This window comes from Raphanus sativus, chromosome 5 (genome assembly GCF_000801105.2).
Source record: "Raphanus sativus cultivar WK10039 chromosome 5, ASM80110v3, whole genome shotgun sequence".
Classification (NCBI taxonomy): domain Eukaryota; kingdom Viridiplantae; phylum Streptophyta; class Magnoliopsida; order Brassicales; family Brassicaceae; genus Raphanus; species Raphanus sativus.
In genome coordinates, this window is record NC_079515.1 from 15,055,585 (window position 1) to 15,198,250 (window position 142,666).

At 36.6% G+C, this 142,666-nt stretch overlaps 13 protein-coding genes, 4 long non-coding RNA genes, 2 other non-coding genes and 1 pseudogene across 42 annotated transcripts; 10 read left to right on the plus strand and 10 right to left on the minus strand.

Moving 5' to 3' along the window:
• The first annotated feature begins 10,371 nt into the window (after positions 1-10,371).
• On the plus strand, positions 10,372-12,185 carry LOC108857789 (uncharacterized). Of its 2 annotated transcripts, none has more exons than XR_008945875.1 (4): positions 10,372-10,718; positions 10,919-11,289; positions 11,609-11,919; positions 11,999-12,185. It is a non-coding gene; the product is annotated as an uncharacterized LOC108857789 (long non-coding RNA). The 2 variants fall into 2 exon arrangements; XR_008945874.1 differs by having other exon boundaries at positions 11,628-11,919.
• Positions 12,186-19,715: 7,530 nt separating this feature from the next.
• On the plus strand, positions 19,716-20,684 carry LOC108858328 (uncharacterized). Its single transcript, XM_018632278.1, has one exon. The coding sequence runs from the start codon at positions 19,716-19,718 to the stop codon at positions 20,682-20,684; it is 969 nt and encodes a 322-aa protein (XP_018487780.1).
• Positions 20,685-35,178: 14,494 nt separating this feature from the next.
• On the minus strand, positions 35,179-51,829 carry LOC108861893 (uncharacterized). 12 transcript variants are annotated; one of them, XR_008946322.1, is made up of 9 exons: positions 51,627-51,829; positions 51,415-51,537; positions 51,186-51,259; positions 50,971-51,057; positions 49,142-50,888; positions 48,628-49,035; positions 42,300-42,390; positions 42,155-42,218; positions 35,179-35,490 (listed from the first exon to the last, which is right to left on the minus strand). It is a non-coding gene; the product is annotated as an uncharacterized LOC108861893 (long non-coding RNA). The 12 variants fall into 12 exon arrangements; XR_008946317.1 differs by lacking the exon at positions 35,179-35,490 and adding an exon at positions 39,173-40,771; XR_008946316.1 differs by lacking the exons at positions 35,179-35,490; positions 42,300-42,390 and adding an exon at positions 39,176-40,771 and having other exon boundaries at positions 49,142-49,212; positions 49,305-50,888; positions 51,627-51,826.
• Positions 51,830-53,078: 1,249 nt separating this feature from the next.
• Positions 53,079-55,658, plus strand: LOC108858331 (uncharacterized). The gene is made up of 3 exons (XM_018632279.1): positions 53,079-54,134; positions 54,228-54,548; positions 55,320-55,658. Exons 1-3 carry the CDS (start codon positions 53,079-53,081, stop codon positions 55,656-55,658), a joined length of 1,716 nt encoding a protein of 571 aa, XP_018487781.1.
• An 8,035-nt stretch (positions 55,659-63,693) lies between these two features.
• Positions 63,694-65,999, minus strand: LOC130512717 (uncharacterized). Its single transcript, XR_008946300.1, has 3 exons — positions 65,863-65,999; positions 65,602-65,683; positions 63,694-63,881 (listed from the first exon to the last, which is right to left on the minus strand). It is a non-coding gene; the product is annotated as an uncharacterized LOC130512717 (long non-coding RNA).
• A 2,336-nt stretch (positions 66,000-68,335) lies between these two features.
• On the plus strand, positions 68,336-69,990 carry LOC108862861 (uncharacterized). The gene has a single exon (XM_018637120.2). It carries the CDS (start codon positions 68,350-68,352, stop codon positions 69,889-69,891), a length of 1,542 nt encoding a protein of 513 aa, XP_018492622.1. The 5' UTR covers positions 68,336-68,349; the 3' UTR covers positions 69,892-69,990.
• Positions 69,991-70,020: 30 nt separating this feature from the next.
• Positions 70,021-72,856, minus strand: LOC108862860 (glucose-6-phosphate 1-dehydrogenase 3, chloroplastic). The gene is made up of 9 exons (XM_018637119.2): positions 72,490-72,856; positions 72,221-72,423; positions 72,040-72,134; positions 71,819-71,933; positions 71,458-71,663; positions 71,203-71,352; positions 70,767-71,117; positions 70,495-70,695; positions 70,021-70,415 (listed from the first exon to the last, which is right to left on the minus strand). Exons 1-9 carry the CDS (start codon positions 72,698-72,700, stop codon positions 70,166-70,168), a joined length of 1,782 nt encoding a protein of 593 aa, XP_018492621.1. The 5' UTR covers positions 72,701-72,856; the 3' UTR covers positions 70,021-70,165.
• Positions 72,857-79,054: 6,198 nt separating this feature from the next.
• On the plus strand, positions 79,055-79,127 carry TRNAF-GAA (transfer RNA phenylalanine (anticodon GAA)). The gene has a single exon. It is a non-coding gene; the product is annotated as a tRNA-Phe (tRNA).
• A 1,091-nt stretch (positions 79,128-80,218) lies between these two features.
• On the plus strand, positions 80,219-82,534 carry LOC108862565 (squamosa promoter-binding-like protein 11). Of its 2 annotated transcripts, none has more exons than XM_018636732.2 (5): positions 80,219-80,470; positions 80,990-81,619; positions 81,704-81,825; positions 81,892-82,131; positions 82,199-82,534. In XM_018636732.2, exons 2-5 carry the CDS (start codon positions 81,012-81,014, stop codon positions 82,345-82,347), a joined length of 1,119 nt encoding a protein of 372 aa, XP_018492234.1. In that variant the 5' UTR covers positions 80,219-80,470; positions 80,990-81,011; the 3' UTR covers positions 82,348-82,534. The 2 variants fall into 2 exon arrangements, with proteins under 2 accessions (XP_018492234.1, XP_018492233.1); XM_018636731.2 differs by having other exon boundaries at positions 80,227-80,470; positions 82,196-82,534.
• Positions 82,535-82,852: 318 nt separating this feature from the next.
• LOC108862566 (squamosa promoter-binding-like protein 10) lies at positions 82,853-85,388 on the minus strand. Of its 7 annotated transcripts, none has more exons than XM_018636738.2 (5): positions 85,189-85,388; positions 84,401-84,426; positions 83,582-84,332; positions 83,265-83,498; positions 82,853-83,179 (listed from the first exon to the last, which is right to left on the minus strand). In XM_018636738.2, exons 3-5 carry the CDS (start codon positions 84,294-84,296, stop codon positions 83,022-83,024), a joined length of 1,107 nt encoding a protein of 368 aa, XP_018492240.1. In that variant the 5' UTR covers positions 84,297-84,332; positions 84,401-84,426; positions 85,189-85,388; the 3' UTR covers positions 82,853-83,021. The 7 variants fall into 7 exon arrangements, with proteins under 7 accessions (XP_018492240.1, XP_056867255.1, XP_018492238.1 ...); XM_057011275.1 differs by having other exon boundaries at positions 84,401-84,855; XM_018636736.2 differs by lacking the exon at positions 84,401-84,426.
• Positions 85,389-87,836: 2,448 nt separating this feature from the next.
• LOC108858332 (putative F-box protein At1g67623) lies at positions 87,837-88,484 on the minus strand. Its single transcript, XM_018632280.1, has one exon. It carries the CDS (start codon positions 88,482-88,484, stop codon positions 87,837-87,839), a length of 648 nt encoding a protein of 215 aa, XP_018487782.1.
• A 7,541-nt stretch (positions 88,485-96,025) lies between these two features.
• On the minus strand, positions 96,026-97,867 carry LOC108860790 (CRIB domain-containing protein RIC2-like). Its single transcript, XM_018634640.2, has 3 exons — positions 97,367-97,867; positions 97,151-97,288; positions 96,026-96,284 (listed from the first exon to the last, which is right to left on the minus strand). The coding sequence occupies exons 1-3, from the start codon at positions 97,494-97,496 to the stop codon at positions 96,133-96,135; spliced, it is 420 nt and encodes a 139-aa protein (XP_018490142.1). The 5' UTR covers positions 97,497-97,867; the 3' UTR covers positions 96,026-96,132.
• A 131-nt stretch (positions 97,868-97,998) lies between these two features.
• On the minus strand, positions 97,999-99,614 carry LOC108805281 (uncharacterized). Its single transcript, XM_018577289.2, has 5 exons — positions 99,319-99,614; positions 99,143-99,246; positions 98,945-99,058; positions 98,388-98,471; positions 97,999-98,228 (listed from the first exon to the last, which is right to left on the minus strand). The coding sequence occupies exons 1-5, from the start codon at positions 99,569-99,571 to the stop codon at positions 98,172-98,174; spliced, it is 612 nt and encodes a 203-aa protein (XP_018432791.1). The 5' UTR covers positions 99,572-99,614; the 3' UTR covers positions 97,999-98,171.
• A 149-nt stretch (positions 99,615-99,763) lies between these two features.
• On the minus strand, positions 99,764-101,292 carry LOC108805280 (mitochondrial import receptor subunit TOM20-2). The gene is made up of 6 exons (XM_018577288.2): positions 101,116-101,292; positions 100,953-101,031; positions 100,682-100,851; positions 100,552-100,599; positions 100,308-100,415; positions 99,764-100,237 (listed from the first exon to the last, which is right to left on the minus strand). Exons 1-6 carry the CDS (start codon positions 101,212-101,214, stop codon positions 100,097-100,099), a joined length of 645 nt encoding a protein of 214 aa, XP_018432790.1. The 5' UTR covers positions 101,215-101,292; the 3' UTR covers positions 99,764-100,096.
• Positions 101,293-102,253: 961 nt separating this feature from the next.
• LOC108858333 (uncharacterized) lies at positions 102,254-107,200 on the plus strand (annotated as a pseudogene).
• A 1,808-nt stretch (positions 107,201-109,008) lies between these two features.
• LOC108858334 (uncharacterized) lies at positions 109,009-110,988 on the minus strand. The gene is made up of 3 exons (XM_018632282.1): positions 110,850-110,988; positions 109,383-110,233; positions 109,009-109,257 (listed from the first exon to the last, which is right to left on the minus strand). Exons 1-3 carry the CDS (start codon positions 110,986-110,988, stop codon positions 109,009-109,011), a joined length of 1,239 nt encoding a protein of 412 aa, XP_018487784.1.
• A 22,897-nt stretch (positions 110,989-133,885) lies between these two features.
• Positions 133,886-136,351, plus strand: LOC108856767 (uncharacterized). 5 transcript variants are annotated; one of them, XR_008934486.1, is made up of 5 exons: positions 133,886-134,944; positions 135,060-135,110; positions 135,198-135,282; positions 135,371-136,261; positions 136,337-136,351. It is a non-coding gene; the product is annotated as an uncharacterized LOC108856767 (long non-coding RNA). The 5 variants fall into 5 exon arrangements; XR_008934485.1 differs by lacking the exon at positions 136,337-136,351 and having other exon boundaries at positions 133,892-134,059; positions 134,171-134,944; positions 135,371-135,671; XR_008934487.1 differs by lacking the exon at positions 136,337-136,351 and having other exon boundaries at positions 133,892-134,059; positions 134,174-134,944; positions 135,371-135,671.
• A 2,629-nt stretch (positions 136,352-138,980) lies between these two features.
• LOC108857516 (cold shock protein 2) lies at positions 138,981-139,751 on the minus strand. Its single transcript, XM_018631508.2, has one exon. The coding sequence runs from the start codon at positions 139,708-139,710 to the stop codon at positions 139,177-139,179; it is 534 nt and encodes a 177-aa protein (XP_018487010.1). The 5' UTR covers positions 139,711-139,751; the 3' UTR covers positions 138,981-139,176.
• A 133-nt stretch (positions 139,752-139,884) lies between these two features.
• LOC108857717 (60S ribosomal protein L17-1) lies at positions 139,885-142,267 on the plus strand. The gene is made up of 7 exons (XM_018631730.2): positions 139,885-139,934; positions 140,018-140,054; positions 140,143-140,183; positions 141,470-141,700; positions 141,797-141,899; positions 141,978-142,045; positions 142,140-142,267. Exons 1-7 carry the CDS (start codon positions 139,932-139,934, stop codon positions 142,185-142,187), a joined length of 531 nt encoding a protein of 176 aa, XP_018487232.1. The 5' UTR covers positions 139,885-139,931; the 3' UTR covers positions 142,188-142,267.
• LOC130495376 (small nucleolar RNA snoR74) lies at positions 140,270-140,408 on the plus strand. Its single transcript, XR_008934647.1, has one exon. It is a non-coding gene; the product is annotated as a small nucleolar RNA snoR74 (small nucleolar RNA).
• Positions 142,268-142,666: the final 399 nt, after the last annotated feature.

A 142,666-nucleotide genomic window follows, 5' to 3' on the forward strand; every position in this document is an offset into this window, starting at 1 on the left:
GAATTTCGCAGCCTGCACACTTTGTTTGGATCATCTGAGTGAAAACCTGGGGGCAGTCTCATGTACACTTCCTCCTCCAAATCTCCTTGAAGAAAAGCGTTGTGCACATCCATCTGGTGAACCTCTCAGTTCTTTGCTGCAGCAACGCCCAAAAGTGTACGTACCATGTCCATATTTGCTACTGGAGCGAAGGTCTCCTCATAATCCTCTCCTTCAAATTGATGATTACCACAACAGACCAGTCTAGCCTTATATCGCTCTATCGACCCATCGGCATTGTATTTGATGGTGAATACCCATTTACTTCCACTACAAGAAATATGGGTATCGGTAGCAGTTCGTTGTAGCACGAATTCACGAACTGCTACTAAAAATGTCAAAATCAGAGTACAACTTTATCGTAGCATTAAAATCACTTTTTCCCAACTGCTTGTTACAAACCAGAGGAGAGAGAGTGTCTTAGTTGGCTCTGAACGACATATGCTTCTTCCTCCCTATTTCCATTTTGTTAACTTACCTTTTCTTTTGGCGGGCTGCATTTTCGGTCGTTGATTTTATTAATAAGACGGACGGCTGAGATCACTTTGTCTAGATCTGGACAAGACATCTAACCATCTTTCACCCCACCCGTTTGATCTCATCATTTCTCTCTCTGTCCGACGGTCTCGATTTCCCTATCTTTTTTCACCTCTTTGTCGTTGTTTGCTTAACTTTTCACAGTTTCACAATCGTGATAATCACATCGTTTTACCTTCGGCGGCCAGCACCTAAGAACAGACAAATTTGAGCTAATCAGATCATTATCGGTATGGTTTAAATCCCCTTATTCCCTTTTTTGTCTTTATTAATCTTTAATTTTTTTTTAATCATTATCCTCCTTATATCAGACGCCGCGATGGGTGATCACTGTATGATCATCGCCGGCGAATGGGAAACCTCCGCAGACAACCACTGGAACTTCGTGATTGACAAAGAGCAGATGACACGGATTGTCCCTCTTCACAGCGGCATTATTCTTACCGAATTACTGAGCAATGTTTTCAAGGAGTTCTTTGAAAAGCCTCTCACTCTCCTCACCGCTGTTCTTAGCTATTGGCCACCGAATTCTAAGGAACTTGCTACAGGTCTGACCACCCCGCCAGTTATGCTTACCAACGACGGGGCTGTTTCCTTTTTCTACCAACACTTCCAAACCAACAAAGGAATGAACCTATTTGTCACCTTCCGAAAGACCCCCCCCCCCCTCCTCGCCTGGATGATCAGAGTCCTTTACCCTTCACCACTCCTAACCAACCAATTAAGAGGCCACACAGCCCCTACTCCTCTGCTATGCGTCAGGCCTCAACAGCTGGCTCACAAATTCCCGGTTTCTCCCTGTTCGACGATGACGAATTATACATGCCTCAGAACCGTCCACATGTACAACAACAAGATTGTACTCATGTACAATCAAATCCGCATGTACAGCCACAGCCTTATCCTGTACAATCAAAGCCGATTGTACAGCCACAGCGTTGTACCCCTGTACACACTCAGAGTTGTCCACCTGTACAACCCCCAAAGAACACCGCTCCAAGTACTGCAAGCAGCTCTAGGACTGCGAAACCCTCTCGCATCTCTCGCATTGATGAGACCCTCATTTGCGGAGACGACCTCCTTGAGGACATGTTCAAAGAAGACCCGGCCAATATTCCGGACAGCTGGGCATCCGAAGATGATGATGACCCCGGGTCTGATGCTTCTATTCCGGCTGATATCGACGATATTCCTGTGCGAGGGTATGATCAGGATTTTTGGGCCCCCCTTCTTGACTCCCACCTAGGTGGTTCTGATGCGGCTGAGGTTATGGCTGGAATCTCTGTTCCAAAGATAGCACCTCATATCATTCACTGCACCACTGGGGATGCTTTTGATCACACAATCCTTGTCTCTGGTGAGCTTCCCCCTTACACCAAACCTGAACTTGGTACCTTCCCTGTAATCCCGCCAAACTCTCCCCCTAGACACACTCGTAGCTGTCCACCCGCCTCACGTTCAGCACCGCATACAGGCACGAGCAGCAACAACACAACTGGATTTCAATCTCATCCTCGTACGCCCCCTGCTCGAGAGACCAGGCCTCTTTCAGAAATCAATGATGAGGAATTTGACATCCCTCCTCTGTTTGACGATACTTTGTACGAAGTTGAAGATGTACCAGATTTGGATATCGATGAGGACGAACCTTATGTTGGTAAGCTGTACGCCTCAAAACAAGAATGCCAGATTGGTCTCGCTATCTACGCAATCAAGGAACAGTTTTATTTTAGGCAAACAAGGACCAGCAGGCACAAATTTGTTCTTAGCTGCCATGATACTCGCTGTGAATGGAGAGTTCTTGCCAACGAGCTACCCGGCTGTGGGTACTACACTATTAAGAAGTGTCATCTGGGTCACACCTGCGACTGGGAGACCCGTCGACTTTACAAAAGGCGTGCTACTGCTAAGGTTTTAGCACATATCTACTGCTCCAAATATGGTGACCCAACTGATGCACCCAAAGCCATTCAGCTCCAGCAGCTTGTCCTAGAAGATTTGCGTGTCTCTGCTTCCTACATGAAATGTCATCGGGCAAAAGGGATTGCACTTGACATGACACATGGCAATTCTGAGGACTCCTACCTCAACATTGCAGACTATTTTGAGAGGCTCAAAGCTACTAATCCTGGCACCATCACAGATGTCCAAACCGAAGTTGACGAACACGGAGACACTCGTTTCTTGTACTCGTTCCTTGCCTTTGGTGCCTCTATCCAAGGGTTTCGTCGTCTGCGTCCTGTTTTGATTATTGATGGCACTCACTTGTCTGGCAAATACAAGGGGACACTACTCACTGCTAGCGGACAAGATGGCAACTTTCAGGTATTCCCTTTAGCTTTTGCGGTTGTTGATGGAGAAACACATGATGCCTGGACCTGGTTCCTTTCCAAGGTTGAAAGGATTATAGCTGACTCCACCACCCTCACAATCATCTCTGACCGCCATGTCTCCATTGTCTCAGCCATCAGCCAGACATTCCCCAAGGCACATCACGGAGCCTGTATTGTTCACATCATGAGAAATGTTGTCTCCTGCTACAAAAGCAAGGGCCTGGCTAAGCTTGTTTGCGAGGCTGCTTTCCAGTTCCGCCGTGCTGATTTTGATGCAAAGTTTGACAAGATCAAGATGGCCAATGCAGCCTGCTTCAAATACCTAGAAGACATCCGTACCTCTAAATGGTCTCGCACTTACTTCCCTGGCAACCGGTACAACCTGATGACAAGCAATGTCGCAGAGCAGCTCAACAATGCAATATCAAAATCCAGATCTTCACCAATTGTTGAGATGTACATGTTCATACAGTGCATGCTTACACGCTGGTTCTCTGCCCGTAGGACTAAATCAGCAAAGCACCGGGGTTTTTGCACACCAGAGGTTGATAAGGTCATTCAAACTCACATCAAACTTACAAAAGGCAGCAAAATCTACCCCTCTAGGGAATGGAGCTTCTCTGTTAGGGGCCTTTTCGGTCATGGCAACACTGTCCATCTAGATACTAAGGCATGCACCTGCCAGGTTTTCCAGAAGCTGAAAATCCCCTGTGGCCACGCCCTTATGGCAGCCGACTCTATTGGCCTTTCATACACCGGGTTAGTTGGTGAGTACTACAAGACTCAACACTGGATAGACACATATGCAGGTGTGATCTACCCGGAGGCTGATATAGGTGAAATCTCCATCCCTCCAGCTATATCTGAACTTACTATTGGCCCACCCAGGACTCGCCGCCCTTCTGGTCGTCCAAAGGAATCGCGGATCCCCTCTACGGAAGAGATACCGGTAACTCTCTCTCTTACAAAGTTTTAGCACACTTTTTTTACACTTCCTAACACAACCTCGTTGTTCAATTGACCAGCCTGCCAAGAAAACAAAGCCTATACCAAACAGGTGTACGCGCTGCCTTGGTACTGGGCACAATCGGACTCGCTGTGTTTGCCCTATCTGACTAGCGGTGAATCTTATATCCAAGTGATGTCTCTTTTGGATAGCAAATTCACCTACTATCAGTTATTATCTTTTGAACTTGTAAGGCTTCTTTTTGTACAATGGGGTAACCAAACCCAGCAGTATTGCCTGTCCCTTTTTTGTTGGCAAAAAACGATGCTGTATGCTCACATTCTCTTAATGCTACACCTTTGATGTGTTGTATGCTCACCAACAACCAAATATGTACATCTGTACAGAACCAATTTCACCGTCCACGTGTACCCAAGAGACCACCTCTGTCCATCTGTACAGAAGCAAACTCATATTTCTTCTCTACATACACATAACACCAAAACGGTTTGAAAGCCCAACAACTACTCGCTTCTCAAGCCCAACAACTACTCTTAAAGGAAAAACGGCGTCGTTAATATACTCACTTACTAATGTCTTCCTCCCCCATTCTGGGGATTGCAACGATTAGGGTTCAAGGGAAAGAGGATCTCGAAAGTAGACCGATTCCCACGATAAAGGATCAACCATTTAGAAAAGGATGAACAGCAAAAGGGGAATCCCGACACACTGTCGGTGTGGTGCAAAGGTCTCTTTCCGCACTTCCAAGACAACCACCAACCCGGGCCGACTCTTCCACAGCTGCCCCTACGGCAATGAGGTACTTCGATTCAACCACCCACACATTGTCTAGCTTATTATTTCAACCACCCACTCTTAGTATCTTATACGAAGTTCTCAGTTACACAATTCTCTCTCTACATACAGACCAATCCACACCATCTTTTCAAATGGACGGACGAATCAGTGGTCGAGGAAATAGAGGACCTTAAAGATCGTTTCGATGAGTTTGAGCAAGAGGTCTTGGGCTATGCAAAGGATATACAAGTCCTCCAATCAGAAATACAGAACCACTCCCTTGAAACTCGTTCTTGCTCCACCACTCTCCAGCGTTACAAATCAGACATACAAGAAACAAAAAAACAACTCCAGGGCCTCAAATTGGAGCTAAAGAGTCTCAGGAACCTACTCATCTGTGCTATCTTATTTGGTTTCATCTACAAGTTCATTCTCTAGGCTGTGTTTAGTTTATCAGTCCTGCTTTCCTATGCTTCGATGTTAGTAAGTTTTCTGTACCAAACTATGTCTCTTGTACTAGTAACTACTACTCTTTATTATAATCGGGAAGGAATGTCTATTGTAATAGGACCTCCTACTTTTGTAACTCTATATATGCAAATCAGTTATGTTTGTTGTAACACGAGCTCCTTACCTTGTAATTCTATGTAGAGATGCAATACATCCAAACATCGAACAGTTGTACATTTAAAAAAGTTTAGTACAACTGTACAATAGCACCACATAGTACACATCTGATTCAAACACCAGGACAGCTCTAACTTGTACAGGTGTACAAGTCCACATTTAACTAGAATCATAGATATTAAGTGCAACACACCTAAACAACCAATAACCAACGTAATCGTAAGTTTGTCAACGTTTAGGTTTAGAACACAACTGCTTGCCTATTGTTATCCTGCGTTACCCAAAAAAAAAGACAACCCCCTTAACATCGTACAACAAACTAAATTGCTTCAACGCTCTAGGTAACTTACTTCAAAATACCCACAACCAAAACAAAAAAAAAGCCTTTTGCTTATGCCTTCCCTTCCCCGCAAATGTAAAGCGGCACAATCCAATCCTTGTACACATCCATCGCCCATTGCTTCCTAAAACAGTCCACCATAACATCCGTCAAATCCTCCACATCTGGCTTCTCCACCCCCGTTGCAGCCAACTCCATGAACTTCACTGCCACCGGCCCACAGTCACCACTACGGGTATTCTGATATCCATCAGCCATCAAAGAAACACCAAACGGTTCAAGCCCGTGTGCCTTCAGATAATCAGCACCGCACACCTTCCGAACCACATATGGCAGCATCGTAGCTATGGGTGTCATCAAAGATATCACTTCAGGCATCTCCCTCAGGTTTCGGTCTGGGTCATAAACCAAAACATTCCAGGCTGTTATACTGATGCGCAGGCCGACCCAGTGATTAGCCCCCCAAATCATTGGCGCATACACCTCATCCACGTCCACGCCTAGTTTCTGCCCCTTTCTAGTCAAGTACCCCGCCAATTTCCTGTCTGAAAATACCCTTCCCTTGTAGCGTGCAGCGTCAAACGCAGCTGCCTTTCCACCCAACTGCTCCATAAACCAAGGCGCGACGAACAACACCCTCCTCTCCTTGAAAAGTTCTGCATGTCTTTTACCCACATACTCCATCAAGACTTCCATATGCTTCAAAAAAAAAAAAAACAAGAACATTACGCCCAATTCTAACCAGATGTAATGATCAGTGCACCCCACACACATACCTTGCTGGACACCCACTTCTGTGGAGAAGCAAGGTCCAAAAAAACTGGTTGTCCAAGTCACAGACAGCTGCTCCAGTATGCATTCTGCAGAAACATATACACCTACCTTAGTCTTGCTCCCAAAAAAAAAGAAACAACCACAATCAGGACGGTAACTGCTTACATTTTTGGAGCAGACAATAAAACCTTCTCAAAAAATTTGTAGTCACTGTCTACAGAATCCGGTGCTATTTTATCTAGGCTAAAAGGTTCCTTTGCCATGAGCAGAGATGCCAAATCGGCTTCAATCTCAACAGGCTGGTGCCTCTCACTTAGCTTCGATGGCGAGTCACTCAAACAAGTCACAGCAGCTGGAGCGTCTGGAGTATGCACATCAACTACCTACAGAACAATTTACAAGCATGAGTTAAGAAAAATTAAAAATTTAACTCAAACTAAACAAAAAGGATATGAAGTTTACAGGCAATGAAAAGTACATCTAACCTTGGTTGATGCCTCGTTATCACAAACAACCTCCTCCTCTTGTGCACAAACACCCTGCGCACCATAACCCAAGGGGAAAACAATCAACAAACTTACTGTGACAACTAATTTTTCACAACATCTGTACTTGTGGACACCTCCTGGCCTGTACACCTACTAATAGAAACCGTTGTATCCTAGGACATCCCACGTACAGATGTACAGTTATCGCTACAAGTACACATGCGTGAAAAACACTTGCCTTAGCTTCCTCATCCTTCTCCACTTCCTCCTCAAACACAACCTCAGTCCCGCAGCCTTCCTTAACGATTGCACCAATAAGTATATCCAGCTCCGCATTTTCCCCCTGCTAAACAGAGAGAAGAGAAAACCAAAAAAAACTTCCGTCAAACAGCAAAACAAACCTCCTTTTTTACACCCAATGAACTTACCTCTTCAACATTTGATCCCTCAACCTCAGCATTCTCTAAAGCTCCCCCTACACACTCGTCCCCCTGTCCATCAAAGGTGACGTTAGTCAGAAATACACGTGATCAACCAAAACAATTCACAAAAAAAGTTCACTCACTTCTTCTACATAGTAAGTACTGCTAGTCGTGGCACGGTATAGTACCGTCCCATTCAATCCAGTTACTCCTTTCTCCACCCATTGCAGCGGGAAACCATCGCCATCAGCTAGGGGTACCAGGACTGGCAGCTGTTCAGCAGATGAACTTAAATCGCCTCCGCCGCCTGACACATCAGTCTCTGCCACCTCATCAACAGTCAAGCTCCCTTCCTTTTCATTCCCTTCATCGACACCCTCCGCAGCACCGCCGTCCTTTTCATTGCCAGTCTTTCCAAGAAGCACGCTCTGTAGCCTCCGTACCATCTAAGCCCAAATCTTCGTCAGCCAAGTCATCCTCACTTCCCCTTTTCTCATCCACACCTTTGGCAGAACCGTTGCCGTCTTCATCACTCTCATCCTCACCGCCATCTTCACCAGCGTCATCAACATTTCGACCTCCTTTATCTCCCTCATCCTCTTCACACTCTTCGTCCTCCCTGCTACCCGTGGGCATCTCCTTCCTTATCCTCTTCAATGGTTTCCCACTGCGCATCAGCTCCCGCCTGGGTGTCACCCCCAATTTCCTGCGCTTGTTCACCTTCCTCTTCAGCCACGACACTGTCTTCTCTAGTGCCTGGATCCTGGCAAGTAACTCAGCGTTGTTTCCGGTGTCGGCCAAAGCATGCTTCTTGAAATAGGCGCCCAATCTCCTCTGCTTCAACAACGGACCCGCAACAGCTCCACTTTTAGGTCCACCAGCCTCCCGCTTCCTCTTCCTCTTCCTCTCTTCTTTTGCTTTGTCGTGGTTGTACAACACCTCCTCAGCGTCTCCTCCCCTCCAAGCAGTCTTGCGGAATTTATGGCCTGAAGCCAACCGCCCAGCCATATAAATTACCGTCCGGTCCGCTATCTCATCGTCCCAAACACCCCATCCTTCAGGTGCGCCTTCAGGTTCCTCCATCATAGGCTCCACATTTAGCTTCATAAAAAACAAAAAAGTTAGCGGCAAACAATCGATGTTAAACCTTCTAACACCTAGACACACTAATCTACTGACCAATCAATGAAAACACTGATGTACAAAACTTTCACTCCTATTGCGATTACATGTACAACTCATAGCTTTGTACGCGGATTCGGGAAAATTAAAAAATGAACATCTGTACAACTTTCTGCTTTTGTACACGCAGCGTAACAAACACTTCCCCGTACACACGTACACCGATCCAATAACACCTTTCGTACATTAAAACAGCTTTCTATTAAAGTTCACCCAGCCTAACTATCCCTTTCAACACACATGACAATTAGCAGACAGGAAAAAATGGTGACTGCGTACCTCAGGGTGGTTCTCAACCTCCAAGAGATCCCACAGCTTCAAACCCTTACGCTGCGGCAGTGACTCACAATCAATCAGCTTCAGCTCGTCGGTCCCCCCCAATCTTGCAGACAAAAGAGGAATTGCTTCGTAGACAAGAAGCTGTAGAGCCAGCGGGAAGCCAGACATTTTTTTGGTTTGCTGCCTCAAACTGGCGCAAAGATCCCCTTGCGGATCATCACAGACGCCCAAAACCCTCCTCGGGGGGATCATTGTAGAAATTGTCCAGTAGAAAGACTCCCTTCCCCACGGAAACTCGAGAAATTTGCTCAAGTTCTCTAGCCGCTTAACATGCTTCAAAGTAGGACACACTGGTGAGGTAGAAGCAAGCAACACGCCATCCACTATTAGTATCATGCAGAGCCGGAATTTCCTGCTACGGGGAATGGTGAGATCCTCTTCAATCATTCTTGCAACCTCTGCTATGGTAATGTCGCGCCTTCCCTCAAACAAGTAATCCCAAAAAGCAAAATCATCCTCCTTAGCTTTAGGGACCACATCCACAGAGTAACCATCCTCAAACTCTCCGCAAGGCAGCCCGGTCACACGGCCAAACTCAACTAAGGAGAACTTAAGGGGGTTCCCACCAACCACGGGCCAAAGCTCATACCTTTTTTTGGTCACCACCTGTCGGACCAGCATGGCATGTAACATCACGGAGGAATAGCTGCACCTGCGAACAGGAATGTTGAAAAGTGGACCAAAACAGGAGTGCAGTAGTCTAGCCAAGTCGGGTGTCCCTTTCAGCGCATCTCTTACCATCAATAAGTACCCAAGCGAAGAATAGATATTCAGCCTCCTACTCGGGAATCTGTCGGTCTCAAACAACCTTAGGGGAAGCCGTTCGTCCGGACCATCGGTTGGGTTTGTCTCCTCTGCTACCAAAAGAAAACAGTTAACAGTTAATCAAAAACAAGGTTGGACCAGTTTGAATCTAAAACCAAAAAAGTAGGTCCGACAAGTGGCCGTGAGAAAGGAGCATAAGCATCACTGACCAACGGCGGGTTCTTTCCCCGAACGTCTCCTGAAGACCGTCGGGGGCTCCGCGTCATCGCCTACTGTACCTCCTGCCAAAAAAACCGATTAAACTACGTATTAATCCGGTGTCGCTACTAGAACAAACATTAATAAATCTGAGGATGAAGAGCGACTAACCTTTATCACCCTGACGGGCACTCCTCCTCATCGCGGTAGCGTTTAAAGATTCAGAAAAGAACACACCGGTCTTGGATTGTCAAAACGGAAGAAAATCGCCACCGGAGCAGTTCACAAGTAAAACTGTGAGAAATGTGAAACTGGCAAGGAAACCGAAAAGCCCGGAAAATATCTACGCTTTTTCCCGTTTTTAAAATTTAAAAGAAAAAGAAAAACCATTTAGAGAAATTTTGAAATTCAAAGGCGTCAAAAGCCCTAGATGCTCTTGCTAACTAAAACGAGCCTAGTTGGGCTTGTTACTCTCCACGTTGGAAGAAAGTGCTTCAGTATAGGTAAGTGACCCAAGATGGTGAATAAAGTCAATAAGTGACTTAGAGAGTAAATAACTCAAAAAAATATTTCAGAGCCAAACACTTAGCCAAATTTTTATTTTTCCGCCACCGAAACTCTCGACATCTCCCCTTTTTTTTCTTATTACTTTTTTTTTATCAAACATCATCTCCCTTGTTCTTGGCACCATCACACCATCATTTGGAAGCCTAATCGATCCCAGCTCCAGTGGGTGAAACAACAATTTCATAACCACCAATTCTGGCTTCTTCAATCTCACATCTCTCCTCTGCCACATTTCATCACGAGAAATCAGACGGGTTCGATGCGACGAACTCAATGAAAGTTCAATGCAATCTCACATCTCTCCTCTCTGTCTTTTGACGAGTCCTCCTCTCGCCATCCCGCCACTGCCACCACCACACCATGGTTCGACCTCTTTCTCTCTGTCCATATGTTTGTAGCCCCGCCGTCTACATCTCCTCTCTGTCTCTATGCATGAGACATAACTACTTCCTTGTTGGGTTTCAAATCTCCGATCTGTCAAATATGATTCTCAGCCAAAAAGACTCCTCCTTTATCCTTTCTTCAATGATTAATGCTTGTGTGTGCTTTCGTTTTTTCATCAGGCGTTGAAGCTTGAAAGATTGAAGATGGAGCTGGTTCTAGTGTGAAAGCTGCTGTCCGAACGATTCTGAATCAGGCGCGTCGAGAACACCCTCCATACCTTCTCAGAGTAGTTCCTTTCACTCAACCCTTTACAGACCAAATCCTAAGAGTGCTGCTCATGTTCCTTTCACGAGTCTCTCTTCATTCCTATCCCATCACCACAGTCATGTCGTAATCTCTCTCTCTCTCTTTCTCTCCAACTTTGATTGGTTTTGATTTCAGGTTCTTACTTGTGTTTGTTGATATCGTGAAAGAGATATGAAGAGGGTTAGAGAAGAGGTTTACGCCTAAGCTCAGACATGAGGACATACATTTCCTCTCGTGTTAAAACGTAAATCTATCTCTTAATCCTAATCTCTTGTTTTTCATATTCTGCTTTTTTGTTGTTGTTGTTTGAAATTGAAGTTGTAGGCCGGTAGAATTAGTGAGTTTAGTTTGAGTTCCATTGGATTTTTGGTTAATGAAAGTGGAACCAATGAGTAGTATTGGTCAGTGACGAGAGAAACATAAAGTATCAAGGGAAATTGTATAAGCCTTCGGTTAGTAGTTCATGTGAACACTCCGTTGACTGATATCCAGTTAATCACGTTCTGTTCTAGTTCTATGGCATATCATACATGAAGTTTTCTTTTCTGTGATTTCCTTTTTAGTTTATTGGAAATGGTGCAGGAGGAGATCCGTGTTTCATCATTAAAAGGCTAAGACAAAGAAACATGTTTTACCCAGAAGATTGAAGTAGAGCTGTCTCGCTCTCTGTAACTTAATACTACTTCTTATGGGGAAGTAAAACGGATATCTGTCGTCGAGAGAGCCCACCTAGGAAGAAGAATACAGTGTGTTTCCGGCGATGGAGAGGAGGAGGAAGAGGAGTGGTGTGGAGAGAATCGATGAAGCTGATGATGAGATGTATAATTGTAACAGTGAGAAGATTCACATTGCTTAAAGATTGAACGCTAAAAGGGTACAACTTTCTCCTTTGAGTCTTTTTGGTTGATTTTATACATTTATCACAAGTGTGTTGAATGGTTTGTTTGGTGTAGGCTGAGAGATTGTCTTTGCCTGCTTCAATTGAGAGTTTGGTGTCGTCACTTGAGAAAGAGAAGCAGAGGAACGAGAAGCTTTATTTACTAGCATTGAGTTATATGTTCCATTATGGAGTTCATGTGTTTCATGTATTGATTTTGTATGTTTTGAATCATTAATGGAAAAGCATATGTTATTTTATGATTTACTTGTGTTTAAAAAATAAAGTATAAATTCTATTTATAAATTTAGGGATACCTAATTTTAACAAAGTGACTAGTTGGATTTATTTTTACCCCTAAACCCTAAATATAATCATAAAATGTAAATTTAAAACTTTCAACTTTACATGAAAATACAGTTAAATATAAAATATTAATGCAATCCCAATCTATCTAATACCCTAAATCTAATACTCTAAACCGCAAACTCAAACATAAATAATATCATAAATACTAAATAAAATCTCTGAATAAAATCTTTTCAGATTTTAAGTTATTTATTTACTGATAATAATAATTAATCTATTCATTAATATTTAACATCGGTTATGTAAATCTACTGATTTAAATGGTTAATGAAACTATATTGGGCTTTTTGCAAAAGTGACTCAAAACTTGAAGTCAAACAGAAAACTAACTTTTTTCTTTTGACTCATTTTTTTTTTGAGTTTTTAACCCTACACCTCCATTTAATCTACGAAAATGCCATTAACTTTTTATTTTTTTTGTTTTTCGAAAATGACTTCTTTACTGTCTCAACCTCATATTCTTCAAGTATTTACAATATTGCCACTGCCATGAATAGTGGGAACAACCTTGTACGAACTGTTTGGAGCTTTTAATGCCCTTTAATGCACGTAAATCTCTTTACACTCTCTCTGTTTCAATTGTTATGAACTAAAAACAACATTTCTTTCACTTTCTCTCCATATTCATCCAAAAAACTCAAGCTTTTGATTCAAAATATGGGCGATGGTTGACAGAGCCATATTTCTTTCGTTTTGACTTACGGTTGCTTTCGTTTGAGGTTCTTGGTGGTTGGAGAAGACCATGTGTGCAAACGAAGTCATCTCACCTAGTTTAAGGTACGAATTTGAATTTTTTTCAAAATCTGTTCGCGTAGAAGACTTACAAGTAAGTTATCTGTATGTAGAAGACTTACTGATGAGTCTTCTGGTCAAACGGACGACTTAAACTAAGTCGTCCAGCTTTGTTTGTTGAAAAAAACACTCCAGACGACTTATATATAAGTCGTCTGCGAGAAACAGGCTAGTTTTGCATTTGACCGAATCGTGTCAGATCTTTGACTATTTCTGGACGACTTATAATTCAGTCGTCTCTGGGAAAGTTAAAATTTCAATATTTTATTAAACAAGACGACTTACGTGTAAGTCGTCTTAGGTTAGTTTTGTAATTGAAAAATAAAACTTCATAATTTAACTTTTACCAGACGACATAATATAAAGTCGGCCCGTCAGAAGACTTAATTTAAAGTCGTCCAGAATTTTTCCCAATTTTCTGGTCAAACCTTGCTTATCCCGGACGACCTTAAATTAAGTCGTCTAGCTGGACGACTTTTAGTTAAGTCGTATGGAGAAAGTTAAATTTCAAGTTTTATTTTTCAATTACAAAACTAACCGAGGACGAGTCGTCTAGTTTGAATAAAATATTGAAATTTTTACTTTCCAGAGACGACTGAATTATAAGTCGTCCAGAAATAGTCAAAGATCTGACACGATTCGGTCAAATGCAAAACTAGCCCGTTTCTCGTAGACGACTTATATATAAGTCGTCTGAATTTTTTTTTAGCAAACAAAGCCGGACGACTTAGAATTAAGTCGTCTCTTTTAATTTTCAATTGCAAAAGTGACCTCTTTAGACGACTTACCTTTAAGTCTTCTGGACGACTTAATTCTAAGTCGTCTGCGATAATGTTTATTGAACTTCTTCATTTTCTCTATGTTTACTAATGTGTTTTATTTTGAATATTTGCAGATGATTATTAAGTTACATGTAGTGTATGGAGAATGGTTGTTGAGAGATTTCCATTGGGATTTTGTGGTTGATGATCTCAAAGGAGCAAGATTGTTTTTATTGAATGAAGATTCAACACATGCTGAACTTGTTGCAATGGCTCAAGAAGATTATAACCTGGACATGAGATCAGAGACTGTGGAGATTAGCTACTCATTACCAGCAGAAATGATGATGACTCCAGGCAGTCCTCCCATTCATGTTACAAGTGATAGACAAGTTCGAAACTTGCTCGAGATACTCAAAACGCATAGAGTATGTCTTTGTGTATCAAGCCGCAGCAAGGTGGAAACGGTTTCAGAGAAAAGAGAAGAAGCTGGTGAATGGGAAGAAGATGTTGGTGATAATGATGAAGCTGGTGAATGGGAAGAAGATGTTGGTGATAATGATGAAGCTGATGAATGTTTTGAAGATGTTGGTGATAATGAGTCTGTTGAAGATGAAAATCAAGATGGGGAGGAGGAAAATGGGGAGGAGGAAAATGGGGAGGAGGATGCTGATAACACTATTGTTGGTGAAACGGATCAGAATGGTGGGGATTACAGTCTTTATGGAAAGGTTCAAGATGAGGACGAGGAAGATGATGATAATATTTGTTTTGAAGAAATTGAAAAGACATATGCTAAGACAAATGCTATTGAAGGAGGAAAATCGGATTGTACCAGCATCTATGTCAACCAGAGTTTTGTTAGCAAGGATGCACTGCTTTCAGAGCTGCGGTTGACAGCAGTGAGGGGTAGGTTTTCTTTCAGAATATACAAATCATCAAAAACTCTCCTTGTGGCAACATGTCGGGTTAGCGGTTGTGGATGGAAGATCAGAGCGAGTGTGAAACATGGGCCAAACACGTTTTGGGTAACAAAGTATGTGGAAAAACATTTATGCTCAATTGGAGACTGAATCGCTCAGCGGAGACACTGTACTCCAAAGTATGTTGGTAGTCTTTTCATTGATCGTGTTGGAATCATTGATGGGATAACTCCACAGCCTGCTCATGTTCCACTAAGTAAGAGGAACTCTTCCATATTCAGAAATATGGAAAGTTTTCTTTGTCAGAAGTTTTTTATTTCCCGGAGAAGAGGATAGTTCATGAGGTAGTTCTGGAGGTAGTTCCGGAGTATTCCTTGTCGGGGATCCCGAGGTCCGGATCATGCATGGGGTCTGGAGAAAAGTGATACCTGAGTATTTTTCTCCAACAATACCGGTTATCTCTATATCGGTTCTAGAACCATTTAGAACATTAACAAAAACACTCTTTTATAACAATATAAATTGATCCGCACATTAGATTGTTAGTAAAATTGTAAGTAACTCAAGTATTAATGATGAATTAGATAATTTAATACTTGTTTTAAATGATAAGAAGACGGTTAACATAAAACTTAATAAGATGGATAAGACAACAATGGCAAAAACCCGTTATAAAACACATGAAAAAAAAAGTTAGCATCATATTGTATTTCAGTTTTAGTAAGATGGATAAATCACAATATTTTATAGCTCAGCTTTTCGTTACATGTTAAGTCCAAAGTTAATCTTGTCCAGCCTGAATATATCCAAAACGCTGCGTTTTAGTAAGAGAGAGAAAGGCGATTCTGAGTGCGACTAAATCGTAGGGATTTTGGCTTTGATGACGACGGCGATTCCTCCGGATTTACCGGGTTCTTTGGGAGGGGAACTGGGGGAAATACTCGAGGAGGAAGGAAAGGTTCAGATCGAGAAGAAACAGGATCAAAGTTGGGCAGCTGTAGCGCAGGATAAGAAGGTTTTGAAGAAGTACGATGTGGAGATTCAAAACAAAGGGGGTAAACAAACGGTGGAGATTCCGGAGGAGGTTATCAATGAATCGACTCCGCTATGGGATGATTTCGTGATCGGGAAGTTTTTGGATCGAGCACCCCACGTTGCTAAGGTCCATATGGTTCTAAACAAAATTTGGAAATATGGTGATCTATCAGCAAAGGTGGAGGTCTATGAAGTGGATGATACAAAAATGCGATTTAAGGTCTCTGATACAAAAGCTCGGGAGAAGATATTGAAGCGTGGTATGCGGAATATAGTTGGAGTTCTGATGATTGTTAAAAAATGGACTCCACGAGCTGAGGAGGAGGAGAAAGAGGATGAGTCGATACCGATGTGGATTCATATAACTAAGGTCCCTTTGCATATGTTTTCTTGGGAGGGTCTTAGTCTGTTGGCAAGTCCTGTGGCTTTCCCTGTGAAGCTTCACCCGGAGACTCTTGCCTGCAAAAGTTTTGAAGTAGCAAAGATGTTTGTGAAGGTTGATGTCTCAAAAACTCTACCTAAGGAGATGAATTTCATATGTAAGGGGAAGGATTTCATGGTGGAATTCCATTATCCATGGCTTCCATCGAGATGTAAGCTTTGTGATAAATGGGGTCACATGGAGAAAGTGTGTGCTACGAAGAAAAATGGTAAAGTATGGAGGGGAGTTCTAATACTGGTCTGAAGAATAAGATTGGGAGTAATGAGGGAGAGGTGAGTAAATAAGTTGGCTCTGAAGAGAGGCTAACTAGAGAAGTTGAGATAGAAGTGGTTGATGCAGGAAGTATGGAAGCAAATGTGGAAACTGAAGGTTGGTCTTAGGTTTCTCAAAGTAAGACTGGAAGATCACTACCGAGTAGGCCGAAGCATATGGATAATGAGATTCAAATCTCATCATCTAAGTTCACTGTGTTGAGTACTAATATGGAGGAAGAAGGTGAGATAAGGGAGGAAGTCAAAGATTATGCAACAGAGGAAGAAAATATAAAAGAAAACAATGTAGTGCTGGAAGAAGAGATGATAGAAGATGGTATGTTGTAAAGAAGTAGAGGGAAGAATAAAGTTGTGGGTCAGAGAGGAAGGAAGAAGGGGCAGAAGGCTAAAGCTCGGGAAGAGATTCCAGTGAGTAAAAGGTCTTCTCATCTCCATAACTAAATATGGCTGGGTTCTTTTGGAATGTGCGCGGATTTAACAAACTTTTGAAGCATTCCGTTGTTAAAGAATGGGTCAGAGGAAATAATATGAAGTTTGGATGTGTGTTAGAAACAAGGGTAAAAGAAAGTAAAAGCGGGAAGATTATAAATTCGGTGTTTAATGGATGGTCAGCGATGACAAACTATGAATACAGCCAGGGTGGTAGGATTTGGCTTGTTTGGAATGAGTCAGTTCGTATGACTCAGGTTTTTAAATCGGATCAGCTTATTACTTGCTCAGTGGGTCTGCAGGATGAGGATGACTTTTTATGTACGTTCATCTATGCAAGTAATGGGGTTGAAGAAAGGAAGTTACTATTGAGGGATCTCTGTGATCATCACTCCTCGCCAATTTTCAAAGGGAAAGCTTGGGTTTTAATGGGAGATTTTAACGATATTTTTGAAGGTGAAGAAAGTTTGGGGTTCTCAAATCCTGGAAGATTTCCGTGTGGAATGAGAGATTTTCAACAGATGGTTCTTCATTGCAATCTCTCGGATATGGTATATCAGGGTCTATTATATACATGGTGTAACAAAAGAGAAGAAGGTGTGATATGCAAAAAGCTAGACAGAGTTTTGATGAATGGGGAGGCGCTCAATAGGTTTCCAAATGCTTTTCCTACGTTTGAGCCAGGAGGTTGTTCGGATCATTTGCGCTGTAAGTTCCAGTTAGTACCGCCAAATGAGAAGATCAGGAAGCCATTCAAATATGTAAATATGATTGGGAGTTTGCCTAGTTTCTTGCCTATGCTAAAAGAGTATTGGGAGTCAACGGAGCCTCTTTTTCATTCAACTTCTGCTATGTTCAGGTTCTCTAAGAAGTTAAAGAATCTGAAACCTCTTATAAGAGAGCTGGAGAAAGAGAAACTGGGTAATTTAACGAAGAGAGCACATGAAGCTTATGAGTCACTTTGTGAGAAGCAGAAAAATACACTAAGTCATCCTACGGAAGGAAATGTTCATGAGGAAGCAGAAGCCTATGAGTCGTTGGCTCTATGTTGCAGGCTTGGAAGAGGATCATCTGAAGCAAAAGGCCAAGTTACACTGGTTAGAAGTGGGTGATCTAAATAATAAAACTTTCCACAACTCCATTAGAGCTCGGAAGGCGCAGAATACCATAAGGGAGATAAGATGTGTTAATGGAGATAGGTTGGTTACACATGAAGCAATCAAAGGGGAGGCTGAAAGGCATTTTCTGAGTTCTTGAATCAATGTCCGGAAGATTATAAAGGGGTCACAGTTGAAGAACTCAAGGAGTTGATGGCTTATAGATGCTCTGAAGAAGATGGGAGATACTTGGAAGCAGGGGTTACTGAGGAAGAAATTAAGAAGGTGCTTTTCTCTAAGCCTTCTCACAAATTTCCAGGTCCGGATGGATTCCCTAGTGAATTTTTTCGTACTGCTTGTTCAGTGGTGGGGCGTGATTTCACTGTAGCTGTGCAGTCGGTATTTCGATATGGTTTTCTCCCTAAAGGTGTAAACTCCACCATTCTAGCCTTGGTGTCGAAAAAAACAGATTCTATGGAGATGAAAGACTACAGGCCTATTGCCTGCTGCAACGTTTTATACAAAATGGTTTCAAAGATCTTGGCAAATAGGTTGAAGAGAGTTTTGCCTAAGATAATTTTGGAGAATCAATCAGCGTTCATCCAAGGGTGTTTGTTAATGGAGAATGTACTGTTGGCTTCGGAGCTGGTGAAAGATTACCATAAGGAATCGATCACGCCAAGAAGAGTAATGAAGATAGATATCTCAAAGGCGTTTGACTCGGTTCAATGGTCCTTTGTGTTGAAGAGTTTAGAAGCGTTGGGTATCCCGAAGAGGTTCATCAGTCTGATCAGTTTGTGTATCTCCTTGCCTTCTTTCTCAGTACAAGTAAACGGGGATTTGGCTGGTTATTTTCAGAGTTCTAGAGGATTGAGGCAAGGTTGCTCGATCTCTCCCTACTTGTTTGTCTTATGCATGAATGTTCTCTCGAGGAAGATAGATAGAGCGGGGGCAGGAAAGGAGTTTAAGTATCACCCTTGATGTAAGTCGATTGCTCTTACTCACCTTTGCTTTGCTGACGACTTGATGATCTTTGTGGAGGGTTCTAAAGAATCAGTACAAGGTGCTCAATCGGTTTTTGATCAGTTTGCTGAATGGTCGGGTCTGAAGATTAGCATTGAGAAGTCCACTCTGTATTTAGCTGGTGTGCCAGAGGAAGAGGAGAAGCGTATTCTTTTAAATTTCCCATTTGCTAAGGGGGGACTGCATGTTCGTTATCTTGTACTTCCCTTGATGACTAAAGCAATGCGGCAACAAGATTATTTCCCATTAGTAGAGAAGAACAGAAGCCAAATTAGCACCTGGACAAACAGATTCCTCTCTTATGCAGGTAGACTTTTGCTTATCAAATCAGTGATAATAAGTCTGGTAAACTTCTGGACCTCGGTTTATCTTCTTCCAAGTAAGTGTATTAAGGACATAGAAAGCATATGTGGCGCATTCCTTTGGACGGGCGGGAGTTAAAAGCTACTGGAGCAAAAGTTGCTTGGAGTACAGTTTGCTTGTTAAAGAATGAAGGATGCTTGGGAATAAGATATCTCAAGGTAGTAAACAGAGTAACTGTTCTGAAGCTCATTTGGAGACTGATTTCGGGCTCTTCTTTGTGGGGCAAATGGATAAGAAGTAACCTGTTGAAGCAAAGAAGTTTTTGGGAGATTAATGAGAAGACACAAATGGGTTCTTGGATGTGGAGAAAACTAATCAAAATGAGAGATATAGCAAGGAGTTTCCATAAAAAAAAGTTGGGTAATGGAAGAAATACTTCTTTCCGGTATGATAACTGGTCTGAGAAAGGTGTTCTTATTACCTATTTGGGGGAGAGAGGCATTGTGGATATGGGAGTTATAAGAGAAGCTACAGTTGAGGAATCAATTATGGGGATTCGGAGAAAAAGAAGACATCGTTCGATGTTGCTAAATGATATGGAGGAAATGCTAAAATCTGTTAAAGAGAAGCTGAGAGCTGAAAATGAAGATGTTGATATATGGAGAAGAGAAGCAGGGTATAAATCAAAATTTTCTACTCAGGAAACTTGGATGATAATGAGAATAGCAGAGGTGAAGTGTAGTTGGTCAAAGAGTATCTGGTTTTCTCGTGCGACTCCGAAATTTGCGTTTGTGGCTTGGCTTGCAGTTAAAGACAGGCTCTCAACAATGGACAGAATCTCCAAATGGGATTGTGGTGTTGATGAGACTTGTGTTCTGTGTAAAAGTGAAAAGGAGTCTAGAAATCACCTATTTTTTGAATGTGACTATTCCTCAAAGGTTTGGGAGCATCTCACTAAAGGGATTCTGGTCAGTGATTACACGAATGACTGGTTGAGAATCTTGACCATTATCTCGTCTGATCACATGGAGAGGAAGAAGGTGTTCTGTTTGAGATATGCGTTTCAGGCCACAATACATGTTATATGGAGAGAGAGAAACAAGAGAAGACATGATGAGAAGCCTTTGCCGGTTGGAGCAGTGTCGAGGATGATAGATAAGGGCATTAGAAACAAGCTGAGTATTTTGCGATCAGGAGGAGTGAAAGGGTGGGAAAATGGAATGAAATTTTGGTTTAGTACTCCAAAATTAAAAGTTTGTATAGATGAAAAGGCTACTAGTATGAACTCTATGAAAAAAGGTCTACACTTGATGTAATAAGGGTTTTTTGATGAATAAATTTAACATTCATTCAAAAAAAAAACCTTGTCCAGTCTGGCCATAACAACGTGAATATCCAACCAGGCGATAGTGCAAGAGGAACATACACATTTAGAAACTGGAGTAATGGTAGATTTTCATTTTATGTGTTTAGAGTTTCATTTCAGTATCTTCAGCCACTATGATTTCTATATCCCTCATGTCTTGCTTTAATACCTTTCCAAGCTTCCTATGGCTTCAGTCTCCTATTGCAATACATGTTTATAAAGTCCCAAACAGTTCATAGTTTTATAATGAGTTGGTGAAAACAAGCAAAGATCAAATATGCCGCATCTCAAACCTCCTGCATATCAATCAGGCTCTGATCCAGGATTTATTAAAACCTGGGTCAAAATTAAATGGGTTTTTGGGTGTAGATTAAAAATAAGCAAAAATTGGGTGTCTACTGGGTTGAACCCTGGTTTAAGAGTGTCAGGCAATAGAAAGGGAACCAATAGAGCTGACGAATGATTTGACATGGTCTAAGCCAAATGATTTGAACTTTGAGGTTCATATGTCGCATGATATTTGCAAAATCAATGTGTTAGATTTTAAAATAAATTACTTTTTCGGATGAAAAAAAAACAGTTACAAATTAGGGAAATTAGGTTCTATAACCACAAAAAAAAACATAATTCACGAACTAGACATTTTCCCTACCAGACTTATACAGGCCGTTACATATACATATTGATGTTGTAATACCCCTTGCATCAACCGGCTCAACCTGTTAATAAAAAAATAAAAAGTTAATTATTAATCCATTGAAAGTAAATCATGGCTTATCTGACTTCATATCTTCTCCTCCGCCTCATTTCGAAAGGTTATCCATCTCCTTCGTAATCTTATTCGAATCGTCTACTTTTCTCTGTTTGTGGCATCCTCCGACATCGGACGGCAATAAAGTGGCAGTGGCGGTTATTAACAGACCCTTCCTCTTAACAAACCGATTTAGGAAGCTTTGTCGGTGACGGAAAAGAGAGACTTCTTAGATTCCGAACAGATTCCAAAAGAGATAGTCGCGAGGACACCGGAACATGTACATATCAGAATTTACAGAAAATCTCGTTGTATGTTAGAGAAGATGAACAGTTTTTGTTATTGTATTATATTCTATTAGATGTATGTAGAATAGAAATGTAAACAATGTGTATTTTTCATATTTTTTTACACATTCTATTATGTTACTATACTATTTTATCTTGTTGCGTTCCATTTGAGCTTAATAAAAAGTGTTGTATTTTGTTCAGAAATATAGTTTGTAATTTCTTAATTTCTAACTATCATTATATGTTTTTAATTTGTAAAAGTCTTATTGTGATCTATATTTTATAGTTTAGTATTACATTATATAATTTAATATTACATAATATTATGTATTTTCAAATTTTGATATTTGGGTTTAGGGTTCATATTTGGATTAGGGTTTTATTGATTAGGGTTTATTGATTAAAGATTAGGGTTTAGTATTTTGAAGATGAAGATGTATGATTGGGGTCAACATTAACTTCTTATATGCAATCATAGACATTTCATAATTTCATCAATATGTATTATATTATTTGTTTTGTTCTATTCTATTTAGATTTAGGATTTATATTCGGGTTTAGGGTTTATACTTGGGTTTAAGGTTTACTGATTAGAGTTTATGGTTTAATATTTAGGGAGTTGTGGTGGGATTAGGGATAATTAGAGTTGGGATATGTTTAGTATTTAAAGGTTGTAAGTGAAATTATAATCTTATACTATTTCGGTCATATGGAATAAAACACTCTATTCCTAGGATAAGGTTTAGTAGCTAGGGTTTGGAGTTGTAATTTGTTTACGGGTTGTAGGTGAGGGTATAATCTAATACTACTTTAGTTATATGGAGTAGAACATTCGGTGTATATGTATGTGATTAATAAAAGTGTAACGTTGATGACTCCTTCTTTTTAATGAAATATTTTTAGACATACTTGACCATGTATCATATTGACTACTACGTGGACACTTAAATACCGGATAATGGCAAAAAAAAAGGTATAACCAAATGAATTATGGTGTAAATGTTAGTTTCTTCATTATGTCAAAATCATTGTCATTCACATAATTTATATTTTAAATATGGTTAGTTGGCAAATAAGCCCTACAACTTATAATCAAAGATCCTTGGTATTTCTGTTCAAAAAATGTGTTAAATTTTAAAAGAAATTACTAGATTTTGATCCGCGCTTTCAAAGTGCGGAATCATTATCCTCTTTCATTTCAAAATAGTAAATATTTGTATAGTGTAATATTTTATGAAAAATTTGATATATATTTTTATAAAATGTATAGTTGTCCTCTTTAACTTTTATGTTGATTTTTATATGTTTCCATTACAATATCATTTATTTTTCATTTCTAATACAACTAATTTTTTCTGTTAGTATAAAATGTTTACTCGTGCCAATAGCGATAGTAGTGAAATTTTACATATGGATCTGGCATTTATTAAAAATATTGTGATATTCTTTTTTTTTTTACTTTTATAAATTAGATAGAATTTAAAAGGATGTGTAAACAATATGGTTGAGTTGTAAAAGTCGTTGTTATAAATTATAAGTAGTTTTATAGAAATGTAGTTAATAATTTATTATCAATTTCAATTAGACTTCCAAATTTTTGTATTTATTTAACAGAACTTAATGGGCATCGTTTATACATAACTGGTGGCATTTTAACAATAAGCCCTTTAAACCCACATTCAAAAAAGAACAACAAAAACCAACTTGTTTTGTAAACTGATTGTTTCAGATTTGCATAAAAAAAATTACTGATAGATGCCGAAGATCCTTTTCAGGACTACATCTACGATGTCTTACCCCTAGAGAAGCCGCCAGGATATTAGAAGAGCTGCATGAAGGAGAATGTGGTTCCCACTCTAGTGGTTGGAGCCTGGTACTCAGAGCTAAAAGAGCAGGATACTATCGGCCAACCATGGCGAGGGACTCCCTCAAACAAGCCAGACTCTGTAGCCAATGCCAGAAGCACGCGCCAATCTCCAATCTCCCTCCAAAGAACCTCAAATCCCTAAGTTCTCCTTGGCCCTTTAATATACCATGGATTTCACCTGTTTTTAACCATGGTATACTAGTGTTTTATTATATATTTAATCTGTTTTCTAGCATGTTAGGTATGTTTTCAGGTTCAGGAGCATTTTGTGAGAAAGTGATGTTTTTGGAGCATTTTGGAGTACAAGAGATGATACACCCGAGTTGACCATTCAAGACTAAGTCGGAAGTCAACATTGCGATTACAATCGATCGATACTCATCCTGAGTTGTCGATCGATGTAGCTGAGAAGATCCGCGTACTAGAAGATTATAATCGATCGATACACATTCAGTGTTGTCGATCGATATCGAGGACGAAATGGTTTAGCCGACTACTTCACCAAGACTTCACCAGATTACGAGATTGCCCCTGACGAGTTTTTAACCTAATGGAAATGCTTAAATACTCCTGCAAAGTCTTTTTGACGGCAAGTTTTGAAACCCTTTTGAAGCTTGAAGCTTTTCACAACCAAAGCAGAGAGTGTGAGAGAGAGACTAGAGTTTTATTTGTTTGAGAGAGATTGGAGAGATTTCTCATCTCCTTTTGTATTTCTACTTTATTCTATCTATGCAATTCTTTCATCTATCTATTGTTATGAATTGCTTAGCTATGTCTGAGTAGTCTACTTGTTAGATCTAGGGTTTAAATAGGTTTGTGGGATTAGCCCCAAACTATAATTGCTAAGTTGTGATACTCATCAAATGGATTGTACCATATGCTTGTTTTAGAGTAGCTAACTAGAACATAGATCACTAGGATCTTAGATTATCTTGAATTATCCATTTGAGCGATGCATGTTTCCCGTTGAGAAGAACGACAGTTCCTCCTTGAGACCTCGCGGTCATATTCGGTTCGCGCCTAGGCAGATCTAGAAGCCGTCGATCGATACCCTACTGGTAAATCGATCGGCGCCGCGAAAGGTGTATCGCTCGATATCTCAAAAGGATATCGACCGACTCTTTTTCTGTGTCATCATGCGAAAGGTGTGGCCAGAGATCTAGATATTTTAACCAGTAATTCATTCACATATGTTAAGCGGCTGAGATCTATAGTATCATGCAAGCAACTTATTAAAGCATTTATAGAGATTATAATCTCCATTCCTGAATAGAAACCCTATGTCTAGCACTCTTTATCCCATTTAAACAACCCTTCATATTGTTTGTTAGAGCAACTACCTTGCTCATTTTAGGATTTGTTATTTTCATTTCTATCATATAAACCAATCTTGCGTAGGATTGATTAGTAGATTTAATTTAATTGGTTCCCTAGCTCCTCGTGATTCGATCCCTAAGTACTACAGATGTACCTCTTATTTGAGAGAGTAAGCTCTACTGGGTTATTTGAGCACTATCAAATTTGGCGCCGTTGCCGGGGAGCTTTGATCGCCATTAGATTTAATCTTATTAATCTTAGGTTTTTCTTTTACCCCCTTTCTTATTTAATTTTTTCTTGTCTTTTCAGGTACATGCCCAGCAGTACCAGAAGCAACAAGGGAAATCAACTATTATTCTCAGAGGATCCTGCACAATTGGAACGCTCAATCCGCAATGACCTACGCTCCGCATCGATCAACAGAACCGCATTACCGTCGACTGATACTCACGTTCAACAGTCGACCGACATTCAGACAGCACCGTCGACCGATACCGTTCACCGATCAACATCGATCGATATTTCTAACCGTATATCGATCGACACTACTCCGCGAAGCATGGTCGCGATTGTCATTCTCACGCGGGGCGAGAATGGAAACCTGTATGACCAAGATGGTCATCTGCGTAATGCAACAGGCCAGAAGCTAGATGCACAGGGAAACATAATCCCTGAAACTGAAGCTGAGGCTACAGGAGAAGCTCAAACACGATCGTTGGCAGACTATAACCGTCCAGACGAGTACTACACCAACAGATTAGCTATTCGACTTCCAGAGATTCAGAAGCCGAACTTCGAGCTCAAGCCTCAGTACTACTCTCTCGTGTCTCAGATACCTTATTCTGGGCAATCACACGAGCATCCTATGGACCATCTGGAGAGGTTCGAGGATCTTATCGCTGCTATTCGTATGGATGGAGTCCCCGAGGACTACCTACTCTGCAAGCTCTTCAAATACTCACTGATTGGAGAAAATTCGCACTGGCTCAAGCAGCTACCTACAGGATCACTGACATCCTGGGCCGACATCAAAAACGCCTTCTTGCGTAATTTCTTTGATGAGGCACACGCTGAAGACTTAAGGAGCAAAATAGCCACTTTCGCGCAAAAGCCTAGTGAGACTTTTAAAGACACGTGGATCAGATTTAAGTTCTTCCAGCGAGACTGTCCACACCATGGATTCAATGAAGTGCAGCTGTTAAGCACTTTTTACAGAGGTATCGCCTTTAGGTATCATATGGCTCTTGATACTGCTAGTGAGGGGAACTTTAACACTAGGAATCCAATAGAGGCTGTGAGACTTATTGAGAACCTAGCCAACAGCAGCAGCACCAAAAACACTTACTCTGACAAGAAGAAATCGGTTGCAGCCATCGGTGAAGACCAGATGAATGAAGTCAGAGCCAAGATAGACGCTTTACACGCATTTCTGGGGCAGCCAGTCTGCTCAGCTGAAGAAGGAGAGGCTAGAGAGGATGATACAAAGGAAGATGTGAACTACATTGGAGATACTGGATTTCAGAGATATGGAAACCAGAGTGGAAACAGAAACTTCTTTGGCAGTGGTCAGAAGAGTAACTACAACCAGAGTTCATATTATCAGAAACCCTTCACCAACACAAGGAACTACGGCAACTCAGCTTACCAAAACCCACCGCCACCCACCCAGGAGAGTAAGTTTGATGCCATGATTGATAGAGTTCTGGAAGGTCAGCAGAAGCTTACAGTAGACTTCAATGGGAAGATTGATTCTGTCTTTAACAATCTGACCACGAGGATAGATACCATCTGCACTCAAGTCAAGAAACTTGAGACACAGATTGTCCAGACTGAAGACTCTATCAGGAGGATTGGAACTTCTAAGGAAGTAGGGAAGGAAATAGGAAACACCACGTTAATGCTATCATAGATGATGATTTCTGGCAAGTGGTGAAACAGGAGAAGCTAAAAGAAGGATACTTTGAAGTGGAAAGATCGCTAAGTCTCGGTGGATCACAATGGTGTCGATCGACACCAACTAGTCCACATCGATCGACATCGACGATGTCTTTTCCGGATACGCTTGCAGACTGCAACGCTGTTAGGATATTGACACATGCTGAATTCACGGCTTCTCATCCATACCCACCCACCCACACCTACGAAGATATCGACTGACGAGACGAGCCACTCATCGATCGACACGATGAAGAGAACCGTATCGATCAATCCTATTCTCCACATATCGATCGACACGCACCTCTCATATACCGAGTGCAACTACCATCGATAGACAGCAACCGAATCAATGCACTCAGACCCACACCGAAACCACAAGTTACCCCTACCGAAATAACTAGTAACCCTTCAGACGCTACACCTACATCAGAGGGAACTGAAGGAAGAAGGTTAAGGAGTCGGAAGGAGAAGATTCCTAAGAACCTTAAGAGGGAAGCTAATGAAAAGGAGATTGAAGGTTTCACTAAGAGAGTTATCGGAATCCCACCAGAGAAACCTTTTGAGGAGGCTTATTTCACAAAGAGATTGTGGATGTTCTTCAGAGAAACAAGGGAGACTGAACCTGACATTAGGAGAAGGTTTGACAACGTCAGAGAAGAGATGAGGAAAAGGATTACTTTGCTAAAGAAGAGTGATCCTGGGAAGTTTGCAATACCCTGTGTGGTACAAGGTATTGAATTTCCTCACGCACTATGTGAGACTGGTTCATCAGTCAGCATCTTACCAAAGGTCATGGCAGACCATCTGGGCCTGCAAGTAGAGCCTTCACCACAGATCTTTACTTTCGTGGATTACTCTCAGAGAAACTCTGGAGGCTTCATCAAAGACCTAGAGGTGCACATTGGTGATGCTATCGGCCCTGTGGATTTTCATGTCCTAGACATCAAGGAACTCTTCCCTCTTACTTGGAAGAGCATTTATGGCTACAGTAGGAGCCATATGTGACATGAAGACCAACAAGATGTGCTTGACTATGATAGATCCAAATATCCACTACGACCCTGTCAAGCTTGACAAACCACCAGCCAAATTAGTGGTAAAGGAAGATGATACTGGTATCATCGCAGTTTGTCATTGTGAAGTTGAGTACGAGACAGAGTACTCGGGATCGATCGACAGTACTTTGACGTCATCGATCGACACATTCAAGTCAGAGGAGATCGACAACAACTATGGATCATCGATCGACAGAGACCAACCGGATGATGAACTCGATATACCAGATCATTGCTATCCGAATTTCGCCATCCCACCCAACCGAAAGGAAGATGATTACTCAATAAGGAGTTGGGCAGATAGCGGATTTCATGAGAGTTTTGCAGTAGACATAGCCACCTCTTCCCACAGTGGAGACCACAGTGAAGAATATGATGAAGACTATTGGGAAGAGAGAGTTTGGGAAATCTACTTGGAGAATGACAGATTTTCCCCACAATCGATCGACATCAAACACCCACCATCGATCGATTATCTACTTCATCCAGGAAAACGATATCGTCCATCGATCGACATTGCCAGTATAATATCGATCGATATTAACCCGGACGACTTAAAGGAAAAAATCAGAATTTCACCAATTAGGGCAACACATGGGTATAAAAGGTTGACAACTCAAGCCACGAAAATTCAAAACTTTCACCTTCTACCCAGCAGCTTCCAGCATTCAGAGATTCATCAATGGAAGACTGCAACAACATGATCAATCGATCCAACTATGCAGCTAGACGTGCACCATCGACCGCCAACACCACACACCCATCGATCGACACCATCAACAGAGCTCAACCAAGATCTCATGAACCTTATGATATCAGGAACGTTTCACTAACACCTGATGAATTTGGAATTTTCAGGGACACAGATGGCTATGCAAGAGCTATGGATGGAAGAGTTCTGCACATAACCAGAGAGGACATAGCAGACATCCTCCAAGTTGCCAATGGACCAGAAAACCTGTTCACACAGCAACGTAGCCATCCAAACATCCTACAACACGTCCAGGACAATCACAACACCAACACAAGGGAGGATCCAGTTCCTTAACACTTCGGTCAACCTCGACGAACACCATCGATCGACATCGTTTCAACACCGTCGATCGACGGCGGATATCCATGATCGATCGACAGACCGAGAGTCCGATCGCCCGACAGACCACTGGAGTTTGGACGACGTGCCTTCACTACCGATGGATCCAGGAGATTCAAGTGGGAGGCTAAGGATGATTATGGTGTCTACAGAGATGAGTTTGGCTATGCTAGAGGAGTTGATGGTGAGATCATCCATGTTACCAAGGAGCAAGTAAAGAGACTTTTGGATAGAGCATCCCTTTTTCACAGAGGTTGATTACAACTTCCAATACACACACGCCCTTACCATGCATACACACCACCACCAGTGCCCTACAGTAGCGAGGAGGTGGATGATATGGTGACTGATGTATGGAGAGCTCAGGCGCACCTTGAGGCAAACATGTGCACATTGGTGGAAGACACTTTCCAGCCTTTGGATGTCAGTTACAAAGACTTCCAGAATGATATGGCTGAGATAAGAGTGGAGCTTGGAAACATATTGACCACGCTTGAGAAAGAGGCTACGCCACCAGTATCGACCGACAGAGTACCTGTACCATCGATCGACATCGGCAAGACTACATCCATGGACCGACCAGAATGTTCATCACCTAAGAAAGATGAATGGGAGGTTGCTTACATCAATACACGGATTGGAGACGTCTAGAGCCCTCTCAACAACAATGTCGAATGGTTAAGCAAGAGGATCGATCTTCTACAGAAAGAGTTGGATACAATTCACCAGAATGACAAAGCTAAGCTTGCTACTTTTTCATCGATCGACACATATACTTCATCATCGATCGACAAAAGGTTTGCAGAACTGGAAGATATGATGAAAGCGTCTGTAAGGAAGCATGAAATTTTCAGTTCTCTTATCCTGCGATGCCAACACACAATGTCACGGCAGCTGGACAAGCTAGAAAGAGACATGAGCATTGTTTAAGCTTATATTGATCTCCGTGACAGCAACGAAGCATCGATCGACAGGCCTAGACCAATATCGATCGACAGCGAGCCACCACCAGCGAAGAGGGTATGCACTGCAGCAGAGGTTGATGATATCAAAGATCAGCTTTACGAAACCATGAATTCTATGGAGGAGAGACTCATAGAAAGAAGTGATAACATTGAGGAGACTCTCAATGAAAGAGTGACCAACCTTTGCAGAGCTACTGGTCTCTTGAAGAATGAGATACGCACTATGCAGAGCAATCTTGAGTACCAAGGCCAACGTTCAGAATCAATCGACAAAGCTGACACGGAGTCGATCGACTGTGATCCCAGCGAAGCGACCGACATACCAATTGTAGCATCGATCGATACCGCCGCTTTGGCCGATAAGGATCAACAGATTCAGGACCAGCACGCCAAAGGCCAACATGCAGATCTACCTGAGCATTATAGATTTAACTTCTATCAGCATCAGTTAGACACAGAAGATTTGGTCAGAAGGTTGCAAGTTATCAAAGCCGATTTAGCAAAGATATCTCCTAGATGGACAAGATCAGGTGATGCCACAAGAAGCTTCACTGCTGCTGAGTCCAAAGATTAGGGAAGTGTTTGCCCACCAGCAAACAAAAACCCCCACTGCACCCCATGAGTCACTCACCTACCACAGTCAAGCTAAATGACTATAACCAAGCGCTGAGTGGGAGGCAACCCACTATTAGGTTTTTTTTCTTTATTTTATTTTATTTTTGCTTTTATTTTTTTTTCTTTTTCGAATTTTTTTTTCTTTTTTCGAATTTATTTTGCAGTATTATTCATTCTAACTTGTTATATTTATTATGTTTTATTTACCTCACCACCGGATGTTACACTGGGACAGTGTAATTTAAGTCTGGGGGGGAGTTTACTAATATGTGTTTTTATTTTGGTTTTTATTAAAATGTTTTTCAAAATTATTTTTCGCATAAGTATTAAATAGGAACATTGATATGGATTTATATTTGATTGTCTGACCACTCTTTAGCACCATTCTAGATTACTGATTGCAGATAGTACTAAAGATGCTAAAGTGGATCAACTTGCTATCTATATTCACTAGCTAAGATTGTTTGAAGGAACCAAAGCTGACCTCCAACACTAATACTGACTTATTTGCTTGTCTTGGGGCTTGGATATCACTGGATCGGAATCCTCTTACAAGTCTGGAAGGTAAAAAGTCTGTGTGTTTCTGGTTCCCTTCCTTCGCTCTCTTCGGCATCTCGAGATCTAAGTTTATGTTATAAAAGATTGATATGATTTCTTGAGAAACAGAGGGGTAGGAGTGATTCCTGCGACCCAGTATTCTAAATCTCAAGGATGATCACACATTGTGGAACCGAGGGGTAGGAGTGATTCCTGCGACCCCAATATTCGCTACACTTTGTCAAAAATGTATGAGTTACAACGCAAATGTCAATGAGATAGACTAGATGACCTATGTGGCATCGAAACCTGTTGAAATTTAAACTAATAAGAGATTCAGTGAAGAGAGAAGAGGGGAGAAAGGAATCAGAGAAGACTACCTGTGTGTTCAGATACTTGTTTGAGTTGAATCCATATGTTCTTTGATCGATACTCCCAAGGTAAAGCATGCACTTTATTTTATGTTAAGAAATGAGGTTAGTAGAGGGGAATGTCAGATGAGAATTGCTAAGTTGTTGACTAGATGAGTTTAGTTGCTAAGCTAGGATAAGGCGTGATGAACTTCTGTGATTAGGATGTTTAGACATGAATTGCAAACCCATAGAGTGATGACTTCAGTATATTGAATCCTTGAGTTCCTGCTATTTCCAAACCTTTTCCAAAGACTACTGTTTTTGCTTGAGGACAAGCAAATGAGTAAGTCTAGGGGAGTTGATATACCATGGATTTCACCAGTTTTTAACCATGGTATACTAGTGTTTTACTATATATTTAATCTGTTTTCTAGCCTGTTAGGTATGTTTTCAGGTTTAGGAGCATTTTGTGCGAAAGTGATGTTTTGCAGAATTTTGGAGTACAAGAGATGATACACCCGAGTTGACCATTCAAGACTAAGTCGGAAGTCAACATTGCGATTACAATCGATCGATACTCATCCTGAGTTGTCGATCGATGTAGCTGAGAAGATCCGTGTACTAGAAGATTATAATCGATCGATACACATTCAGTGTTGTCGATCGATATCGAGGACGAAATGGTTTAGCCGACTACTTCACCAAGACTTCACCAAATTACGAGATTGCCCCTGACGAGTTTTTAACCTAATGGAAATGCTTAAATACTCCTGCAAAGTCTTTTTGACGGCAAGTTTTGAAACCCTTTTGAAGCTTGAAGCTTTTCACAACCAAAGCAGAGAGTGTGAGAGAGAGACTAGAGTTTATTTGTTTGAGAGAGATTGGAGAGATTTCTCATCTCCTTTTGTATTTCTACTTTATTCTATCTATGCAATTCTTTCATCTATCTATTGTTATGAATTGCTTAGCTATGTCTGAGTAGTCTACTTGTTAGATCTAGGGTTTAAATAGGTTTGTGGGATTAGCCCCAAACTATAATTGCTAAGTTGTGATACTCATCAAATGGATTGTACCCTATGCTTGTTTTAGAGTAGCTAACTAGAACATAGATCACTAGGATCTTAGATTATCTTGAATTATCCATTTGAGCGATGCATGTTTCCCGTTAAGAAGAACGACAGTTCCTCCTTGAGACCTCACGGTCATATTCGGTTCGCGCCTAGGCAGATCTAGAAGCCGTCGATCGATACCCTACTGGTAAATCGATCGGCGCCGCGAAAGGTGTATCGCTCGATATCTCAAAAGGATATCGACCGACTCTTTTTCTGTGTCATCATGCGAAAGGTGTGGCCAGAGATCTAGATATTTTAACCAGTGATTCATTCACATATGTTAAGCGGGTGAGATCTATAGTATCATGCAAGCAACTTATTAAAGCATTTATAGAGATTATAATCTCCATTCCTGAATAGAAACCCTATGTCTAGCACTCTTTATCCCATTTAAACAACCCTTCATATTGTTAGTTAGAGCAACTGCCTTGCTCATTTTAGGATTTGTTATTTTCATTTATATCATATAAACCAATCTTGCCTAGGATTGATTAGTATATTTTATTTAATTGGTTCCCTAGCTCCTCGTGATTCAATCCCTAAGTACTACAATTGTACCTCTTATTTGAGAGAGTAAGCTCTACTGGGTAATTTGAGCACTATCACTTAACATTCTAGTAATCTATCTTATTAAAACAGAAATATTCTGTTGGACCTAACATTTATTTTGTAAGTTTTTAAATTAAATGCACTTTTATACTTTATAGTTAAACATACATTAAATCACTAATGTTTCTTTCTTTATACTACTATCCATGTTTCCAAACAATATACTTATTTCTTTATACTACTATCAATGTTTCCAAACAATATATTTTTATACTACTATCAATATCAATGTTTCCAAACAATATATTTTTATACTACTATCAATGTTTCCAAATAATACAATAATTAATCTTACTTATTTTATATCTATCATTTTCTCTTTAAAATTTTGTAAAAACGTCATAATTTCATAAATTGCAAAATAGTGAACTTTAAAATTTCGATTATAAGATTACAAATTATGAAACTATTACAATTTAAATCCAATTAGATTACATATCGGTCATCCATCAGTTCAATCGGTTAGTCTCGGGTTTTAGTGATTTTTTAATATGAATATTTTAAAAACATAAATTGAATTGTCATATCTCCGGATTAACCGGTATAATCACAATCGGGTTGAATTTAAAAATACTGATTTAAATGCAAAAATATTTTAAATACACACTCTTTAAAAATAACCAAAATATTTGTTAAATTATTAGTGAAATTTTTCATCGTAAAATATCTCGCGCTTCAAAAGCGCGGATCAAAATCTAGTTAGGATTAAAACTGAGTATTGGAGTAGGTATACCGAGTTTGAAAGGCAAAACTAAAAACTTATTACATACTTAAATCGAAATAATATAAAACATAAAATGTAGACTGTAACTTACATTGTTATCTGATAAGATTATTTCAAGAGTATCTCTAGACATGAAATTGTACTACTTCTATGTTTGGACGTTCAGGTGAACCTCCATCCTGTTTCCGTGTTTTGAAAGGTTTTACATTTTTCAAAGATGTGATTTTCATAATAGAAGACATTAATAAATAAATAAATTTGTTTTGCTTGGAGTGGTGGTGAACTATGAATACGATAGCTAGTTCATATTTATAGCAGTAGTTATGCCGATAGAATTAAGTAAACTTTCTAAATATTCTTTCAAATAAAATCGTCTAGTTTAGGAATATAAACGTCTTGTTTAATATAACTAAAATTGAATACACTAATTTTAAAACCCTAGCCGTCAAGAGAGAGAAAGAGATATTTTTCATAGTTTCAAGCCGATGACCGGAGGCTTCTCCAGCTCCGACACGGTTTGTTTAGTTCGTTCTCCATCTCTTTCTTGGATCTGTTTTGTTTTCATTCGCTGTTTTATTGCCAATTTATTTTGAATCTGACAAGGTTTTTTTATTATTTTTTATATACTTCTTCCAATTGGTTTGGAAAGATAAAACTTTCGGTTCAGTTGAACTGTTTAGAAAGGGTAATTGATAGATCTACTGCGGATGGTGGCGACGGGTCTTACCTGTTTCAATCGTTGATGGTTCTTCATTCGATGGTGATGGAGTTCTTGCTGCAAACTATGGTTACTTCGAAAGACATCATGAAATTTTATGGAACGGTAATCTCTTTGACTCTACTAATAGAACAAAATAGAGAGTTGTCTTATCACGGTGGCTTCTACTGGAGTAATAAAAAGAGAACTAGATCTTAACCCGCCCAGCTGGGCGGGTCTTTATTTTTATGATATATATAAAATCTTTAAAAACAAAAGGTTAATGGGTACAATCTTTACTACTTTAGTTTATTGTGGTAAATAATAATAGAGGCTGATTCGAACATCCACATGGATATTGGGCTGGTTTTTGTTTTTATGATATATATAAATATTTCAGAACTTTAAATTAGTTGAACGAAATTATATAATTTATTGTTTATTATTTAAACTTTGTATGTCGTAATTGTACCACCAGAAGCAACAACCTTTGAAGTGTTCAACGAATCTCCATTCACCAATTGGGAGATTTCGTTTCAGGCGAAACATCAGATTTGTTTTGCAACTTACGTGTATTTTGCCATTTTAAACACACGAAATTAACAATGATCAAAATTGTACGAACAGATAAAACATATCTTGACAATTTAGTTAGGTGATGACTTACTATTTCATTAGCAAGAACACATTCTAGAGTTTCCCCTCCAAAACTTGTGTTCGATGTCCATCAATGGAGTAGCTTCACGTGCACTCTCCAATCATCTTTATGTGGTTTCATTTTGTGAACGTCGACATAATTTTGATTGTTTTCCATCGTTTTCTTTTTGTGAAGTCTGAATGTATGTGTAGAAAAGAAGCGTAAGAGGTGTATATATATAAGGCGAGCAAGGTTGTTTTGGAAAATGATTTTATTAAGATTAAATGCTAAGATTTCGTACGATTTAAACAATAATATATGTGAGAATATTTAGGAATAATTATGAACAATAAAAATATGGCAATTTAGTAGTTATTAACCTTTATTCTAATTCGTGGGGATCAAATTTGAGATCTTGATTTAAATGAGGCGATACCCACGTCAAATCTTTCTAAAATTTATGAACAAATATATAAATTAGTTAAAAATTGCTAGATTTAAATTTATGTGAAAATATTTAGGAATAATTAAAGGTAACTGCGTTGCTATTAATCTCTATTATATTTTCGTGGAGATCAAGTGTTGGACTTTGGTTTAAATGAGAAGATCCCCACACAAAATTTTCCAAAATTTTAGGAATAAATATGTATATACCTTTTTGATAAATAATTATGATGGATTTACAGTATTTACAAACTTAGAAAACTAACATTTAACAATTTCAGTTTTACTACTTTTGTTTGTTGTTTAAACTATGTATTTCGGCTCTGTATCGTGTTATCAAGGCGTTTGTGACCCGTAAACACGGTAGTAAGAATTTTACAAATATTTATACTTTTGTAATTTAATAATTCTTTTACTTAATAATAGTGTTTCACTCTTAAATACACATATTAACTCATGAGGTGAATCACTTATATAGTTATACTGTATTTTTTAAATTATATATCAAGAATTTTTGCGAAAGGTGTTTAAAATATACGAAAACAGAAAATAAAATACAAAATATATATTTATATAAATAAATTACATTTTGTTCTTTATTTATTCAAAAATCCCTTCAAAAGAAACTATAAATAATTTTATAATTTTCTTTAACAAATTAATAACAACCATACAAAACCCCAAAATAATGTTATTTGTACTTTGGGCCATAATAATCTATGATTAAAATTAAGCCCCTTATTATTTTTTTTAATATACTACTATCCATTTATCTAAACAACATTATATTTTTTTACTACTATCTATGTTTCCAAACAAAAGCTTAAAGTACTTCTAATTTAATAAGATAGATGACAATCGTTTTCAACTCACTATGAAGCATGGTGCTTTTGGATTAATATGAAGATTATTTTGGATTCCTACTGGTGTATCCCTTTTCTATGTTGTTTTGTTGGTTCTTATTGTTTAGAACTCTTTACCATGAAAGCCTAATAATACAATTCAGCGACAAAAAAAACCGTCTTGTTTGGAGGTTCCTATATTCTTGGTGTTCTCAAATCACATAAAATTGGGAAGCTATCGTATTTATTAGTTGGTGAAAATCTGTTGAATTCGATTATTACTAACTTTGGATTTAAGTTACGGTAATATAGGAAGACAATATATCAATCGAAATCTGATTCAATTAAATACATATACTTCTTCCCAAATTAGCATATTTAGTGTAGTCCTTATTCCTTTTCATAAATATATATATATATATATATTATTAAAACTGAAGTACATATTAGGTTTGTTTAGAAACATAAATAGCAATTTTTAAAAATATGTTTGTTTGAAAACATAGATAGCAGTTTAAAAAAAAACAAATTTGTTTGGAGACATGAATAGCAGTTGGAAAAAGAATATAATGTTGTTTGGAAACATGAATATCTAAAATATTAATACTGAAGTACAAATAACTCTGTACCCTTAGTTTTGCACAAATATTACCACTCCATGCCACTGCTATCACAATTAAAAAAACGTGGCCTATTTGGATTATCTTTGGGCCTTCTTTTTACCAATCGCATGGTCCATCCTATAGTAGCAGTCTTAAATTTTCGAAATTTTTCAATTAATGTACACTAATTAATGACATTTAAAGCTATTTATAATTATAATTGATACTCACTTTAATATTTTCCTAATACTACGCGATCTTTCTGTTATATTCACTCAGAGATTTTCCGAAATTTTAAAATTAAAGTACATTAATGACATTTAAAGCTATTTAGTTATAATTGATACTCACTCTAATATTTTCCTAATACTACCCGATCTTTCTGTTATATTCACTCAGAGATTTTCCTAATCCTACGGGAAAGAATATTCGACGATTTATTCTTCAACAACTCGATGCAAATAACTAACCATACGAAAATCTTTCAATATAATCTTGACCACCAAGTTCTTATCTCTACGCAAATCTTTTTAAATATCTTGACCACCAAGTTCTCCTTTTCTCTACGAATATTCTTTTTCCCTAATAGATACCAAATAATAAATGTAAATTTAATTACTTTTAATATATTTTGCTTTTGATTGTGTTTTTAAATTATAACTACCAAAAATACAAATATAGAACTTAATGCCATTTAACCTAACCTGCGGCATCTATCACCATCAGTATATATATCTCATCATCGATTCTCCAAATCATATCCCAAAAAATCGAAAACCTATAACATGTCAAAGATGACGACATTTGTTCCTCTAACCAAACTCAGACCTTTCAAAGACAACTGGCGTGTGCAAGTTAAGTGTTTACATTCATGGAAGCAAAACACCACTTTTGCCGGTGATACTTTCGAAATGGTCTTGGCAGATCAATGGGTAAGTTTTGTAAAACACATTTCCTACCCTTTATTGTATTACTAATGTTTCAAATGTAACTAAGATGACTGTTTTTTTTTTGTTAGGGTAACAAGATCCATGCTACTTGCAAACGATCTCTCATGCACCGAATTCAGCGTATCTTAGCTGTAGATTCATGGGGTGTCATTGAACATGTCAATGTCAATGCAGCTGGTGGTCAGTATCGAACCACAAACTATCGGTACAAGATGGTTATAGCAGAAGATGCTGTGCTATCGCGTTCAGATTTGGTTGATGATAGGAGTTTCCTATCTCTTGCTACTTATAGCGAAATTGAAAAATGTGAAACAAAAAACCAAGTTTTCCTCATAGGTAATCTCAATCTTACTTATACTCCTATCGCTTTTAAAAATTTCTTTAATTTGAGATAAGTTATAACCTATGTTTTGTATTATTTTGACTCGCAGATGTGATAGGAAAAATACATGAACTTGGTGACGTACAGACTGTACGAGTTTTTGAAGAGGACAGAAAGAGGGTTCAATTCCGCTTAGTTGACACAGAGTACGTTTTCATAAACACAGATACTTATTCTTATAATCATTTTTATATATGCTTCGATTATTTTATAACATGCTTTTATATCATTAGAGGAAACAATCTTCCTTGCTGTCTGTGGGGAACCTATGCAGAGCAACTTAAACCATTTTGTGAGGGTGCCAAAGATCAAACCATTATTTGTTTGATCCGTTTTGCAAAAATTAAAGAATTTAGAGGTATTTATTTTGACTCTTTTAACATAAGGTGACATATTTGATTTTTTGTCTAATTCGGATCCTATGTTTAATGTATGTTAGGAGAGTTGCAAATCACCAATGCTTTTGATGCTTCTCGGATGTTCTTAAATCCAATGATCCCTGAAGTTCTGGATTTAACTGAAAGGTTTTTCTTCTCATATGTTTTGTATATTTCTAACTGCCTATCTTATATAACAATTTTTAATATATCTCGATTTCTCTTTCTAACTGAATGCATTTTAGGCTATCAACAACTGATCTCTCTTTGGCTCTGGTCGATAAATCCACTGGAAAAAAGGATGGTAAACGAATTTTATATGACTGGAATGATGCTGAGATCAAAACAATTTCAGAAATCGTTGACTCCAATCAGGTATATTTTGCCTTTTTGTATTTTTTCCTAATGATTACAAACATTTAACTAAAATCGATTTTAATTTTGAAAATTGTTTAGGTGGAGTATTGCAAAATCGTGTGTACTATTGAAGCAATAGATACCGATTGGGCTTGGTTCTATTTTGGTTGTAACCGTCACCAAAAGCGTGTCAATAAGCTTCCCAATGTTGATTATGCAAGGATGACAAAAAAGATAAGCCTTTGTTTCGTTGTGAAATTTGTCGTTCTAATATCACTAATGTGGGACCCAAGTAAGTTAATGATATTTACTTAAACAATTTGTTTAACTCATATTTTTACAAAATATTGTTCTTATATATATCCTGTAATTTTTTTAAAAAAAGATACAAGCTACACTTGGTTGTAAAAGATGACTCTGGAACATGCACTGCAATGTTGCTAGGCTCTGTTGGTAAGTCCATTGTTGGAGTTGATGCTGAAGATTTATGGGATGGCTCTTATGAGGAGGTATATCTTTTTTTTGTAATTTAATCTTTGCACTTAATTATTTTCGTTGAGCAATTTATATTGAACCACATTTATTCCTAAAATATATCAGATTGAAGATCCTGAGATTCTTCCAGAACCTGTTCTATCTTTGGTGGGGAAGTCTTTTTGTTTTGGGGTATCCATAACCTCAGACAATGTCACAAATGGATCAGAGACTTTTATTGTTTTAGAAGTTTGTTCTGGAGATAAAGTTTATACTACCGATTCTCAGTCTCTATCAACTTCTGATATGTTGACAACTTCTTCTACAATGTCATCTGGATCTGTAAGTTTTTTTTTGTATGAACTTTTATCTTTACACCTTATGTTCATATTGGTTTCTAATTTATAAAAATGACTGTATTTATTTTAAATGGATTTAGGTTATGATGTTGGATCAAGTTTCATCAGATGACTGTCCAACTCCTATAACAAAACGCAAGGAGGATCTATCTGACCTACAGGACCTATCATCTGATTCCAAGAAACAGTGCAGCAAGATAATCAAACAAGAGAAGAACAAGAGTGGTTAAGCTTGGTTGAAATCGTTATGTTTGAAGTTGTTGTTTTGCTTTGGTTTTTATCGTACTTTAAATTTAAGTTTTTTTATGTTTTTTAATTGTTATTTGTTTTAATTCAATTTCCTATATTTAATAATAAGCTTTGGTTTTTTAATGCCACTTGCATTTATACTGCTGAATATTAGATGCAATGTACAATATTCCATATGCTTAAAATAATTCAGACAATTATTTTTAATATTCCACCTAACTAATCCATATATGTCGATTACTAACCAAGTGCAACACTAATAATTCCTAACAATCCCACTTATTTAGCCTATCGATAACTTAACTTCTATGATTCAGTTTATAAAGAACATACATGCGTAAATAATAGATGAATCAATGGCGAAATAGTCTCTTTTTCCATCTCTCTCACCAACACTGTCGTCTGTCTTATCCTTCACTCTTTTTACTCTATTGTGAAACCCTATTTTAATAATACACTAGATTTTGACCCGCGCTTTCAAAGCGCGGGTTTATTTTCCTTTATTTTTTCTAAATTGACAAATATTTAGTAAATGCCATATTTTCATATATTTGTTTTTTTATAAAAGACTTGAACTTTTTATCTTTTTTTATCGTGTTTCATTTTAAATGAGTATAGGCCTGAGTAAAATATTCGGATCCGAATAAACAATCCGAAACCGACCCGAAAATCAGGATCCCGAATCCGATTAGACCCGGGGTAGATATTCGAATGAGTTCTAAATTGCTGTATCCGAAGAACCGGTCCCAAATCCGCCTCGAACCGAGAACCGAATGAATATCCAACGATATCCGAAATGTGAATATATATCTTAAAATATATGTTTTAATTATATTTATAATTTTTAATATTTTTAAATTAATATTATAAGTTAACCATATTATTTATTTTCGGTACTTTTGAGTATTTTTGGGTAAAATATGATAGTTTGGATAAAAGTTTACCCAAAAAACTGTATAGAATGGATATTTTTGGTTACTTTTGGTTACTTTTGAGTAATTTGGATACAAAAATTTGAACCCAATCGGATACTTTGGTTACTTTGAGTAAAATAACCGAACCCGCTTTAGATACTTTGGTTATCTGGTTATTTTTCAGATTCTTATGCATGAGAACCGAATCCACCCGGACCCAGAAAGATCCGACTCGAATCCGACTCGAAATTTTATAATACTCCAATGGGATTTAATTTCAAAACCCAAAAAACCCTATACTCGAAAGAACCGATCCGTACCCGAATGGTATAACCTCTGATAAATTAATTTTATGTGGTTAATTTTTTAAATAAAAAATTATATACTTTTAATAAAGATTTATAATTTTCAATAAAAAATTCAAATTTTTTTATGAATGCTTAAATTATGTTAAAAAAAGAAAAAACATAATAATTAAGTAATTAATTTTTGTTCTCTACACACAATATTAAGAATGATTAAAAAGAAAAGGGCAGTGGGCTGATTTCTTAATCGGTCCAAGAAAGATCTGATATGGCAGTGGGCTGGATAAGAAAAAATGACCCAATATAGATGTATTATTAATATTACTTAATTGTCCTTAATGAAATATGCAATGTTTATTAAGAAATAGGTATTTTTAGTAAAAATCACAATAGGATCCTGCTTTAATAGTATAGATATAGGTAGATAAAATTAATTAAATAATTCTTCTGTATCCGAAAATATTAAACATAGAATATACAGTTCTAAAAAAATCATTATTTTTTTGATTTCGAAATCTATCAAGATTCCTGCATTTAACTTTTTCCGAAATTTAAGCTAACAAATATTTGTTATCTAAATTTAGAACAGATGATTGCAAAATTACCTTTTAGCTTACAATACCACTCACGCATAATCTCATTCTTCTTCCCACTCCTTCATCTTCATCCCTAAAAAAGGAACCCTCATCGATTTAGCACTTCAAACGACTATGAAAAGAAAAAAAGGTCACCAAAACAATGGAGATCAACCTGCAAGCGAAAATACAACACCATCCATCAATGAATTGCAGAGTAGTTCAAATGAAGTCTGTTTTGAAGACATTTCCTTACGTTCCATATTCTATAGATTTAGGGAAAACATTGAAAACCATCATGTTCCAATCAAAACAACAACATATCAACAGATACGCATGCTTTCACCACAAACACCCAGGAATAAACGAAGATGTGTCCTTGGTAACTATTTAATTTAAATTCAGAATCATTACCAGCGAGATTGGTAGTAAACATGAGATTAAAGTGTTGTGGAATATTCATTTTTTTCTTTTTCTGTTTTGTAAGGTCTCGACTTGATGAAATCGCAAGTGATAGACACTCTAGAGCCATTTTGCTTTTCATCATTATCAAGTAATCTTTTTACTCCAGTAACTTCATATATTGCAAATTCCCTTCTACTCATTATTAACTTATTTAAAACAGGTGATCTACAGAAGAGGAGCTTCAATTCTATTAATACTAATAGAGAGGGGCAAATAGGTTCAACTTCACAAGGCTCAACACGTACTGTACTGAAAGACATTACTAATACAGCCCATTTGCCAAAAAAAATGCAAGGAGATCATCATCTACAATCCATACATCTACTAAGGTGATACACGAATATGATGATATTGTCGGCAAAGATTTGTTTGCAGGTTTAGTAATAGTGCTATTCTGAACATTATACATGATTTACTGAAAATTAAACTAATTCAATTTATTTTTGCAGGAATAGAGGATACTGATGATGTACAGGTTTTTGACTGTAGTTCTGAAGAGAATACAGATACAGAAAATGATGAAACTGATGTTGATGATCCTATGGACTATGAACCAGATCCTGTTCTAAACAGTATATCCGAATCAACTGAAAAATATATACGACCTGCTGTCTCCATAGGTCGTTCTGAACCGTCCATGGCCAATATTTCAAACTCTAATGGTGATTAAGTATTATATAAACTTTAGTTGGTTTAGTCCTAATCGCAAATTTTTATCATCTATGTTCCTAATATCATTATTTTTTGGGGCAGAGTATATAGATGAAGGTGATCCAGATTACAACCGTTCTCATTGTGGTGCTATCATGTGGTATGGAGAGTGGTTAAACAAGTGGCGAAATGCAAAGAATCCTACTTTTTCTTTGTGTTGTATGCAAGGTCAAGTGCAGTTACCTCTATTGAAAGAACCACCAGCAGTTCTAAAAAATCTTTTGGAAGGTGATGACCCACGAAGCAGGCACTTTCAGAAACATATCAGACCTTACAATATGGTTTTTTCATTCACTTCTCTTGGTGGCAAAGTATAGAAGTCTTTGAAAAAAGGTAAAGGGCCTGATATGTTTCAATTACAAGGAGAAAATTACCACTTGATGGGTAATTTGACTCCTCCTGATGGAAGTGAAGCTAAGTTTGGACAGCTATATATAGTTGACACAGAAAATGAGGTTGAAAACAGAGCAAAATGTATAAGGTACTACTGTGTTCAGTTATTTTCATTTATAAGAAACACTGCAATTTTATAACTGACGTTTTTTCTAATATGTTTTACAGCTCTGGAAAACATAGTTTTGATGTCAAGAAAAAGGATAACCTCAGGAAAGATATCATTGATGCTTTGATGAAGATGTTGAATGAAGTTAATCCCTATGTCCAAAAGTTTAGATGCGCAAGAGATCGCTTTAACACAGACCCTGGCGATTCATTTCATATGAGGATTGTAAGTGAAAGGTTAAAGGATGGCAGGACCTATAACACACCAACAGCCTCAGAAGTGGCTGCACTTATTCCTGGAGATTTTAGTCTTGACATGGACAAGAGGGATATCGTTCTACAACAAAAGTCAGGGAAATTGATGAGGATAAACGAGATTCATGCTTCATATCTTGCACTTCAATATCCTCTTTTGTTTACGTACGGAGAAGATGGATTCAGACTGGGTATTAGAAAAGGATCAACTAAAGTTACGAGAAAACAGAAGAAGCCAAATATAAGTATGAGGCAGTTCTTTGCTTTTCGTCTGCATGAACGTAAGAACGAATCTCATTGTCTCCTACATTCTCGAAGACTGTTTCAGCAGTTTGTTGTTGATGCCTTCACAACTATTGAATCTAATTGCCTTAAGATATTTGAAGTTAAACCAGCTTTCTTTGCGATCAGATAGCTATGACTCCATTAAAGAGTCTGAGAATGCGGGAAAAGTGGATATGTCTCAGCAGGGATCTGAGTTTACATTACCAGCTTCTTTCGTAGGGAGTCCTAGATACATGAAGAATTGTTACTTGGATGCTATGACAATATGTAAGCATTTTGGATTCCCAGATTTCTTCATCACTTTCACATGTAATCCGAAGTGGCCAGAGATCACAAGATATGTGAAGGCCAGAAAGCTAAAAGCAGAAGATAGATCAGACATTATTTGTAGGATTTTCAAAATGAAGCTTGATTCATTGATGGATACTTTGACGAAGAAGAATATTTTGGGAGAGACACGTTCATGTAAGAAAAAATTATATTTCCTTATATGTGCGTTCTTTTCTTTAGTTATTAGATGTTATTAATAAGTTTGGACTAATTTTTTTTTTGCAGCTATGTACACCATTGAGTTCCAGAAACGTGGATTACCCCATGCTCACATTCTCCTATTCATGAAGAAGATAAAGCCGGTTACAACAGACGACATTGACAGCATAATATCTGCAGAGATTCCAAATAAAAAAGAAGAACCTGAGCTGTATGACATCATTAAGGATATGATGATTCATGGACCGTGTGGAGCTGTTAATATGAATTCACCCTGTATGGAGAATGGTCGTTGCTCTAAGTCATATCCTAAATCATTTGCTGAGACCACCACTATTACTAAAGAAGGGTTTCCGGTTTATAGAAGGTGTCAACAGTCTGAAAACTATGTCTTGAAGAATGGAGTGAGATGTGACAACAGATATGTCATTCCTTATAACAGGAAATTATCTCTTCTTTACAGGGCTCACATTAACGTTGAGTGGTGCACTCAAACAGGGTCTATAAAGTATCTATTCAAATACATAAATAAAGGACATGATCGTGTCACAATGGCTGTTGAACCCCCAGATCACATTGTTGCCAGTGAGCTAGGAGATGGCGAGATTACTAAAGAGAAGATGGACCAGAAAAGGAATGAACTCAAGGAATTCTTTGATTGCAGGTTTAAAAATATTATTATACACTGTTTCTGTTTAGCTTAAACGATTTAAAATTTTTATTTTGTGTCTGATTTATTATTTTTTTTGCCCAGATACGTCTCTACATGTGAAGGAACGTGGAGAGTGTTCAAATTTCCTATTCACTATCGTTCAACTGCTGTAGAGAAGCTTAGTTTTCATCTCCCCGGAAAACAAGTTGTTACTTTTAGAGGAAAGGATAAACTGAAAGCAGTCATCAGTCGGTAGCTCATCAAAAATACAATGTTTTTGGCTTGGTTTGAGTTATGTAAAATTGACTCCCTTACAAGAACATTGACCTATGCACAGATTCCAAACTTCTTTATTTACGAGAAGAAATCAAAGATGTGGAAAAGACGGAAGCGTGGTTTTGCTCTTGGGAGAATTAACTATGCTCCTCGGAACCAGGAAGATGCTTATTTCTTGCGTGTACTTTTGAATGTCGTTAGAGGACCCACCAGTTATGAAGACATCAAAACTTTTGAAGGTGTTCTTTATCCGGGCTACAAAGAAGCATGTTATGCCCGTGGGTTGCTAGATGATGATCAGGAGTACATTGATGACATAATAAGAAGATCTTACGACAGCACAGCAACAGAGCTACGGAAAGTGTTTGTTATGATGCTTATGAATAACACTTTATCTGCACCGGAGACTGTCTGGAAAAGCACTTGGGAGTTATTGTCTGAAGATATCGAGCACAACATGAGAAAAAATTTCAATAGACCAGGTTAGTAGTTAACTTTCTAACCATATCCTCATATGTACATCATGACATTCATGGGCACAGGCATTTTTTTAAATGGTTGCTATTTTTTTTGTGTGTAGGTCTATTGCTGAGTGATGACGATAAAAAGAAGTATGCTTTGCTAGAGATTCAATCAATCCTGAGACGCAATGGTACTTCTTTAGAAAGATTTAAATCGATGCCTCAGGTACCAAAGACAATTTCTCATGATTCGAATGTCCTGTTATTAGACGAACGCAGCTATTGCCGCTCTACTTTGTTAGAAACTCTTGATAGAGATATTCCCAAGATGACTTTTGAGCAAAGGAAAATGTATGATCAGATTCTTGCGGCTGTGAATCAAGCAGATGGTGGAATGTTTTTTGTGAGCGGTTTTGGAGGCACTGGGAAAACTTTTCTCTGGAAGTTACTCTCTGCAGCTATCAGATCTAGAGGAGAGATTGTTCTAAATGTGGCGTCAAGTGGAATTGCGTCATTGTTGTTGCCAGGGGGTCGGACAGCTCATTCCAGATTTGGTATTCCACTAGATCCAGATGAGTTTTCTTCGTGTACCATGAGGCATGGAACAGACCAATCAGATTTAGTGAAAGCGGCATCACTTATTATATGGGATGAAGCTCCAATGATGAGCAAACATTGTTTTGAGGCTTTGGATAAAAGCTTATCTGATATTGTTGGAAAGCATGACAAACAGCCATTTGGTGGAAAGGTCGTTGTTTTAGGAGGTGATTTTAGACAGGTTTTGCCTGTTATAAATGGAGCTGGTCGAGCAGAGATTGTGATGGCCGCACTGAACTCATCCTATCTTTGGGAGCATTGCAAAGTGCTGAAGCTGACTAAAAATATGAGATTGATATCGGGTGGATTGTCAGTAGAAGAGGCAAAGGAACTCAAGGATTTCTCGGAGTGGATATTAAAAGTTGGTGATGGTAGACTTTCTGAACCTAATGATGGTGTTGCAGAGATTGAGATCCCCGAAGAGTTTTTGATTACTGACTCCATAGATCCTATAAAAGCCATCAGAAAAGCTGTCTATGGCGATTCAAATTCATTGCATGAAAACAAAGAGGCGAAGTTTTTTCAGGAGAAAGCTATCCTTTGTCCAACTAACGAGGATGTCAATGTAGTTAATGAATTTATGTTGGATAAGCTAGAAGGTAATTTTTTTCTATCGTTTCTGCCTTATTTATGTTTGATTCTTTCTCAACTAATATATTATTTCGGTTTCAGGTGAGGAAAAAATTTATAACAGTGCTGATAGCATTGATCCAACGGATACAGGTTCTGTAAACAACGAAGCTCTTGGTCCTGATTTTCTAAACACCATTAAGGTTCCTGGTTTACCAAACCATAGTCTTAGACTAAAGGTTGGCTGTTCGGTTATGGTACTGAGAAACATAACACCTATTGATGGCTTGATGAATGGGACTAGACTTCAGATCACACAGCTCATGGACTTTATGGTTCAAGCCAGAATTATAACAGGAGAAAGAGTTGGGGAAATAGTGGATATTCCTAGATTGTTGATAACTCCATCAGACACGAGATTGCCTTTTAAAATGCGGAGAAGGCAGCTGCCTCTTGCTGTTGCTTTTGCAATGACAATTAACAAAAGCCAAGGTTAATCGCTATCTGAAGTTGGTCTCTATCTATCTAGACCTGTTTTTTTCACATGGGCAGCTATATGTTGTTGTTTCTAGAGTCACTTCAAAAAAAGGTTTGAAGATTTTGATTTTAGACAAGGATGGGAATCCGCAGAAAAAAACTATGAATGTAGTTTTCAAACAAGTTTTCGACAACATATATTCATGTGTTGCATGTATTTATTTATCATATATGGTTTATGATTTTTTGTTCTGTCTCCAATACAGAAAAATAACTAATATGAAATTACATGTTTTTTCTTTCCAGGTTTGAGGAATTCAAATTTTCTCGGGGGTGTTATAATGGTTTGTGAAACTGATTGTTATTTTTCATTAAGGCAAACAATCTGTGGTTATTTGTTTAAGATTCAGGTTTGAGGAATTCAAATTTTCTAGTGGGTGTTATAATGGTTTGTGAAACTGATTGTTATTTTTCATTAAGTCAAACAATCTTTGGACAAGATTCATTTCGATATGATTGTTTTTTTTTCTAAAGCAACAAAATGTATTGCATCATACAGGTTTTTCTTAGCTATCTAAACTATTAAAGTGGTACTTTTTCAAACTATCATAACCTAATGCCTTATATGCAACACTCAAGCAACAACAAACATTTAAGCAAAACGAAAGCCACCCTACTCAATCTAATAACTAACTGTTCCATCTAAACTCATCAGGCCTTACTTATCAGGCCTTACTTAAATTTTATAATAGATAAGTAATTACCTTGCTGTTTGTTATGATTCTGTTGTTCCCTGCAGACTGTTATCTTCTCATGCAGCTCTTTCAGCGTCGACCTTCTGTTGTCAGGTCCTTTACATAGCTCTGTCATATTTTCAGCTGCTTTCCAGTTTCTTTTGTTGTCTTCCCATACAGCTCGACTCCGGCAATCATCGGAGATGAAAATATCATGTAATAAAATTAAAAACAATTAAAGAATAACATGATGATTGTTTAAAAGAAAAATAAAATTTTTCACACAAGCATAAACACCTGAGAACACCTACATTTAATTACTATTGAGTGATGATAGTGGCTTCCCTTTGCTCATCTCTATGTTCAAACATGAAAAATCTTGAGCTTCTCTCTCATGTCCCTCTGTCTGTAATACTGTCACTCGGTCCTTAAATCCATCTACCATTAAAACAAATATAAGACAAGTGACTCATTCTTCTCTAGAACGTAAAGTAAAAGAATCTTCTAAATTAACATTTCAATCTGTCTGTTGGAGAAGTCTAACCTGTATAGGTAGATGATGTCCACATATCACCTGCGTAGTCTGTATCATTCTCATTTTCATCATCAACCACACTTGTAATAAGACATAAAACACCTATCAGGTTCCAAGTTGCAATTTAAAAGGACTCAGATACGATTTTTAACTACTTCACTTGAGTTGTTACCTTATGTTCCATTCATTTAAATCATAGAGTGGACCATTGATATCTTGCATATTTACATGTTTTTAGCTTTCATATCTTATGCATTTTGATCATGTAGCTTAGATTTTAGTGTCTTTAGGATCCATATTGCATTCATATGTCCCTATCAGGTGTTGGAGCATACTATGTGATGATGTGAAGTGTTTAAGAGCTCAAAGATCCAAAGGAGGTGAAGAATGAAGCTCAGCAAACCAAGTACTCTCTTGACTCGACTAGACCGGAATGTCGAGACCGGGGTCACCATGCCGGGCGTGAAGAGACAGGACCGGATTGTGAGGACCGGGAAGTACACCCCGGGCGTGAAGAGACAGGACCGGATTGTGAGGACCGGGAAGTACACCCCAGGCGTGAAGCCATGGACCGGGATGGAGGACCGTGAAGAGCAAGCCGGGCGTGAGGCAGGACCGGGATGCAGGACCGGGATCACCATGCCGGGCGTGAAGAGAAGAGAGTGTGGTCGAGGCTGGTTTTCTCAAACCGGTCCGGTTCGACCCAATTCGACCTTGGGTCATTTTAAACACTATTTTGAAGTTCTAATTAGCCCTATACAAAGGGCATTCTAGTCTTTTATCATATGTGTCTCTCTTTACCCTAAACCTAAGTATAAATACTTGTAATCTCCATTTTGGAGAGATTATTTTATTTTCTCTTAAGAATCACAAAACCTCTTTTGGGTGAAAGTTCTTCCCCTTTGTTCTTGTGTTCTTGAGTGTTTATAATTTCATTTCTTATTGATCTTTCTTAAACATGATTAAGCTTGGAAACCTCATGGGTTCAAGAGTAATCATGGTGATTAGTGAGTAGATCCACTTTTGGATTCATGGGTTAGGGAGATCATGGGTGATTAGGCTTGATCTAAGGTGTTTAGGTATAGATCCTTCTTATTCCTTGCTAGTAGAGTAATTTTAATGCTTCTTTAGGGTTGGCCTCCTTAAAGTTGAGTTCTAGACATTTCCCACCCACAAGGTGTTCGATGAAATGTCTGAACCAACTCTCCTAAGCTTTTAACATACTCTACCAAAGAGATTTGTTGTTAAAGGTGTTAAGATGGCTATTAGGCTTATTGTTAATGATTGCTTCCTAAACATTCAACCTAAGAGATTAGATGCTTGAGTTTTGGAAGCAAATGAGCATTCATTTAGAGATAAAGTTTGCTTAGTCTTGTGTCTAGGCCTAAGGTAGATAGATTGATTGTAAGTTAGCACCTTAGTTTGAGTTTGATCACCCAAAGTCATATTCCCTTATCCCATGAGTCCTCTCATTCTCATAATCAAAGAAAGTATTTTGTTTTGTTGCATTTTATTCCTATTTTAGTATAATCTCTCATCTCATCTTGATAGCATTTAGCTTAAGCATGGTCTTGCATTCCTAGTGCTTCGCATTCTCTTAGAATTGGATTGACATCCTTTATACTTCAACATTTGAATAGGATCTTAGCAAAATCCTGTTATCAACCATCATCTATAGCTGTAGGCACTCTGCTTCGGCTTCCATCTTAGCTTTAGCAGAAACGCCCCTTACAGGTTTCGCAAGCATGTACTTTTTCTGCATTTTCAACGATTCCATTTTTATTTAACCACAGAACATGATAACAGAGAAGAGCTGAGAAAGTTTACTGTCAAGTTACCTGCCGTTCTAAACAAGCTGCATTAGAGCATTGGGGATTAGGTCTCATTTGAATGGTTTGGAAAAAATCTTTCACTGAGTTGTAACCCTGGGGAGTCAAGTAGCAGAAGCATAAAAATATTAATTTTTTTTTCCTATGAACTGTAAACTGTTCTGCTATATGCGTGAGCAAGAAGAGTAATGTCAAGAGAGCTTAAGAAAGTCAATATTGTTTACAAGGTATGGAGAAACTGGCAGTAAATCAGTAAGAACTTGACAGAGTTTTGAACCAAAAGCCCAGCTACAAAATCCTGAATTGACATCAATCAAGCAAACCGTCAAAGGAACATACACAAGACAGAACAAGAATTAACAAACAAGGTTACTTCTAACCAGTGTTTAGATGTAATAATCATACGCCAAATCTAATAATTAAAAAGAATAACAGACGGAATCAAGGACAAACCATTCACCGTTCTTTGTAGATGTCTTCGTCGAGGTTGAAGGCGTCCTTCAATGGCCTGCGTTTTGACTTTTCTTATGGTTAAGACGATTATTGAAGCCCGATCTACTCATGCAGATGACTAATCTGTCAAGATAATAACAATCGATTACAGCCTATTGTTAGGGCTTGAAGAAAGCAAACGATTAATCTCATTAAAAGAACAGGAACAGAACCTTAGATTAACCATGTTCCTTCACCCGGTTGAAAATTAAGCAAAAGAATTGTATATTTTGATTTTTGATTCACGATTTTGACCTGTTCTCTACAAGAACATCGACAAAAACATGAAAGAAGATAAGAAAGAGAGAGATAGAGATAGATCTGTACACCGACAGAAACAAAATAAGAGAAAAAAAATAATTGTTTATGGAAAACAAGTGTTAACCATTTTTTTCTGTTAGTTTCGCGGACAAAAAAATATAATGGGCTTCGCATATTAGTGACCAAATTTCATTCCATATATTAGCAAATTGGGCATTATTGCTATTCTGGCCTATCATAATATAATTTTCAAAACAAAATAATTTGGGTTCATTTCCATTACTTTTTAGATTTCAAAAAATCATGTAATTAAAAGTTTAGAATATTTAAGCTTACATACACATGTTATACTAAATTATAATTAAAAAAAGTACACACAATATTATTTTCAAAATTATTTAATTTTGGTAAATTTCCATTATTTTACAAAATTTTAAAAATCATGTAATTCAAAGTTTAGAATATATAACCTTATATACACAAGTTATAATAAATTGGAATTTAAAAAAAAAACACACAATAATATTTTCATTCTAAAAAATGGATATTTATATAAAATCATACTTTTTTATCAAAATCTTGACAAAACCGAACAAAATACACAAATATAAATTCAACAAATACGAAAGCCTCTAAATTTTTATTTACCATTTCATATTTCCAAACATACACCCGTGCGGGCGCGCGGATTCAAAATCTAATAAGTATATTAAAAGTACACCCCTATCCCACAAACCTCATAAATACAAACACGGGAATGGCGGAAGCCCTAGGCGACAAGAGATGCGATCTTAGATCATGATCTTTGTTGGGATCGTGATCTCCATATAACCGATCGTTCTTTGGCGATTAGGTTACCAGTATCCAAGATTCGTATCAGCAGAGAATTTTGGCGATGTAATCTTATCACAAAAGTAAGGTTTTCTGCTAAGGTGAGCTGTTTCGTGCTGATCATGATCTGATTCACTCGCTATAATACAGTCTGATCCGTACCTGTTTACTCTGCGTTCTCTGTTTGTACCTGATCACGATCTGATTCACTCGCTTTAATACCATCACGATCTGTTTCACTGGTGTAATCTGTTTACTCTGTGTACTCTGATCTCCCTATTCCAAGCTTGGCGTGGCTGATAAGCAAACACAGTATAACCTCAGAGAAGAATGAATCGTTCTCGTTTGGCTCTTACGGCTGATGAGAAAGGTAAAAGCATTTGCTATGAGAATGTTGATGAAATGAGAATGTTGATGAACCCATCCAGCTTTCGGATGAAGAAGACGCTCCTACCATTCGAGATTTCCGATTATCTTTAATTGGAAAGATCCTGAATCCTAGGAAACAAACCGTGGAGAAGTTGATCCAAACTATGCCGGCGACATGGGGATTGCAAGATAAGATCACAGCTAATGATCTTGGGAGTGGAAAGTTCCTTTTCAACTTTGAAAATGAAACGGATCTTAAGTTCGTCCTAAGCCAAGGTCCTTTCCATTGTAACTTCTGTATTTTTGTGCTTGTTCGTTGGGAATCGGTGGTGCATGACGATTACCCGTGCATCATCCCTTTCTGGGTGGAGATAATAGGCATCCCGTTACACTTGTGGACAATCAAGAATCTTAGGAATATTGGCAGCAGGCTAGGACATATTGACACAGTTGATCTATCGGCAGGTCGTATGCTTATCGATGTGGACTCTAGGAAGCCTCTTACTTTCTCCAGGAAGATCGCGTCTAAAGATGGTGATGAGGTCACGATTCAAATTCACTATGACAAACTCTTCAAGCATTGCAAAACTTGTGGAATGATCACTCACGAGCAGACGTACTGTTTGAATCAACAACCTGTGATGCAAGATCAGAGAGAAAGGACAGGATTATTCGCAAGGGTTCAGCTTCCATGGAATGATGAGGATAACAAGGAGAGGTTTTGTGGCCAGAAGCAGGATAAACATGAGAAGGCCGGCTCTGATACATATTATCAGAGAAACAGAGCACGTATGGAGGAGAAACGATTTGATGGAGGGTTTATGTCGGATGCTAGGATGTCATACGGTAGACAAGGAGGCTCTAAAGATAGGTATGATTGGAACAAAGGTAGAAAGGAAAGGAAGAGCTCCCATCATAATGCTCGCTATGCACCTTATGCGAAAAATAGAGTGCGAGTTTGGAAAGCAAAGGAAAAAACAGAGGAGCGATATGGAGGCTATGAGCGAAGAGATGAGTCGTATGCTCATCGTTTCCAGTCTACTGAAGGGACTTCCCGATTGGCTGCAACGAGACGTGATGATGACATACGATCCGGACGTGACGAGATGAGAGCACATGCTCGTTCTTCTACTCAATATGACAAGAAGTACACTGACAAGGATGCAACAATGGCGATTGTGCCACAGAAGAGTAGCGGGAAGAGGATAGCTAGCCAAGTGGTAACGCCCATTCGTCATGATCAGGAGCACGATGCGCATGTTACAAAACGTCCCAATGTCTCACCTTGACTATTAACTTTCTCTCCTACGAAGAAAGTAGCTTTTGAGGACGAGAAAATCATTGATATGGAGATCATTGAACAAGGCAATATGGATGAGGGCACGCATGAAACAAAGATGGACGTGGAAGACGACGACGATGATCTGCTAGGAGAAGAATTAATGGAGATTGAGTCTTCCAAGACTAAGGGAAACAAAGGGGAGGCGGCGAAGGAAGAGAAGGTGATACGAAGACCGATAGCTTCATCATCGAACAGAAGTGGAAAAAGCCGTAGATACCCTTTGGGTCTACCCATCAAAAAAGCTGAGTTCCTCCGTCGGGGATCTCCGAAGCCACATAAATCTGCTGCAAAGGTTACTTCACTTTCAGATAATCATCGAGCAGAAGTGGAAAGAAATTTGAGTGTCAACATGCATTCAAGAAATGGCGTGGAGGGGTCCAAAAACTCTTCCCGACTTTATCCATGAGGACACTCAGTTGGTACTGTCGAGGGATCGGGACAGACCTTACAGTTCGACGCCTTACGGAGATGTGTCAGAAGCATCGCCCAGGACTTTTGTTCCTTTCTGAAACAAAGAATAGGAGGCTGCTGTTGCAAAACATTCAGGCCGACTTAGGATTTGATCATTTGTTTACCGTTGAGCCACTTGGTCTCAGCGGAGGTTTAGCTTTGTTTTTTATGGATGAATTTTAAGTTAATGTTTTATTTTCAAATAACATAATGATTGACATTGAGGCAGTCATTGATGGAATAAAATTATATATGGTGTTTTTATGGAGACCCTGTACTAGAAAGAAGAGATCAAGTTTGGGAACATTTTACGCGTTTCTTAACAACAAGAAATGGGCCTTGGTTTATGATAGGAGATTTTAACGAAATCACTGGTCAAAATGAAAAAGAAGGAGGAAGACAAAGCACTGATAGCTCTTTTTACCTTTCAAATAGATGCTAAGTGATTGTGGGATGTTAGAATTTCCATATACTGGAGATATGCTATCATGGGTTGGAAAGAGAGCAGGAAGAGTAATTGTTTGTTGCCGTCTAGATAGAGCAGTGGGAAATGCGGACTGGCATGATAAGTTTTCTCATTTCACGATGAAGTATATGAGATTATGGGGATCAGATCATCGTCCGATTCTTGCAGACATTCTCACAAAACCAACGAGAAGATCAAGAAAATTCAAGTTTGATAAAAAGATGGTTGGATAACGAGGAACTGCGACAAGTCATTTTAGAGGGATGGAAATCACCTGATCTTCCTCCCAATGCGACTATAATGGAGCATATTGCCAGCTGCAGAAAAGCCTTGAGTGAGTGGAGGAGACAACATAATATTAACTCGGCAAAATTGGTGGAGGAGCTTAAAGAAAAAGTGGAGGGTCTGTATGCAGATGATAATGCTACAACTGAAGAAATCGCAGCCGCTTTAAAGGAGCTTTCAGATGCTCTTAAGGCAGAATAAATATTCTGGAAACAAAAAAGTCGAGTATTCTGGCTAAGGGAAGGTGATCGAAATAAAAAAAATTTCCATGCTTTAACAAAGCAACGAAGAGCAAGAAACAAGACCACGCAGCTCTTAGATGAAAATGGGAATATCGTGCAAGATGAAGAAGGACTAGTAGCCATTGCTACTAGATATTTTAGACAGATCTTTGAGTCTTCTAATCCTGAAGATATTGAAGAGGCACTAGCTGAAGTTCCTACAACAATCACGGGGCCTATGAATGAAAGTCTAACAGCCCTGATTACTGAATGAGAAGTTAAACTGGCTCTCTTTGCTATGCATCCGGAAAAAGTTCCGGGGCCAGATGGGATGACCGCGCTTTTCTACCAGAAATTATGGGATATAGTAAAGGAAGACTTAACTCTTATGGTTAATAAATTCCTAACTGAGGGGACAATGCCAGATGGACTCAATGAAACAAATATTTGTCTTATCCCAAAAACAACGAAGCCCAACGAGATGGCTCAATTTCGGCTAATTAGTTTATGTAATGTGAGCTACAAGATTATCTCTAAGGTCTTATGCCAGAAACTCAAAAAACTGCTACCAGGCCTTATATCGGAAACCCAGTCAGTTTTTGTTGCTGGAAGATAGATTTCTGATAATATTACGATTGCTCAAGAAATGTTTCACGCACTTAGGACCAAGCCAAGCGAACACAGTAAAAGAATAGCCATTAAGACGGACATGAGCAAAGCATATGACAGGATGGAATGGTCGTTTATTGAAGCTGTCATGAGAAAGATGGACTTTTCGGAAGTGTGGATTACCTGGATTATGAGATGTACCATGTGAGTACAATACAAAGTCCTTATGAATGGCCAACCGAGAGGAAAAATTGTTCCAGGAAGAGGTCTACGCCAAGGAGATCCTTCGTCTCCTTTCATTTTTATTCTATGCACGGAAGCGCTCGTTAGCCTTCTCAATCACGTAGAGAACTAAGGAAAGATAACGGGGATGCGCGTCACACGCCCGTGTCCATCGGTATCTCACCTTCTCTTTGCTGATGATAGCATTTTCTTCTGTAAGGCGGAGACCCGTGAATGTGAAGAAGTAATGAAAGTAGTGAGGGTATATGGCAAAGCATCAGGCCAATGTATTAATTTTGATAAATCTTCCTTACTCTTCGGTAAGAGGATTAATGCAACCACTAGGCAGGAGATTAAAATGCACTTGGAATACAGAATGAAGGAGGGATGGGGACTTACTTGGGTATCCCAGAAGATATTAGTAGTTCCAAGTGTAAGCTTTTTGCTTTCCTAAAAGATAAGCTGATGCATAGAGTGAATGGCTGGACATGTAGATGGCTCTCGAAAGGGGGGGAAGGAGGTGCTGATTAAATCCATCCTGCTTGCTTTTCCAACATATGTCATGTCTACTTTTCTTCTACTATTGGAGATATGTGAAAATCTTGCCAGTGCTATTGCACAATTTTGGTAGAGTTCTAACCCCCCAAAAAGAGGAATACACTGGTCGAAATGGAAAAAAATTATGTTTACCAAGAGAGGAGTGTGGTATTGGATTTCGTATGATCTACGAGTTTAATCTGGTACTATTGGCAAAACAATTATGGAGGCTAGTTCAGTATCCTGATTCGCTGGTCGCTATAGTCTTATAGGGAAGATATTACAGGATGAGCTCGCCTTTACGAGTAAATACTGTAAACAGTCCTTCTTATGTGTGGACTAGCATTACAGCTGCAAAGAAGCTTCTGTTACTGGGGATAAGGCAGAAGATACATTATGGTTATGAAGTTAAGGTGTGGGAGGATCCATCGATTCCAACGACACCGACGAGGCCAGCTACACCTGTAGCACCAGTTATGAATACAAATATGAGGGTCAGTGATCTGATCAATCAGGATTCAAAGACATGGGATGTTGGCTTGCTGGATCACTATGTCAATCCAGATGATATACCTCTCATAAGGAGTCTGGCCATAAGCACGACTCATCGGAGTGAAACATTCTGTTGGAACTACACAAAGAATGGGCAATATACTGTCAAGTCCGGGTATTGGGTTGCCCAGAACCTTTTAAAAGAGAAAAACGTAACTGCAGTGTTAGAGCCAAGTGTCACTAAGCTTCAAGCTTTTGCTTGGAAGGTAAAAGCGCCAAAGAAATTTTGTCATCTTATATGGCAATTGTTAACTGGACATGTGGTAGTGACGAGGAATTTAGTCACGCGTAATATGAGATGTGATAACTACTGCCCAATGTGTGGTGAACCAGAAGAATCAGTAACACATGCAATTTTTGAATGTCTACCTGCTCTACAAGTTTGGGCTCTATCATCAACTCCAACGAATCCAGATATATTTCCAGTGCCAAGCATCTATACGAATATGGACTATCTTTTCTGGAGAAAGAGCAGTATAATGGTACATGAACAAGATAGAGACCCTTATCCCTGGATAATCTGGTATATTTGGAAGGCTAGGAATGACAAACTCTTTAGGGGGATAGATAAGGATCCACTGGAACTAGTACGATATGCTAGAGTGAATGTCAGGCTTGGTGTGATGCAAATGAGGTGGTACCATCAGTGATACAGGAAAACAATGTCGAAGAACCACAAGTCATAAGGTTGGGTAATATTTGCTTGCTAGATGGATCCTGGACAGCCAATGATCGATTTAATGGATGTGGATGGGTCTGGATGGATAGTGGAGGGAATACTTAACTCATGGGAACAAGAAATTTACCTAAACCGGAATCAGCTTTGCACTCGGAACTCAAAGCACTCCGATGGGCGATGGAAATATGCTACAACACTCGACATGCCAGAGCTTCGGAACAGACTACAAGGATCTGATTGCTATGATCAAGGAGCCTCGTGCTTGGCCAAGCTTTGCCGCGGAATTGGAGAGGATAGAAACACTACTAATATGCTTCCCGGACTTCAACATCTCTTATGTTCCTCGAGCGCGCAATCAGTTTTCAGATTTTTTAGCTAAGACATCTAGATCCCTCTATAGGTAGTTACTTTTTATTGGTTGTTCTATTCCGGTCTGGTTATCCAGGCCACCTCAAGTTTGAGTAATAAAATAGTCGTTTGCCGTCAAAAGAAAAGTATATTAAAAGTAAAAAAAAAAGGTATTAGACTTGTGTTATTAAAAAATTGAAAGTCTATTACACTATGAGAAACTATCTATTTGTGTCAATTTTATAATATAAGAAAATGAGCTAATCTAATTACCTAAAAAAATATTTTGTCTAAAATAATCATAAAATATTTCAAATCAAAATAATTTAAAGTTGATTTATATCAAAAATATATTCAAAAATATACATATATTCAAAATTTTATTTTTACTAAAATATTTTCCAATAACCATTACTAAAAAAATGTTTCAATACGTACCATAAAAATATAATACAAAGTCCAATTTCATATACCAACTTATATTATGGTTTTTATATTTCACATTAAGTTTTAAAAATATAATATATGTTATTATTTATTTGATGGTACGTATAAAATACTATTAATTATATGATTACTTATATGATGGTACATTAAATTACGATTAGTTATATGATAACACATATATAATATATAATAGTGACTAGGGTGGGCGTTTAGGTACTCATTCAGGTATGTTTGGATTTTGGTTTTCTATGGTCAAAGATTTCAGCCCCATTCGAATATTTTTAGTTTTCTTTGATTCAGATTTGCAGTTCAGTTCGGGTTCGGATAATCCATTTAAATTATTTTGAAATTTTTAAAATTCATTATATACTTTAAATTTCTCAAAATCTATAAATAAAATAATATAGTACATATAATTTGGAATAAAATATGTCAGAATACCTAAACCTAACATATAAATTGGTTTAGTTTAAATATTTGGGATAGATAATCAATAATTATTTTAAGTATTTTGGTGTTTTGAGTATACTGTAACTGTTTTAGATATTTACTTTAGACTATTTGTATATATTTTCAAGTATTTAAACCAACTTAAAAGTATCATATATTTTTTGGATGTTTTTATATACATTAAATCTAAAAATAATTAATATATATAAGTATATAAATATAGTTCGGATACATTCGGGTATCTGAAATACTTTAATTCAGATCAGGTCGGTTTTGATTCTCTAAATACTAAAATTTAAATATTTTGTATATTTAATCAATTTCGGTACGGATTTGGTACTACCCTTTTGGATCAGAATCCGTTCAGTTTTTTGGATTCGGGATTTTCCCAACCCAACTACTGACATAAAAACAAAAGGAAACATATTTTTTTTTAAATACATTCGCACACTTACGCGGATCAAAGCCTAGTTAATACATTAATACATATACTTAACTGTCTAACAACTATCAATACTATCTCTATAATATTATTTGAGAAGTCATTTTCCTATGTGTCGTGCTCACGTTAATTCTCATGATGGTTGATTACATTGATACCCTTAATGAATTAAAAATATTACATTTAATACATATTATTTTTTTTTAAGTTTCCTTTTTGAAATTATCCATATAACATATATATTAAAAATGAAAATTTATAAATTTTTAAAATCAAATTTAGAAATGAAAATATATGTATATATAATATAATTTCATTAAAAAGGAAACTTCACAAGATAGTAGTATTTTATTTTAATAAAATAGTTGATTACACTGATTACCTTTAATAAATTAAAATTATTACATTTAAATACTATTTTTTTAGTTTCCTTTTTTTAAATTTTCCATAAAACATATATATTAAAAAGAAAATATATGTATACATAATATGATTTCATTAAAAAGAGAGATTTCACAAGATAATAATATTCTATTTTAGAAATCGAATTTAAAAACGAAAATATATGTATATATAATATGATTTTCATTAAAAAGGGAAATTTCACAAGATAATACTTACTTTATATTTATTGTTGCTTATACGAAAAATATATACATTTGTATATAATGTGATTTCATAATAACAAAATTTCAGAAAGATAATTTTAAGATTAGAAAAAGAAATATTATTTATTTTAAAACATAATTTAAAAAAAATACAAAATATATTTTCAAAGTAATATAAATATTTTGATATATCTATCTAATTTCTTAGATGATTACATAAAATAATTAAGTAACATAAACTAATCAACCTTATATCTAAAATAATAAATTATATTTAAAACTAAAAAAGACAACAACCAACCTAAATGCAAATAAGAAAATAATCAAACTTTTAATATATTTAGAGTAAAAATATTATAGTTGAATTCAGAAAAATAAATGCAATCCAATATACCTAAATGATAACTAAATCGACTAGATATAACATATCTAAAATCATATGTTTAATTAAAGTAATGTAATATTATTAATATAAATTATGCATAAAATTATAAATTAAATTTAAAATTAAAGTATATAGCAATCAAATATTATAGTATATTTATTTTATAAATGTTTATATCCGTGCATGAGCACGAGAAAATCACCTAGTAATATATATATATAGGAATCAAAATCTTCTTAATAATATATATATGAGTGTTGTCCAATTTGTTTTATGCATAGTTATGGAAGTTGATACAAAATATATACTAAATCTTTTTTAAAAAAATTATTATATCGCTAATGATATTCGAAAAAGTAAATAAAGACAGTTTTTTTATTTTTCCTAAAGATAAATTCGCAGACTATTAAAGATAAAATCGCAAACTAGAAAGTAAGAACATATTGTGATTTAACGTTAGCAAACTACAGTGTATATATATATTAGGTTTATAAGTTTAGAAACTAAATATGTAAATAAAGTACAATGTGTAACCGTAAATTAATGTGTTTGTGTATATGTGTAGAAAATCCTGGATTGCAGAGTTGAACAATTTAATGTGATGGTACACTCATTTAAACAAAACTAGGTGACCGACCCGCACCATGTGCGGGTATAAAAATATTGTATAATATTGATTGAGTTCAAATGTAAGAGAAGGTGGAACAAGTGAGAGTTTCAATGCTGAGACATGATTTGCGCAAATCTCCAAGATGCAGTAGGGGTGGAATTCGTTACTTTTTCGGTTCGGTTGGTTTGTTTAGTTCGATTTTAATATTTTTTTCAACTAAAGTAAACCATATTTAGGGTCTAACTGGTGACCACCTCGGGAATAGTAGGAACAAAAAGGAAAAGAATTGATGGGAATAAAATTATGGGAATGATGAGGAACGGTTATTCCATATCAAATTTGGTGAAGAATAAATTTGTTCTTTAATTCTCTACAATAAAAGGAATGAGAAGGAATGAAAAGGAATGACTATTCCTAATGAATGGTAAAATTTGTTAGGAACATTAAGGAATGCATTATTCCTCTTCATTCCTTGGTCACCAGTTAGACCTTTAGTCTAGTTCGGTGTGCTTTATGTCCAGTTTAGTTTATATTCGGTTCGGTTTGTTTTTTTTGGATCGGTTTAATTAGGCTCTTTGTCGCTTAATTTTTTAAAAGAAAAATTATGTTTTAAAACATAAATTATGTACACATAAACTATGTGAACTAAATTCAATATAAAACTGAAACAAAAACTTAAAAAGTCACAAAAAGTATATAAGAATAAAACAAATGAATGTTAACTAAAGTAAAAAAGATATCAACATCATTAGTATGTTTTTAATAAAAGTTAACTAATAAAAAAAACAAATGTAAGAAAAATATACAGGAAATAGTGATGTATTAAAAAATGTGATAGAAATCTCATAGATATCACAATCCCATAGAAACCTGAAAAGAAAATGTGATAAAATTTTAAAATATAATCCATAAGTAATATAAAATAAGAAGAACAATTATGAATTAAAAAAATCCCATAGAAACCTGCAAAAAATTGTCAAATTTTGTTAGCAATTGTACAATATAAAATAATTCGATATCATACAATATTTTTATACAATATTTTTTTGGATATACCGTAAACACTAATCTCTCTCTCTCTCTCTCTCCCCCCCTCTCTCTCTCCCCCTCTCTCTCCCTCTCTCTCCCTCTCTCCCCCTTTCTCTCCCTCTCTCCCTCTCTCCCTCTCTCCCTCTCTCCCTCTCTCTCTCCCCTCTCATCCTCCCTCCTCCCTCCGCCATCCCTCCTCTCTCCCTCCCTCCCTCCCTCTCCCTCTCTCTGCCTCTCTCTCTCTCTCACCTATTAATAGTGAGAAAAATATCTTTATTATTGATTTATATCATTACAATATCGCGAATTCCACAAAAGTAAAACAAAAAATTTAATTAATAGAAAATCTAACAAAAGCCACAGCTTAACCAATAGAAGAGTATACTATTGATAACACGTTTCAAAACTTAAACAATGTCAATGAGCTTCCGTTCAAATGCATAATTGATTCAATCTCCTCCAAAGATAAACTCTTAATTTGATCTTCTGATAAACACAAGCCTGAAAGAACATGTAAAAATTAATTTGATCTACTAACATTTTATTTTGATAAAAACATGAGCTAACTTGGTTTATCTGTACCTTTTCTTTGGTTGCATAATATATCTTGTGATAGTTTTTCCCAATTAGCAATTGCAAACGTTTTCTGGATTTGTGATACTATGTGTTAGCAATAGGACACAAAACAACTTGCGTAGATCTTTTTTGCTGATGCCCAATAACATGCTTCTTTAATAGTTTCAATATTTTCTTCATCATCGTCCTTCCGGATAACAGAAGAAGTTATATTTTTTCTAAAAAACGTCATTAGATTAAGTTTTGAAAATAATAAGCAACTTAAAATGTAGACCATAAGAAAATGTAAGATATATATATATATATGTATATACAACAGTGCTGATATGGTTGCACGATAAGTTAGTATCAAATATTATATTCGTACAATTTATTACATTTTTTTATTGCTATATAGATTTTTTGAATTTAATGTGTTAACATAAATCATTTTTAATTATTACCAATCAATCTTTTGAATTAAATATGATGAATATATGTTACGTGATGTTGCAATCATCATTAATGTGATAAATATGGACATATTTTTCATTCAAGGCAAATTGTGAGAACTAAATAATAAATAAGAAATAATATAATTGTTAAATGACATAGTGTTGATCTTCAAGACTACTGTCATGATCTTCTTGGCTTTTTCTTTTAGACAAAGGAGTTCCTGAAAAATCAAAGAACCAGAGGAAATATCACCTAATGACTGCAACATCAGGACCTGCAAAAGAAAAGGTTCATCTCATTAGTATGCTATTGTAAATATAAATAATAAGCAATTGTAAAGTATAATACATGTTTAGAAGGAAAAGAAGAAAAAATTAATTTTTCATAATAAATATTTAAATTGAATAAAGAAAGTTATTAAATCTACAATATCATAAGCTGATTTGAATTAAATATTAGTCTTCTTGCGCAAGTTAGATTTATTTAAAATATTCTTTAATAAATTCTCAATAAATCTTATACTTATAAGGTAATTTTATTTTTGGAATATCTTGTTGATAAAGTTAAAGGAGAACATCTCGTGAATAGATTGCACCAGAATTTTGGTTGACAAGTCTCACCATAAATATTAAGTTTTAAATGCATGATTTTGGAGAGAAAATATTTTGTCAATTAATTTGGTTTCTCTGACATCTAAAATATTTAGTGGGTATTGAATGAATTAAACACAAAAAGGGTCTCAAAAAGATGTTCTTTGAATCGAGAAAACACAAAAGGTAAGTAAAATGCTAGACTTTACTAAAATATTTAACTTTCACAATAAGCTATGTACCAGAATGTTCTCAAATTAACTTTAAAATTTATCTACCTATAAGTTAGGATTATTTATGGAATATATCTATATTATTAAAACAGAAGTACAAATATAAATTATCCCTAAGTTTTCCAACTTGTTTACAATGGCATGCCACTAAAATAATTAAATGAATCTATCTTTAAGGAATCATTTTTTTCCTATTTATTAAACTATTTCCTAAATCAAACTTAACTTAATTTTCGTATTTAATATATTTCCTTAAACCAATTAACTAATTTTTAGGGATATTCAAATTTGATATCGATTTTAACTATATAAAACTTGGATAATGTTACCATTAATTATTTTGAACAAAAATCAAGTTTAAATTAGATATTAAACAATATTATGAATATTCCTAAAATATATGTTTGACTTACCATTAATTATTTTGAACAATAAAAGTTATATATGCTAAGATTTAAATATCTTTAAACAACTTATAGAACAATATGAAATATTTGTAAGTGAATATTATTTTTAATATAATTTAATCTCACTTAAGATTATATATATTTCAAAAATTTCTAACATATACGTTTAATCATTTCAGTTACTATAAATTATTTTCAACAAGAAAATTTAAATATCTTTGTATAACAATGTTTAATGTTTATAACCAAATATTTTTTCTAATGTATCTAAATCTCACCGTATTATACATATCTGATCAAAATATTTAAATTTTTTATTACATTTGAAAAATAATTTCATGTTAAAAAAAATATTATTCAAACATATCAATAGGTCAATATTTTGTCAAAAGTGTAGTAGCGGGCACGGCTCACTATTTTCTTTGTTGTATTTATAAAATATTTAAAATATGATAAATATTTAAAATATAAACCAATAAACATTTAAATAATATTCATTTATATAAAAATGAAAATAACAACCCGTGCGTCCGCACGGGTCAAGCTCTAGTTGTTATTAAAATTACATTTTAAAAATAAAAAAGAGAATATATCGGGAATAGTTTACACTAATGATTTAATTAAAAAATCTTACCCTTACAGTTTAAATATTAAAGCATGAGATTAGGAAATAAGATATTATTTCAGTAGAGAAAATACCATCCTACTAATATTTTAAAAATATAATGTGATTATCCAATTTTGATGTACAATAGAAAAAATACCATTCTAAGCGCACATCTTTTGCAGGACCGGAATGGTGAACTCTTAGAGGTCTGAAATATGAACACTTCCGTCAAATCATCTCTGAAAAAATATAAAACAAAATCACAATCAGCAAATCAAAAAACAATGTGTATATAGAAGCTTATAATTCTAAACAATAATATAATTCTACTAATAAAAAAAAGTATTCGCAACAGAAAAAGATGCTATTGAAATGATATAACTGAGAGATGTTATCAAATTGAGTAAATTTTTTTTACCAGATTGAGGAACAAAGATGTTATCGAAATGATATATCAAAGAGGTGTACAATCAAATCGATATATAGCTTCAGTGGATAAATCGTCATAATAGGGTATCTGCATATAAACCAAAAGAAAAATCAGCTCTCATGAAATATAAAAGCTTAATGTTCTAAAATAAGAAGAAAAAAAATTCAGAACATTATTAACAATAAAAGTTCAGAATACAAAGTTCAATGATTTCGTTTATTCTACTGTAGATGTCTTATTTATAGTAAATTGATGGACGTTTCTCATTGATTTAGCTTGCATGATAAGCTAAGAAGTAGAATTTTTAAATAAATTCTCAATAAATCTTATATTTATAACGTAATATTATTTTTGGAATATCTTGTTGATAAAGCTAAAGGAGAATATCTCGTGAATAGATTGCACAAGAATTTTGGTTGACAAGTCTCGCCATAAATATTAAGTTTTAAATGCATGATTTTAGTAGAGAAAATATCTTGTCAATTAATTTTGTTTCTCTGAGATCTAAAATATTTAGTGAGTATTTAATGAGTTAAACAGAGAAATGATCGCAAAAAGATGTTCTTTGAATCGAGAAAACACAAAAGTTAAGTATTAAAGTTATTTCGTTTTTAGTAGTGTCGATGATTAAAATAAATCGAAAAATAAATTCTAAAAAATCAATCAATAAGATCAACAGATTCTTCCCATTTGTAATAAGGAAACTAATTATTACATGTATTAACTAATATTTTTGCGCGAGTAATGTTAATAGGGGGATTAAATTATTTTTTCCTTTTCAATTAGTATTCAATGTTACTTTCCTTTTATAGGGGGATCAATGAATTAAAATAAATTATTTGATTTCATAAAATGACTTTATATTCTTATATATCTATAGACTACATAAAATAATAAACCAAAATATTTATTTGAATTGATAAAATGACTTTATATACCATATTTTCAACAATTAGTTACCATAAATAGTTATTAATAATATTATGTAAACCATTTGGAATCTAAAATATTTATTTGAATTAATAAAATGGCTTTATATCATACTTTCGACAATTAATTACCATAAATAGTTATAAATAATATTATGTAAGTCATTTGAAAAGTGATGTTAATTGGTCATTAATTTATTTTTTTCCTTACAATTAGTATTGGATGGTACTTTTCTATTATAGTGGGATCGATGAATTAAATGATATATCGAAATTACAAAATAAGGTAAGTATTTAGAGGGCTTCCCTTTTTAGTAGTGTCGATGGAAAAAAAATCAAAAAGAAATTCTAAAAAATCAACCAATAGAATCGATAGAATTCTTATGAGAAAGGCTGTGAGAGTGCCAGCTGGCAAATGTACTTTCTTTTAATATATAGAAGGATTATAATAAATAAAATTAAAATAATCGGCCAATAAAATTATAATAATTAAGAGTTCATTTATGGTCGACACGTAATAAAAATCACTTATGTGACTTCTCAATCAATATATAGTAAATTTATTTTTTATAAATAATTTATAACATTCTGTAAATTATTTTAAAATTCTGATAAATTTATTCTTTAAACAACGATAAATAATTTAAAAATAATGTTAATAAACATTTTTGGATTTTTAATATTTAAAATCATTATTATATAATTATATTCGAATACAATTCATCAAGTAGAGTATAAAACTATTATAATTATCTTATATAAAATTTCGTTCATTATATTTTATAGTTTATAAATATTAAAAGTAAGAAATAAAATATTATTAATCTTTCTATAATTTCTATATTTGAGAAGCTTTCCAAATTTCTAATATGAATGCCTTGTCCATAAAGTATGTCATTGTTAAGACCGTATTAATTATATGGATTCAAATTTGGTAATGTTTGTGTCGATCAAATATACTATATTAATAAGACCGTATTAATTATATGAATTCAAATTTGGTAATGTTTGGTCGATTATAAAAAATAAATGAAAAAGAAATTATCAAAAATTCAACCAATAAGATTAAGAGAATTAATCTTAGAAGCTCTCTATGAATGCCACCTAAGCAAAAATCACTAAAGTGACTTCTCTTTTAACGTATAGGAGGATTGAACAAAAAGACAAAAGTCAAAGTTGGTATATTTATGAGTATCAATTATTTGCTTACTTTACAAACTACTATTAATGAAAAGGAAATTATAGAGCGTAGTGATTCGCAGGTGAATCATGTTTTGATATTTTCGTATTAAATGTTGACAAACAAAAAAAGAAGAAGATATTTTCGTATTAAGTAAGTAAAATATATAAAAACAATTTTAATTAATAATAAAAAGCTAAATTTAATGAATGACATGGTGACGTAAATAAACATAAAACTAAAGGCAAAATATTCTGAGTGTATATACTTTAATATAGATTTACATAATGCGGAACTAAACAGTGTTTAGTTAAGTTTTAAAACTACTTAATGCTCAACACAGCTCCACTGTACTAGTATTAGAAGATGGAGCAACTAGTAAGCATGGGTTTCTCCAGCGACTTAGCCGCCGAAGCTTTAACCGCCACCGGCGGAGACTCCATCCAGAAAGCCGCCGAATGGATCCTCTCCCACCGCCCTCCTCACCAACCCAACACCGCCACGTCACAACCCAAACTCGACCGTTTCCTCCGCCCAAATTCCAATTCCAAAACCCTAACCCCACTCGGTGATTCCAACAAACGCCCCAAGCTCTCACCACCACCACCACCCTCCACCCACCGGCCTCTATCGGAGCGTATGCGTCCTCGCACTCTCGACGACGTCGTTGGCCAAGACCACCTCCTCTCTCCCTCTTCCCTCCTCCGCTCCGCCGTCGACTCCAACCGCCTCCCTTCCATCATCTTCTGGGGTCCACCTGGCACTGGCAAAACCTCAATCGCCAAATCCCTCATCAACTCCTGCAAGGATCCTTCTCACTACCGCTTCCTCTCCTTGTCCGCCGTTACTAGCGGCGTCAAGGATGTGAGAGACGCCGTCGAAACTGCCAAGAAGCTTAACCTAGAAGGCAAGAAGAGGACTGTTTTGTTTATGGATGAAGTTCATCGCTTCAACAAGTCACAGCAAGACTCGTTCCTTCCTGTTATTGAAGATGGCACCATCCTCTTCATTGGTGCCACCACTGAGAACCCCTCTTTTCATTTGATCACACCTTTGCTCTCTCGCTGCAGAGTCCTCACTCTTAGTCCCTTGAAACCTAATCATGTTGAGACTCTTCTTAGACGAGCTCTTGATGATGATTCCCTACTCGTTACTACTAGTGTTGATGATTCTGTTATTGAGTTCTTGGCCAACAACTGCGATGGTGATGCACGTGTTGCGTTGAATGCCTTGGAAATCTCAGCTAATATGGCTACTGCTCGAGCTGGATCTAGTGAGGGAGATGTTGTTGTTTCTGTGTCTCTTGATGATGCTAAAGAGGCTCTTCAGAGCAAACATTTGGCTTATGACAAGGCTGGGGATCAACATTACAACCTCGTAAGCGCGCTGCACAAGTCTATGCGAGGAGGAGATGCTAACGCCGCAATCTACTGGCTGGCTAGGATGCTTGAAGGTGGTGAAGAGCCGCTTTACATTGCGAGGAGGCTTATAAGGTTTGCAAGCGAGGACGTTGGCCTTGCCGACCCTTCAGCTCTTACTCAGGCGGTTGCTTGCTATCAAGCTTCCCATTTCTTGGGTATGCCTGAGTGCAATGTGATTCTTGCTCAATGCACTGCTTACTTGGCGCTGGCTCCTAAGTCCATTGCTGTTTACAGAGCAATGGAAACGGCGAAGAAGGTCGTGAAGGACTCGGTTGGTCAGAATGAAGGGGTGCCTCTACATCTGAGGAATGCTCCGACCAAGTTAATGAAGGAGCTTGGGTATGGAAAAGAGTATATATATCCTCCTAACGACCCTTCTTCTGCAGCAGCTCAGACGTATCTACCTCCGTCTCTTCTGCATTATAAGTTCCTGGAATGGCCTCAAGATGCATCAGGTGATGCCCAAGAGCAAGAACGTAGGCTCTAACTGCTATTGTTGTTATATATTTCTTCTTTTTAACGTGTGTGCTATGGAGAAACTCATGTTGCTCAGGTCTTATGTTTTTTAGTCTATTTCTTTCGTTTACTACCGCTCCCAATGCTCGTAAATTTGAAATTGGTGCAAATATAAGGGTCGAAAAAGCAACCCTTACTTCTTATTCAAGATACAGAACCCTTATTAATTCAAGAAAATTATCATCAACAAATCAATGAGAATCCTTAAGACGTGGATCAATGGAACAAAGAAAAGGTCCACAGTTTCACTGGTCGAGACTAAGGTCTCCCCATTGGACATTGTGTTTTGCAGCTAGATAATGAGCACCAACTGGACCACGACTGCCATAAGGATAGAACTCTGGGATTGTCTTCTTTTCTTCTATCTCTTTGAGCAATGGAGTGAAAAGCGCCCAAGCAGCGTCCAGTTCATCACTTCTGATGAACAACCTTCGTTCCCCTTCGATTGCATCCAGCAACAGCCTCTCATATGCATCTGGGATCTCCTTTGAATACCTTCAACAGTAAAACAAAAAGGGTAAATGAAACAATATAGAGCTGCGGATTCCTTTTTTTTTTGTGTTTCTCAACTGACCTTGCTGAATAGAGAAGGTTCAAGTTACTCTGATCTAATCTCATTCCTAAACCAGGGACCTTGTTGTTGATTTTCAAATAGATGCCTTCATCTGGTTGGACACGGATGACAAGCTCATTTGTGGTCCGGTCAAGATTAGTACCAGAGTTCCTGTTATATAAATTCCCAGGCACATGCCTGAACTGCACTCTTATCTCCGCACTGTAACAATTAAGTGTAAATTTATTTAACTATCAAGAAGAAAAAAAAAACTTGCAAAAAGTTTTGGTTACCTCCGGGTGTGTAATGCTTTCCCAGCTTTCATTAGAAAAGGTACACCGTCCCATCTTGCATTGTCGATGAAGAGTGCAGCAGCTGCAAATGTGGGTGTCAGGCTATCTTTTGGGACAGTTTTATCATCGGTATAGCCTGGATAAGTGACTCCTCCTTTGGTGGTGCTCTTGTACTGTCCTATCACCACATCTTCAAGTTGTATTGGCCTCATTGAACGTAGAACCTTTACCTTTTCATTTCTGATATCTTCTGCATCCAAACTTACAGGGGTTTCCATGGCGAAAAGAGCTAATATCTGAAGCAGATGATTCTGCATTATATCTCTTATTATGCCGTAATGGTCGAAGTACCTGAAGACAAAGAGTATCAGTCAACACTTGAGAGATATTAAAAGTCAGAGAGAGAGAGAGAGAGAGAGAGGACAAGAAGAATCACCCTCCACGTCCTTCAGTGCCGAAATCCTCAGAGAATATGAATTGCACGTTCTGTATGTACTGCCTTGACCATAACGGTTCAAATATAAGATTTGAGAATCGAAGAACCGACAAGTTCTCAACTAGTTCCTTTCCTAAGTAATGGTCTATCCTGTAAGAATAAAACATTTTTCCATATTAGCTATTGGCTAATCCAAAACCAATCATCACTGATGACAGATTCTCACAATAACGCAAGTAGAATAATAATCTCCACCTAAATATTTGGTCTTCATCAAGGTACTGCTTAAGGGACTTTGTTAAAGCAGCCGAGGTTTTGGTATCTCTGCCAAAAGGTTTCTCAACAATGACCCGAGTCCATCCAGTGACAGATGAAGCAGAAGAGCTTGCACATTTCACGGCGTCGACAAAGATATTTGGAGGGATTGAAAGATAGAAAAGGCGGTTCGAGAGTCTTCCACCCTGTAGATAATGAAGAATACAAAACTTGTCTAGTTTTTAGTTATCTCACAGAATCATATCACCTAGCTAAGTAAACCTACCTAGTGGGACCTAGTTTTTGGAAGCAATGAGGCAATCATGTTATTTAGGCAGAGGATAAACATCAAGGTAAGTACCTCATGCTCCTTGAGCTTATTGTCCAAAGCAACAAAATGTTCCTGAGAATCATACTGACCCGTATGGTAAAAACATCTCTTGAGAAACTCTTCCATCTTTTCACCGCAGTTTTCCCTTAAAAAAAAAACAAATGTCAGATGAAAGAATGCAGCTTAAACAAACCATATCTGACAAATTACCAAAGTAAAAAAAAAAAAAGACCAATTAATGTCATTCCCACCTCTTATCAATTCTACAAGTCAGTGTTTTGCTGACCATGTCTCTAAGTTGAGCATCTGTCATCTTACTCCTTGCATAGCCGTATATTGTAAAATGCTGCAACCAAATAAAAAAGAAAATCAGCTTACCTTACCACATTCAATCAATGGAAGAAAGGAAGGAAGGGAGGTTCTTTGTTTCACCTCAGGAAGACAGCCTTCATAGTAGAGTGCGAAGAGAGCTGGGAATATTTTCTTCTTGGCTAGATCACCCGAGGCTCCCACCACCGTTATACTAACCGTCGACTTCTCATCAGACTCTATCACAAGCTTGTTTGCTTCTAGTGACGTAATCGATAAAGGTCCGTCTTTTATCTCACCTGAGCTTGACTTTGTGATAACTGCGCCTATATACATTCAAAAGTTTCAATACCCAATAGAGAGGAAAAGTCAGAGAATCAAATTAAACTTACCATCTCCCACAACAACAGAGCTCTGGACAAGCTTCCTCTCAGATCTAGCACATAGCTTGTCTCCAAGATTAAGCCCCTGAGGAGAAGCGGAGAGGAATGAGAGTGAGCGTCGTGATGGGTCGCCGTTGATGAGGGAAGAAGAATGTTTCGGGAAGAAAGGAGAGGAGGAGGAGGAGGAGGTGCGGGAGAGAGACATAGAAAACGATGACATTATGTACAACAAATTGTAAATCTCCTCACAATTGCTGCGCTTACGAGAGATGTTAAGGGAAGACCTCAGAGTTTTAAGGACAATTGTTAGTTCCGAAAGGTTGAGCCTTTTGATGTCTTCCAAAGGTTAAGTGTTTAATCTGTGTTTGTGTTGGTATGGTTTAGCGAAAGGCTATTCAACGAAATCACAAGTGGACTTGGCTTTTCTCTTTTTAGTTATGTCAAAAAAAGGTTTGCAACTATTTGATTCCCCTTTTAAGTTCTAACCTAATCATCTCATGTGATTACTCGATGATATGTCAATTTACATGGACAAGTTTCTGTTGATGATGGATGTAATTATTTGCAAAATGATTTTTTTTACCTGAATCGAGAAAGAAATAAGAAATTGGTTTTTTTTTATTCATAACATAATGTGTTTTTTATACAGGGAATTACAATATAAATAAATCGTTATAGATAAATGGAAATAGTACAAATCTTAAATCAATAAGAAAAAAGGTAAACCGCTTAAAGAAAAAAGAAATTGTGTCATATCTCTTTTGATGTATATGTCTTTTAGTTGAGTTATGCAATATTGTCCTCGTACATGATAGTTGGTGCATCTTTCCCTTCGGAGATCCCACTGTCGGCTCTGATATGTTGGGTTATGTCCCTTTATCAGATGATATAAGGTATTCTGAGACAGCTTGTACATGTCCCACGAAAACAGTCATATCTCAAATTCCATCTTCTGGAATGACTTGATTCAAAGTGGAAACGAAAATAGACTCAAAGATATTTCTCTGGATACCAAGTTCATATTTTAGTTCCATACAGAAGATCTCGTTTGATTGACAAACTTTCGATCTTTCGATTCTGTCTCGCAAATGGAATGTGTCCTTATTTCTTTTCAAGTATGATTGGTTTTGATCATTCTTTCAGTCTCAAAAATACACTGGAAGATTGATAGATCTTTATCACTGAAGTGATAACATTCTTTTTTAGGTATCTATCATTTGCGTGTTCTTTTTTGCCTCGTTAAAACCTTAACATGGAAAAACTTAGTGGGATAAAAACCATGATAAGGAAAAATAATACAACCACGCATATCATCATATTCTCCCCCTGAAAGTATCAGCTCTTCGGGAGAAGTATTCTCACATGCATTTCATCCTTTTAAGAATTAATATAATCATTTCCTTAATGAGTAAACTCGTTTGATTGTCAAATAATCTCTTAGACCATTGGACTTTTTGTCCATAATATTAATTTCACACAAAAGGTCATATCTTGGTCTATTTCGAATGCATGTCCAAATTTTCTTTAAAGATAATCTTTTAAACCTTCATATTTGTACATACGAGTTATTCTTTTTTTTTTCTTATAAACTTTACTAGTATGACCATTCTTCTTATTATACAGAATCACATCTTTCAATTATGAAAGAGATTAGGAAATTTTAAATATCATGGTACTTCATGACCAAAAATTATTTCCTTTTAAATGCTCAATATACTTGCGCGGTAATATTCTCGTGAACTAACAATTACTGCTTCTAGCAGTCAAAATCCTTATGAGGTTTACTGCTTCTTGCAGTTTATATTCTTTGGAATCGTTGACATAATTGTAATTTTCCAGTGGCTTTCAATTCTTGCCAGACTAAAGAAATTTGAAAGTTGATGCTTTCACCACATGATGATGTGTTTCTTATAACAATTTGGGGACTTTGTGAGAACTCTTGTGCAACTACTCTTTTGCATCTCACGACTTTTCATCATCTCATTTATTTTTTCACAGAAAGATTCATTTATATGCCACTGGTTTTACACCATTAGGTGTACGGACTACCGGTCCGAATACTACTCTTTTTCAAGAGATTTAATCCCATATCTATTGCTTATTTCTATTTTGGCCAATCCTTTCTTTGTGTATACTTTTCAATAGATGGTTCATGATCCTCATTCTCATCAACTGCTATATTGCATACATAAATATTAATGGCGTCGATTTGATATCGGTTCCAGACATGACATAGCTATTTGAGATTTATTTATTCTCAGGTACCTGAATTTTTTTCTTGTCATGTTTCCTATCTCTTCTAGAGATCCTTAATATTTCATTCCTCGATTCTGCCATTTTTATTCATGCTCCTTTTCTTTTCCGAGGATTATTATATTTAGAACCGATAGGTCTATCACGCTTCAGACGCTCTTTGGACTCATTAGCAGTTTGATATTGTCCTTCTGGGACATCTATTTTAGCTGGAGCATTTACAGCTGGTACTTGTGACTTCATCACTTTCTTAGGGTCAATAAACGAGTCTAGCAACTCATATGTTAATCTTTGTAATAGAATTATCTTCATACGTTCATTTTGGACTTATATTTGGACTCTTTAGTCCGAAGATCAATGATAATTTATTTCAACTCATTCATTTTCCAGCTGTTTATTTTCTCCCCCTAATGTTGGATATACTAACTTTGAATCTTTACATAAATTTTATAAAATCTTCTAGATTTTATCGTCAATGGAGATCATATCCAACACATTCATAACCTTATTTGAGGTCCCATCTTTTAGCTGTGTGGTGGAGCAACTACAACTTATCAAAATTTTCTAGATGAGATCTTTGGTTTCTGACCCAAAACCAATTTGAGAGGAGAGTTCTTAATTACTCTTTGGCATTATGCGAATCAATATTGTTGCATCATACGTATGAACTTTAGCTACAAGATGTTCATCATGTATCCTCACATGTATAAAATAATCATCAAAATCTTGTGAATTCACCAATATTACCAATTAGTCTCGCATACATCAGATTGTGGATCTATGACAAGGATACATGCGACCTTTTTGTCGATGCATTATATATGGTGGATGATCAGTCCACCAGTGGGTGATCAAGCCCACAAATATTTCCTTGTATAAATAGATTCCAAATCTTTTGACTGGTGAAAACCGTCTTCTTATATTTCCTTATAAGCAAGCAGCATATAGAAAATCATTCGTAAGAATCTTCTCGTTCTTCAGTGAATGTCTATATGATTATCTTTCGCATCATTACTAAACCGGGGTGGCACAACCGGTTTGCCAAATATTACACTTTCAGTAAACATCTGGTTTACTATTATATTCATCTCCATTTTCTAATCATTGTGTAGAACAATACAATAGTGCCTTGGGTAATACTCTTGATTGAAAGTATTCAACATTTTCTTTTACTTAATGTCTCAACATTATAGATGTAAAATCTTTTGGTTTTATTCTATAAATGACTCTTTAAGTCTCTTTTCAGCATGAACATATTTCTGGATGTTACACTTACTAGGGATGTGAGATTTTCTATTCTCCCCCTCGAGATGATAACACTGCATTTTTGTCAATCTCGAATTGAATTTCAATTAAAAATAAACAACATACCCAACTTAAGGTGATCTGCTATATCTTAGATCATTTTGATCTTTGAGACTTGAGAAGGTATAAGTTTCCCTCCCATAGACATACATATATCTGCTCTTCTAGAGCTTCAAATAATTTAGATACCACAAGACATTGTACTCACAATATTTTCTTTCATCTTTAGATAATTGACTCATATCATTTCTTTATTACCATCTTTACTCTCAACATCAAATGAGAATATGAGTTCTAACCGAAAACTCTTTGGTCTTGACCTTACATCAATATCTCATTGTTTTTCCGAGTCTCAAGGAGACAAGATAAAAGTATAAACTTCTTTAATCTCTTTTGTCTGCTGGACAAAATTACTTGTTTGAATATGTATTCTCATTTTTGCATCATTAAATATTTTCCGATTTTTTTTTTACTTTGAACTTAACATCCAAAGTAGTTGTATTATATTTACAGACTCCAAGTCTTATAATCTTTAGATGCAAAATATATAATGAAATTTAGGTTATCACATTAAGAAGACCATACGTCTCTTTGGATTGTTCTCCAAAACTTATGGATCTTTTATGGTCAAGCCTTAAATTTAAAACCCAACAGATGATGGTAATATAATAAATTTCAAGATATATACTATTATAAATATTATAATATATCAAGAAATAAATAGTACTACTATTGTAATTATTATATGGACTAAATCTTTATTTTCATGCTATTTAACAAGGTTTTTATCCAATCAATTTACTAAACAACTTTTATATCATATGTATCAATTTTAATACGACCTAATGAAAACAGTCTATGTGGTTTCTATCTTAAAACATTCAATCAGGTTTATTAATCAATCAATCAATTTCAATTTAGCAAACCTAGCAAGCGGATTCTATTTGATCATATTTAATTTCAAAGCAATCGGTTCTGGCAATTAGGTTTAGACTAGTTCATAACACAAAACAGATTTCAACAAGCGATTAAGAGGATCAATTTTAATCAAGTCTTTAGTTAGGGTTTTGATAAGGGTCGATCATATCTTAGCTTTAGGGTTTTTTCAATTTCATGCATAATATGCAATATGCATATATGCGGCTAGGGTTTTTGATTTTGGTCTATGTTCTTAGATTATCGAGAATTACCTTAATCACTGATTGGGTTGAATTGATCGCACCGGAACTGGAACTGGTCGCGAGCTGGATTAGCGCGTCTGGCTTCGGGTCGCGAACTGGAATGGGTCGTGATCTGGAAGGAACTAGTCGCAAAATGGAACGGCTTGAACTCAGAATGGAGATTCACAAAAGGGTTCTCGCGGTCTAGGGTTTGATCGAGAGAGATTAGGGTTTGAATCGGAAACTTTAGGGCTTAGGGTTTCTTAGAGTTTCTGCTGATAACATGTTGTGAATCAAGAGAGAAATAAGGAATTGGTTGTTCTTTATTCATAACATAATGCATGCACTTGAAAAGAGAATTACAAGATAGATAAACCGTCATAGATAAATGGAAATAGTACAAATCCTAAATCAATAAGGAAAAAAGTAAACCGCCTAAGTGAAAAAGAAATTGCCTCTTTGGCTATTGCATTCACTAATTGGTTCATAACATTTTTGAACTTTGCTTATTTGTCATATAGAAAAAGATGACATGACTTAGTAAAAATGATAACATGACTTGAAGATAATTATGACATGGATCATATTTAATGTTAATTTATAGTTTTGGTAAATTTTTAAAAATAAAATAATAATTCCTCTATCATCATTAATATAATATTAAATAAAATAATAGTATAAATAGAAATATAAAAATATTTTATAAAATTCGAAATATAATTTTTTTTTACAATTATTATTTTTATTGCTAAATAAATCTTCAAAAAATTATACAGTTTTTTTAATTGTAATTATATTATCCTTATACCATTAGTTTCCTCTTCATATCTAAAAGTTTTAAAAATATGATTTAGTTTTATGTTTTGATAATTATACATCTAACAAATTTTCTCTTAGTTTTATACAATTTGATTTAATATATTAACTAAAAGAAATAGATAAAGGAAAATTATTCAAGATTATAATTTAAGTACACACACACATATATATAAATATATATTAAATATAAATTTAAAATAAAAATATTTCTTTTGTCTTTTCTGTCAGTATTTCTTTTATCTTTATTTTAACTTTTAGTTAAATAAAATAAAAATTAAAATATTGGTAAGCAAATAATAAAATTTAAAAGATTAACAAAATTTTATTTTTAAATCTAAAACTTTTATTTTTGTACATGGTGCATGAAAACATTTAGTATAGTATTATATATCTTAGCAAGGTTTATACAGGGTTCCAAAATAATTGAATACGTTAGAAAGAATATTTTACATTCTATATGACCTATGTCTTGGAAAATGTCGTTTTATATCCAATATATCGCGATATATTTAATTCATACCCAACTTATATGACGTGTAAAAACATACCTAAACTTATATGACTTTGTCAAAACATATCCGACTTATAATTTTTAGCGAAATCATACACCAGTCGCCACATTAAGCTGCCATGTCATCTACTTTTGTTCGTTTGGATGCAACATCAGCTAATTTTGCTAACGAAGATGCCATGTGTATATTTTTTTTTGAAAAACTAAATAATCTTTTTATAAAATCATATTTTAGAAAATGTAAAATTGTATAAATTTTTATTATTTAGTAAAATTTAAAAAATTGTTAATTAAATTTTAATCTTATATAAGAGATATATTCGTAAATGCTTCAATATTATCACAAACCGTCCTTATAAGAGTTATATATATATATATACATATATAGTGTAATGATTCAAATTCAATGTTATTGTTGCAGATGTTACTCTTGATTAATCATGGAAACAATGTATTTATGAAGTAAATATTCTTAAAGAGATATGTGTTTGGATATTAATAATAATCATGCTCATCAAAACAACAAGCGGGGATAGCTCAGTTGGGAGAGCGTCAGACTGAAGATCTGAAGGTCGCGTGTTCGATCCACGCTCACCGCAATAATTACTTTTTATTTTTTAAATGTAAATAATAATCGTAATAAGACAGCAACAGCAGCATTGAATTTGAATCATTACAGTACATATATAACTCTTATAAAGACGGTTAGTGATATGATCAATGTATATCATTTTATGTAATTATGTTATCGACAATAATTTTACATCATAATATATTGAAAACAAATATAAATTAATGTATATAGCTTTATGTATATATGAATGTTTTCAAATTTATTTTACGTAATAAAATATTTTTATTAAAATATTTTTATCATATATAAAAAGTTTAATATTTAATTAACAACTAAATAGTTTAAAAACATAAATATAATTTATTCTAATAATTTTTAATTGATAATATATCTATTTACAAATTTTGTAAACTTATTAAACCTGAAAATGCGAGCAAAACACCTAATCAACCAATTAGTCAACCAATTAGTCAACCAATTAATATACAGTTGAATCTTTGTTGATAATGTTTTGTTAGGCCATCTGCATCAGTGATACCTCTCCATGGGGTTCACAAGGTAGTTTTTTATTATTTTTTTCTGTTTGATTTCTTTTAAAAATAAAAAATAATAATAATAATGTAACCAATTGTGAATCGTCACGTGTCATGGGACCCACAAAAACAGTGATGAACCACCTCTTCCACATGAACTCCCGCGGATTGAGTTCACCAATTGTAGAATATTATAATATTTTTATCTCTTGGAAAATGTGTGAACTCCTCTTTTGATCCCCTAATGCATATGCCCTAACATAACTGAAGTAAAACATTTTATGTTAGTAGAAATCAATTCAAGATATAACTCATAAAATAATATATATATATATGTATTATTTTATTCATAAGATTATATTTTATTATTATTATTATATATATATAGTTTTATATTAAATATTATTATTCATAAATAATATTATTTTATTTTCATAAGATTATATATTATAGACGGCTGTCTAAGAAAGTTTTTAAAACACTTCAACAAAAATTTGGATTTTGTGCTAGCAAGGATACTTTGTAAGTTGTTTTAGCAGAAAAATTAAAACCAAAAGAGGGGAAAGAAAAAAGAAATGCCGACAACAAAAAAGGCAAAGCAAAACAGTAAAGAAAAATACTAAAAAGGAAGAAAGAAATAGAAAGGACTCCTGAGGAAGCTTATTATACTATTTCCCCCACAGGCAGCGATTGTGTCGTCCTCCTCCTCCTCCTCCTCCTACCATTCTTCATCACTTGTCGCTATTAGTCAACACGATTCCTTCTCCGATCGGTTACCTCCGGCGACGGTCTCTCACTCTGGTTTTATCAACTACTCTTTCCTCTTTTACAGACGGTTAGATTCTCTTCTTTATCCTGAGATTTGGGATTTTATACAGGGGTGAATTAATAATAATAGCGCCTTTCTTTTAGGTCTAAGATTAATTTTGATTTGTAACATTGATAATCCTTCTCTTAAAATTTTTATTTAAATCTTTTTGGTTAGATGAATTTTAATTTGGCTTTCAGGGGATCCAAAACCTAACTTACTGTCACTCTCTTTTACTACTATCATCTTTCATTCTACAACAGATCCACTTATTGTCTGTCTCTGCGGGGGACATATAACTCTCATTCAATGTGTCGACTTTGTAGACCCTTTGATTTAAAGCTTTTAGCTTTTACCCATTTGGTTTGTTGGTTATTAGTTGGGAAACAACGAAGAGTGCAGTTAAGATAGGTTTATAGGATTCCCATTGAGCGTCTTGTCAAGTTGCTGGATTGATAAATAAATGCCACTTATGGTATTTTTGATAGTTGTTTATATTGTCTACCATTCTCTTATTTCATGTATTTTCTTCTTCTTCTTGTGCAGTGTTGGTCTATGATATCTATCTATGGACTGCAACATGAGATCTCCGTTTCTGTGGGACTTGGAGCATTTGATCTTACCCAACCCTGTAAATGACAAAGACCAGCTCACAACAACCACCGAGTGGGAAACTGACAAGGGTGAAGGAATCGAATCTATACTTCCCTGTTTCAATGGCCTTGAGAGGGTCAGTAGTCTCTGGGACACTCCTGTATCGAAAAGCTCACAGTCCACCTCTACCAACTCATCTTCACCCCAACCTAAACAACGCATGCTTGCATCAGAAACTTCCCAGGTGAAGGCACCACCCACAGCTCTCGAGGCATCTCCTGAATCTGACCTCTCTTTAAAACTAGGAAAGCGGACTTACTCTGAAGAGCTTTGGGGAGGTAGAAACAACAACAATAATAATGACATTTCAGCCGTTTCTGTGAAGCTCTTGACTCGGAAGAAATCAAAAGCGTCGTGTGGTCAGAGCATGCAAGTCCCTCGTTGTCAGATTGATGGTTGCCAACTTGATCTTTCCTCTGCTAAGGATTATCATCGTAAGCATAGAGTCTGCGAAAACCATTCAAAGTGCCCCAAAGTTACTGTGGGTGGCGTGGAACGTCGTTTCTGCCAACAGTGTAGCAGGTAAAAACCACAATTATGGTTCTGGCTCCATTCTCTTTACTTGAGAGTGGCATTCTCACGGGTAATCTTTTGTAAAATTAACAGGTTCCATGCTGTGTCTGAATTTGATGAGACGAAACGAAGCTGCCGCAAACGTCTTTCCCATCATAATGCGAGGCGTCGCAAGCCGCAAGGAGTGTTTCCATTTAATCCAGATAGGGTGTACGGTAAGAACCCTACATCACAATCTTATGTTTCCTCAAGATCTAATGTGAACTGTTTTACTCGTGCAGATGGAAGACAGCATGCAAATATGTTGTGGAATGGGTTGTCGCTGAATACAAGATCTGAAGAAAAGTTTGCATGGGATAACACTTATGATACAAAGCCTACAAAGACAGAGAGCAGCGGCTTTACTCTGAGCTTCCAGAGAGGTAATGGCTCTGAGCAGCAGATGTTTGCTAGTAACAACCACTCTTTCTCTGCGTATCAAACCTCAGCAGGGAAGCCTAAGTTTCAACTTCATGGCCAAGGTTGGTATTTGCACTTTTGATATACTTTTGTCCTTTGAAATAAGGTGAAATATGTTTTTGGCAGGAGGTGTGGGAGAATACTCAGGAGTCCTCCATGAATCTCAAGATTTCCACCGTGCTCTCTCTCTTCTGTCAACTTCTTCTGATCCCATGATGGTCCAACCACATACGCAGCCATTTTCTCTACTCTTTTCATATGATGGTGTACCAAAATAGATGTGTGAAACTTTGTTAAACAAACCAGCTTAGCTTTGTGTTAGTGGATATTCTCAGAACAGCTTCAGACTGTCTGCATTTGTATACCTGCTTTCTTATCTGTAACTTTACTTTGTTACTAGTTTGTAACAAAGTCAATTGTTGTCAAACACTAAACAGTGAATAAACGGTAAGACTTTGCACTGTATCTCTCTTTATTTGTAGAATGATGTCTGATGAAGATGCATATTTTCTCAAATTGAAAATGTGGTAAGATCTTTCCCGAAGCTTCCACTCCGCATATAGAATGTAATTAGTATCTAAGTACCTGTCCTAGAATCCATATTCTTGTATATCTAGCTAAGGGAAAGAAGTTACAAGTGATGCTTCTGGAGGGAAGCTCAGAAAGACTATAAAATTTTATTTTATCTAGCTATGGATTATAGGGTGGTTGATGGTTGGTGTCTCGATGTGTGGTAGCCCTTAGAAACCTCAAAACTCTCTTGTCACAAGACAGACGCCCCACTTAATGAAAACAGTTGATATATGTTTATGAAACAAACACTAGACATGTCTGAGAAAGTACCGGTTTAGCTAGAACAATGAAAGTTACATGATTTATAATTTTATTCGAAAAGAAACTCCCAACAGACCGCAACCTGACTTGTAATGGAGTGACTTCGCATTCCCTAAACTCAATTCATATGAAATGAGTAAGGGAAAGTGCCATGTATTGGCTGTGATTCAACCATGGGATGGTGTTTAGTACCACCATGTGAATCCGTTGACAGAAGAGAGAGAGCACTGTAGAAATCTTGCGTTTCATGGAGGCCTCCTGAGTATTCTCCTACACCTACCAAAAGATATAATATATAACTCAGTTTCAACATCAGAAATGTACAAAATAAAAGTGAATGAATGAAAGAATATATCAGAACCTTTGCCAGGGAGTTGAAGAAAGTTGGACTTCCCTGCTGAGAACCCGCCAGAGAAAGAGAGGTTGCTACTAGCAAACATCTGCTCCTCAGCGCCATCACCTCTCTGGAAGTTGAGAGTAAAACCACTTTCTGTCTTTGTATCATAAGTGGTAGTACCCCATGCGTACTTTTCTTCTTGAGATCTTGTGTTAAGGGACAACTCATTCCACAACATATTCGTATGCTGCCTTGGATCTGTCACAAGTAAACTTTATCACAATAGAGAGATAAAAATAGAAAGATGGAAAGATCCTCGTGAGTTATATAGGGGTTCTTACTGTACACCCTCTGTGGATGCAAAGGAAACACTCCTTGTGGCTTGCGACGCCTAGCATTATGATGCGAAAGACGTTTGCGGCAGCTACGTTTCTTCTCATCAAATTCAGAGACGGCATGCAGCCTGCTACACTGTTGGCAGAATCGACGTTCCATGCCACCAACAGTAACTAGAGGGCACTTTGAATGGTTTTCGCAGACTCTATGCTTACGATGATAATCCTTAGCAGAGGAAAGATCAAGTTGGCAACCATCAATCTGACAACGAGGGACTTGCATGCTCTGACCACACGACGCTTTTGATTTCTTCCGAGTCAAGAGCTTCACAGAAACGGCTGAAATGTCATTATTATTGTTGTTGTTTCTACCTCCCCAAAACTCTTCATCAGAGTAACTCCGTTTCCCTAGTTTTAAACAAAGGTCTCCTGATTCAGCAGGTACCTCGAGAGCCTTGACTTGGTCAAAATCTCCACGGGAACTTGTGACTTTGGGAGATGATGAGTTGGTGGAGGTCAACTGTGAGCTTTTTGATACAGGAGTGTGTAAGAAACCGGTGGTGGTGGTGGTGGCAAAACAGGGAAATATAGATTCAATCCCTTCACCATTCTCAATATCCCAATCAGATGGCTGTTTTTTGTCACTTTCAGTCCTTGACAGGTTGGGCATGATCAAATGTTCCCAGTCACACAACGGAGATGATACCATGTTGCAGTCCATGGGTTGATTTCATAGACCTATCAACACCAGAGCCTCCTGCAGAAACTAGAGATAGTAAAGGAAAGGGAAAAAGAAAATGAGAGAAAGCTGAATCTCTCAGCTACCTTTATAGAGGACCCCCTCCCTTCAACTATCAATATACCACAAGAAAGAAGAAGAAAACGTGTGAGTTTCAAGGACCAGACACAGCTCATCAACGTTTTTCACTCTCAAAGACCATTAGTTTCAGCAAGAGAAGAACTTTCTATGTTTCACCCAGACCAGCAAAAAGGACAAGAGCAAAGTTTTATGACTTTTCTAAGCTCCCTCGTCTGCTCTCTCTCCATCACACAAAGAAAAAAAGAAAAAAAAAAAAAGCTTAAGTGGCATTTAACAAAACAGGACCCACAGAGCTGAAATCTGATAGCCCAAGGAGCAACTTGTCTCACAATGTAAACGGAATACTAGAGCCATTCCTCCTATCTACTTTCAACAAGGTTCCTAACTAAACCCAAGACTATGTGGCATAGCCTCTACAAATGATGTCAAAAGAAAACGGCAGAACCAAGAATGAACCTATCTGCAACAAATAAACAATAAAAGAAAAGTTGACAATGAGTTAGGTTTCAATCCCAATCAAGATCCCCCCACCCTCATTAAGCTAATGGTCCCCCAAAAAACACCAATAAATTCCATCTTAACTAACCAAAGGGATGGCCAAAAAAAAGAGAGTTATGGATGCTACAAAACCAATTAGACAATCTAATGACACCATTTTAATTTATGATTAATTCCAATCGCTTTCTCGGACAAGAAGCATAAAAAGTTGCATTGTAATAAATAGAAACCCCAAATCTCAGGATACAAGTTTATGTCCCCCTAGAATACTGTGTGGGGAGTAAAGAGAAGAAACCTGAAGTCGAAAACAGAGTGAGAGACAGTCGCCGGAGGTAACAGATCGGAGAATAATTGTTTTTTTCTTGGGGACTAATAAGAGAGACAGTGAAGAATGGGAAGAGACGACATAAAATCGCCTCAGGGGAACCGCCCAATCACTCTCATCCTCACAGTCTTCTTTTTCATTTTTTTGGTTCCTTTTGCTTTCCATCTTCATTATTCTTTACTTTCTTTTGTTACTGTTATTGTTTTGCTTTTCTTTTCTTTGCTTTTATCAAAATTTTTTTCATTGTTTGTGTTATTATTTTCATTTTTCTGGTATAGAGAAACAAATTAAATTTTAAAAAAGAATAGAAATTCTTTGGACATGTAAATGTGTCTTACATACGGCTGACAAAATATTCTTAAATTTTGATTTGATTCGTTATTCGTTTCGATTCGAACCGAAAAATCAGGACATCATTAACTATACGAGGCAAATCAAATACTAAAATATAATATTCGTAAAAATAAATAAAATCACAAATACTAATATTATTAGAAATATATATCCAGTTCGATCTGTTATATACATATATACATATGTATATTTAAACAATTATATATATAAGTTATATAAATATTATATCCTATATAATTTTAAAGTATTTTTATTTATTAAATTAGTTACTAATATTTTAAAAGTAATATATATTTATTTTTGTGATAAAATATTATTATTATATATTATTTTTAGATTTTTATTTGTTTTTTATTTTTTTATTTTGTATTATACCTAATTAAAATCTAATTTTTTTAGATATTCGGAATATTGAATATTCGGATAACCACAGATCAAATAGGATCGAATAATTGATTAATTAGACAAAATAGATCGAATCATGAATATCTCCAAAAATTCGGATATCCGAATCGTGCCCACCCTAATGTCTATCTTCTAAAATTTCTTGCCTTTGCCTTGACAGTCGCAAGCACTGAATTTACAGGAAGCTAGTGATGCTTTCGGCTACTGGACTCTCGCCAAACAAACGACTATTTGACATTTTCCAATAATCACAAAATATTTTAAACTATTATATATTGTTTAAATAGTTTCTTTAACGTTCACAAATGGAAAAATAGAAAGTTTTGAAACTATCTTTTCTAAAAAATATTAAAATAGAGAATTAAATATTAAAATAGAAATATAAATAAAAATAATCTGAAATATTATAAATATATTATATAGTTGGAATTTATATTCACTAATTAATCATAATTGGTATAATATATTAGTATTACTAATTTCTTATTATTATTAGACAGATGCATCTATAGTGAACTAACTAATAACATAAATATCTCTCTTCATTTTATAAAGTTACTTGTTTTAGAAAAAATATTATTTCATTGCTTTCTCTGTTTTATATTAAGTATTATTTTAACTTTTTCTTATTACAAAAAGAGTGTCATTTTAGAATTTCAATTTAACTTTCAGCTACTATTAATTATAAAATACATTGATTCTATAAATAATTTATTTATCTCAAAATTTTTGGTTGAATACGTACAATTAATTAAAAAACTCAAATATATTTAAATAATTTTCTTAATCTGTGTGAAAAATGTCAAAGTAATATTTTTATGAAACGGAAAAGTACATTTTTGTATTTCCAATGCATGTTTTATCAATTAATAATGATTAATTGCAAATTTTAAATCTTAATTGCACTTATTATATTCTTACGGGTTTAGAATTGTAGGAAAAAGAAATAACAAATAATAATGTATTTATTACATGTTTTATTAATATGTATAAATTTTTAAAAATATGTATCATATTAAAGCAGATGAAGTAACATCTAAACACCCACAATAATTCAAAAGCGAATAGTCTATCATGCAGTACAAGGAAGTAACCGTCGTTTGTATTTCAGTTTTATCTATTTTGTATAGTATATAACTAAATTTAAATAATATTATCATAGGTATATGATATTTTTAATATGTCTATTTACTAAATGAGACTTCCTAATAATATAGTTTTATGATTATTTCTATCTTTTTAACAAATTTTTAAATCGTTGATAACAAAATTTTCAATGTGAAACTTTTAATAGTTTTAAATTTATCGTCGTTCTTGAAAATTCTCTGCAATTTTGAAATTAAAATATTAAGTTCTCAATTATTGTTCATAAAAAAACGTTTTCTCTCTCAAAAAGGCGACAAAGATGGCGAAACCTTTGTAAGAATTGGTGTAATTGTCAATATTGGTGAAACTGTACATCGTAATTAATCTTCAACAAACATACACACAAGTTATTCTAAATTGAACTAAATAGCACTTTTAGATTTGGAAAGTTTTATTATGTTATTGTTTGGATACAATTGTTGTTATTGACATATTTATTGATTTTGAAATAAAAAATAGTTTATATAAATAGAGTTGGGTCAAAATGTGAAGAGTCAGTTACAGAAATTTAATAATTATAACTATGTATAAGTAGGTGAAACTCTGGGATTTATATTGTCTAACTATATATTACATTATCTGAAAACTAGTAAAAGTAGACATTACATTATCCGAAACTTAGTAAAAGTAGATAAAACTACATGCCATAACTAGAGAAACTAATCTTCAATTGGCCAGTGGACAGCGGTCATGTGAATTTCATGGCAGAAGTCTCAAACTGCACATTGCCAGAAACAACGATCGCATATCCACTGTGTTCTTGATCCATCTAAGGACTCTACAAACACCGGTTCTTCTACTGCGGAGCACAGGCAATCCTTTGAGACGGACCAAGGCTTTATTCTTTGCAGTAGAGACGTAAACACCTCAGGTTTTTCATAACCACAATGGGCTGAGCATATATTATTCATGATCATGTAATACAGCCGATCAGCAAATTCACGAGTGAAGTTAGGATAGTTGTGAACCAACCTTCCATCATCTACACTAAACGCTAAGTTGAGCATTCCATCTACATACTTGGCTAACAACAATCCTCTCTCAGCAGCAAGATGGATTTTCTCTCTTCCTTGATCAAGTAAATGGAGGTAGAAGTACTCATACATACCGCGGAAGTAGGTGGCCTCTGGATTACCGGTTTGGTAGCACATAAGTCTGAATTTTCTTACAGCATTAACCTCATAAATCCAATCATTGAAGTGAATGAGATCAGCAGATCGGTAGAAGTAGTCATCTCTGCCGATTTGATTAAACCCGGAGAAAGCAATTCTAGCACTATCGAAGTCCCGGATGTGACATGTTGCTACCTTTGAGAGAATCTTATGGAGGATGGAAGGAGGGAGAGAAGCCAAGTTCGACATGGAGGAGTGTGGAGAGATATTCGAGATATTCGTTTAGTCGAGTAAATGGAAAGATTTAACGTTTTTGGACAAGTGATAAACCTATTTATAATGGGGATGATCCTCTTACAGATAAGATTGTATTTACTATCCCACTTAAGAGTGATTTAATAGACGTCTTTAGAAGACACGACTTCTCACTGCAAGAACAGGCGCATGGGTTGAAAAACGAACATGCAATAAAGAAGAGATATTCTGTGAATAATTTAGTGAAACTCACTGAGTGAGTTATTTTAATAACTGTCATTTCATGATTTATTTGCATTTAATCACCATAGATAGCGTGTCCCTTTGATATTTTCAAACATATTTTCAAACCGTCACGACTTCTCAAGCACGCTTCTGACTCGAATAGTATATATAGGCTTTGGAACTATGTATCTATACTAATAAAGTTGGCTTTTTTATCTCTTTGGAGGGAAAAATGCCATGTGGCATTCTCCATTTAATAATTAAAATCATTTCTCAACTTTATTTAATGTGTTTTGGTGTTAATTGTGATTATGTGTTAGTTTATGTCTTGATCTTTTTTTAGATTTCATAACTCTTATATTACATATTTTTTAAATACTTTAAACTACTTTTTAATATTTTGTATGTCAAATAAAAATAAAAAAATGGAAACTAAAGTTAAATATTTTCAAAAAAATTTAAACATAAAATAGATACATATCCAAACTATTACTTTTATGTTTGAAAACATTTAAAAACATTAAATTTAGTTTTTATATATTTATTTTCATAGCTAATATATTATTATATAATAAAACTAATTCATTTACTAAACCGCGGTTCACCCACGGTTGACCCAATGATCCAGAGACCCGGTAAATCGTCTGGTTCAATGTCTGGGTCGGGTGTCAAAACACTGGTTTATAGGGGTTTTTGTATTTGATGTTGACGATGGAGAATGAAACCTCTACGATTCTCTTTCTTTAACGCAATCGACGTAACCGTCATATAATCAATCTAGAAATTTCACTCATCTCACTTTAATAATGTTTAGTAATTGATGGCGATTCAAGTCCAAAAGACTAACATTTAGTCTATTGGTATTGACACATAAACTCTATGGTATCTTTCCATGTTATACTGTGCAAGGAAACCAATAACTTCCCTGATGCATGCTATCTATGTTTACATTTTAAAAACCGTGAACATGAATAATATACTCTTAAAACTTAACTAAAAAAAGAATCATTACTTCTAATCTAAAAAAAATTAAAAACGTTGCCTGGTTGCTAAAATTATTTAAAATTGATGTAAACCACACACCACCCTCACCATTAATTATTTACACCACACTAACTATTTACTGTCAAGACCATTACTAAATGCAACAAGTCAGCAAGCCGGAATGTCACAGATAGTTAGAAATTGTCTTTCTCATGATCGTTATAGATGCTAACATCTCATTTACTAATTAACAAATTGACTTTTTACTAGGAAGATTTGGTGAAATTATTCAATTCCGGTTAAAATAGAAGTTGTCCATTAAATAGAGGAGTTTAGGAACCATTTATAGTTTTTAGATAAAAAACATATTTAGATTCATATTAAGATTCATTGATATTCTAAATAAGGGTAGACAAACAAGAATTTCGTTATGAACACACACAAAATCTTCCATTATAACAAAAACTAATATAGAAAATAATTTCATGTTTCTTATTTTAAGATACATTTTTTGAGAGACCTTGAAACCAAAGTAACACATACAACTCGCACCTCTATATTTTAAAAGTCAACATGGTAATTTTAAAAATATATATTAGATACTCACCAATTATTTTACCAAAAATTGACACTTCACCCTTATTTTTTATAAAATTTATAAAATTTGAAACGTATTCCATCTTTCTATTATTTGAACCAAATATATTAGTAAAAGTTTTATAGTTCATATATAGTTATTTTAATAATTAATATTATAAGTATGTTCTCTATATAAAACATCAACTTTGTTTTATGTTTAAATTCCAACTAAATTAATTTTGTTATGACTATCGGTTTTTTATTCTATTTTTATTAAATTGATTAGTAACAACCATTTATGCTATTACACTTTGAACTAAATAACTTCAAACAAAGGAATGCACTACGGTCACTAACCACTATAAAAAAAATCAGAAAAGATCATTTTTAATATATTTTTATTTCATATTTAACATATTTTATTTGTTAAGACCATATAATAATTTATAAATTTATGTAAAAGTATAACATACGAATCCGGCGCGTAGCGCCGGAAAATCACTAGTAACTCTATATATTTAAGTGAAACTAACTAATTTTGATTGTCTAAATTTATGAAACTAAGCAAAATTTCAGAATTTAGATAGTCTAAATTTATGAAACTATATATATCTAGATATTATATTGTTTTATTTTGCAAACAAATAGAAAAAATATAATTAATGATATCGAAAATCCTGTAATTAATGATATTCCAAACCTCCTGTAATTAATGATATTGAAAAAGTCTCTTATAATCATTACACTTGCGACTCTACACTCGTGACTCTACACTTGCGACTCTACACTTGCATTGAAACGCCATGAAACCATCATCTCATTGCATTTATTTAAACTCCACCGAAGTAACTTACTTCAGTCACCAAAAAGAAAAGAAACGATTCATCATCTCATCTCCTCTATCATCTCTTCTCTCATCTCTACTCCATCTCTCTACAAAAAACTCCAAGATGACACACTACAACAAGCTTTCCGAGGTTTGTTATAACCCCAAGCTCAGGGCTTGGCGTTTCAGAGTCAAAATACACATGGTCTACCCTGTCTATTTACTCTCCTATCTTACCTCCATACCTTTCTATACCTATATCCTCGCAAATGAAGATGTAAGTGTTATAATCACCTCTCAAGTTTGTCATTCATAATATCACCTATCTTACCGACAGTGATCCTTGTACTTTATTTATTAATGTAGGAGTCCAAGATGGAGATGAGCGTTTATGGGGATAATGATAAGTTTAGAGGCTTCGAGGAGAAAGAGGGAATGTGGGTGGAAATCTTTCGGGTAAAAATTGGATACTCCTGTGGAGGTTTCCAGGCAACTAAGTCTCGGTTCACACTAACTGCTACGCCCGACATAGAAGTCGGCAAAATCGAGCCTCTGAACAATCGGCTCTTCATGGAGTTCATGAACATCCATGCAATCCCTCACTTGTCCTACAGGGAACGAAACTATCCCATAGGTATGAGTTCTGCTAACATATGTAGATCTTGGTAATCGCAACATTGTTTAGTTGAGTAACTATGTATATGTAAGTGAAACTAAGTGAAACAAACATTGTTTAGTTGAGTAACTATGTAGATGTAAGTGAAACTAAGTGAAACGAACATTGTTTAGTTGAGTAACTATGTAGATGTAAGTGAAACTAAGTGAAACGAACTGATTTAGTTGAGTACCACTTATATGGTAGATACAATGGGAGTGGTCTTCGATACGGAAGCCCAGTTTTATGACCCGGCAAGACCAAGGATGGTGTTCTACATCAGGGACAACATGTAAGTAGCAAGTTACATATTATCCAAGATAAATTTATATTGTAACTAACACACCTTCTCTCAATAGTGACAGCCAGATAAAATGTGTGATAACTGGCAAGCGAGCCATTGCCTTCTGGGATGGTCTTCAAAACAGGAGAGGACAGGTGATTGTGGTCCTTAAGATGTGGAGGGTCTGCCATTGTTGGAGTAAGTGTAGTTTCTGTGTTTACTTTTAAATGTGATAGTTGAGTTAAACGTTTACTAAAATCATTATTTTTACAGATATTATGGGTCCTGAGGAGCTATGGCTTGAGAACGAAGATGGAATGTCAGACTTCAGGTTCAATCCGCGTTTGTCCGAGGTTGATTACTTCAGGCAGTCTCTATTAAATAGCGACCCTTATGTTAATAAATATGGGGTTGAAGGTCTTGTGTAAATTATGTCTTGTGTTAATCTTGTTGTTCTAAACTGTTATCCATTTTCTGGTTTCTCTAAAAAATATGTATTAACTTATGGTTTCATTCAAGTTTCACTTAATTTTCCCTTATTCAGTTGTTCCAGCTTCTGGTTTCACTTAAATTTCACTTAATCAATTGTTCCAACTTCTGGTTTCACTTAAGTTTCATATCAATTGTTCAGCTTTTCGTATAAGTAGGTTAGATTTTGTGTTAGTTTCACTTTTTCAATGGTCTGACATCGTAAAAATAATAGAAACTTTATCCAACTTCGGAGAACTAAGGAGAAAATACATAGTTACTTGTACATCATAATACCGGCTACAACTACAACTACGACACTGATGCCGACAATAACAGGGACACAACCTCCTGATATCTTAGGCATTAATGTCGGACGTTCGCTCCTTATTGTTGCCTTGAGCAATTGAACTTCTTCTTCTAGGATTCAAACTTGGTTGTGCAACTGTCGAATCTCATTGGTGAAAGCTTCATCGACCCATTTGAAGACGTGGTCGTCGTTCTCCAGCTACAACATTAGATCCCACAACATCATGTAAAAATAAAAAAAACGTGAAGCTTAAGAGACATCGATAATACCCTAAGTGAAGCCGCATAGAGACACCGATAATACCGGCGGTATGGATTTGGCCGGGATTTGGATATTAGCTCGACGATTCTCTCCTCGCACGAACAATTTCTATGTATTCCCGCAGTTCCCGCAGTTCTTGCTCGTCCCAGACCACTGGTAACGGTAATATCTCCAGTCGTGGACGATGAAGCGGCCGTTATTGGGTTGGACATTATCTTATCTGACGGAGAGGGAAAGGAGACGATTATTCGATTGATCAGAAGAGAGGATTCGAAGAGAGATAGAAGAGAGAGAAAATTGAAGATAGAAATGGGGAAAATATATAAAAAGGTCTTTAATACGATTTTGGGATTTTAGCAAATTGGGAAGAGGGAAATTCAAAATTCGCAGAGCTGGGCTGGAAAATTATCACAGGGTTTTTCGTGGTCTAAGTTTCACCAAGTACTCAGTTTTACATAAAGCATCAAAGTTGTACTTTTTAATTATTTCCATTTATCTTGGTTATACTCTACTTTGATTAATGATTTTATGGTTATACCAATGCAATTATGTTTCCTATGTTCATTTCTCATACGATCATGTAAACATAAACTTGATTTCTTGTCATAGAGAGTTATCAAATTTAACAAGGTCAGTTTTAGCGATAAAGCTATGATAACACATTGTATTTCTTATATGATTGCTACAGATGGAATTTTAATAATTCCGATTAAATCATAATTAACATATCAGTAATATTAAATTACAGTCTTATTACCTCCATGACTTATAACATTCAAAAGTTTAGAATTTACAATCATATTACTCAGTTTACCTATCGTAGTTATACCAATAAAGAAAAAAGGTTTCACTTAGTCATACAACACACAAATATAAAAAAATTCGAGTCAACTCCACAATGATCTCATGCGATAAAAACACCAAAACTGAAAGTGAAAAGGCTTACAACCTAATCCACATCAAAACTGAAACACCGAAACAAAAGGTTTACAACCTACTCTTCCTACTCTCCTTCTGTTTCTGGTGGGGATGTTCATCGTGTAAATCAGTGCCCACATTCTCTTCTTCCCCATATCCACTCTCACGCTCACAAAAGTTCCTACTACAAGAGCTCTCTCCAACTCTCGACAGTTGCTCGGTTATTTGAACTATTTGCAATTATTCGATGTCCTCCACATGCAAAATACTTCTTCTTTGCTCTCTATCCACTGATGTTAGATAAACATACACATCTTCATCATCCAAAATCCTTGTTTGAGAACTCGCTAGACGTTACGCGTTCGGTCGAGTAGCGCCTAGCGCCGAATCAATTAAACGGAGATTACGCGGGGATTAATCGGGAAGGAATTTTACAGTTTTTATGTTCATTTTAGGTATATATATTACTAATGTGAACATAAACGTTGTTGTCTTGTATCCTAGTGGTAAAGTGGCGTGTGTTTGATACCTCTGGACCCGGGTTCGACAGAACTAAGGTTCATTTTATAAAATTTCCAGGTTTTTAGGTTAAATAAATTACCAAATGACCAAATTACCTTTTTCTTCAACCTTCTCCATTACGTTCTCTGCAACATCTCAGCCGCTTTCATTTTTTTTTTTGCGATTTCATTGATTTGTTTTGTTATTCTTGTAAGTTATTATCAAAATACATCAAATCTAAGAACATATTATGATTCTAAACCTAAAATCTACAAAATCAATCAGTTTTTCTGTTATTCCGATTTTTTGGCCGATTTACACCAATTCGCCACGGTTCTACTCCGCTTCACGTATATCCGGCGGTTAATCGTCCGCCCAGCCCGCGTTTTAGAACAAGGTCCAAAATATATGATTGCCTCTTAGGTTCCACTACCAATGGAATGTAACCCAAATTGAGCATCTTCGTAAATGGATTTATTCTCATCTTCCTGCATATCCTCTTCTTCAACAACGAATAAGTGATCTCCTCCAACGATGATGTCTTAAAGGATATAGCATACAAACGAGCATCGGCTGGAATCCATTCATAATCATGTCCATCTTTCGAACAATGTCTATCATAATCAAAGTATATGTTCATCTAAAAAGTACACATTGTCTGCAATAAAAAAAATTAACCCCTTGGTTACACAGTTATACCATTAAAGTTATTCTTGGTTATTCAGTTATACCGTTAACGTTTTACTTGGTTACACAGTTATACCATTAAAGTTATACTTCGTTATACCATGTTACACAGCTGTGTCAGTAATCAATTAGTAATCACTGAACGTCTAATCTTCTTTGATTGAATCGTCCTTTCATTCCCGACATTCAATCAGAGTATTCATTCAATCATTCCTCTCTGATCCTCGATTAGTTTACCCAAAAGAATAAAATAATTTCATTTACAACTACCAAAATTTCGAGTCGAGTCTTCAATTCAAAATTAAATTGTAATCAGCTTTGATTCCCGACATTCAATTATACAGTTGTTGATTATCGAATTAATAAACAGACCATTCAAACTTTCCGATCATCGACTAGTTCATACACAAATACGAAATCTACTATCTGATCGGAATCCCTGCGAATAATGAGTTCGTCTATGGCGGATTCTATACATTGGTCTTAACGACGATTTGAGATACATACCGTGTAAATGATCCAGCATCCAAGCGACGAGATCGCAATTCGATGATAACGAGGAAGAATAAGGACGGAGGAGTGGAGAAGAAGATTCGAAGACGACTGAACGCCGATTGAGTAGTTCCTCCCGATGATTATCGGAGGGAGGAGGAGGAGGGAGAATTTGAGTTATGAATATATTATATTCATTAAATCGGTCAGGGGTATTTTCGAAATCAATCACACTTCCCAAGAGTATCAGATCACGTAAAAGTATGCCAAATCATATGAGAATATGCTAGATCACTTTTTGCCTCATTAAGAATACCTGAGCACTTCTCTCATAAGGGTTGCGTTTTACTCTTAAGACGCATAGGAATTAGGAACTATTGCATATTATATGTAAAGTTGTTATTGTTTTTTTCTTTTTGTAAAGTTGTGTTTTAGTTAAAGATACAAATAAAATCAGACTGCAGCGAGGTGGAAACCGGTGAATGAAAAAGATGAGTCAAAAGTGGTCATGGTTCCATCGACTCCGATGTGGCTCAAGTGCTTCACGTCCGTTGGAAACCCTATCTCCATCTCCGCCTCTCTTTCTTCCCTCTCATCTTCGTAACCTGCTCATACACAGAAGCAAATGCACGTTGGTCGGGAGCTGATTAATGTGTAATATGTCGTGTCTTATCTCCAAATTTTAGAAACTCAATATATACATAAGTTGGATAATCTCTAAATTATAAAAAATTTGTTAAGATCTATACTAAAATATTTATAGCCACCAACATTGGAATTTTTGGTTTTTATCAAATGTTCTGCTCCCAGTAATAACAGTTATGAACATTACCAAATATTTAGAAAATGATGAACCTATAACTATTACTCCATCTGCTTCGTAATAACAATAAGTGTCATTTTGAGCTCATTTTCTTGTTACACAAAGAGTGTTACTTTACAATTTCAATATAAATTATACTAACTTTCAGCTGAAAATTAATTGCAAACTGCATTGATTTTATAAATAATTTTATTTATCTAAAATACTATTGGTCAAAGAGGTTCAATTAATTACTTCCTCCGTTTCTTAAAGAGTGTCGTTGTGACATTTTTCACACAGATTAAGAAAGTTGTTGAAATATATGTAAGTTGTAATTAATTATACCTCTTTGACCAATAGTATTTTAGATAAATAAAATTATTTATAAAATCAATGCAGTTTGCAATTAATTTTCAGCTGAAAGTTAGTATAATTTACATTGGAATTGTAAAGTGACACTCTTTGTTAACAAGAAAATGAGCTCAGAGTGACACTTATTATGAAACAGAGGGAATACAACTTACATATATTTCAACAACTTTCTTAATCTGTGTGAAAAATGTCACAACGACACTCTTTAAGAAATAGAGGGAGTAGTTTTTATCATATGTTATGCTCCTAGTAATAACAAAAAAGGAAAAAAAAAAGAGAGTGGTAAAAAGTACATACGAATGAAGTAGTGAGAAAAACTTTTGAAGCTTCGAATCATTTTGTCAGAGATATTAGCACTGCCGTTGTTGTTGTTGTCGTCGTCGTCGTTTGTGTCTTCTTTTCGAAACAAGCCATTTTCCTCACTTTCTTCTCTCTCTTAGAAAACCCAAAAGTCAGATCAGACAACAAAAAAGAAGAAGCAACAGAACAAAGTGCAGAAGAAGGAAGGTATACTCTTGACGAGCTGGTTGGGTTTCTTGGGTTGATCATGAGTATCAGCAACGGCGACGCTGGATTGCGTTGAACAACCCAATGAAAATGGTAATGACACAAATCGTCGTATCCAATGATTCCTATCTTTCATCTTTTTTTTTTCTTTCCTTTTCTGGTTTCTTCTTACTACCTTCGCGAACGTATGTGCTTGTCGATATGCAAGCGTGTGTGAGTGTATGAAATGATGGAAAACTGGGGACTTTGGTCGGGGTTTTATTCGCAACCTCGTCCGTGTTTATGGCTTTGTAAGCAAGTTATAATCATTAAGACGTTGAAGAATTTTGTAATTCCTAACCCAATAAAAGAACTAGAGAGTGTCATTATTGAGTATATTTGGGGATGCTTTTGGTTGGCCAACAGTGCCACTTAACCTAATTTCTGGATTAAACATTCAGGATTACCCAATAATATCCATTATTCATGTGTAATCAATACAACCATAAATAAGCTTCCCACGACGATTACGTGACTTACGTCCTACCGGTTATCAAAACAACTTTTCATCTTTATGAATTACACACTATTAAGATTAGTGATTTTCAATCCCGCCTGCAAACCGGTAAAGCTATGAGTTTGATTTTTCCAACTATTCATTTGCATATAAGTTATCTTTAATATAATAATTGAAGAAGGAAGACTTAAAAGTTGGTGTAAATAAGCACGAATAAAATAAATGATGGCCTTACACCCGCATAATTTACATAAGTCGTAATGGAGAATAGAGTAAGAGGGAAGAGCTGTGATTCTACCACCACACCTCCAAAACCTATAAGAAGTATTTCATTCTTTCGTCTCTCCTCATTGCATTATACACTGCTTGAACCTGTCAACACCAAATTTTTCTTATCACACACAAATCTTCAACTCCAAACTTTCTCTCATCCTCTGTGTAACTTTTGTTACAATCTCTATGCTTCTTGTGCCTATTTACCCACCCATATTGCTTTCATATGTGAATGTCTGTGTGTGAGAGAGGACAAACCTGTTCGCTAGAGACAACTCGGATAGGGCCAATGTTCACCGATACATATTTGCCTTTGCTTGATAAAGTCTGCTTTACACAATCCTTTGATGTGGAACAAGAAAACAAATATATACAGGGATTAGTAGGATTATTGTGCTCCCAGTATTATAAAATTGCATGAAAGACATTGCATATGAAGGAACAAACAATAAGCAATTAAGTTACTGAACAAAAACAACAGTAAGGAGAGCAAAGTGCATTCGGTTTCCACATGTAAACACGTTAAGCTTGTAATAATCAAGTCAGTGCATTCCGACATATTGCATAGAAAAACACTGGAGAAGTTTTATTGTGCACGTAAATAGAAGAATAAATAATTGAAGCCAACCTAACACAATATATTCCTATCCCCAAACGGTCCAAAAGAAAAGCTTGATACTTTGTAAATGCGAAGAGTATAAAACAAAGAATAAAGAAGTGGGATGAGTTCAATTAAGCAGTAATACACCACGAGTCATACAAACCTAACCTATTATCAATCAAATCTAAAAGTAGTAATGATGAGGACAAGTAACCTCAGGAATTTGGCGTTGAATAACAGATTCAACAGCAAGGACCATAGCATGAACAAAGTCATCTCCACCAGTCCCAATTGCAGTAAACCCTCTCTCTGTAGGGTATGTATTTACCTGCCCCCCCAAGTAAAAACAAACATGTTAAACAAATGTAATAGTAAGTAAACAAGTAGCAAAGTGGGGGGTTTGGTTTTAGACCTTTTGGTCAAGCTCAAGCCAATCTTGAGCAGAATCATCAGCGACAGTGCCTCCAATAATGACATTAGTAGTCTTCCCAACTCTCCCATCAGTCTTGGACACTTCTGCACTCTCAAAATTGAACAACTACAATCAAATTCACGAGCTATACTAGGTAGGAAGGCATAAATCCTCACCTGAAATCGCCTTGAGAACAGCTTCTTGAGGCGGACCTTGCTCCGATTGATCGTTGTGACTGCAATTGAGACGAGGGATCCGGTCCGGAACAGAGGCGAAACCGCTGAAACTTAGTCTCTTCGCCGCCGGGAACAAACCGTGGACCGTAACAGACGCCGGAGATTTTGGGAAGAAGAAGCATCTTCTTCCTACGGCGGAGGTTCGGCGTGATTCCGATAGAAATACGGAGCGCAGAATCGTTTTGCAAGCCATTCTCTCGAGCTTCTCTCTCTGTTTGGAGACGATGAGTATGAAACGCTGCGTTTCGCTATTTATCTAAAATCGCGTCGCTGAGGTGGGATGATAAGGTTTAAAGACACTTTTGCCCTTCAAAGTTTTGTCATTGTCTAACCATTGATTGATCCTCTAGGAACGAAACACATAATTGCAAAGAGAAAAAAAAACTGAATTTAAATTTGTTTAGAGCTTCATCGGAGCTTATTCTTATAGCACCTTCTGTGAAACACATAGAGAAAGAAAATGTGTTCGTATCACAAAACCAAAACATACTCTTTTCTCGGAAATAGACCAAGAAAGAAACATCCATCCTAATGTAATTAAGTAAACAAAAACAGTTTGCTGGGCTGAGTAAACGAAACAAAACCAATTATAGCCACCAGAAACGTTAAAAGATCTATTCAACTTTAGAACCGTTCTCTGTTGGGGAACTCGAATAAGCAGAGCATTATTATCCTCTCATCTCATGGAATGGCGTTTCATTACTCGGGGCTTTTTTTTTTATCTAGCAGGGGGAGGTGGAGGGCCAAGGGATTTAGCCATGCCAACCCAAGCAACAATCCCAAAGGCGAGAATTATCCAACCGCATACATCGTAAGTAAAGTCATTGTTCTTCTTCTTCTTGTTCTTCTTACCACCACCCTGCAAAACCAACAATAATTCTGCTTTTACCTTCCTCAAAAAACTTGACACCAGTGATGTGATCACTTACGCTAGCATTTGATGAAGCAGAGGGACCTCCTCCTCCTCCTCCTCCTCCAGCTAGTGCCTGCTGTATCATTCCACCATGCTTATGTATCTCCTTATGCAGTTTAGGCCCCTACTCACATAGACAACAGAAAGGTTTCGGATATTGTGAAATACAAAGATCAAACGCTTCTCCCCTTTACTTTATATATAAAACAATACTCTATTCTCCATGAATATTTTGACTTAGGAAAAAAACGAAAAGTCACCTCTGTTGCAACTTCCATGGACTTGAGATACATCTCATTACCTGGATCCTGAGAAAACAACAAAACAAAATAAAGAAGATGGTCGGTCCCATTAGCAAGTACATCATATTCATTCAATCTGCATACATACCAAAGTTTCAGCTCTCTGGAAATAATCAGCGGCTTTATCAAAGAGAGCTTGGGCTTCATCGGAGTCTGGATTAAGAAACGCTTGGGAAGAGTAGGCGTTGCCAAGACACCAAAGAGCCCCATGCTTCCCTGGGTTTATTTTCAATACCTCCTCGAACTTGGATAGAGCAACTACAAATAATAGAGACCAAATGCATTTTTATATTTTTCTTGTTATTATTCTCTTTTCGCAAAATAATATAATTATTTAATCTAAAACAAAGGAGTTATACCATCTAACATGAGCTTGGCATCAGCAACACTCTGGAACTGTGAAAGCTCAAGCAATGCTCCGCCCCACTTTAGCAAATTCTGTATTTATCAATAAGAGTAAAACTATTATCAATCTCCCAAAATCTAATTCAAGTAATACAAACGATAGCAAAGAGTGCAAACCTCAGAATCCAGAGGATCCTTCATGTACTGTTCCTCGCAAGCGTTTCGAGCGAGGTCGACCATCATAAGCCTATCGAAATCGGCTGGAGTGAATTCCATCGTCAGATGCAGACTAGGGATATCAAATCTAGGGTTCGGTTCTCAACGCTTGGGAAGTTGGATGAAGAAGAAGAAGAAGACCTGGAAATGATATACGTCTCCCAAGATTTTAGATTGGGCTTTTAGTGGACTTTCTCGTACTGCCTTTTTGGGTCGAACTTGGCCTATCGATGCTTTTATCCTTTGACAGCACATCTCTGTATATTAATAGAAGAAAAACATCTAAGAAGATGTAATTTGTAGTTTGTAATAACTAAAAAAAAAAATTATTTAATCGTCATTTAATTAGGATATCAATTAATTTTATATGACAGCTGTTGGACCCGATATTGGTCGATTAAGAGTACGCCGGTGTGTTTTGTTTTTTTTTTTTTGTTTTTTGCGTCGACTGGAAACAAAGGAGAAGAAAAATAGAACGGAAGCAGTTTTAATTTTCTTTTTACATTTTATTTAATTTTTGTTTATTTTCATTAAAAATATATAAAAGTAAATTAATATAGTATGGATCATACAGAATCCCTTATATAATAAAGTACAAATCGCCTAGCAAATGAAAAACTAACATGTGAAACTTTTTTATAAAAATTTAAAAGAATAATAAATTCTTTTTTCATCTCCTATTTTTCTGCATTCTAGATAGTAAATATTAGAGTATTTGCAGCGCACACATAAGGAAAACCGGCATATTAGCTACTTACCCTTTTTTATCGTGTACTGCAATATGCATTCTCCTGTTCTGACCAATTTACCCCTATTCAAGTTAGCAACTTCGTTTGTAACGACGTGAAATACCGCTTCGTTCAGTTTTCCTTTTTTTCTGGTAAACCAAATTTACAAGCAACTTTATGTGTCAGACCACTTGATACATCTAATTTTATATATTATTATATATAAATCCCCTTGAATCGTTGCGATCGTAGCAATGCTCAGACTCTTCTATACTTCTATATATATGTAATTGTTTGTGCCTTTTTTGATTCATCAGACATCTCTCGTCCATTTCCTCTCAATTTCTTTCTATCTCTTTTCATATTCTCCAATGGAAACAAATCGAGATCAAACGATTCCGACTCCCTTCCCTGATAGAATGTTCGCAATTGGAGAGGAGCCTGTCGGAATTAGGGTAACACCTTATCACAAACCCTCGTGTATCTCCAAGATTCTCAATGCTCTAGAAGAAGAAGAGGTACGGGTCATTAAAGAATCCTCGTTTGGCAAACTTATAGAGATCACCGAGAAACCTCCATTTTCAGGCCGTTTGGGTCGTTTCCTTTTTTCCCGTCAATTGAAAGTTCACAAGAAGCAGGAAGTGTGGTTTCTATTCGCGGGGAAGCCTATTGGGTTCTCGATCAGAGAATTCGCTCTAGTCACCGGTCTTAATTGCCGCAACTCCCCACCGCAATGTAAGAAGAGGACCAAGAAGATAATATCGGAGAAACCGTACTGGGTGGATCTTTTTGGGACTATGACTGAAGTCCCCGTCTCGTACGTCTTCACGATGCTGAAAAAGAAGACAGTCACTGATACACAGTTGAGGATCAAGTACGCGCTTCTGGCTCTGCTCTCAGCCGTAATCCTGCCAACGTCACATAACCCTTGTATTCTACAAGCCGCAGTTGAGAAGATTAAAGATGTTGATCAGTTGCTTGCATACCCTTGAGGCCGCGCTTCTTTTGACATGCTAATGAGCAGTATTAAAGAGAGAAACGAAGTATCTCTTTCCCAGAACACAATCGCATTCAAAGGATTTGTGATGTCCGTTCAGATTGTTCTTATTGAAGCCGTTCCTTCACTCTTGGGGGTAGTAGGAGATGGAGCATCATCTGGATCCGAAGCAGAGTCAGATGAGGACGAAGAGTCGAGTCTTGTTGAAAGGGAAGGGAAGAAAAACATCAACACTAGTCGCATTCGTGTCATTGATTCAGCCTGCAAGGTATTAACTTATCTCTCCTTGATTGATCTCCACCACAAATTTGAATGGTACTGACATTTAGACAATTCAATTGTTGTGTTCGTTCTGAAAGGTCAAAGTCATTTCCATTATCTCAGCGGGAGTTGAACTACCGAACCTGGACCCAGATGTCGGTGGGTCAGATGATGAAGTAGACATGGCTGTCGACAGTCTCACAAAAGCGGCTGGTGAAGATTTTTCTTTTAATAACTCACATTTCAAAGGTGGGGCGTCCAAAGCTGATGTACTTCGTATGCGTGATGAGGCCAAAAAAGAAATCTCCAATCGGAAAACCGCAAGAGTTAATCCCAAAAAGTCTCTGTCAGACGGCGTCGATGCTGAGTACGTAGCCACCATAGTCAAAAATAGTTTAGCCGCAGACCTATCCACGATGGGTGATCAAATAAAAGACATTGGAGTCTCCTTATTCAACTCCCAAAACCTATTTCAGAAAAATATGCAAGACATATTGAGAAACTTCCAGACAGAAATAGCCAATTTGATCACCACCCCGTGCACCCGTATTCACGTTCCACAACCCGATCAAACTCATACCGATAACACCGGAGCGGGTAGTATACCCTCGGGGAATACAAACCCGTGTGTCCCATCCGACATAATAGAGGAAGCTATGCAATTTGCTAATGTGGAGGTATTACCGCCAAGAACTGTATTTTTTGAAAAATACTTAGCATGCTTTATATTCTGCGCACAAATGAATGATGCTCATTTATTTTCCAGGCAACCAAGGAAAATGCTGGTGATGGAGAAAAGGGTAATAGCCGCGAGGAGGTAATATCGTTCTTTATCTAAGCACACATAAGCAAATCTGTCATTTTTTCTGTTACCTCAACAACTGTTTTATTTAATTGGTGCTGCCAACTTCATTTGTGCCAGGATCATTTCAATGACTCGCTAATGACTGAAGGCCCCAACCCTATGATCTGAGGACCCCAACCCTCTGAATTAAAACCCAAATGACGCAACAAAGGAAGTGGTAAGTTGCTTTCTTTTCCCCCGCCTATATATTTGTTTGTACATAGCGCAGTGGTAGCCTTAGGATTAACAAAGAAAAAAATAATTTTACAATACAAACCCGAAACTTATCAATACAAACATACAGTTTACAATGTACCGGATTTCTTTGTCAACACATGTGTATTTTTTAGCATACCACAGGATGTACGTATCCATTTATCCGGCGATCGAGATATGAATGTAAACCTTCCCCATGTTTTTGTTTGTTATGATGCTTTTAGGATCCACTTGCCTCGCACATGGACACTGAAACAGTCCCAGATAACGTACTTGTCAGGGAGGATTCCGATCTGAAACATACCAAAGCAAACCCCAGCGAGGTTGGGAAAGAGACAGTAGTACGATCTTCTATGTTCTCTGGTTCGTAACGTACTCTGCAACCTAAGATAATTTTTTAATGTTTCAGGCGGAACTTGGAATTGCTCCCCCTCCCAGCACCATCGAAACAAGCACTGTTGATCACACTGTAGTCGATGAAGCAAATCAGGTTTTTCTTTGTTGTTATATTTAGGTCAAAGAACTCTTTTTGGTTGTCTTTTTGTGACATCCTTGCATGGTTTTTTACATCAAGGAAAATGTGGGTACGGGGCTTTCCTTTCCTGATCCTTCTTTTTCAATTGGCCTCAACAAATTAATGGCTGAAGATGTGGATCATGCAACCATCACTAACAACGACGAGGATTCTATACCGGACCCCCCCCCCCCCCCTCGTCGAGGAAGCAGCCCTGATCCACAACAGGAAAAGCAAGCAAGCCAAAGTTGTTCCAAGAAACCTTGTTGGTGATTACCAGTGTGACAAACGCTTCCTCACACGAGCTTGGGAATCGTTCATCAATACGATCTGCACCACCCCAAGCATAGACTACGCGGACAAGTTTGCTTTATTGTTGGAGACACTCGGTGGATCCCCGTTGTAAGTTTTTTGAATTTACACGATATTAAAATCCATTAACCTCCACAATTTGCCATTAGACCTGTTTCTTTATTTTTATCGTACTCCATTTTGCATTAGAAGTGTGATTGATTTTGCTGGCGTAAACATCGAAAGCAGCGAGTTGTCTTCAGTTATTGATAGGTCGTCTCATTTACCAGCAAAGGTAAATGTTATATTCATTGACTAATACGATAGCATGCCAGAGCCAATTACATTATCACTTTTTGACCTTTGCCTGCGGTTGTTTTGACAGTTGTTGGATGTGCTTATTCACCACACTCGTTCAGTGTTTCTATCAAATTCAGAACTCATGGCATCGAAGAACTCTGTTTTCCTAAACACCAAGTTTGTGTCTCTGTTTTCCAAGTCATTTCCCAAGTTCTCAAAGTCGACTAAGAAAGACAATGTCCGATTCCCAGCAGCCATGTGCTCCTTCATTGCTGATGACTGCCCCATCGTTGAAGTCAGACGGTTCTATTTCCTCTTCAATTTCGATCAACAGCATTGGGTTGGTGTGTGCGTCGACCTATCGCTTTTCCAAGTTATAGTGCTTGACTGCAACACATCTCTCAAGACGGACGCAACGGTGGGCAAAAACCTGCGCCCCATTACCCAAATGTTCCCGTACATTCTTAGACAAGCTGGAAGACAGCTCACTGTGAAGGAGATGAAGCCGTTTACCCTTGACAGACCAAGAGATGTCCCGCAAAACACCAATTTGTTTGAGTCTGCTATAACGTCTATACTACTACTCCAGGCTCACGCGGTTGGTGGCGTTGATGTATGTATATGTATCACTCCTGAAGTACTGGACACCGAGGTTCAACAGATTGCAGTGATGATGTACTAAGAAAACGTAGCAGTCCTCTGATCCTGAAGTTGTGTTTGCTTTTGTTGTATGTTCCAGATGTTTGTTTTTGTTGTAATGGTTCTTCGGTTGCCTAAGTACTGTAACCGGCACAGACCTTATGTATTATTCTGGTTTTTATCATGTTTTGTTATGAAGTTGCTAAAAACTCAACATCCTGTTGTTAACAGGTTAAGATGAAAATATTTGTTTTGATTTACAATGTATGGGACAACCACAAAGTCATTCCACTATGGGAGAATAAAACCAACTAATTTTTAGTCAGCTCTCTCTGTTATCTTGATAAAACAAAGATTTTGTTGCCAGGAGGCTTGAGTCACGACATTCCTCAGATTTTGCAAGCTAAAGAAAATGATAGATATTTTGTTAGCATGTTAAAGTACAAACATTCCATTATGCTAGCAGAGAAAAATAACATTCCTTCTGTCCAAAATCGTATAAGTACCAATCCAACTCTTCTTACGTGGACTTAGTGTTGTCAAATTTCTTTTTGGGCCAATAGTTAGTTTGTTTTGGCAAAACGTCGTCGTTCCTATTAATGTATTAAACCTTATCTGCTTTTTCACAAACTCTACTCTTGTGTCTATTTACTTCTGTAGTTCTCCTATATTTAACCTAGTCGCCGCCAACATTAGATCCAGGAAGAAGCAATGTCGCACCTATCGAAGGGCAGCTCGTCGTCACAGCCAAGTAATCAATCTTTTTATTGGTTCTATTATTCCGTCGCACACTTTAAATCTTTTTTTAAAGTTGTAGCTTGTAGCAGTTCCCGTTCTCGTAGAGCAGCAAGAGCTAGGGGGATTCCGAGACACTGTCGGTGTGGGGAGGAACCCGTCATCAAGACAACTGGCACCGCGAAAAACCCGGGCAGACTTTTCTATTGTTGTCCTCTCGGCTCGGAGGGGGTTACATTTCCTACTAATTCTCTATAGTTTTGTTTGGACTAATGCATTTCTTTTTCGGGTGGTAGCTGAAACTGTTTTCGTTACCGTGACAGGACAAATATCACCTTTTTACATGGACCGACGAACGCATTGTCAAAGAAGTGGAGGACATCAAGGTTCTAGTGAGCGAGTTGAAAGATGAGATAACGGAAATGAGATGTGAGATGGTTGGCCTGGTGAAGCAAGTGGATCAGTATAAGTTTATGCTCGAGTTGTCCGCCAAGGGGAGTGGATCCTGTGGAATAATGTAGGTCTGACAACGGGAGTGGGTCTTGTATTATATTGTAGGGCTGTGTATCTCAACAGAAGCTGTCTCTAATTTATGGTTTGGAAACCAGTAACTAAGGTCTAATTAAGTAATGTATTTTTGGGCAATTTTTCTTGTGTAGTTTATGTTATCTAGGCGCCTAACTCTAATGTATCTTGCAATGCATGTCTTGTAATTGGTAATATATAGACTCCGTATTCTAGATCCCCCAGCTTTGAATTCTGCAGTTTGTAATACATATCAATTTATATAGTCATCTTTTTAGTTTTCGTGACAAAAAATAAGTTTACCATAGATTTAGATACCATCGCAATGATATCATTCCAGCTAGCATTGCTAAATATTTTTTCCGCTGAAACCAAGTGTAAAATACGGAAACAAGAATGTGCTAAATAGTATATCACCACGTACTTGAATGATGCTAGCCATGATAACAAGATTGACTACAATCACCTTACGTTCATTTACATTGCTAAACCAAAAACAATGCATTGGTATGTGTTTCTTCTTTATAGAGCCTACTTCGTGTTCTCCATGTATTTTCACTTGGATCCAAATATTATTAATTTCAATGATGGGTTCTTGTTTTAGTGAATCGGTTCAACCTCGTGGTCTCCATGTATGTCAATTGCGTCTGAATTTTTTTTATGTTTTGGGATTATGATAAAAGTATTTGTATTCTATTAGCAATGATAAACTTGTTTATAACAAGTGAACTGCATAGTTTAACAAGCTATACCGCTGCCACTCCCTTCAATTTCTTTTTGACTTATGCTAGTCATGTTTTGTTTCATTCTAATTTTTATTTTTGAGTGGATGCTTGATATATCATTGTACTTAGGAAGATTCAACATTTAACACTGACAGTACTTATTTAGACTTACAACTACCAAATAAACAGAGGGAGTTTTTATTTATAATCACAATGCGATACATCATAATTCCTACACACCTTCATAATGGGATTTTAGTACTAGTACTCATAAACAGAAGTTTTTGTCCATGAGCTAAGCCCCAAAATGATGCCACCTCTTTCCGAACAACCGTCCCTTCGCATCAAACTCCCTCCTACATAATATTCCAACTTCTTATATTGCTTCTTTGCATGTAGCTTTGTTGTACCCCATCCCCTTACAACGGCTGCACAAAGTCCTCCTTCGAATTCGTTTCATCTGTAAACCGTTCAAAAGATATTGTTATTACGGTCTTACTATATGCATAGTTACTCTACAAATCACAGTAAGAGGAACTCACGATCTTTTCACCACTGGAGAAGAATCTTTGCTTCTTTGGCCTACCAGGTGGCCTTCTTGTCGTGGGAGGATGCAAAGTCATCCCCCCCAAATTACAAGCCAACTCAGTCACCTCACTATTGTCTGGAACCGGTAGCACACTTCCTACATGTGCGGACCTAAGCTCTCCCACAGTATATGCAGCCAACACTGACTCGAAGCTAACCTACCCTCTTAGTGCCGCAGCAACAGCATGGGAACACGGGATAGCAAGCATTTGAAACTCGTAGCAGCTACAAATTTTCTTAGCGAGGTCAACATGAAAACTCCCACCGTTCTTGTTGCGAACCTCATACTCATCCTCCGCTATAAGAGTCACTTCGTAACCCCCACCAATTTCAAAATTCCGAGTCAACATACTTGCAACCTTTGGTGTGATGGAGCCTCTATTCTTGTTTGCCGCTTCCCGACGAGTAGCAAACCACTCCATCAACTTTGTGTGGATGAAGTCAATCAATGGTATCACCGGGAATTCTCGAGCTTCACGCAACACGGCATTTCAAGACTCCGCCAAGTTGCTCGTCATGATATTGTAACGGTTTCCAAGAAAATGTGCTCTTGCCCAATGCTCCAAACCGATCCCCAGAAGGTACTCTGCGCACGCTGCGCCCATGCTCTGAATCTCGTTGAAAATGGTATAGAAGTCTTGCATCCTGAAAGTCCGCGCTGCCTTTGCCACGAGATACTCCAAGTGTTTGGCTCTGAAATTTGACCGTATGTTCCTCTTCAAATGCACTAATGCAATGCCCTACTGTTGGATACACATGTATTCGATAACAATACAATTTTGTCAGTGTTTATTGAATTTACTTATTAGTGGAGTGTATTTTTTAACATGCTACGAATGAAATTATAATCTAATACAAAAATTACCTTGCTAATCCCCTTAGATATCGATGTGTGCCTATCAGAGACAAACACCAATCCCTCGTCACCATTGACAAAAGTGGTCATCTGCTGAAAAAACCACCCCCATGACGAGTCGTTTTCACTATCCACTATTGCATATGCTAGCGGGAATATTTGGTAGTTGCCATCTTGGGCAGATGCTGTAAGTAAGCAACCCGCGTACTTACCCTTCAAATGTGTACCGTCAATAACGATAACCTTCCTCATATACTCATAACCCTGAACAGAAGCCCCAAATGCCACAAACATGTACTTGAAACGCTCCGCTACCCCGTCTCTTTCTGTAAAAAGGGACGTGATGGTCCCCAGATTCGCATTAACAAGCCGCTTCAGATAGTCTGGGAGCTGATGGTAAGAAGAGGTCGTGGTGCCCTTGACCTTTTCAATGGCAACGTCCCTTGAACGCCATGCCTTCCAGTACGATATATTGACATCGTGATCACCACGCATCATCTGTCTTATTTCTCGTGGTCTTGGCCCATTGCAAGCCCCGCCAAACGTGCTCCTCATGAGCTCACCAATAACTGTTGCGGTTGCTTGCGTTTGATAGCCACCACGCTCGTCAATGGTGCAAGAGTGGTCGGAGATTACTTTCCTTATCTCGAAAACCTTTGCATCCTTCAGCTTAACTGCATATACTCTCCAAGGACATCCTTCTCCGCAGCATTCAAGAACCATCAACCCGGGCTCTGATTTCCTACTCCTGAAACAAAACTTCTTGTTGATTGCGTGAACCGCCATGTACTGTCTGAACGCGTCCTTGTTCCTGAATATCATGCCTGTTGCCACCTCGCCATCATAGTCCCTTATCTCGCCTGCAAAAGACAGTGTCAAACTCTTTTATTGGACGTTCATTAAATTCAATGCTCGTTTGCAATTGGTAACTACAAATAACCAAGGAAGTTTATGTGTAGATGTATATGAATCACCAATATGTTATTTCTTTGATGCAAATGAAAAATAAAAATGCTAAAGGTTATGCGTAGATGTATTTATCATCAGTTAACTAGATATACCTTGATCACAATTAGTAACCTAACATAAGATTTGTTAGACAAGAGTGGTCAAATTAGAGTACAAAATTAATGTAGTTGCAACATAGCATAAGCAAACAACAATGCGCAAAATATTTCTTTTCTTACAACCTGACTGGGTTGATACATTAGATAAACTCTAACTTAGCCGTCTAGATATTGGAAAAACTTGAACAACCCGACAGAGAAAATGTTACAGCAACCTAAAACGTGTTAAAACAAACAACCCCCGAAATAATCATAATTTTAGCAAACCAACACAAATGCAAATAGAAACTTCTGAGAAATCCATAAGGAAAAGAGGTCCGCGATGTAAGTGATTTGTACTCAACACCCACCTCTGTGCTACTCCCTTCAGAAGACATCTCCTTCGGTCATTGTTTTGGATTGGTGGAACCTTCTCCCTTTGTAGCACAGAACATTGTCAACTTCATCATAGGTGGGAGAGTTTCACCTGCATTTGGTTCGTTCTCCACTGGATTAACTCCCGCTGCTGGTTTAGTAGTGGTCAAAACCAAACCTTGAGCCGCCTCCATCTCTGCTAATAAATTTTTGCTTCGTTAACAATTGTGAATTAGTATGAATAGATATTTGTAAGAAAACTCAGATACCGTCAATTGTGGGCTGGGTGAGAGGCCCAATGTCTGCATGTGACGAGTCGCTGTATAAATCCTCGCTGTCATCAAGCCCAACTGGTAACGGGCTTAACCCAACTTCATTCTCGATGCGAGGAGGCTCAGTTGTATTTCCCACGACCGACCCAACATTATCATTCATGGGTACATTAGCCTCTCCGCCGTCAGCCAGACATTCATTCGCTATACGGGTCCCAAACATCATACCATCATCAAGTCCCTCGAGTGGCGGTGGCTGCGCTCTTGCATGCTCAACCATCGAAGTCATGTCCATACCGACTTCCCATAATATTGGCGGCGCACCTACTTCAGTAATAGGTCCAACGACTTCAGTACCTATCCCGGTTAGACCTTTATTTAAAAAAAAAGAGAAAATGTCTATTAAGTTGAGATAACCAGCTAAACATATTCGATTACATGATTATAAAATTAATTAACCGGTTAACAATTATTCGCAAATACAATTCTGGAGTCCCTCTGTGGGTGGTGGCTGCGCAATTAGTTGTTCTCCAAGTGTCGGCATGTCCATACCAACATCTCATATTATTGGTGGGGCTTCCCCTTCCCCGACAAGGCCACCGACTACGCTACCAAGAGCGGTTACACCTTCAACAAAAAAAAAAGAATTTGATAATTAACTTAAGATAACCGGCTAAAAATAAATCCATACATTACAATAATAATTATTACCGCGCTAACTATGATACATAGATGCACAACTCACCAGGGGTCGCATTTCCTTGGGCTCCTTCACCCATTTCAGTGTCATCGTCGTCAAGTTCGATGACCTCTCTCACTGGCTGCACTCCTCTGTTTTGATTAGCGAGGAAGTTGTCTGCGAAAACCATCTCCAAGGAAACTCGATGGAATAGACGCAAGCTGTCCTCTGGAAATAAAGCATTCATGACACACTCGGTTTGTGCTGCACGGTTTCCAAAGACTAAACCTGTTGCAACATAAAACAAATATTATACATGCATCAGAAAATTTTAACTAGCCAATTGATACTATTTTCTAAAGGGTTTATAAATTTACTTTCGTAAGCGGCTCTTGAGTTCTCGTTTGCTGTGTGATCAAAGACATACGATGTATTGCCTTTTGCAAAATTAGTACGAGTGTGAAACTTGTATTCAGCAACGTCTTTTGGACCCATCGTTATTAGCATAGGAAGGTCATTCACCCAAGTTCTCGTATGGAGAAACCAAGACAATACAGCTGTGCTCGAGATTATCGTTGGCGGTGTCCGGTTACCTAGTGAACCGAGCATCCAATTAGGAAGTCGGTGAGAAATGACAAGGGGTGTATACTGGCTGAGACCGTAGCGCTGTATGATAATCTGGTCAAGCGTATTGTAGCTCACAGTCTCATAAACGACCACCCCGTAGCCTATATCTTCTGGATGCGTCATGAACTCCCACTCCTCTTCCCCACTCTTCTTCCATTGTCCTCGCCAAAACCGGACACAGCAAACCATCTGATTTTGAAACAAACAATATATTTAGCAAGTATAAACTGCATGCATCGATATATCCACAAAGAAATAAATTGCATGTTCCGAGATATCAACAAAGACATAAATTGCATGCATCGATTTCTTAACAAAAGTCATTTTAAGTTCAAAAAAAAAACAAAATATATGTTATCAATTGCATGTTAACCGGCGTTTTTTTCTGAGTGATCAACGATGTTTGTCAATGTTAAGTCCAGCATCTACGGAGTAAATAAAGAGCAAGACATGAATGAAACAAAATAAATGCGAATACAAGAACATGGTGATGATTGCATGCATTGTTATATCAACAAAGAAATAAACTGCATGCATCGAGTTCTTAACAAAAGATATGTTGTGTGATGCAAGTACTCAGGAAAAAAAAACAAAAGATATGATATCATTTGGTTGCTAATCGCCGTTTTGTGCTGAGTGATCAATGATGTTTCTAAAAGTTAATTCCAGCATCTGCGGAGTAAACAAGAGCGAGACAAGAACGAATCGAAATAAATGCAAATACAAGAACATTGTGATGATTACATATTAAATACCAGAAGTAACGGATCAAACATGAAAGAAACAAAATAGCTGCAGGTGCAATAGACTTCTTTTATATCGATGATGACAAGGAATTAAATCTAGTCATCAACGAGAATCCAAAACAGAAAGGAAACAAATTTATTTCAGGTGAGAAGAACATTCTAACGACAGAGAAAAGGACATTTATTGTGTCAGGAATAATCACCTTCTTTTTTGCTTTCTGAAGTGTGAGTATAAGCTCACGGTTTAGCTCCCTTTTATACACAAACCTCGAGTTCTTCTTTTCGAAACTCTCCCCCAGAAAAACTTTTCGCATGCAGCCCAATATCTTCTTTTTTTATCTTTCTGGCCATGCAGCCGCTGTGTCAGATTTTCTTCTGTTTCTACTGGTTCGTGATACACGATCAGACACACGTAAAATAGATGGGGAATAGCGCAATCATTACTACCCCCCAATTAAAAAGTAAAACCGCTTTAGCTTACTACTTAAATACCGCCTACTCTAAACCGTGAAACCAAACCGTCACGAGGTTAGTTTGGTAATTGTAACATCACGTGGACAGAATCTGATCCCCACACATAATTAAATTGTGTAGTTACCTAATTATGCACTTCTTATACGATTTTGAACAAAATCACTCTAAATATTAACTATCCAATTCCAAAATTTTCTCAAAATATTTAAGCCATGTTAATTTATAAATTGTCTTTGAAGGTGAAATTTCTGTCTATATTATATTTAGTTAAATAAAATAAAATTAATGTTTTGAAAAATGAATTGTAGACAATGGTTTCTTCCTCAAAAAGAAAAAAAAAGAATATGGTTTTGGAAACATCCTACTCTCCACGATCCACCTCTTTCGTCCAGAGACCTTTTTCACTACAAGAAAACGCGTCTATAACAACGACGCGTTACGAGGAAATTATTTCCTCGTAAATTTACATGGTGTTTACGACGAGGTTACGAATAAATAAATAATCGTCGTAAATTCGTTGTAAAGTTACAACGAAACAGTTTCGTCGTAAACCCAATGTAATTTTACAAGGCTTTTACGTGAAAAACCCAATTCGTCGTAAACTCATTGTAAATATACAAGCCATTTACGACGAATCATGTAACCGTTACTTTTGGTGAAAACGTGCATATAGTGTGGTTTAAAGTAACTAACTTCGTTGTAAAATCATTGTAAATTTACGAGTGCTTTACGTGGAAAGCCCAATTCGTCGTAAACTCATTGTAAATATACAAGCCATTTACGATGAATCATGTAACCGTTACTTTTGGTGAAAACGTGCGTATAGTGGGGTTCAAAATAAACTAACTTCGTTGTAAATTCGTTGTAAATAAGATGTAAAAACGATGTAAAAGCATAATAAAGCTTTTCGTTGTAAAATCCATGTTATACCTTCACCTACCACTTACGAAAATCGTCTATATATATGATCATTTCTCAATTCAAATAACACACAAACGAAATCAAAGAAAAAAAACCAGAAAAAAGGAAAACAAATGGCTGATGGCTTCAATATTTACGAGTTACGAAGTTGGATGTATTCGCATAAAGATGATTCCGGTAGAGTGACGGATGCATTTCTAAGCGGTCTTAGACATTCATGCACCATGCGGGCTGTACACCGATCACGCAGGAAAGCGGTAAGATGTTCTGCCCTTGTCGGAAATGCAAGAATTTAAAATTTGCTCGTAGTGAAACTGTATGGAAGCACTTACTAAATAGATGATTTACACCACAATATTATATTTGGTATCAACATGGGGAGGGTTATGGTGGAAATGAAGCTAGTAGTAGTAATAATTTTGAAGATGCTGGTAATAGTGAAGAACAGAATCATTTGCATAATGAATCTAGTTATCATCAGGAGGAGCAGATGGTAGATCATGATAGGGTTCAAGACATGATTACTGATGCATTTTTAGAAACAACTACAACAATAGCTCATGAAACTGGAAATGTAGAAGAACCTAATTTGGATGCAAAAAGGTTTTATGAAATGTTAGATGCTGCAAATCAACCAATCTACACTGGTTGTAGAGAAGGTCTCTCTAAATTGTCTCTAGCAGCTAGGATGATGAACATTAAAACGGATCATAATTTACCTGAGAATTGCATGGATGCTTGGGCGGAGTTGTTCAAAGAGTATTTGCCAGAAGACAACGTGTCAGCTGAATCTTGTTATGAGATTCAGAAATTGGTTTATAGTCTTGGGTTGCCTTCGGAGATGATAGATGTTTGCATCGACAACTGCATGATCTACTGGAAGGATGATGAGAAGTTAGAAGAGTGTCGATTCTGCAAGAAACCACGATTCAAGCCGCAAGGACGTGGGAGGAATAGGGTACCGTACCAAAGGATGTGGTACCTACCCATTAAAGACAGGTTAAAAAGATTATACCAATCGGAGAGGACTGCTGCATGGATGAGGTGGCATGCTGAACATGTCCAGAAGGATGGCGAGGTCGCTCACCCATCAGATGCAAGGGCGTGGAAACATTTCAACAAGGTATACCCAGATTTCGCTGAAAATATTCGGAATGTCTATCTTGGGTTATGCACCGATGGATTTAGTCCATTTGGTATGTCTGGGAGACAGTATTCTTTGTGGCCAGTTATTCTTACGCCGTACAACCTGCCGCCGGACATGTGTATGGAACAAGAATTTCTATTCTTGACCATATTAATCCCTGGGCCGAAGCATCCAAAACGGTCGTTGGATGTATTTCTTCAACCACTGATACAGGAGCTAAAGGAGTTGTGGTCAGAAGGGTAAAGAACTTATGATTGTTCCACGAAAACCAATTTTACGATGCGAGCAGTTCTGCTGTGGACGATAAGTGACTTTCATGCTTATGGAATGTTGTCTGGCTGGACAACTCATGGAAGGTTATCTTGTCCATATTGTCATGGATCTACGGATGCTTTTCAACTGAAGAATGGTAGAAAGAGTTGTTGGTTTGATTGTCATCGTCGATTTCTTCCCATTGCTCATCCCTACAGAAGAAATAAGACATTGTTTAGGAAAAACAAAGTTGTCAGAGACAGTCCTCCTCCATATCTCACAGGCCAGCAGATCGAGGAGGACATTGATTATTACGGAGCTCAGAAAACTGTGAAGAAAGGAGGAAACTGGCATGTTCCTGGTAATATGCCTGATGGGTATGGGGTATCTCACAATTGGCATAAGAAAAGTATATTTTGGGAGCTACCTTACTGGAAAGATTTTCTTTTACGCCACAACCTGGATGTGATGCATATAGAGAAGAACTTTTTTGACAACATCATGAATACAATACTGAACGTCCCAGGGAAGACAAAAGATAACAAAAAGTCAAGGATGGACTTACCCGATATTTGCTCAAGAAGTGAGTTACATATCAAGAGCAATGGAAATGTTCCTGTTCCCATCTTTCGATTGTCATCAAAAGCGAAGTCAACTTTGTTTGACTGGGTTGCATCAGAAGTGAAGTTTCCTAATGGTTACGTTTCAAATCTGTCAAGATGTGTTGAACGAGGTCAAAAGTTCTCAGGAATGAAGAGTCATGATTGTCATGTGTTTATGCAACGACTACTTCCATTCGCTTTTGCTGAGCTCCTTCCAACAAATGTACATGAAGCACTTGCAGGTAAATATTAATTAATAATATACATATATATATATATATATATATATATTATGAAATGTTACTAATTTGGGTTATATTTGCAATATACAGCGATCGGAGCTTTCTTCAGAGACCTTAGTACACGTACGTTCAAGGAAGAAGTCATCGAACAACTTCATGAGAACATCCCGATCATAGTGTGCAACCTAGAGAAGATATTTCCTCCATCATTTTTTGACGTCATGGAACATCTAGTTGTCCACCTCCCGTACGAAGCATTTCTTCGCGGACCTGTTCACAATGGATGGATGTATCCATATGAGCGCTCTATTAAACATTTGAAGGGGAAAGCAAGAAATCTTGCAAAGGTGGAAGGTTCGATTGTGGCTGGAAGTTTGACAGCAGAAACATCTAACTTCACATCATACTACTTTGCTTCAACGGTTCGTACGAGGAAAAGAGTTCCTAGAAGATATGATGATGGTGGAGTACCGCAATCTTATGCAGTAGACGGTGTTCCTGACATTTTCTGCCAAATTGGACGGTTTGGTGGTAAACTGAGAGAAGTATGGTGGTCCAGTGATGAGGATAAGCATAGTGCCCACACTTATATTCTGCTCAACTGCGAGGATGCTGTGACGCGTTCTTTTGAAAGGTAAATAATATTCGTGTGTATTATACGATATGATGTTAATTAATTATATGATATGATGCATTTGTTTAATTTGCAGCTTGTTTGTATCTCAAGTTGAAGAAGCAATACCAGGAATATCCGGAACCGAGGTGGATGCAAGGAAAGATAAGCACTTTGTCAAGTGGTTAAAAGGACAGGTAATATTAACATATTAAGTAATCTTTGGTACTATTATTGATAATGTAAAATTCTAACAATGATGTATTAATTTGTAGGTTGATTATGACGATCCATATTATCCTGTATGGTTTCATGATTTGATCCAAGGTCCGGTAGCAAAGGTCACCACATCATCTATGTACTTCACACGAGGTTTCACTTTTCATATATATGAGTATGGGAGACGTCGGGCAACAAGCAACTACGGAATATGTGTGAAAGGTGAAACAAACTTTTACGGGATCTTGCAAGAGATTATTGAAGTGGAATTTCCAGGGTTGTTGAAGCTAAAATGTGTCCTCTTCAAATGCGAGTGGTTCGACCCCGTGGAGAACCGTGGTGTTCGGTTTAACAAATTTGGTGTTGTGGATATCCATTCTGGGAGAATATATAACAAATTCGAGCCTTTCATCTTAGCCTCCCAAGCCGAACAAGTTAGCTTCCTTCCATACCCTCGCCTTCGAAGTTCTGGGATAAATTGGTTAACTGCTATCAAAATAACACCTCGTGGACGGATTGTTGCTGGAGAAGAACCACTTTTGCAAGAAGAAGATGCAATCAATGAAGTTGAGGTACCTGATCAACAAACTGATGAAATTCTTTTAATCGACCCGGATAACCGTCAATATGAAGATCTTCCCGAAGATGTGACGGATGAAGCACGTGAAGATGAGTTCAATAGAAGCGATGATGATCATTGTAGTGATGTTGATGAGAACTCAAACGATTCTTCATGATGTAAAATATGTAACAAATGTTGATTTTTATTAGAAGATCTTATTTTCATATGTGTATCAAATTCTATTTTATATAATATGCATTTTAAAAAAAAATTGGAGTTTATGGTTTCAGTTGGAAAAAGAGGTTGAATGTGTAAAAGATATGATAGTATAGATATGTAAGTTTGGGTTTAGGGATTTTGATTTTCGGGGTTTCACATATTTCGTTGTAATTTCGTTGTAAAAAAAACGCGGGCCTGGTACTTTCCTCGTAAAGTTTAGGTTCGTCGTACCTTCGTTGTAAACCATGAATCGGAGTTTAGGGATTTGATTTGTGGTTTCAAAGAGTCGTTGTAAACACGTCGTAAAGAAAAAAATGCAGGCCTGGTACTTTCGTCGTAATTCCTGAAAGCACGTGTCCATGTAAATTCGTCGTAAATAGAAACACGGGCCTGGTACTTTCCGCGTAAACCAAAATAGCGGGCCTGGTAAATTCCTCGTAATTCCTGAAAGCACGTGTCCTTGTAAATTCGTCGTAAACTGAAACACGGGCCTGGTACTTTCCTCGTAACCAAAATAGCGGGCCTGGTACTTTCCTCGTAAACCCAAAAACGCGGGCCTGGTATATTCCTCGTAAAATTACGACGAATTTACGAGGAACGTGTTTTCTTTATATATGCAACACCTCTGAACGAGGCTTCCTCGTTCATTCCTCACAAAACTCTCTCTCTCTCTAAGGTAACTCCTCTCTCTCTCTCTAGTTAGTTTTTTTTTTATAATTAGTTTAGGTGGTTAGTATAGGGAATTAGTTTAGAGAATTAGTTTAGGGAATTAGTTTAGGGAATTAGTTTAGGTGGTTAGTATAGAGAATTTTTTTAAAAATAATTAATTAATGGTGTTGTGATTTTTAATTATTTTTTTTAAATAATGTAGATCATGGCTCCTAGGAAAAAACCACCACCGACTTATGAGGAGATGTTTGGCGACGGTGTCGGGACGTCTTCTTCTTTCGGCGGCCGAGCATCTTCTGATGCCATTCCGGACTCTCAGACATCTCAGAGAGTTTGGAGTCCTCCTCCCGCACCTCACATGGCTCCACCTCCGCCACCAGCAGCTCAGATGGCTCCACCTCCTCCACCAGCAGCTCCGCAGGAGCCCATTCCAGGGCCAGAAGTTCATCCAGACTTGCGGGTGCCTCCTCATGCACCATACGCAAGATATACGGTGGAGGATTTGCTTTCCGCGCCTGGACGGGAGGGTATGGACGTTTTGGACCCAGATAGACTGCCGGGTACTTATTGGTAAGTAAATTTATAATTTAAAATTTTCAAATCATTTTTATATATTTTATTAACAAGTTGGTTCAATTTGCAGGTTTGGGGCCAACAACCGTGTTTCCCGGAGCGTTTCAAAGACGATGAAGGGATACTTAGACGGAGCTTATCCAAACTGGAGCTTGACTCCAGATCACGTCAAGACCACTTGGTTTAAACAGTTTGCGGTAATTTTTCAATTTTCTTTTTAATATTTAATTTTATTATTTTTATTAATTATTAATTATTAATTATTAATGGTTTCATGATTTTGTTTGTTTCAGCAAAGGTGGAATTGGTCCTTAGGAATCACCGAAATGGTGAAGAAGGAATTCGAGGCAAAGGCGAAGACTCGCCTTACCAACACGGTCTCGGATTGGAAGGATAAGTGGGAGATCTACGGCTATGACGGGAAGCCCACTGGGGTCACCAAGGATGTATGGGATGGCCTCATCGCCTTTTGGAAGCTACCCAGCTCAATCCGGAAGGCCAACTCCTGCTCCGCTTCCCGTAGGACCAAGGATAAAGACGGGAATTTGCCTATGCTTCATACCACCGGGCAAAAACCTCATGCCGGGATCCGTCTCGACGCTGTAAGTTTTAGTTGTAATATTTATTTTATTAATAAATTTGAATTTGAATTTCAATATTTAATATTTTATTATTGGTTTTTGTAGTTTGAGAAGACCGGAGTCATGCCATCTTTGTCCGACCTTTTCAAGATGACTCACACCAAACCGGACGGGACTTTTGTTGATCCTGCATCCGAGAAGCTCTTCAACACTGTGGCTGCTCGGGTTGATGAGCGGGAGACGCAACTCACCCAGCAGTCTCCGGATGGATTACCCGTCAAATTGACGACGGACAGGATCTTCGAGGAGGTAAAATTTAAAAGCTAGTTTAAATTAATTTTACTATTTCAACAATATTAACTATTTAATATTATTTTTTGTAGGTCGCTCCAAGAAAGAAGGGCTGGACGGTGGGAATCGGTTCTGTCAACGAAGTCGCAAGGGCGACTTCGTCTTACTCTTCTAGACGGGCCCAAGAGACTTCTCAGATGCAGGCTCGATTGGATACCCAGCAGGAGCGTTTAGACTCTCTCGAGAACCTGTTAGATATTATGGCGATGGGGAACCCGACCATGCAGAGAGCGTTGGCGGCCAGACGAGAAGCTCTCGGGATGCAACAACGGGATCCCGATTCTACCGATCCAGTGGGAGGGGGAACGAGCGGAGAGGGACCGAGCGGGACCAACTACTTTGATGATGTATCGCTCCCGTAGATTTTTATTTTTATAATTTCGTTTTATAAAATATTAAAACTTAAATTTTATTTATGGAATATTTATTTTCTAAACAATTGTTTCTTTATTATTTGAAATTTTAATTTTTATAATTTCCAATTTTATTATAAATAAAAATAAAATAATAAATGAAATTAATATAATTAATATAATAAATAAAACAACGATGTAAATTCGTCGTAAAGTTTACAACGAATTTACATCGAAGACCTCGTAAATACGATGTAAACAATTACATCGAGTTTACAACGACGGAGATGTAAAGTCGTCGTAAATTTTACAACGAATTTACATCGAAATTTTACGTGTATTTGACATCGAATTATTTACAACTCCTTTACGACGAATCTTTACGAGTTACTTACAACGAGGCTTTACGTGGACACTACGACGAATACTTTCCTTCTCCTTTACGACGAAATCATTACCTCGTAACCGTTACGTGGCGTTTACGACGAATCTTCTTTTACGACGGACGATTAACAATGAATCGCGTTTCGAGGTAAATTCGTCGTAATCCCCCTTTTACAACGAATTTACAACGAAATGCACCCTGGTAAATAATATGTTTTCTTGTAGTGTTTTAACAGTTTCTATAAATTTGAATCTTAAAGACAAACGGCAGCGGAACTCACATCTTCTCCCTCTTCTTCAGTTTCAATAACCTATCAAATTGGGTCCGTAAAGATGTTATGAGCTTGCTGGTTCTGTTTTTCCGAGTAAACTGATTCAGCAACCAATTCTCCCCAGTGACGCTGTCTTACTCCGTTGTAGAATTTTGTTGTCTTTGGAGGGACACTATATTACTTTATCCACAACCTGTTTAGGGCTAAAAATATTCGAGAAATAGCAGATATGGTGTATCTGAATTTCTGGAGATTCATCCGTGCAAAGAGACATCATGATAAAACTCAGTTAAAAGGGAAGGGATGAGTAAGATAGGAGGCAGCCGTGATTCTATATGACCAATGATTTTGATACAAGGTAAAAAGGCTTTTATTAATTAACCACCAAAAGAATTATATTGTTGAATTGTTTTCCTACTGTGCAAAATGCTTTACAGTAAAATATAGATTCAAAACACCCTTGAAATACTACGTTGATGAGCACGTTAATACATTTTTTATAATTTTAATTAAATTTTGACCTGCACGTCCGTGCGGGGTATATTTTTATAAAATATGTTATTTTTTATGTCAATATTAGAGTTGGGCAAAAAATGTGAATCTAACAAAATCGAACCTATCCCGATCCAAAAAGAAGTACAGAACCCAAACCAAAATTGATTAAATATCAAAATTTTGGTATTTAGAGAACTGAAATCGAATCCGATCCGAACCGAAGTACTTGAATGTATTCGAAATAGATTTATATACCTATATATATAAAAAAATATCCAGAATATATATAGTACTTATAAGTTTGTTTAAATAATTGAAAATATATATAAATAGTCAAACGTAAATATCTAAAATAGTTAAAGTATACTCAAATCACCAAAAATACTTAACATAATTATTGATTCTCTATCCAAATATTTAAATAAAATCAATTTATATGTTAAGTTCAGGTATTATGTTGTATGTTATTCAAATTTGTATTTCTCACGACCGACCCAACATTATCATTCATGGGTACATTAGCCTCCGCCGTCAGCCAGACATTCATTCGCTATACGGTTCCAAAACATCATACCATCATCAAGTCCCTCGGTTGGCGGTGGCTGCGCTCTTGCATGCTCAACCATCGAAGTCATGTCCATACCGACTTCCCATAATATTGGCGGCGCACCTACTTCAGTAATAGGTCCAACGACGTTGGTACCTATCCCGGTTACACCTTTATTTAAAAAAAAAAGAGAAAATGTCTATTAAGTTGAGATAACCAGCTAAACATATTCGATTACATGATTATAAAATTAATTAACCAGTTAACAATTATTCGCAAATACAATTCTGGAGTCCCTCTGTGGGTGGTGGCTGCGCAATTAGTTGTTCTCCAAGTGTCGGCATGTCCATACCAACATCTCATATTATTGGTGGGGCTTCCCCTTCCCCGACAAGGCCACCGACTACGCTACCAAGAGCGGTTACACCTTCAACAAAAAAAAGAATTTGATAATTAACTTAAGATAACCGGCTAAAAATAAATCCATACATTACAATAATAATTATTACCGCGCTAACTATGATACATAGATGCACAACTCACCAGGAGTCGCATTTCCTTGGGCTCCTTCACCCATTTCAGTGTCATTGTCGTCAAGTTCGATGACCTCTCTCACTGGCTGCACTCCTCCGTTTTGATTAGCGAGGAAGTTGTCTGCGAAAGCCATCTCCAAGGAAACTCGATGGAATAGACGCAAGCTGTCCTCTGGAAATAAAGCATTCATGACACGGTCAGTTTGTGCTGCACGGTTTCCAAAGACTAAACCTGTTGCAACATAAAACAAATATTATACATGCATCAGAAAATTTTAAGTAGCCAATTGATACTACTTTCTAAAGGGTTTATAAATTTACTTTCGTAAGCGGCTCTTGAGTTCTCGTTTGCTGTGTGATCAAAGACATACGATGTATTGCCTATTGCAAAATTAGTACGAGTGTGAAACTCGTATTCAGCAACGTCTTTTCGACCCATCGTTATTAGCATAGGAAGGTCATTCACCCAAGTTCTCGTATGGAGAAACCAAGACAATACAGCTGTGCTTGAGATTGTCGTTTGCGGTGTCCGGTTACCTAGTGGACCGAGCATCCAATTAGGAAGTCGGTGAGAAATGACAAGGGGTGTATACTAGCTGAGACCGTAGCGCTGTCTGATAATCTGGTCAAGCGTATCGTAGCTCACAGTCTCATAAACGACCACCCTGTAGCCTACATCTTCTGGATGCGTCATGAACTCCCACTCCTCTTCCCCACTCTTCTTCCATTGTCCTCGCCAAAACCGGACACAGCGAACCACACAATATATTTAGCATGTATAAACTGCATGCATCGATATATCCACAAAGAAATAAATTGCATGCTTCGAGATATCAACAAAGACATAAATTGAATGCATCGATTTCTTAACAAAAGTCATGTTAAGTTCAAAAAAAAACAAAAGATATGTTATCAATTGCATGTTAACCGGCATTTTTTGCTGAGTGATCAACGATGTTTGTCAATGTTAAGTCCAGCATCTACGGAGTAAATAAAGAGCGAGACATGAATGAAAAAAAATAAATGCGAATACAAGAACATGGTGATGATTGCATGCGTCGTTATATCAACAAAGAAATAAACTGCATGCATCTAGTTCTTAACAAAAGATATGTTGTGTGATGCAAGTACTCAGTAAAAAAAACAAAAGATATGATATCATTTGGTTGCTAATCGCCGTTTTGTGCTGAGTGATCAATGATGTTTCTAAAAGTTAATTCCAGCATCTACGGAGTAAACAAGAGCGAGACAAGAACAAATCGAAATAAATGCAAATACAAGAACATGGTGATGATTACATATTAAATACCAGAAGTAACGGATCAAACATGAAAGAAACAAAATAAATGCAGGTGCAATGGACTTCTTTTATATCGATGATGACAAGGAATTAAATACTGTCATCAAGGAGAATCCAAAACAGAAAGGAAACAAATTTTTTTCAGGTGAGAAGAACATTCTAACGACAGAGAAAAGGACATTTATTGTGTCAGGAATAATCACCTTCTTTTTTGCTTTCTGAAATGTGAGTACAAGCTCACGGTTTAGCTCCCTTTTATACACAAACCTCGAGTTCATCTTTTCGAAACCTTCCCCCAAAAAAACTTTTCGCATGCAGCCCAATATCTTTTTTGATCTTTCTGGCCATGCAGCCGCTGTGTCAGATTTTCTTCTGTTTCTACTGGTTCGTGATACACGATCAGACACACGTAAAATAGATGGGGAATAGCGCAATCATTACTACCCCCCCAATTAAAAAGTAAAACCGCTTTAGCTTACTACCTAAATACCGCCTACTCTAAACCGCGAAACCAAACCATCACGAGGTTAGTTTGGTAATTGTAACATCACGTGGACAGAATCTGATCCCCACACATAATTAAATTGTTTAGTTACCTAATTATGCACTTCTTATACGATTTTGAAAAAAATCACTCTAAATATTAACTATCCAATTCCAATTTTTTCTCAAAAAAATTAAGCCATGTTAATTTATAAATTGTCTTTGAAGGTGAGATTTCTGTCTAAATTATATTTAATTAAATAAAATAAAATTAATGTTTTGAAAAATGAATTGTAGACAATGGTTTCTTCCTCAAAAAGAAAAAAAAAGACTATGGTTTCTGGAAACATCCTACTCTCCACGATCCACCTCTTTCGTCCAGAGACCTTTTTTAACAGTTTCTATAAATTTGAATCTTACAGACAAACGGCAGCGGAACTCACATCTTCTCCCTCTTCTTCAGTTTCAATAACCTATCAAATTGGGTCCGTAAAGATGTTATGAGCTTGCTGGTTCTGTTTTCCTGAGTAAACTGATTCAGCAACCAATTCTCCCTAGTGACGCTGTCTTACTCCGTTGTAGAATTTTGTTGTCTTTGGAGGGACACTATATTACTTTATCCACAACCTGTTTAGGGCTAAAAAGATTCGAGAAATAGCAGATATGGTGTATCTGAATTTCTGGAGATTCATCCGTGCAAAGAGACATCATGATAAAACTCAGTTAAAAGGAAAAGGATGAGTAATATATGAGGCAGCCGTGATTCTATATGACCAATGGGTTTTAATACAAGGTAAAAAGGCTTTTATTAATTAACCACCAAAAGAATTATATTGTTGAATTGTTTTCCTACTGTGCAAAATGCTTTACAGTAAAATGTAGATTCAAAAACCCCCGAAATACTACGTTGATGAGCACGTTAATACATTTTTATAATTTTAATTAGATTTTGACCTGCACGTCCGTGCGGGGGTATATTTTTATAGAATATGTTATTTTTCATGTCAATATTAGAGTTGGGCAAAAAATCTGAATCTAACAAAATCGAACCTATCCCGATCCAAAAAGAAGTACAGAACCCAAACCAAAATTGATTAAATATCAAAATTTTGGTATTTAGAGAACTGAAATCGAATCCGATCCGAACCAAAGTATTTTAGATACTTGAATGTATTCGAAATAGATTTATATACCTGTATATATATAAAAATATCCAGAATATATATGGTACTTATAAGTTGGTTTAAATAATTGAAAATATATATAAATAGTCAATTGTAAATATCTAAAACAGTTAAAGTATACTCAAATCACCAAAAATACTTAACATAATTATTGATTCTCTATCCAAATATTTAAATTAAATCAATTTATATGTTCAGTTCAGGTATTCTGCTATATGTTATTCAAATTTATATGTAATATTTTATTTTATTTATATATTTTGAGAAATTTAAAATATCTAATGAATTTAAATGGGTCATCCGAACCTGAACAAACCCGCAAAGATCCGAATCGAATCCAAACCAAAATTTAGAAATATCCGAATGAGACTGAGATATTTGACCCCGGAAACCCGGAAACCCGAAACCCAAACAGACCTAAACCGAATCCAAATGGATATCCGAACATCCACCCCTAATTCACAATCTATTTTTTCCTTTAAAACACATCAAACATATAATTAATAGTATTTTATACGTACTATCATATAAATAATCACATATATTATATTTTGAATCACATATATTGAAAACATTTTTAATGTTATTGGAAATATTGTAGTAAAAATAATTTTTTGAATATGTATATTTTAAATCAATTTTTGATATAAATAAACTTTAAATTATTATTTTGAATTAAAATATGTATATAAAGTTTAAATTTTGTTTTATGATTATTTTAGGCAAATATTTTTTTTAGATAATTAGATTAGCTCATTTTCGTATATTTTAAAGTTGACACAAATATATTAGCTCATTTTCGTATATTTTAAACTTTAAGTTGACATAATTAGATTAGCTTGCCGGTTCTGTTTTTCCGAGTAAACCAGTGTTTTGAAACCCGACCCGGACCCGCGGTTGAACCGGTAGACCCGGTGACCCGAGATAAATCCGGTGTGGGTTTTGTGAAAAACCCAAAATTTAAAAACCAGCAAAAACTCGCAAAACCCCACCAAAACCTGAAACCCGGTACCGGTTGAACCACAGGTTGAACCAATAGATAATTTTTAAGTTTTTAATTATGTTTAATATTCTGTTTTATATTCTAAATTTCCAATTAAAAAGTTAGGTTTCTTTTAGTTTTTTTTTGCCGCCTTCTTCTTCCTCCGCTGATCTCTACTGATTTTATATCTATTTATTCTTCTTCTTTTTTTTTATTATTGTTTATTATAAATATCTAGTATTAGGTTTTATGTGTTCTAAGTACTGTGTATATTGTTTTGTTGATAAGTTTTACAATTTAGATTAAACTTTCTGATTTTAATCATACATAATACCAATTACACTATTTTATTTGTGATTACAAAAATAAACTCACTATGCCACCGAAAGAAAATGAAGTGAACTATGGTAGAGAGACCAAAATTAGTTGATGTGTGTTTGGTGTTAGTTTATTTTTGTTATTTACAATTTATTACAATATTTGTTTTACTTTTGGTTTATTTTGGATTTAAAGTTGAATTTATTATTCACATTAGACATAAATATTTATAAATTTTATTTTTTATTTTTTAAATGTCATAACTCTTAACTAGTTAGATATTTTTTTAAATAGTCTAAACTATTTTTTATATGTTGTATATCAAATGAAAATAAAATATAAAAAGTAAAGTTAAACATTTTCTAAATGTTTTTTAAACATAAACTGTATACATATCCAAACTATTATTTTATGTTTTAAAAAACATTTAGAAAAATTAATTTTAATTTCTATATTTTTATTTTCATAGCTAATATATTATTATAAAATAAAATTAATCCGTTTATTAACATGCGGTTCACCCGTGGTCGACCCAGTGACCCAGTGACCTGGTAAGTCGTCCGGTTCAGTGTCCGAGTCGGTTTTTAAAACATTGGAGTAAACAGATTCAGCAACAAATTCTCCCTAGTGACGCTGTTTTACTCCGTTGTACAATTTTGTTGTCTTTGGAGGGGCACTATATTACTTCATCCACAACCTATTTAGGGATAAGAAGATTCGAGAAATAGTAGATATGGTGTATCTGAATTGCTGGAGATTCATCCGTGCAAAGATATATCATGATAAAACTCAGTTAAAAAGGGAAGAGATGAATAAAGTAGGAGGTAGCTGTGATTCTATATGACCAATGAGTTTTGATTCAAGGTAAAAAAGGCTTCTATTAATTAACTACCAAAAGAATTATTATATTGCTGAATTGTTTTTCTAATGTGCAAAATGGTTTACAGCAAAATGTAGATTCAAAACACCCTTGAAATACTACGTAGAACGTTAATACATTTTCTATAATTTTAATGTTTCAGTTATTCAAAAATATATATTTCAGTTATTCAGTGAGAAATTCTCTAATTCTTTTATTCTTTAAGATAACATTTTAAAAACCTTCATTCTTGAAAATGTATATAAGAATTGTTGGAAAATCTTCAAATTTGGAAAATTCATTATCTTCATTTTTTCTTCTGTGTGTTTGTCAAACTAATGTGCCACTATCCATTAAACATATCAGAACTATATTAAAAGCTCTTAAACTAGAGCTCTTAGAGCATCTTTAATGGTATAAATTGAAGGATATAGCTTAGGTATAAGAAATTAATAAAATAATATAAAAGGTAAAGTTTAATAATAATTAGTAGTATGATAAGTGGGAAAACCTACCCAAAATGCTTCTTGTGTAGAACTCAAAATATACATTCTCATCACTTATTCAATTTTTTCTTTTATTATAATGCTCTAAGATGCATTGAAATATACTGATAAAGATGCTCTATCCATCTCAGCACAAAAATTCACAACATATCAAATTGCCATGTCATCACAAACAACAACAAAAAAATTCAATTAATTCTTTTGGAACGCCCAAATCTAAATTGCTTTTTCTTTTCTTCGTTCTTGCGTTCCACCTCCCTCTGGCCTCCTCCTCCTATATAAATTGCTATCTCTAATCTTTGATTTAACCAAAATCCAAAACTTCCACTGAAAAAGCAAAACTATTAATATGAAATCATGTCTTTTTGAAATATTATGTGAAAGCGTACCTTATTCATAGTATTGACATCGGTATATATACAGAGTATAAGATCCTATATTAGCTAGTACAAGATCCTGATAAGGATAAATCTAATACATGATAAACATAGAAGATATATTCATAGTTATCTCTTTACTCCCCCTCAAGTTGGCAATGAAATGTTCCGAATGCCTAACTTGAACAATAAGTGCTGAAACGTAGGTGTAGGAAGAGCTTTAGTAAGAAGATCAGCTGGCTGTTCTTTAGTAGAAATATGCTGCAGGCGGAGGAACTTGTCTTTAACAGCATCTCTTGTAGTGTGACAATCATTTCCACATGTTTGGTGCGTTCGTGAAACACCGGATTGGTAGTAATATGAATAGCAGACTTACTATCACAATGCATAGTGATAGGCTGATCATGTGAAAAACCGAGCATCAATATAAGTTTCTTCAGCCATTTTAGTTCACAAGTAGTATCAGCCATAGCCCTGTACTCTGACTCAGCTGAAGAACGCGACACAGTTCGCTGCTTCTTAGTACGCCAGGAAACAAGAGAATCCCCAAGGAAGACCACGTAAGCACTCAACGAGCGACGAGAAGTCGGACAGGAAGACCAGTCGGCATCGCAATATGCCGAGATATGCATATTACAGTCAGCCTTAAGCATGATCCCTTGGTCGGGAGTTCCTTTAAGATAACGTACGACCCTAAGAGCCGCAGACCAGTGAGCTTCCAGTGGTTTTTGCATGAACTGAGAGAGGATATGAATAATGTAACTCAAATCAGGTCGAGTAAAGGACAGATAGATCAGGCGCCCAACCAAGCGACGATAAGGCAAAGGGTCCGCAAGTAAAGTATGAGAGTTAGACTTATCAGCCGGAACCAACTTTGCATTGAGCTCTGTCGGCGTAGAAGAAGGTTTAGCACCAAAAAGACCACACTCAGTGATAATATCCAGTGTATACTTCCGCCGAGATAAAAAGATTCCCTCTGGTCCCCTTGCAACTTCCAATCCAATAAAGTACTTAAGCTTCCCTAAATCTTTCATCTTAAAGCACTTGTGGAGGTAGTTCTTGAAGCGTTGTAGAATAGAGATGTCATTACCGGCGATTATAAAATCATCAACATATACCAAAATGTGAAGGCACACATTCTTGTCGAGATTGACATAGGAGAATAGCAAGTAATCTTCACGACTCTGTGTGAAGCCGAACGCAAGAAGAGCTTTGCTAAGCTTAGCAAACCAGCAGCGAGGTGCTTGTTTTAATCCGTACAGAGACTTCCGAAGTTGACACACTTGATTAGGTTTGTCAGTTTTGAACCCCTGAGGCAGCTGCATATAAATTTCTTCCTCAAGGTCTCCATGTAGAAATGCATTGTGAACATCCATCTGATGGATCTCCCAACGTTGAGCTGCCGAAACCGCAAGTAGGAACCGGACTATATTCATTTTTGCAACAGGTGCAAACGTGTCTTTATAATCAATACCTGCTGTCTGCCGATTACCCCTAGAAACTAGGCGTGCCTTAGGCCTCTCAACCGTTCCATCCGAGTTGTATTTGTTGGAATATAGCCATTGACAGCCGATAGCTTTCTTGCCTGGAGGTAGTGTCGTGACATCCCACGAATGTTGAGATTCCAAAGCAACGATCTCAGTTTTCATAGCACCGTGGGTCTCGTACGGCCTCAGCATAAGTCCTAGGAACAGACTCAGTAGTAATAGTCACAAGAAAAACCCGATGTTTGGCATTAAAGGCAGAAGTAGATAAGAAGTTAGCAATAGGATACGGTGTCTTACCTGGAGCTGTTGTCAAAGGACTAGAATCAGAGAGTGAGAGATCGTGAGGGGGGGGGGGTCATAGTCGTAGAGGCGTGTGTAATAAAGTTCTTGAGAAGTATAGACGGTTTCTTAGTTATCTGTCCTCTGCCAAGAACTTCAAGTAGACCTGGAGATGAGGGCCCTGGTGGTTCTATATCAGGAGAAGAAGCTAGAACTGGTACAGAAGGTACTGACGGCACTGTAGTAGAGACAGGTACTGGTGGTGTGTCACCCGAGAGAGCATCAACTGGCACAACCGGGTGTTCCAAAGAAGTGGTAGAAGGAGAAGGTGCAGGAGTCATAGTAGTAACAGGAAGCGATGGTTCCACAGCCGGAGGAAGAGTACTCCCCCTTAAGTCAAGAACCGGATCAAGCCAATCATCAATAGGTTCAGTAGTCTGCATAACCGGAGGAGAGACATATGATGTATCAGTAACTCCTGGAAACTGCTCCTCAAAGAAAGTAACATCACGACTAACAAAGAATTCGTTGCGTTCTATATCAAACAGTCTCCACCCTTTCATACCAAACAGATACCCCACAAAGATGCATTTGCGACTGCGGTCACTGAATTTATCCTTGTTGCGAGCACGACGATGAGCAAAACAAAGGCACCCAAAGACACAAAGAAGATCAAACGCAGGTGGCTTGCCATGAAGGACTTCATACGGTGACTTGCCATCCAGTAATGGTGATGGTGTACGATTGATAATATGCGCAGCGGTCATAATGCTTTCACCCCAAAACTCCACTGGTAAGCGTCCCTGAAATAGACAAGCTCGTGCGATATTAAGTGTATGCCTGTGTTTCCTTTCAACACGACCATTTTGTTGTGGCGTTTCAACACAGGATGTCTGGTGATGTATACCATTTTTCTGAAAGAAAGATTTGAGAACCATAAACTCAGTGCCATTGTCCGATCGTACGACTTTGACATCATGTCTGAATTGTTTTGCAGCCTAGCACAAAAGTTCTGAAGTAAATTCGAAACCTCAGACTTTTCCAACATCAAGTATGTCCATACTGCTCTTGAGTGATCATCAATGATAGTAAGAAAATAGTTTGCTCCTGACGAGGAGGGTGTGCGATATGGGCCCCAAACATCACAATGTTTAAGAGAAAAAGATGCCTCAGCTTTATTAATACTATCAGGAAAAACCGTACGAGTCTGTTTGGCTCGAAAACAAATGTCACACTGACTAAAAGCACTAGAATCTATTTTAAAACTATCAAACACAGGTAGATTAGATAGAACTTTGTAGGAAGGGTGACCAAGACGACGATGCCACAGAACCGCTGAAGAAGGTTTCGACGTTGCTGCTGCATTGACCCGTGCGACCTTGACCCCCGTAAAGTAGTAGACCCCCTCACGCTCTTCACCTGCTCCAATCAGAGTCCTCGAAAAACGGTCATGTAAAACACACAAGTATCAGTAAAGATTGCTATGCATCCAGTCTGTTTCAATAACTTGGAGACAGAAATCAAAGTGCAATAGAAGTCCGGCACGTATAAGACATCATATAGAACATAATCCTTGCTTAACCGCAAGGTACCCTGCTTCGTTGCCTGAGAAGCTTGGCCGTTCGGGAAGGTTACTGATGATGGATGTATATCCGAGATATCATGGAGCAAAGATAGATCCTCCGTCATGTGATGAGAGGCTCCTGTATCGATAATATCATCAGTAATATGAGTTTTACCCGAGAGACGTTCCGAAGACAGATTGGATTGCTGGTTCTGGAGAAGAGTGATCAGTGACGCAATCTGATCGTTGTTGATAGTAGATGTAGTATGCAATGCACGACCACGACCGCGTCCCCTGTTGCCACCAGAACGTCCTCCTCTGCCGCCTCGATAGTTTTGAGACGATTGACCAGAAGAGTTGTTGTTTGTCCGTTGAAACTGTTCTTGATACCAATCAGGAAAGCCATGAAGTAGAAATCATTCAGATTTCTCGTGACCAGTGCGTCCACAATGTGTGCACAAACGGTTAGGATCTCGAGAACGGTACGATGTTGTATCCTGAGTAGTAGAAGTCGTAGTAGCATCTTTAACCGGTTCTGTTTTTGCAGAGAATCCCAAGACATCAGCTCGTTGCTCTTTTGCCATGGTGGAGATCAAATTCTGTTCCTCACGGATAACACGAGAATACACAGAATTTATATCTGGTAGAGGTTCTTCATCAGTGATACGAGATCGTATGGAGGAGAAGCGTGCATCATCGAGACCGAATAAGAACTTGTGGACACGAGAGTCTTCTCGTTCCTTCTCTATGTCTGCTGCAGCGTCGCAGGTACAAGGGCGGATGGTCTTGAGATTTTGAATCTCCTCCCATAGCTTCGTTAATCTCCCGTAGTACTCCAAGACGGATTGTCCATCTTGCTTGCAGTTCGTGATAGCATCTTGTAGTTGGTGAACCCTAGTTCCGTTTTTAACAGAGAAGCGTAAGCGCAAAGTCTCCCAAAGTTTATGAGCTTCAGGAACAAACGTGACAATTGAACGAACTTTGGAGTCAATAGACGTTCTAATCCATCCAACGATCATCGAGTTAGCAGCCAGCCAGCGAGTAAGATCTGGTTCAGTCTCAGGCTTCTGTATTGTGCCATCGATAAAACCAGTCTTATGTTTAGCTTGAAGAGAATTTTGGAGTTCGGTTGACCACTCCGAGTAGTTATCACTTGTAAGCGACACAGAAGTAATGAGAGCCCCTGGATTATCCGAGGGGTGAAGGTAGTATGGAGACACAGCATTGATAGCTTGCGTCGTAGTAGCAGAAGTATTAGTCGATGCAGTTGAGTTAACATCAGCCATTGTAGAAGAAAAAGTTTGAGAAGAAAAATTAGGTCAGAATCTTATAGCTCTGATACCATGAAATATTATGTGAAAGCGTACCTTATTCATAGTATTGACATCGGTATATATACAGAGTATAAGATCCTATATTAGCTAGTACAAGATCCTGATAAGGATAAATCTAATACAAGATAAACATAGAAGATATATTCATAGTTATCTCTTTACTTTTCGTCTTCCTCAGCCTCTTCTCTGTTAAACCCTTTCTGAAAATTTCCAGGTTCAGGATGCTTTACAAGAAAAATAAGACGGTCATGTAGTCATGGTAAGATTCTATTTATCTTCTTCGCTTCACCCTGTGTAAATTATATAGCTTTTGATTTGAGATTCACTTAGCTGTTGCTGTGTAAATGTGAACTTGATTTGCAACCAAAAGCAGATAGATTTCATGTGTTCTCGACCACAGCCTCATCGTCTGTTTCATACACAACTCAGTTAGCTTGAAGAGAACCGCCTGGTGTTTGAGTTGGACAGATTCATGTCCATTCATCGAAAGAATTTGAAGCGAACTCTGATCTCAGTGTTTATATACTCTTATGAACTATTTTTTTTGTTGTGGAAATCGTTTGAAGAAAGGAGATTTAGTGCACCTCCAGATTCCTTTAACAATTGACTTTCATCTTTATTCCCATCTAACGACTTTCACTACTGTCTTATTCACGGCGTAACTAATTTGTTATTCTTCATTTTGATTTCTTATTTTTTTATCTGCTCCCACTAGTTTTGATTCATTTGTTTCCAGGGAACAGCAGCTAGACCTTAGAATCTAGGGATGAGACGCGCTGCGTGTGATGAGTCGGAAGTATTTATAGATTAGCTCTGTTCTTTTCATCACCGCTGCTTCCAGCGTCAGCGTCGGATAATTACGCCTTACACACAAACGAAACGGACGCTGGTGAAGCATCATCGGCGTCTTTTTCAATTGCTGCGGCAATTAATAACAAACGACACCGACGCGGAAAATTTCAGTGGCATTGGCATTTAACTTTCAGTTCTGTTTACTTTTCTGTCTCCGTCAGATTGCATTATGGATGCGGTGATGCGTACCTTAATAATTTCTAAACAGGGGCGAAAGAGCCCGTATTTATCTGTGGTGCAAAATTGCCGCCAGTGCTCTTGCTCACCACTCTAAATTCAAAGACACAAGGAGGTGTGTTCGTTTACTTGAAGCTACCAACTTTATTTGCTTCCGTGATATTTTCATCTAAAGCATGGATGAATGTATCAACTTGAGATTGTTTGAAAAGCTTATGTTGTTATCTCAGATCTGATTGTTGCGAGGCATGTACTCGGAGAAAACACTTCCATATGACAAGGTAACATGGTTTTCAATTGATAGAAGAATCATTTCGTTTTTGTTTTTTTTTTGGTACCATCAGTTAACTTCCTTTGTGTTTCTCTAGGGAGTTCTTGCTGAGATCCTCCAGCCGATTATGGGAAAAGGGTTAATACCAGTAGACTTAGATGCCTGAAAGTTAAGAAGAAGAGGTAAAGTAGGTTTTTACTGTCTATGTGTTTTAGATATTGCAGTGCTTATGGAATTAATGATTTGTTTCATTTTTAATCTGTGTTGCAGCTAAATCTCATGATTCCCTACATTGTATCTAGAGGCCATGTTCAGAATATTTAGTGCCTGTTCAGAGGAAAGAAAACTGAAGTCTGAGAAAATCTTAAGAGAAAAAAAAGTCTCAAGCGGAGGGGACACAATCAAGTTGGATCCTGAAGAAGAATTCTAGAGTCTCTTCACATTATAGGGCTTACTGTCTTCAACTACGACTTTTGTTCTGTCACAAGGAGTCCCATGTCATTAAGGTTTTTTGATTTTTGAATATACTCTTCACCAAGTTTATATAGTGAGCTGCTTCATTCTTCTGCTACATCAGATGTGTTATGACGCTCTTTTGAGGCAGAGCATCCGTCTACTTTCGACTTCCTGTATTATAATTTGGAAGTTTTCTCTAGCCAGATGGATCGTTCCGAGGCAATGGTGAAGTTCCCAAGCGATCTGAAGATCATAAGTGATGGCCTTGATGCTCGGTCTTCATTTTGTTATTTTCCGTGGCAGGAAATAGTGTCAAGAAACTTCAGCAAAGGGACTATTCTATTCTCAAACTTGAAGCAAATTAATTTATTTCCATTTTTACACTTAGGAATATAATATGCTACTTGATATCATTGGTGTTTGCGATTTTAGAAGAGAATCCCAACCTCTCATTAAACCCCTTTTATGCATAAGTCATCAACTTTTCGTCGAATAAGGCTTACAAGAAGATCATGCAACACTTTTCCTTTTTTGGTTTCTCCCTCCCTCCAGATTTGCTGGCCTAAGTGTATGGTTCATATGTTTCTTTAAATGAGACTGAAAAGTTTGCAGAAATTACTACAAAAGAGTTTTCTTCTAACCAGGCAAATGGACAAAGATGTGATCATGTGACAGTAATGTGGGCTCTTATCTTAAGCTATAGAGGTGAAGTGAGTAGTGTTTGTATTAACATGCTAGACTTGGTGAACTGACTAGCATCAAAGTTGCTTTTTCTTGCAGAGTGCATTCTCTATATGAAGCCCAAGATTAAAAAATCATGGGATCCATACTGAGAAAGGATATATAGTGCTGACTAAAGACAAGAAAGAGGTTGGGACTAACTAAAGAGGAGGGGGGGGGGTCCCTGGTCAAATCATTGTCACATGAAAGATTATAAGTTCATACAACTGTATGCATTCTTAAATATCAAGTTTTGGTAATGGTTTGTTTAAGAAGTTTGTTCTTTAGTTTGGGTTAGTTTGGACAATGATATTATTTTTAAGTTTGGATTAATTTTTTATTCAATTTATTTCAATTATTAAACTGTTCAATTTGGTATAAGAACTCAATAATTCTACATTCAAAAAAGTTTAAATCAGTTGTGAATTTTATATTTTTTATTACAAATCATTGTCACATGAAAGATTATAAGTTCATACAACTGTATGCATTCTTAAATATCAAGTTTTGGTAATGGTTTGTTTAAGAAGTTTGTTCTTTAGTTTGGGTTAGTTTGGACAATGATATTATTTTTAAGTTTGGATTAATTTTTTATTCAATTTATTTCAATTATTAAACTGTTCAATTTGGTATAAGAACTCAATAATTCTACATTCAAAAAAGTTTAAATCAGTTGTGAATTTTATATTTTTTATTACAAAACAAAAAAAAATTAACAAAATATATTTAAATCCTAACCAGATTTTGTTAGTATTTACTCATCTTACTTATCATTCTATACATGATTTTAAATTTGTCAAAATCAAAATTTAAATCAGTTGTAAATTTATATCGTTTTATACAACACAAAAAAATTAAAATGTATTTAGATCATAACCAGGTTTGTTAGTTTTTATTCATCTTACTTATCATTCTATATATGATTTTAAATTTGTTAGATACAAGACAAATTTTTAAATTTCTATCAATTTAATAGTTTTAAGTCGATTGTAGCATATATACGGCTTATGTTCATAAGTGTGAATTTTTAAAAACTAACTAAAAGTTATACGACTACCCCGGGCGTAGCCCGGAAAAATTTCTAGTAAATTTAAGTATGCTTTACAATTACCATTTCTATACGAGTATTAACTCGGCATTTGATGTATTAGTAATGTATGATGTGATCTTATCATCTATGACATCCTTTATCCTTGAAGGGTATAACAGTAAAATACTACATAATCTCAAACTAAAAAGTAAAGAAACTTTGATTAGTTAATTTTTCTCATTGTTATGTTCTGATCTTTTAGTTCTTGATTTTATTTCACAAAGCATTGTTTCTCTGATACATGTTGATTTTTTGTTGTGTTCTAATTGGTTGTAATATTGTTTTTGCTTGCGGTTGGAAAACTGAACGTTTAAAGGCAAAGAAACCATCAGTTACATATTAAGGGTATCTCCAACCCAACTCCATTTTTTACTCCAAAATAGAGTAAAAGTGAAAATGGAGTAATATATGCTCCAACCCAACTCTATATTTATATTTCACTCAATTTTGAGATTTACTCCATAAATGAAATAATCTATTTTTTGTTTATTCATGACTCTATTATGGAGTGAAAAATGGAGTAGGGTTGGAACAATTTTACTATATATTCACTTTTACTCTATTTTGGAGAAAAAAATAGAGTTTTACATTGGAGATGCTCTAAGAGTTAGGAAAACTTAAGAAGAATAAGACATAATGAAGAGAAAAAGAAAAGCTTCAAACAAGATTGAGATATACTCCCTCTGTTTTTTAAAGATCCATGTTCTAGGAAAAAAATTTGTTTTAAAAAGATACATTTTTTACTTTTTCAATGTATTATTTAATGAAAATTTGTTAACTTCAAGAAAATTAATTGTGTTTATTGGATTTTTATTGGTTAAAGATTATGGAAAATTGTTATTCATAAAAATCAATGCATTTTTAATATGATTTCTTAATATATGTGAAAAGTCTAGAATATGTATCTTTCAAAAACAGAGGGAGTAATTAAGATCAATGTACTTTTTAAACTAACCTAAATTAATTATATATGTAGTGGTTAAACAGTTCTAACCGTATCAATGATTTTTTTTCTTCTCATGATAAATAAAAGTTCTTTTACACATATAATTTTATTTATATGAAAGTATGCAACTGAAACTTGTGTGTTTAAAGCAAGAGTATGTCTGTGCGCACGGGATCCATACTAGTAACTTAGTCTATAACAGAATAGTTTGAAAGGGTACGTGTATCATAAGAAATTAAAGTCTATAGTGTTGATTACTACATCATACTTGAAAAATTTCTCCCAGAAATTTTATGGAAGATGATGACTATGTTGTAGCAATTGTAGTATCTCTTACCCAGGGTAAGAGACATTCTAACGGTTTATATATGTTGTTAAAATAAGTTTTTTTCCTAGGAATAATCGTCTACTAAATGAGAGTGGACAAAATGCATTTGAGAAGGTTGTGTCATGGGTCACCACTTCCCACAAGAAAACAAACAAATGTTAAATGTCTTAAACCAAAAAACGTTTAGGACGAAACCAAATTAAGCATTAATGGATCATTCAAAGTATAATGACAGTCACTGTTTGTCAATTGTAATTCGATCAAATAAATACAAATGGATTGAAACCAGCGTTAAATATGAAATGAATCAATCACATGCAAACACCATCAAACCATAAGATAGCAGAAAAAACAAAAATAATTAATAATCTCAAACCATCCAAGAGTTCAACGGAAAACAAAACAATAGAAAACGACAAAGATCCAGTCGTGATAAGCAAAAAAGGCGATAATAAAAGAGATAATACGCAGCGACAAGACTTGTCCGTTAGATACTAAGAGACACAGCCTTACCAATCGGCGTAAAGCGGTCCGTTTCAACGTCCACCGCTAGTACAATCCCTGGAGAAATGTCCAGATTCGCCACAGGAGTAGCAGCTTCCTCCACCGCCGCCACCTCCTCTGCCTCCACCTCCGTATCCTACACCACCTTGGGAACATTCTCTCGCCATGTGACCTGGCTCACCACACTTGTAGCAGTCGCCTCCTCCTCCTCGGCCTCCACCTCTTCCTCCGTAACCTCCACGGCCTCCACCTCTTCCTCCGTACCCATCACCTCCAAAGCCTCCGCGTCCTCCAGATGAACCACGGCTGCTACCTTGGACAGGAGCGCCGTCGGGTCCGGACACCTCGATGGCCTTGGAACGGCCACTGTTGTCGACCTCAACGAGGAACTCGACAGATTCTCCTTCAGCGAGGCTTCGGTATCCGTCAGATTTGATGGAGGACTGGTGAACAAAGAGATCTTCGCCGTTGTCTTCGGGAGTGATGAAACCGAACCCCTTCTCGGTCGAAAACCACTTCACCGAGCCCCTGCGCTTAGCACCGCCGTTGTCGTTTTCTCCACTCATCCTCGCTCTCTCTCTCTGCAAAACGAAGCCCTATATACCTGTTAACCCTCTCTTTATATACTTCTGACATCACCGTCTTAACTATAGAAGCCCATTAGTAAAGTGATGAAAATTGGCCCAAAAAGGCCCATACACACCTCGTCGTTTAGGGTTTCATGTCTCCCAGATTATATATAAACTAAACCATCATCTAACTCCGATTCTCTTCTCGTTTGGCCGCCATGGTATTGCTTCCAGCACACTAATTACAATCTTCTTAGCTTATTTATAATAATATATGTGTTTTTTTTTTTTTGGTTTTGTTCAGGTGAAGTACTCCCAAGAACCGGACAATTCGACCAAATGTAAGAACACTTTCTTTAACTCTTTATCTAGCTAGCTTCACACTGTTACTGAGTGATTGAAATCGTTTCGGTTGGTATGTTGTTGTAGCTTGCAAGGCAAGGGGAGCAGATCTCAGGGTCCACTTCAAGGTAAAATTTCTTGTGCTTATTGTTGAATCTTAGAAATGAATATGATTAGGGTTTTCTATCAGGGATTAGAACCAAAACCTGATTAGCAAAAAGCAGGGCTCTGTTTTTTTTTTTTGTATGTAACAGAGTTCACGTAAATGTCAGGAAAATCGAATTGGTCATCGTGTTTGGGTGAACCTACGTTTCTTATAATATCTGATGGGTTCAGTTCATGATGGTACATTTTAGCTTTTTGATCATTCAGTTTTAGTTAGTTGTAAAAATATATAAAATAGTGAGTTATAATACATTAAAATGATTATGCATTTACTTGTTAAAAAAGTTTGCATTTTGAAACCTTAAACATCTTAACCGCCGTGTACTGTATGTCCTTTAATGCTTACTAGATTTTGACCCGCCCAAGGGCGGGTATATATATATTTTTTAATTTAATTTTCATATTTGTGTTTTTTGTGATTATATTTTTATTTTTCTTTGTAATCATATTTGTGTTCTAATATTAATCAAAATATATTTTACTAAATAATAACATTTTAAAAATTGATTCGGTATACGCTCGGTTAGGAATGGGTTACCGGTCGAACTCGCCAACCCGCGGGTTTCAATTTTGTTTTGGTCAAATATGACCCGCACAACCCGCAAACAAATAATTTGTACCGGCACCCGCCCCATTTAATTTTGCGGTTATCCGTGAGTTATAAGTTTTTTAAAGATAATTATTTAATTTAATTATTATAAAAATATAAAATATATTTAATTAAAAAGTATATTTTTAAAATTTAAAATGGTTTTTTAAATTACCATACTTTTAAAAAAGTGTTTACTTTTTTCTTTTTATTTTTTTAAATATTTTTCGAGTCGGAGGATACCCGCAATCCAAAATCTACCAACCCGCATCCACTCGAAATAAAATACTCATAACCCGTGTCCATAAATCAATTTTTCAAATAGTTGAACCAAATTTGTGATCCGCCCACAATTGATCCTTTAGATCCATAGTAGAAGAAGAAATAGCCTATGTTCGTGTCGGTGGTGGTTATTAGTCCGTAGTTATAGGTGGTTATCAGGGGAATTGATGTGGTGGTTATTAACTTATTAGGCGAAGTGATGTGTTGGTTACGTATGTATTTTTGTTATATGCAGTTATCACATCAAAAGGTAGGTATTACGAAAAATAATTGTTGGACAACCTTTATCAACTGGTCAAACAACAAAATTAATAGAATAGATTTTGGGTTAATCTGATAAGTTTTTTTTAATAAAAAATTGTTGTAAATTGTGAACAGAACACTAGGGAAACAGCGCATGCCATACGGAAGCTGCCACTGATCAAGGCGAAAAGGTACTTGGAAGATGTGATAGCACACAAGCAAGCTATTCCCTTCACACGTTTCTGTCGTGGTGTTGGACGAACTGCTCAAGCAAAGAACAGACATTCAAACGGTCAAGGTCGTTGGCCTGCCAAATCTGCTCAGTTCGTTCTTGATCTCCTCAAGAATGCTGAGAGCAATGCTGAGGTGACTTTTGACTCTTTACTGTTTTCTCCTCTTTTTTTTTTTTTTTTGTATTGATTTTGCTTTAGTTTACTAAAAAAAGTGTATGGTGATTATCAGGTCAAAGGTTTGGATGTTGATGCCCTTTTCATTTCTCACATTCAAGTTAACCAAGCAGCAAAACAGAGGCGGAGAACATATCGTGCCCATGGAAGAATCAATCGTATGTTCTCTATGAGACTTCTTGTGTGTTCCAACTTTTGTTTCCTCACATTGTCCTGACTTTTTTTTTCTATTGCAGCATACATGTCAAACCCATGTCACATTGAGTTGATTTTGTCAGAGAAGGAAGAGTCTGTGAAGAAAGAGGTATTTATTAAGCTCAATCCACCCTTTTTGTAATCCTGACTCTCACTTGATCTGCGTTTCTTATGTGGTCACTTTTGGCTTTTATAAATTGCAGCCTGAGACTCAGCTGGCTGCCAAGTCAAAGAAAGGTGCCTCGTCTTGAGTCTAGATACAGTAGCTATCGTGTGGTCACGTTGGGTGATACATTTTGTTCACTTTCATTTGTTTGTGGATCCTTTTTTTTCAGAAAAAAAAAAACACAAATGATCTTTTGTTTGTGGACACTAGAAGCGTTGAATTTATTTACAAATCAAACAAAATCGTGTATTTGGTTTTGAAACCTGACCTGGGTCGGTTTAATTAGAGCTCGCAAACATTAATATACAAATGGTGAATCATTTCATATTACATACCTTGTCTACCACAATTAAGTAAACTAACCCTACTGGTGTTTATCTTTAAAAGGTAAACAGCTGAATATGATTATTTTTGAACAGTAGTTTAGAACGGTGTTAGAAAAAGAACATAACAACTGATGCAATGAGCGATTAATCCAAGACGTGAAGATCAAGTAAAATGGAGTCGTACTCGTCGATCATACCGGGCTTGACGGACGACGTAGGGGCGCTCTGCCTATCACGA

Bases quoted from the DNA above. Each gene is read 5' to 3' on its own strand.
- LOC108805280 (XM_018577288.2), bottom strand. From the start codon at position 101,214: ATGGAATTCACTCCAGCCGATTTCGATAGGCTTATGATGGTCGACCTC. The intron at 101,032-101,115 runs GTTTGCACTCTT...TGATAAATACAG, and splicing joins AGGATCCTCTGGATTCTGAG to AATTTGCTAAAGTGGGGCGG. The intron at 100,852-100,952 runs GTATAACTCCTT...TATTATTTGTAG, and splicing joins TGCCAAGCTCATGTTAGATG to TTGCTCTATCCAAGTTCGAG.
- LOC108858332 (XM_018632280.1), bottom strand. From the start codon at position 88,484: ATGTCGAACTTGGCTTCTCTCCCTCCTTCCATCCTCCATAAGATTCTC.
- LOC108858331 (XM_018632279.1), top strand. From the start codon at position 53,079: ATGCCGGCGACATGGGGATTGCAAGATAAGATCACAGCTAATGATCTT. The intron at 54,135-54,227 runs GTAACGCCCATT...TCTCCTACGAAG, and splicing joins AGAGGATAGCTAGCCAAGTG to AAAGTAGCTTTTGAGGACGA. The intron at 54,549-55,319 runs GTTACTTCACTT...TATGGGGATCAG, and splicing joins CACATAAATCTGCTGCAAAG to ATCATCGTCCGATTCTTGCA.
- LOC108857516 (XM_018631508.2), bottom strand. From the start codon at position 139,710: ATGAGTGGAGAAAACGACAACGGCGGTGCTAAGCGCAGGGGCTCGGTG.
- LOC108858328 (XM_018632278.1), top strand. From the start codon at position 19,716: ATGGGTTCTTGGATGTGGAGAAAACTAATCAAAATGAGAGATATAGCA.
- LOC108862565 (XM_018636731.2), top strand. From the start codon at position 81,012: ATGGACTGCAACATGAGATCTCCGTTTCTGTGGGACTTGGAGCATTTG. The intron at 81,620-81,703 runs GTAAAAACCACA...TAAAATTAACAG, and splicing joins TTCTGCCAACAGTGTAGCAG to GTTCCATGCTGTGTCTGAAT. The intron at 81,826-81,891 runs GTAAGAACCCTA...TTACTCGTGCAG, and splicing joins TAATCCAGATAGGGTGTACG to ATGGAAGACAGCATGCAAAT.
- LOC108858334 (XM_018632282.1), bottom strand. From the start codon at position 110,988: ATGGAGGCGGCTCAAGGTTTGGTTTTGACCACTACTAAACCAGCAGCG. The intron at 110,234-110,849 runs GTTCCACCAATC...TGTCTTTTGCAG, and splicing joins CTGTGCTACAAAGGGAGAAG to GCGAGATAAGGGACTATGAT. The intron at 109,258-109,382 runs GTAATTTTTGTA...ATCCAACAGTAG, and splicing joins TATCTAAGGGGATTAGCAAG to GGCATTGCATTAGTGCATTT.
- LOC108862861 (XM_018637120.2), top strand. From the start codon at position 68,350: ATGGAGCAACTAGTAAGCATGGGTTTCTCCAGCGACTTAGCCGCCGAA.
- LOC108805281 (XM_018577289.2), bottom strand. From the start codon at position 99,571: ATGGCTTGCAAAACGATTCTGCGCTCCGTATTTCTATCGGAATCACGC. The intron at 99,247-99,318 runs GTGAGGATTTAT...TTGAGAGTGCAG, and splicing joins TGTTCTCAAGGCGATTTCAG to AAGTGTCCAAGACTGATGGG. The intron at 99,059-99,142 runs GTCTAAAACCAA...TTGGGGGGGCAG, and splicing joins GGCTTGAGCTTGACCAAAAG to GTAAATACATACCCTACAGA.
- LOC108862566 (XM_018636736.2), bottom strand. From the start codon at position 84,296: ATGGACTGCAACATGGTATCATCTCCGTTGTGTGACTGGGAACATTTG. The intron at 83,499-83,581 runs GTAAGAACCCCT...TACTTGTGACAG, and splicing joins GCATCCACAGAGGGTGTACA to ATCCAAGGCAGCATACGAAT. The intron at 83,180-83,264 runs GTTCTGATATAT...ATCTTTTGGTAG, and splicing joins TCTTCAACTCCCTGGCAAAG to GTGTAGGAGAATACTCAGGA.
- LOC108857717 (XM_018631730.2), top strand. The intron at 140,055-140,142 runs GTAAGAACACTT...ATGTTGTTGTAG, and splicing joins ACCGGACAATTCGACCAAAT to CTTGCAAGGCAAGGGGAGCA. The intron at 140,184-141,469 runs GTAAAATTTCTT...AATTGTGAACAG, and splicing joins ATCTCAGGGTCCACTTCAAG to AACACTAGGGAAACAGCGCA.
- LOC108862860 (XM_018637119.2), bottom strand. From the start codon at position 72,700: ATGTCATCGTTTTCTATGTCTCTCTCCCGCACCTCCTCCTCCTCCTCC. The intron at 71,664-71,818 runs GTACTTACCTTG...CATTATCTACAG, and splicing joins ATAAGCTCAAGGAGCATGAG to GGTGGAAGACTCTCGAACCG. The intron at 70,696-70,766 runs GTAACCAAAACT...TAATTGTTACAG, and splicing joins AAAGCATTACACACCCGGAG to TGCGGAGATAAGAGTGCAGT.
- LOC108860790 (XM_018634640.2), bottom strand. From the start codon at position 97,496: ATGAAAGATAGGAATCATTGGATACGACGATTTGTGTCATTACCATTT. The intron at 97,289-97,366 runs GTATACCTTCCT...GGGTTTTCTAAG, and splicing joins ACCCAACCAGCTCGTCAAGA to AGAGAGAAGAAAGTGAGGAA. The intron at 96,285-97,150 runs GTATGTACTTTT...GTGTATGAGCAG, and splicing joins TTTTTCTCACTACTTCATTC to GTTACGAAGATGAGAGGGAA.